The sequence below is a fragment of the Scyliorhinus torazame genome, chromosome 29 (assembly GCF_047496885.1).
Source record: "Scyliorhinus torazame isolate Kashiwa2021f chromosome 29, sScyTor2.1, whole genome shotgun sequence".
Lineage (NCBI taxonomy): Eukaryota > Metazoa > Chordata > Chondrichthyes > Carcharhiniformes > Scyliorhinidae > Scyliorhinus > Scyliorhinus torazame.
The window spans coordinates 8,481,630-8,613,823 of NC_092735.1; the positions used below are offsets into that span (position 1 = coordinate 8,481,630).

A 132,194-nucleotide genomic window follows, 5' to 3' on the forward strand; every position below is an offset into this window, starting at 1 on the left:
TGGTGAATATCAGTATTTCTAACAACCTTCAGCAATTGGTGGAACAAAGTTCATTGTATGTTATTGCAGGTTTCATTTTAAAAACATACTTGCTCTATTTTTGAGCAATTTTTTTTTTTAAACGGGCCTCTTTTGTGCTCCTGTGTCTTTCTTTTTAACAGGCAGATTGTGGTTCAGGTATGTGAATTCATGAAAGGGTTTATTTTGATCTCTTCCCCCTTTTCTCTTTTTTTTCCCCTATTTATTTTAATTGGAGTAGTTTCTCAACTTGCCACCTGGGCAAAATCCACCTGATCTCCATTTCAATTGATTCCTGTTCTGATCAAGGAGGGGGATGTGACCTGATCTGATCGATTTACCTGCATCTATGTAAAGTTTGCTTGAACGTCTCCACTGAGAAATTACTGTGGTTACATACTTTAATGATAGTGACAATTTGTACATTTGTAAGCCTTCATTCAACTTCTTTTATGTTTTAGGCTTTTGAGCAAAAGGATCTCGCTGACACTAATGTTGGGAAGCTGAAGCAGTCCAATCTTTCCTGGTCTCTGTCATCTCTTGTTACACCTACTTCATTGAATGTCTGATGAAATATATGATGTTAGAGCTGCATGAAAGTACCCTGCAACAAAGCTATATATTTGTATATATCTGGAGTTGAAATTCCTTTGCACATACTCCTGTCGGTAGGCAAACCAATGGCAGATGCAGTATAATTTGGATAAGTGTGAGGTTATTCATTTTGGAAGCAAAAAACAAGAAGGCAGATTACTACCTGAATGGTTGTAAATTGGGAGAGGGGAGTGTGCAGCAGGACCTGGGTGTCCTTGTGCACCATTCGCTGAAGGTAAGCATGCAGGTGCAGCAGGCAATAAAGAAGGCTAATGGTATGTTGGCCTTCATTCCAAGTGGTTTTGAGTATAGAAGCAGGGATGTGGTGCTGCAATTGTACAGGGCCTTGGTGAGGCCACACTTGGAATATTGTCTGCAGTTTTAGTCTCCTCTGAGGAAGGATGTTCTTGCTCTCGAGGGAGTGCAGCGAAGGTTTACAAGACTGATTCCTGGGATGACGGGACTGTCATATGAGGAGAGATTGACTAGGTTGGGATTGTTCTCACTGGAGTTCAGAAGAATGAGGGGGGAATCTCATCGAGACTTATAAAATTTTAGCAGGACTAGACAGGGTAGACGCAGGGAAGATGTTACCAATGATAGGTGTGTCCAGAACCAGGGGTCACAGCCTGAGGATTCAGGGTAAACCATTTCGGACAGAGAAGAGGAGACACTTTTTCACACAAAGAGTGGTGAGCCTTTGGAATTCATTACCACAGGAAGTAGTTGATGCTAAAACTTTGAATATATTCAAGAGGCGGCTGGATATAGCACTTGGGGAGAATGGGATCAAAGGCTGTGGGGAGAAAGCAGGATTAGGCTATTGAGTTGGATGATCAGCCATGATCGTGTTGAATGGCGGAGCAGGCTCGAAGGGCCAAAAGGCCTCCTCCTGCTCCTATCTTCAATGAATCTATCTATTTATTGCCTTATTTTCTGTTTAATTTTACTTCCATATTTCTTTCTAACAGAAACACTATGAAAAGACTCCCAGTGTCACAGCTATGGAGGTGTTCTTTTCCATTCTTAGTGTTCAGTACAGTATTTTGCCCAACAGAGCGAAACTGTTTTCTATTAAACTAGGTATGAATCTTTCAATTCTGTCATCCTTTGCAGATAAAAATAGGTCCCTATACGTTAAGAACATCATATTTTTAGTATCCTTTTAAATGAATTGACATGATCAACATCCATTCCCCACATTTAATGTTCAACTTTATTAAAAAAACAGCCACTCTTTGAGCTATTGCATTATCTGCCTACAGCTTCCTCGTCTTTTATAAGGTTTACAGTAGAACTGAAGGCCAAATTCTGTTCAGGAGGCAGGTAATGCAATTTTTTCTTTTCAGCCTGTTACTTTTCTGTTGCTAAATTGAGCTGCCATTTTGATATCAATTGTACCTACTTCAGTTAATGACTTAAAATTGTCCACCAGTGCTCTTTATGCCTGGTGAGGATTTTAAAATGGAAGACATTATAATTTTGTTTACCTTTCTGTTTCATTAGAAACCCAAAATTGAATCAGACCTGCTCAGACTTCCTTTGTCGTATGTGTCGAATCCTGTTTTCATCTGTTGAGAATGTACTGAATTACCAGGATGGTAGGTTTCCTTTTTATTATTTATTTTTTATTTTTCTTCCTGTGCCTCAAAAATACTCCCATCAAACTATATATACTGAATAGAACACAATATTCTAATGTTGTATATTCAGTAGGTCTCATGAAGAGTTCTAAGCCTTGTTTGGTTGAACATTGTGTGTTTATTGATAACACATCACAGTGTACACATATACAGGGTATAGCCCAAGCTTTGAGCAAACTCCATGCTTGCTTCCACATTTGGGCGCAATTCTCTAGCCTCGTTGCGCTTTCGCTTGAACAGAAGAAGGCCGGTGAATGGCAGGAGAGGCCAAAAACGAGAACCATGCCAGGCGCCAAACAGTTTGCGATGTGTTGTTGATTTTCTCCTTGGTTCAATTGCTCTGTTTTATTACCTTTGCTCTCGAGTCGCCAGGTATCTTTATGATACCGCCACGAGGGTAGCAATGGAGGGGTGCTTTTCTAATTGGAGGGCTGTGACCAGTGGTGTTCCACAGGGATCAGGGATCAGTGTTGGGACCTTTGCTGTTTGTAGTATATATAAATGATTTGGAGGAAAATGTAACTGGTCTGATTAGTAAGTTTGCAGACGACACAAAGGTTGGTGGAATTGCGGATAGCGATGAGGACTGTCTGAGGATACAGCAGGATTTAGATTGTCTGGAGACTTGGGCGGAGAGATGGCAGATGGAGTTTAATCCGGACAAATGTGAGGTAATGCATTTTGGAAGGGCTAATGCAGGTAGGGAATATACAGTGAATGGTAGAACCCTCAAGAGTATTGAAAGTCAAAGAGATCTAGGAGTACAGGTCCACAGGTCATTGAAAGGGGCAACACAGGTGGAGAAGGTAGTCAAGAAGGCATACGGCATGCTTGCCTTCATTGGCCGGGGCATTGAGTATAAGAATTGGCAAGTCATGTTGCAGCTGTATAGAACCTTAGTTAGGCCACACTTGGAGTATAGTGTTCAATTCTGGTCGCCACACTACCAGAAGGATGTGGAGGCTTTAGAGAGGGTGCAGAAGTGATTTACCAGAATGTTGCCTGGTGTGGAGGGCATAAGCTATGAGGAGCGATTGAATAAACTCGGTTTGTTCTCACTGGAATGAAGGAGGTTGAGGGGCGACCTGATAGAGGTATACAAAATTATGAGGGGCATAGACAGAGTGGATAGTCAGAGGCTTTTCCCCAGGGTAGAGGGGTCAATTACTAGGGGGCATAGGTTTAAGGTGAGAGGGGCAAGGTTTAGAGTAGATGTACGAGGCAAGTTTTTTACGCAGAGGGTAGTGGGTGCCTGGAACTCACTACCGGAGGAGGTAGTGGAAGCAGGGACGATAGGGACATTTAAGGGGCATCTTGACAAATATATGAATAGGATGGGAATAGAAGGATACGGACCCAGGAAGTGTAGAAGATTGTAGTTTAGTCGGGCAGTATGGTCGGCACGGGCTTGGAGGGCCGAAGGGCCTGTTCCTGTGCTGTACATTTCTTTGTTCTTTGTTCTTTGTTCTTTGAGGTTCGAGTCCGAGTAAGATCAATAACTCAATACACCGATTAGTAAGATTCAAATCAAAGCACATTTATTATACACAGTAATCGCTACTCATGCACAAATTCTACGTCTAAGCTACTTCTACAACTAACAGGCCTATACTTAACTTTGGACTTTCCCACCAGGTCAGGGGAACAAATGGCCTTTCGTTCGGGTTCTGAGTCTGCGGGATTCGAAGTTGGTACGGATTGGTAGCTAGGAGCTATCTCGTAGTGAGCGTTGAATTAAGACTTATGTCAGTCGATGATCACTGCACCGGTCACGGTCAATGTTGGTTCGTGTTGCTGGGTGACCCGGGCAGGAAGAAGAGAGCGAAGAGGAGCTGCTGAAGAGAGCGATTTGAACTTGGGGCTTAACTCTCATAGTCCCCAGGGGCTTCCCGCCTTTCGGGGCGGACCCTGTACCTGGTCCCAAGTGATTGGACTTTGTCCCAATCGCTTGGTTCGATTTTCTCCAATGCTGGAGCGGTTCCCTGATCGATGGGTGGTCTTGAGGTGCTCGTTCACCTCCTTTGTGTTGGCTCCTGCTGGCGCCGAGGTGTCTGGCTTTGCTTTGTGTGTCAAAAATGTTACTTATTGTTCCCGGGGATTGCTCATCAGTATGCAGATGCTACTTTGTTATGCTGATGACCGCTGGTATCAATGTTGTCTGGTTTTTGCAGAGGTAAATACACAGCAAACCTGCAGCCGCTGGTTCCTGTCTTTTAAAAAAAAAAAAAAAAAAAAAATTTTTTATTAAAGGTTTTCATAAAATATCAATAACAAAATGAGAAAGAAAAAAGAACCCAACAGGGTTAAGTACAAAACACAATCTAAAAAAGCAACCCCCCAAACCCCTGCCCCCTGTACATAAATAATAAATTAACATTAACACCCCGACTTAAGACAACAGGTGTATACACCCCCTCAAATCCTCCAGTGTAAATAACATAAAGAAAAATAAAGTTAGCCCCCCCGCCCCCCCCCCCCCGCCCCCGAGCTGCTGCTGCCATTCTAAGAACGGTTGCCACTGTCATGATATTCAAACACACACATCATGATAGACACACCAACAGACAAATCAGAACACACAACACCACAACCAATGACAGAAAGATATAAAAGCACAGACACGACCCCCGGTGGTCAGTATTAGCTGCAGAGGAGAACCAGGACACATCTATTGCCAAACACACTCCGGGAGACAGCACGTGCAGAGTATCCAGAACGAACTGTATTATAAGAGTTATAATAAAATAGAGTTGTACCACATACAACTGTGTTGGCTCATCTGTGCACCAGAGCACCCAACACCACATGGTACAGGAGTGGATCGATACCTGCCGGCATACCTCAGTGTACACAGACAACCAGCAGTGCCCAGGCATGATGTACGAGCTCCCGGTTCCGCAGGCGCTCCAGTGCCACGGCGACCTCCGCGAAAACTGGTGGCGATTCCGGCAAAATTTCGAATTGTTCCTGGTGGCAGCTGAACTCAAAGACCTGGATGATAGGGAAAAAATTGAATTTCTCCTCACCGTCGCCGGTGCAAGGGCAAGAGAAATATTCAGAAGGTTCAGGTTCTTCAGGAGGCAGCAAAGGTACGATTACCAGGCAGTCCTGGGCAAATTCTCCAAGTACTGTGAAGAATACGCAATCCAATGGGCACATAAAGGTCAGAAAAGCTGCAGTACTCACCTCGTGGCTGGGATCCCGGAGCCCGAATTCCCAGAGGCCGAAATCCCGGGCCTGAGAGAAGGCTGGGTCGAGGTCAGCGGCCATCTTGCTAAAGGTATAACGCTAGCACAGTTGCGCGAGAAGTGCGCAGAACCGGAAGTTTCGTTTGCGCATGCGCGAGATGCTGCGCATGCGCAGTCAAGAAAACGGCCATCGGTAAAGGAACCGCGATCTGAGCATGCGCAGTCGCTTCCTACGTGCTACATACCGAGCGTCAGGATGTCAGAGGCCCCAGACTGCACCAATTTAAAAGGGAAATGTCCCAAATCAAAAAAACAAAAATCTGTTAAAGCTGTAAAACAACCTTCCCTCACCTGGAATGACAGCACAGTGCCGCAAATTGACCCAGGAGATAAATTTGACCTCCGAAGAACCCTCCGACAAGCAGTTACCTACGCACAAGCCGATGATTCCGACCTTGAATACTTCGATGACGATTTTTACAGTGTTTCCGGACCTCGCGAGCCCAATGATAGCTCCGTGGTCCTATATGACTATGACTCGGACGAACCTTTCGTGTTGCACATTGGCGGCCCCCACATTGAATCCGACGCAGATGCGGATTCATTTTTCGGATTTGAGGATCTTCAATCCAGCAGATATGACGTTCCAACTTATCAGTACCGGATGATGCTGCAGCCTGACATTAACAGACAGGGAGCGGTGCAAGCACACGGAGAGTGCCCTGCTGCCACACAGAGCGTGGTCCACGTCCCGCTCAACGTTCCCGACTCTATGAAAGAAGACATGCAAGACTCCAGAGTGCAGTCCTCGCATGAACCAGAAGTGACTCCAGTGTCACAAGCTTCCACAGCAAGCTCGTGGACAGACTCCACAATTGCAGAAATGCAAGACTCCAGAGCGCAGTCCTTGCACGGACAAGAAGTGACTCCAGTGTCACAAGCCTCCACAGAGAGCTCGTGGACAGCCTCCACGATAGAAGCAACGCAAGACTCCAGAGCGCAGTCCTTGCACGAACAAGAAGTAACTCCAGTGTCACAAGCCTCCACAGAGAGCTCGTGGACGGACTCCACGATGGAAGGAACGCAAGACTCCAGAGCGCAGTCCTTGCAGGAACAAGACCATGAGGGTCTAGCAACCTCTCCTGACCAACCAGCGGCAGACGATGCAAGTCTGCCATGCTCACGTGAACAGCAAGAAGGCTATAACAGCCTACCATGCTCCACTACACAGCAGCATGACCATGACGGTCTCTCATGCTACAATGAAGGGCACAGCGCTGAAGACTGTTCAAGCCCAACTGAAGACAAGCCAAAGGAATCGCCTCGTCCAAGCCCGAAGAAAAAAGGTTTATGCGCTGACCTTCAGGATCATTGTAGCCGAACAGAGATTAATAATGCTGCACGGCCACAGAAGGATGCTGAGGATTTGCTAACGAAATTAATTGAATGTTTAACTTGCAAGGAGCAGACTGAGAATTGCCAGTGTTTTAGTACGGATCGAAAAAATGGACAAGACATTGATCCTCAGGTAATGGAAATAACACAACCTGAATCATATCTACAGCAGGGACAAATGTCTCCCTTCAACACAATGCCGCAAAATCCCAACTTCGGAGACCAGCAGTTAGTCAGTAATGACTCTTCAAACCTTGAGGGGAACATTAATTGCATTGAACCTATACACACTCCACTGATTATTGAGCAGAACATTGGAGCAAGAATCCTGAGGACACCGACATCGAGTAGCCAGATAACGAATTTAAAACCCACAGCAGTTTCAAGTGAACCAAGTGTGCTTTCCACTAATGGTGAAGATGCAGATAAGGTCGACCCGATTATCCATTGTACCACACTAACCCCAGTGATTAAGCAGTTATGTATGGGGAGTATAATGTGGGCAATTGAGAACAGTAAAAGAGAGACTGTGACCATGCCAGTCCCAGCAAAATCAGACCCAGAGACCATGAAGGCATGTACATTAAACAAAGTTACATATGAGGTACCTGAGAAGAAAAGTGAAACGGAATGTTCTTTGGAAAATGGTACAATGTCGATAGAAACAGTGGATCCTATATTCGAGACCATACATATGGGAGAATTTGGGGGTAATAAACAAGGTTCTGCAATGTCTGGGGGAAGATTTAAAGTTCCAAAGAAGAAAAGCCCAAATGAAGGACAATGGCAAGACAATGACAGTCCACCGACATGGTGTGCACCACCAGATGAAAACTCTGACAATTTACCCAACCCTAGTGAACAGCAAGCTGCTAATGACGATCTATCCACGGGATGTGAGACGAGTGACGACAGCATCCCACTTCCCATGCAAAAGGTGCAAGGTGACAGACCTCGCCTAGTGCGTACCGAGGCACTCGACGATCACGGTGGGACCACTGACGACTGCGGTGGCGGCGCACCGCTTCCACCCTCGATGGCTCGAGCCTCTCCACTGGTTGGTGCATTCCTGCATGTTCCGACTCCAGAAGTGCAGCTTCAGGGAATCTCGGCTGCCTCCAGTGAACCTGTTGGGACTCCGGACGGGGGGCATCGACGGAAGGCAGACCGGACTCCAGATGGGGAGCAGCCAAGCGCCGACTCTGATTTGCGCACGCCAGACCTTGCTCCGGACGGGCGGTGTCGCGGCCTCGGTGATGGCACGCTCAGGGTGACGGCGGATGCCACGGCGACAGGGAATGGATCGCGTGGCAGTCCCACTGGGTCGGCAGTGGCAACCAGCACCGGCGGTCCAAGATGGACACACCAATTTGCGCCATCGCCAGACGTTGATGCGAGCAACAATTCTCTCTCCAAGGCGACATGCTTCGACGTTTCTCTGCGGAGTCGCCCTTCCGGCACAGCAGGTGGCCGGAACCAGCGTACACGGTCTCGGCCAACTTCCACATCTGGCACAGTCATCGCCTTGCATGATATTAGTGATGGTGCTACTTCGATGGCAACGACCCATCGGCTACAAGATGCCGTCCACCACAAACATAAAAAGAAAACAGACTCCACCTTGTTCCTGGCATGCAGGGCGGATGGATTGGTGCGTAGGCGCAATCAGCGGGCTTTGTGCCGCCTTCCACGCTCGCAACTGCACCATACGCACACGCCGGATCCTCCACTGGTTCCCAAGGATGATTTCGTGGAGATGCCACGGATCATGTCCCTTCCATCGCCACCAGAACCAAACCACAGCCAGGGCACCACTAACAAAGATGTTGAATGTTATATTTGCACGAATGAAAAAACCAAGCACTGCACGAAGTACAACAAATGGTAAAGTAGAGACTTCGGCAACAGCATCACCTCCAACAGTCCAAGGTGAACCAGTGTGACCCCAAATCTCCACAGCTGAACCGGCTTGAGGACCAGCCCATTCTTGAGGCGGTCACCCATTAGACTGGACTTATAACGCTGTTCATACGTTCAAAAAGTCAAACACTTCTGTATTATAACCTGTTGTTGTTTATTGTTCCAGATATCGTCTGACCGGACCAATGTTCAAGTTTTTTTTTTCTCTCGCATCCAAGTTTTGTTATGGTACAACCTTGTTAGTGTGACGCACCCGACATCGCCCCATGTAAATAGTTACGTCATAAACACACGCTGTACACAACACACACACACACTCTTAGATGCACTCACGACACAATTATATTTATAACCACGTCGGCACTTATCTTTGTAAAAAGGGGGGATGTCATGATATTCAAACACACACATCATGATAGACACACCAACAGACAAATCAGAACACACAACACCACAACCAATGACAGAAAGATATAAAAGCACAGACACGACCCCCGGTGGTCAGTATTAGCTGCAGAGGAGAACCAGGACACATCTATTGCCAAACACACTCAGGGAGACAGCACGTGCAGAGTATCCAGAACGAACTGTATTATAAGAGTTATAATAAAATAGAGTTGTACCACATACAACTGTGTTGGCTCATCTGTGCACCAGAGCACCCAACACCACAGCCACCACCTAAAGAACCCTTGTACCGGCCCTCTCAAGGCGAATTTCACCCTCTCCAATTTAATGAACCCTGCCATATCGCTGATCCAGGATTCCACGCTTGGGGGCCTCGCATCTTTCCATTGAAGGAGAATCCTTCGCCGGGCCAGGGCGCAAAGGCCAGAATTCCGGCCTCTTTCGCCTCCTGCACTCCCGGCTCCTCTGCCACCCCAAATATTGCGAGCCCCCAGCCTGGTCTAACCCTGGATCCTACCACCCTCGACACCGTCCTCGCTACGCCCTTCCAAAATTCCTCCAGCGCTGGGCATGCCCAAGACATATGGGTGTGATTTGCTGGGCTCCCTGAGCACCTAACACACCTGTCCTCACCCCCAAAGAACTGGCTCATCCTTGTCCCGGTCATGTGTGCCCGGTGCAGCACCTTAAACTGTATGAGGCTGAGCCTCGCGCACGAAGAGGAAGAATTCACCCTCCCTAGGGCATCTGCTCACGTCCCCTCTTCGATCTCCTCTCCCAACTCCTCCTCCCACTTACCTTTCAACTCCACCACCGAGGCCTCCTCCTCCTCCTGCATCACCTGGTAAGTTTCCGAGATCTTCCCCACTCCCACCCACCCCCCCGAGAGCACCCTGTCCTGTACTGTGTGTTGCAGTAGCCGCGGGAATTCTACCACCTGCCGTCTGGCAAACGCCCTTACCTGAAGGTGTTCCCCGCGGGGAGCCCGTACATCTCCTCCAGCTCACCCAAGCTCGCGAACTTCCCGTCCACAAACAGGTCCCCCAACATTCGTATTCCTGCCCTGTGCCACCCTGAAAACCCTCCACCTGTTCTTCCTGGGGCGAAACGGTGGCTCCCCCGTATTTGGGTCCACGCCGAGGCCCCAACTTCCCCCCTATGTCACCTCCACTGCCCCTACATTTTGAGGGCCACCACCACCACCTGGCTCGTGGTATACTTCCTTGGAGGGAGCGGCAGCGGCGCCGTTGCCAGCGCCCCCAGATTCGTACCCACACAGGATGCCGTGTCCAGCCTCTTCCATGCAGCCCCCTCCCCCTCCATCACCCACTTGCGCACCATCGTCGCATTGGCGGCCCAGTAGTACTCACAGAGGTTGGGCAGCGCCAGCCCCCCCCCTATCTCTACTCCGCTCCAGGAACACCCTTCTCACCCTGGGAGTCCCTCGCGCCCACACAAACCCCATTATACTCCTGTTAACCCACCTGAAAAAAGCCTTGGGGATAAACACGGGGAGGCACTGGAACAGGAACAAAAACCTTGGGAGCACCGTCATTTTGATTGACTGCACCCTATCCGCCAAGGACAGCGGCAACGCGTCCCACCTCTTGAACACCTCCTCCATTTGCTCCACCAGCCTTGTAAAGTTAAGCCTATACAGGGCCCCCCAGCTCCTGGCCACCTGGACCCCCAAATATCTGAAGCTCCTCTCCGCCCTTTTTAGTGGGAGCGCGCCAATCCCCCTCTCCTGGTCCCCTAGCTGAACTACGAACAGCTCGCTCTTCCCCATATTGAGCTTGTACCCCGAAAAGTCCCCGAATTCCCTAAGGATCCTCAATACCTCTGGCATTCCTCCCACCGGGTCCGCCACATACAGCAGCAGGTCGGCTGCATAAAGCGACACCCTATGCTCCTCCCCACCCCGCACCAACCCCCTCCAGTTCCTCGACTCTCTCAGTGCCATAGCCAGGGGTTCAATCGCCAGTGCGAAGAGCAGGGGGGACAGGGGACACCTCTGTCTCGTCCCTCGGTGCAACCGAAAGTACGTGGCCACACTCTCCATCGGGACCTCATACAACAGCCTAACCCACCTGACAAACCCCTCCCCAAACCCGAACCTCTTCAGCACCTCCCACAGGTACCCCCACTCTACCTTATCGAAGGCTTTCTCAGCGTCCATCGCCACCACTATCTCCGCCTCCCTCTCCCTCGCCGGCATCATGATAACGTTCAAAAAGCCTCCACACATTCGCGTTCAACTGGCTCCCCTTCACAAACCCCGTCTGGTCTTCTTGGATGATCTGCGGCACACAATCCTCAATCCTCGTGGCTATGACCTTCGCCAGCACCTTGGCATCTACATTTCGCAAGGAAATCGGTCTGTAAGACCCACATTGCAGGGGATCCTTGTCCCGCTTCAGGATCAAGGAGATCAGTGCCCGGGACATCGTCGGGGGTAAAGCCCCCCCCTCCCTTGCCTCATTAAAGGTCTGAACGAACAGCGGGCCCAACAGGTCCAGATATTTTTCATAGAACTCTACCGGGAAACCATCCGGCCCCGGTGCCTTCCCCGCCTGCATGCTTCCTATCCCTTTGATCAGCTCCTCCAGCCCAATCGGGGCCCCCAGTCCCGCCACCAGTCCCTCTTCCACCTTTGGAAACCTCAATTGGTCCAGGAAAGGGCCCATCCCTCCCTTCTCCCGTGGGGGCTCGGATCGGTACAATTCCTCGTAGAAGTCCCTGAAGACCCCATTGATGCCAACCCCACTCCCTCCCCTGTCCTTAACTCCCCCGATCTCCCTAGCTGCGTCCTGCTTCCGAAGCTGATGCGCCAGCATCCGGCTTGCCTATTCCCCATACTCGTAGACCGCCCCCTGGGCCTTCCTCCACTGCACCTCCGCCTTCCTGGTGGTCACCAGGTCAAATTCGGCCTGGAGGCTGCGCCTCTTCCTCAACAATCTTTCCTCAGGCTCTTCCGCATACCTCCTGTCTACCCTCACCATCTCCCCCACCAGCCTCCTCCGCTCCTTGTGGGCCCTAATGGAGATCAGCTCTCCCCTCACCGCCGCCTTCAGTGCCTCCCATACCATCCCCACTCGGACCGCCCCGTTGTCGTTGGTCTCCAAGTACCTCTCTATACTTCCTCGGACCCGCTCGCTCACCTCCTCGTCCGCCAACAGCCCCACCTCCAAGCGCCACAGCGGGCGCTGGTCCATCTCCTCCCCCACCTCCAAGTCCACCCAATGCGGGGCGTGGTCCGAAATGGCTATTGCCGAATACTCGGTATCCTCTACTCTCGCTATCAGCACCCTACTCGAAATGAAAAAGTCGATTCGAGATAAGCCTTATGGATATGTGAGAAGAATGAAAATTCCCTAGCCCCCGGCCTTGCAAATCTCCAAGGGTCCACCCCTCCCATTTGGTCCATAAATCCCCTCAACACTCTAGCCGCCGCCGGCTTCCTACCCGTCCTAGACCTGGAGCGATCCAGTGCCGGATCCAACACTGTGTTAAAGTCTACCCCCATTATCAGGCCCCCCACTTCCAAGTCTGGGATCCGACCCAACATACGCCGCATAAAACCCGCATTGTCCCAGTTCGGAGCATACACATTGACCAGTACCATTATGTACCTACCGCCATTATCTGCCACAATGCTCGACGCCTCGAATGACACCTCCTTTCCCACCAAGATCGCCACCCCTCGATTTTTGGCATCTAGCCCCGAGTGAAACACCTGACCTACCCACCCTTTCCTCAGTCTTACCTGGTCTGCCACCTTCAGGTGTGTCTCCTGGAGCATAACCACATCCGCCTTGAGCCCCTTGAGGTGCGCGAACACGCGGGCCCGTTTAACCGGCCCATTCAGTCCCCTTACATTCCAGGTTATCAGCCGGATCAGGGGGCTACCCGCCCCCCCCTCCCCCGCCAACTAGCCATGACCCCTCCTCGGTCAGCCACGCGCCCGCACCCCACACCCGGCCCGTTCCCCACAGCAACATAGCCCCGTCTTGACCCCCCCACTCGCTCCAGCTACTCCTTGACCTTAGCAGCAGCAACTCGATTTCCACCCCCCCCCCCCCCCCCCCCCCCCCGGGCTAGGACCCAGTTTACTCCCCCCATTGCACTTCCGCAAGTCAGCTGACTCCTGCTGACCCCGGCCACTCCCACCTCCCCTTCGACTCCTCCCATTGTGTGGCACACCCTCCTCTCCCGCTCCCCATCCACAGGCTCTCCCCCTCCCCCCTCCGTTCTAAGCACGGGAAACAATCCTCGCTGCCCCGCCCCGGCCCCGCCCCCCCCAGTCTTCGGCCCTATCCACCCTTCCCAACCCGAAAGAGAAAAACACAGAGAAAAAGAAACGCAAAACAATGCAAAGGCCCCTTCCCCGAACCAAAAATAGGCATAACATATCCACTGCAGTCCCCAATCGCCCATCCCGATCCTCAGTCTGTGTCCAGCTTCTCGGCCTGAACAAAGGCCCACGCCTCCTCCAGAGACTCAAAATAATGGTGCCGGTCCTTGTAGGTAACCCACAGTCGCGCCGGCTGCAACATGCCAAACTTCACCCCCTTCCTGTGCAGCACCGCCTTCGCTCGATTGTACCCGGCCCTCCTCTTCGCCACCTCCGCACTCCAGTCCTGGTATATCCGAACCTCTGCGTTCTCCCACTTGCTGCTCCTCTCCTTCTTGGCCCACCTGAGCACACACTCCCGATCGACAAACCGATGGAACCGCACCAGCACCGCCCGCAGAGGCTCGTTAGCCTTGGGCCTCCTTGCCAACACTCTATGGGCCCCTTCCAGCTCCAGGGGCCCCTGGAAGGACCCCGCTCCCATCAGCGAGTTCAACATGGTGACCACATAGGCCCCCACGTCCGGCCCCTCCAGCCCCTCCGGGGAGGCCCGGAATCCGCAGTTTCTTCCGCCTCGACCGATTCTCCATCTCCTCAAACCGCTCCTGCCATCTCTTGTGGAGCGCCTCGTGCGCCTCCACCTTTACCGCCAGGCCTAAGATCTCGTCCTCATTGTTAGAGATCTTTTGTCGAGCCTCTCGGATCGCCACCCCCTGGGCCGTCTGTGTCTCCAGCAGCTTATCAATAGAAGCCTTCATTGGCTCTAGCAGGTCCGTTTTAATCTCTCTGAGGCAGCGCAGGATACCCTCCTGTTGCTCCTCCGCCCACTGCATCCACGCTGCCTGGTCTCCGCCCGCCGCCATTTTGTCCTTCTTCCCTCCCTTCTTCTGGTCCACCACCACCTTTTTTGTCGCCCCGCTCCTAGTGAAAGCCATATACTGACGGGGAGCTATTATTAACTCCTTCCCACACCGGGAAACGTCGAAAAAGTGCCCTTGGGGGCCCTGAAAAGAGCCCAAAAGTCCGTTTTTGCGGGAGCTGCCGAATGTGCGACTTAGCTCTGCATAGCCGCAACCGGAAGTCTCACGAGGGAATCCTTTTGACAGTGTTCGCTTCACCAATCTGCCCCAAAAAGTCTGTGGAAACTCCTGAAAAAGGTCTGAGAGTCCGTTCCAGACTGGAGCTGCCGAATGCGCGACCTACTCCTCTATGGCCGCCATCGGAAGCCTCGTCCCCGCTTCTTCAATGGCCTTGGTAGATCTTTTCACAGTTGTTCCCTCTGCTGCTAGAATTCACCTTTAATGAAGGCCCTCAAGTCAGCTTGCAGCTTTAAGCTTGCCCTTCCCCCGCCTGCATGCTGGAAGAGGCCCCTCTCTCCCCTGCAGTTACAGCCAAATCCTTCTCTGTTTCTGCCGGGTCTGGTAACCAAGAGACATACCATTCCTGGGGGAATGTTGCAGTCTTCTTCCCGCACCGGGAAATGTCAAACAAATTCCGTGGGGGCCCTGTAAAGAGCCCAAAAGTCCGTTCCAAGCGGGAGCTACCGAATATGCGACCTAGCTCTGCATAGCCGCACCCGGAAGTCGTTCCTGTCTTGTTGGCTGACTTTCCCATAAGCCTTTGCCGTTCGCCATTTTAAATCGGGAGTTGGCCACTTTAGGTGGCTACACACCCTCCTTGTGATCCTAACGCGAAGCGTGAAGGATCACATAACAATGTTGCTTTCCATTCCCTGACCTGGGGGGCACGTCTTTCATGGCCTCTACACTGACTATAACTATGCAAAACATTTTTAACTGACAATTCTAAGGGGCACTATATCAAACAGGGAAATGCATTACAAAACAATAAAATGGAAACCTCTAACTATTCTTAATACACTACACTCACGTAAACATTTCATCATTCTACCTTCCTCAACCATACAAACAAAATCATAGCAGTTTATACACATTTTTCCTGGCTTAGCAGTCAAGTTCAGGATCGTACAATTTGCTCATGAACAGTTCTTTACATTTCTTTATTTACAATAAAACCGCAAATGAATGCTCTTTATTATAGATCGCAGGGGTCGGGGGGTCTGGTCGTATCCGAAAATAGGGGATCTGATCCTATATACCGGGGTTCGAGCGCGGTAGGCTCTCCTTCTCCATTTTCTTAGACGCAGAGTCTGCACGATGCAGCAGAGTATCGCCAATCCTAGTAAGGTTTCTATTACATATGACAGAGAGTACCAGGTTATAAACCTGGCACACCAAGATGGTGTGGTGTCGCTGGTGACTGGGCTCTGGGTACTGTGGGGAAGTGAAACATTAACGGCTGGGGGGCTTGAGGTCATGGTGTTCGCGTTCACTCGCAACCAAATGTCCATTAAGATAAGCAATCCGGAGGATGTCCTCATGGTTCTTCTTCTTTTCTTTTCTTCTCTTCTCCGGTCCTGGAGCTTCTGGGATTCTGTGGAAACAAGCATAGTGTCTGTAACTATCTTGGTTTAACATCTCGTATGATAGCCTGTCTGTCCTTTAGTGCCAATTACTCCCTTTATAATTGGTAACTATGTGTGACTCCCTCATTTCTTTTTTTTTCAAAACAGTATTTTAGGACGAGACACACTTACAAATAATGAACCAGTGCGAGCCATCTCGCAGACTGTGCAGTTTACCATCCAAATGTTTCAGGATGTAAATAGCATGTGGTTGTCAACCTAAGGGTAACCTGAAACAAAACAAAACTTTTTGAACTAAAATTTCCAAAATGAGGTGCGTATGGGCCGCGACGGGTAAGAGTTGGATGGAGTCCCCGGGTAGGACGGCTACCAATGCCGTATCTCCCCTACCCGAGCATGATTGACAGCGGGGGGGTCCTCAGGCAGGGCGGGTCCCAAGCCGTTTCTCCACTGCCTGAGCAACCGACAAGAACGGGCAAGAAATGTAGTCATCGTGGTGGGGCTGCCATAGTGGTTCTTTCCTTCGAACCAGAAGGGCAGTTATGAACGGGCGTGTGGTATCTGTCGACAGACTAGTTCCGCTGAACTGGCATCTGGGACCGTAACAAGTCTCTGCAGACAAGCTAGTTCCTCTGAACTAGTGTCTGGCCAATAGTAAGTCTCTGTGGGCAAGTCTTCACAGGTTTCGGCCGAAAAGGCGTGGGGCCGTGAAATTTTTTTTGGTCTGACAAACATTTTGTGCGCGCCTAAGTGTCCGGGTAGTTTTAACGATATTTCCTCGAGGGCGCGTCCCTGCGCATCCTCGACATATATACCGCAACCTGTTATGCGCTGCCCATCCAAGACTGTGGAAGATCCATCCACATAGATCTTTATGGGCTCACACGTGTCCGTGTGCGGAGGGCTCTGGGTTGAACTAGCTATCTTTCTGGGGGGGGGTTTATCGATAAAGGGGCCTGTGTCGTGGTGTGGAGAGATAATTTTGCATTCATGGGGGGTTCCGGGGTACTGTAAATTGTCGGCTAAAAAGGTGTGCGTCTTTGTCCGTTTAACAGTGATGTCCCGTCCATGCAAGATAAGGGTCCATCTAGCTGCTCTAATCTGGCTTACTGTACTGTCCTTGAGTCGTCCGTCCAGTAAAGGTTGGGTGGGGGTGTGTTCGGTGAGAATTGTGATGAGGTTCAGTCCAGTAATATACAAAAAATACTGCACTGCCCAAAATACTGTGAGCAGGTGCCTCTCACAGGCGGAAAATCCCTGCTCCACAGCATCTAAGCTACGGGCCTTAACTGGTCGTGCCGTTCCTGGAGGAGCACGGCCGAAAGGGTGCGGTCTGTGGTCGCTACCTCTATGGCGTAAGGGGAAAGCGGGTCTGGAACTTGTAGTGCGGGGGCTGCTATGATTGCCTGTTTTAAAGAGTCCACAGCATCCGTATGCTGCGGATGCCATTCCCAGGGGGCTCCTTTCTTTAGGAGGTCTGAGAGGGGTGCTGCCTTGCTGGCGAAAACGTCAATGTGGTTTCGGCAGTAGCCAACCAGTCCTAAAGACGACCGGAGGGCTGAAACGTTCTGGGGAAGGGGCAATTTAGCAATCGAGTCAATCCTTTTATGCTCGATCGCGCATTTACCGTGTGTGATAATTGTTCCCAAATATATCACCTTATCTTCCAAAATCTGGGCCTTTTTGGGGGTTGACTTTACAACCGATTGAGTGTAAGAGTTCCAGGAGTTCGGACAGAAGCTCAATGTGCTCTTCCTTGGTGTCTGTCTGCAGTAGTAGGTCGTCTACGTACTGAACGAGACATCCGGGGCGAGAGAATTTGGCTAAACCATTTGCCAACTGTCGGTGGAAAATGGAGGGGAAGTTGTGGAAGCCTTGTGGCAGGCATGTCCACGTGTACTGCTGTGCTTTAAAGGTGAAGGTAAATTTGTACTGGCACGCCTTTGCCAATGGAATGGACCAGAATCCATTACTGACATCCAAAACCGTAAAGAATCGGGAATTGAGTCCCTGCTTGAGCATGGTCTCGGGACTTGTTGCTACTGTGGGGGCTGCTGCGGGGATGATTTTGTTGAGTTCCCGGTAATCAATGGTCAGTCCCCATGATCCATCGGGCTTTCTCACTGGCCAAATCGGGGCATTATTAGTGGAGGCTACTAATCTAAGTACGCCCTGCTCTCATAAGCTTTCTATTACCTTTGAGATTTCTCCCTCTGCTTCTTGGGGAAATCCATACTGTTTTTGGGGTCTCGGGTCAGGTCCTGTTATTTGTACGGAGCCAGTCATCCGTCCACAGTCGTGCTTGTGGGTCGCGAATGCTGCCCTGTTCTTTTGCAGAACTGCCCTAACCTGCTTGTCTGTGCTAAGCGTCGTCGGGTTGAACCAAAGTTCGCCTACTGCGCTAATTTTGTTTGCGCACTCTCCTATGTTGAGCGTTGCAGGGGCTCTTGCGAATTTTGCCATCTTCCAGACACACTGGTTGACTGGATCAAATGAAAGATTATGGGAATTCATGAAATCGATTCCCAGAATGTGTTCTGCTGTATGGGGCAGGTCAACTAAAACTACGGGGTGCTTGGTGGTGATGGTACCGATTTGAATTGGTACAGGGGCTGTGATGTGTCCCTGCTGTGAGTGGCCTGTAAAGCTGCTGAGGGTGATAGTGGCTGTAGTGGGCCACGTGTCTTTTTGAAACATGGTGGAGGAATTTATTGTAGTGCGGGACCCTCCTGTGTCCCAGAGAAATTCGATGGGCTGTCCCCGAATTTTCGCTGCAACTACCGGTCGTCCGGATCCATCCCAAAGGGTGTCGCAGACCCAACTGGGGGAGCCCGTACACCGTCAGTCCGTTCCGGTCAATTCTGTCTGATCTGAACGGGCGCTAACACTATGAATGGGCTCTGTCTTCTTCTTACTCAGAGTGCCCGTCTGCTGGGCTCTCTGTGGCTTTCTAGGGGCATTGCACTCTCTTGCAAAGTGTCCCAACTGTCCACAGTTGTAACACTCCTATGACTTGGGTGGGGGGCTGTTCTTTCCTTCATTCACCCATGCGGGGTTCTGGTGTGTTTTTACTGCCAGTATATCTGCGTCGGCCTGCTTTTCCTCGGGATTCTTGACTGCGGATTTACTTTGTATGGATTGCTCCCAAGCGCAGGACAATCTTTTCACTACCCACTTCTCGTTATGGGCCTCCTCTGAGGGATCATAACTCGTGCAAGCTTTCTGTCCTGTTTCTGTGGCATGGGAGATACGAGTGCGGGTCCATTTGGCCATGTTGTCTGAGGACAAATGGGCGCGGTCTAAGTCTCCAAAGATGCTGCAAAGTGGATCCACAGGCGTCCAGCAAATGCTGTGGGGTGCTCGGATTTCTTTTGCCTACATTTGTTGAGGCCATCTATGGGGTCACCCCGGTTATACCCGATCGCATCCAGGATCGCGGTATGCATTTCTGCAAGGGTGCCTCCTACTACATTCTGTGGGTCGGGAAGGGCTGCTGCTACTGAAGGATCTAAACTTAAAACTGTGAGCTTTACATGCTCTCGCTCATCCAGGCCGTACATGGTCGCCTGATGCTTAACTGTGGCAAAGAAATGGGGGGGTCTGAGGTGGGGAGGAACGGTGTGACCTTCTCGCACGCGTCCCGTAATTGGGTCACTGTTAAGGGGGTGGAGTATAGAAATTCCGCATCGTCCGATGTGGCTGTACGGTGGGTGGTGACTGGGTTCATTGGAGCTTGAACTATCGGCTCTGTGGGGGGTTGGGGCGCTTTCCTCTTTTGTGGCTTTCCCTGCGCACATGTTCCCTGAACATATCTCTACGCTGTTTCATTCAATTCTCCCCAATCAGGGCCGTCTTCCTGATCTAATTTCGCTCCAAAGGTTTCCTGGAAGCCTTTCTGAACTGAAAACAGCGATTGCAGCTCTGCAATCTGCTTCCGGCACTTTGCGTGATCTAGCGTGCTTTGTCTTTGTTCTGTGGTGGCAGCATGGAGTGCTGCCTTTAGGTCACTACACTGTCTCTGTAATGCTTCTACCTGCTTTTCTGTTTGTTCACGTACCAGGACTGCACGTTGCGTGTCCTGATAGCCCTTTTCATATTGAGACTGGAAGCTGCTTAAGTGCGCCAGACAAGACTGGTGTGCCCTTTTGGCATCCTCCACCTCTCCATCTTTTGCTGCCAATTTCCTTCTCAATTCCAAATTCTCCTTTTCTACCTCGCTTACATCGACCTTACTCATTCGATGTATGCCCGCAACTTCTTTCCGGAGTGTCCTAACGACCTCCTCTGTGCCTCGCACTTGTGCCAAGCAGGATACGATTGCCATCGGCTTGCGAGCTTTCCCGAAACTCTTTTTGTGAATCTCGCTCAGGTTCTCCCACCAAATATGTCCTCTACTCCCGGGACCTGATTCCTCGTTGTCACAGAATTCATTCCAAAGGGGCCATCCTTTCCCTTTGAGATATTTCCTGATCCCTGCCTCCCAAATGGGACATTGTCCCACTCTACTGCTGCTGGTCGCTGCAACCACAAATTCCTCTGGGTTCATGAGGCGCTGCATTGCCTGCATTGCCATCTTTCCTATTCGAATGCTGCTCTTCAAATTTGGGACAGGGGTATTAAGGCGGTGCTGTAAATACGAGTACGGCTTTCGCTACTTTCCGAAATACAAACTTCCGACAGTTTTGTCGCAACAAAAAATCTATCAGTTTTACCCTATCGCCCTGTTAGTTACACATGCATACACACACTTCCGAATTATGAGTATTGATCAGAACTGCTTGAACACTTGTGGTTTTCTGTTTCCAATTGGATCTCTAATTCAAATTCTGGGTTCTCCCGGAGTGGTTTTTCACTTCTAGATCGGGTCCCGTCAGGATGTCGCCAAATAATGTTGCTGATTTTCTCCTTGGTTAAATTGCTCTGTTTTATTACTTTTGCTCTCGAGTCGCCAGGTATCTTTCTGATACCGCCACGAGGTTCAAGTCCGAGTAATGATCAATAACCCAATACACCAATTAGTAAGATTTAAATCTAAGCACATTTATTATACACAGTAATCGCTACTCATGCACAAATTCTACGTCTAAGCTACTTCTACAACTAACAGGCCTATACTTAACTTTGGACTGGCCTACCAGGTCAGGGGAACAAATGGCCTTTCGTTCAGGTTCTGAGTCTGCGGGATTCGAAGTTGGTACGGACTGGTAGCTAGGGGCGCCTATCTCATAGCGAGCGTTGAATTAAGACTTACGTCAGTCGATGATCACTGCACCGGTCACGGTCAATGTTGGTTCGTGTTGCTGGGTGACCCGGGCAGGAAGAAGAGAGCGAAGAGGAGCTGCTGAAGAGAGCGATTTGAACTTGGGGCTTAACTCTCATAGTCCCCAGGGGCTTCCCGCCTTTCGGGGCAGACCCTGTACCTGGTCCCAAGTGATTGGACTTTGTCCTATCGCTTGGTTCGATTTTCTCCAATACTGGAGCGGTTCCCTGATTGATGGGTGGTCTTGAGGTGCTCGTTCACCTCCTTTGTGTTGGCTCCTGCTGGCGCCGAGGTGTCTGGCTTTGCTTTGTGTGTCAAAAATGTTACTTATTGTTCCCGGGGATTGCTCATCAGTATGCAGATGGCTGCTACTTTGTTATGCTGATGACCGCTGGTATCGATGTTGTCTGGTTTTTGCAGAGGTAAATACACAGCAAACCTGCAGCCGCTGGTTCCTGTCTTGTTGGGTGACTTTCCCATCAGCCTTTGCCGTTCGCCATATTAAATCGGGAGTTGGCCACTTTAGGTGGCGACAGATGGAACCGGCCTGCTCCTTTAGGCTAAATCCAGATCTCACCGTAGCATGGAGTGAAACCAATTATTATCGCTTGAGCCCAATTTCCATACAATTAATGGGAGCCACCCCTTATCCAACAGCTTCCTGTCATTCATCAGCCTCCCAGTAAGTGGTCATGCTGATGTTGGTTAGAACTCCTTTTTAAGAGCGTGAGTCTGGCGGTAGGGCTTCTGTGGGGAACTGAGGAGGTGAGTATCATAGAATCATAGAATTTGTAATGCAGAAGGAGGCCATTTGGCCCATCGAGTCTGCACCAGCCCTTAATAAGAGCACACTACTTAAGCCCACGCCTCCACCCTATCCTCGTAACCCAATAATCCCACCTAACCTTTTGGACACGAAGGGGAAATTTAGCATGGCCAATCCACCTAACCTGGACTGTGGGAGGAAACCGGAGCACCCGGAGGAAACCTATGCAGAGACGGGGAGAAAGTGCAAACTCCAGACAGATAGTCACCCAAGGCTGGAATCGAACCTGGGTCCTGGAGCTGTTCCCCCCACCCCCATTTCCCAACCTCTCAGGGTATGTGTTACATCATTTCAGGGTGCTGGGACTGAGTTGGCACCGTCAACAGCTCACTGTCGAGGGCAGGGGTGTGATGATAATCCCCCAGAGAACTGAGCGCCGGTGCTCCTCAATCTATGCCATAGTCTGACCCCTGCCTGTCTACTGAGTACTCGCTCACACCCATCACCTGCATGTGGTGTGCCCATGGAAGTGGGGGAGGTGCCTGGCGAGATCGGCCAAGGGTTTGGAGGCCGGCCCACATTGCGGAAGAAAGTGACAATGGCTTCATACTGGTTGTGCTCAGTGTTTATTGTGTGTTACAATTCCCCACTCTCCCGATGGTATCGTTCCCCCCCACCCCCCCGACCCTCTACCTACCCACCCCATTCCCCCCTCCTCCGGTGCCCTCAGTGATCCTCAATATGCTTTGCCTTTCTTGCTCTACCGCTACGTCTAGGTGTGCTCCCGGGATGCACATCAGAGATGGAGCAGCCAGCTGCTTACCACGTCCCGTGGCCATTGATGCCCCTGGCGGGCATCCTCTGGGGTCGGAAGGTCCCGGCTCACTTGTCGGTGGCACATGCACAGCCGTGCCGCCTTGTCCCGTGTTCTGCTGTAAGACGCAACCTCATCAGAGGGGTGGAACTTGGGGGGAGCTAGTGGCCACCGTCATCAGTCCATGGGATGGGTCTGGGTTGGCACCCAGTGGCCTCTCCTCCTGTTCGGTGCCCATAGGGCCCGGGGGTTCACCTTGGGACGGAGGGGCAGTTAGTTCAAGTTCCGGCTGTCCCTGCATCATTTGGCGGTTCCCCATGGTCTGCAGCATCGTGTCGGCGTCCTCGGCGATGCTCCTCAGTGACTGGGACAAGCTCCGCAGCCCCCCGACCATTTCCATCTGAGAGCGGGACATGTCCCGCAAAACCTCATCAAGGTCAGCCTTGTACTGGGTGACATCCTCCAGCGAGGCAGACATTCTGTCGACACCCTTAGCCATGGCCGTCACCGACTGCCTGATGCCTTGGACACCTCCACTAATGGCACCAACGTCTTGCACCAGGCTCTCCACTGCAGTTGCCACTCTAGCAGTGTTGGCCTCGGTGCCACGCATTGTCAATGACACCTCCTGCACCTGTAGTCTCTGGGCCTCCTCCAAGCGGCTATGGACCTGCAGGAGTGTTGCTGACATTTCCCTCTGGCCGCACTTGAACGGCTCCATCAGCTCTGGGATGACCTCTTCCACAGGCTCAGCATCAGGCTGGGACCCAGCTGGGTCCTGGGATCCAGCAGCCCTCCGACTGCTGTCTCGCCTGGGGGTTCCTGCTTCCACCTGATCTACAGCAGCAGCAGCGTGGTGTTCACCAGATTGTGCCCCAGAATCCTGACCACTAACATGTCCCACCGTGGCGTGTGTATCTGCACTGGTGGAGGGTGGGGATGACATCTGTGCCGCGACTATAACAATTGCACCCTTGGAGCTCCCCTCCGAGGTCTTTTTCTCGGAGTCAGGAGAGGGTGCCGCCCGGGATGGGCCGGCGCCATCGGCTGGAGGACCTGCGGGAGAATGGACATGTGGTCAGTGGGAGGGATGGGTCAGTCAGTCAGTAAGGCAGTTAAAAATGTGTTTAATAATTTAGAATAACAAGGGAAAAAGTATGGGGAAATATGATTTCATTTCTTCCTCATTTGTATAATTGATTTGCTGCGCTGTTTTTGCCTCCTGGTTTCTTTCCTGATCCCAGCCTTCATGCTGGACTATAGCACCACAGTTAGTGGCGGTCCCTGAATGGTTTGCTCGAGTGACTATTATTTGGCTGAAGCTATTGCATATTGACACACTGTTCATCTACGGCAAACATCACAGCTAAGTTCAATGCTTTCCTTGTCTATTGTCTACAAATGCAAGAGTAACTACATAACATTCAATAGCAATAACCTTGGCTGAGTCTATTCTGCTTTGGGTGTCTTGGTGTCAATTGTAGCTGCAAAACTATCGCTCTTATTTTTTAAAATTAGCTTGCCTAATCTATTGCCAAATGATTTCTTGTCCATTTTTTAAAATAAATGTTTTTTATTGGGTTTTTGAACAAAGTATATTTACCATTATGTACACAGAATAAGATATATATATATATATAGAAGAGAAAAGCGCACACAAACATGCCAACATTTTTTTTAAAAAAATAACTGGTAGGGTATTATGCACCAGCTCAACAGCAGCTATGTACAATTGGCAATATTATTTTTAACACATAAGTAGGCATCTGTTTGTGGGGGGGGGGGAAACTGGGGAGGTAGATATACATTTAGGTGCCGGAGAAACAATTACAGGGGGCAATACGCGAATGGTCTGGTGTTGCTGTTGTCACTTGCTTCTCCTGGACGGGTTTCGCTGCCGTTGTCGTCTCGTGTTCACCTCCGCTTCAGCTGTTCGTCCCGTCTTTCGCCTGGATTTTCCTTGCTCTCTGTCCCTGTAGATGCCAAGTTGGATATTGTTTCCCGTGCCGTCCTTCCAGCTATCATTCCCCTGCCTCCCCCTCACCTCCTTGGTTCACCTCTATTGTTTCCTGTCTCCTCACTCTTCCCCCTCCCCCCTTCTGCCCCCTTCCCCTCTTCTCCTGTGGTTCGCCTTTCTTTCCTCTTAGGTTTAGCAGGTTCCCCCGCCCTCCCCCGGTCTATCTCTCCCTCTCATGCCTTGGCTACTTTCCCCTGATTCTTGGCTACCTGGCTATTCTTCTGCTTGTTCGTTGGCCACAAACAGGTCCCGGAACAATTGGATGAATGTGTAGCGCACAAAGACTCCATGAGACGAATAGAGTGAAGTCGATGAGGCTTTATTAAGCGTGTCTGTTCCCCCGCAGCTCGATAGTAAACTGGCCTGCGGGGGAAGACTCCGGCTTCTTATACTCCGCCTTCAGGGCGGAGCTTGAGGTCAACGGCCAACCAGGACCCGGGATCTGTCAGCCAATGACATTAGGGCTTCCAGTCCCACATGACCCCCAATACATATTACCACATTCACCCCTTGTCAAAAATGAACCCGGCGGGGTGATGCTTCGTATGGTGGTAAGGGTTTACAGGGCTGGTCCTGGGAGGACAAAACATTCACATGGCAATACAGTATTGGACAATTTCGTCCTGTTGCAACTATTTACAGAGGGTATAGGAAGAAAAGCAAAATGTTCTTGTGAACAGTCCATATTTGTTTTACATCGACGCCACGAGTCGGTCGGGCGGTCTGGTCGTCCGTGTCGATCGCCTCGGCCCCGGCGGTGGTGGTGGTGCTTGTACTAGTGTTGTCGCCTCAAGGAGCCGTACGGTTTCAGCTCGGGTTTGATTCTAGGTCGGTGCTGAGGGGAGGGGAACCGATCCTCCTGGGAAGGGGGCGGTCGCGGGGTGCGGCGGTGGCAGGAAGGGGGGGGTTGGGTTGATGGTGTCGGGGGGGGTGTGCTTGTTACCGGCGGGCGCCAGATCCCGCCGGGAGACTGTGTCCTGTCGGCCGTCGGGGTACTCCACGTAGGCGTACTGGGGGTTCGCGTGGAGGAGGTGAACCCTTTCGACCAACGGGTCCGCCTTATGTGCCCGCACATGCTTTCGGAGCAGGATGGGTCCTGGGGCCGCCAGCCAGGTCGGCAGCGACGTTCCAGAGGAGGACCTCCTAGGGAAGACAAGGAGACGCTCATGCGGCGTTTGATTAGTGCTCGTACATAATAACGACCGGATGGAATGGAGAGCGTCCGGGAGGACCTCCTGCCACCTTGAAACTGGGAGGTCCCTGGACCGTAGGGCCAGTAGGACGGCCTTCCAGACCGTGCCGTTCTCCCGTTCTACTTGCCCGTTCCCCCGGGGGTTGTAGCTGGTCGTCCTGCTTGAGGCTATGCCCTTGCTGAGCAGGAACTGGCGCAGCTCGTCACTCATGAAAGAGGACCCCCTGTCGCTGTGGACGTATGCGGGGTAACCGAACATTGTGAAGATGCTATTCAGGGCTTTAATGACTGTGGCCGCGGTCATGTCAGAGCAGGGAATGGCAAAAGGGAAGCGGGAGTATTCGTCCACTACATTAAGAAAATATGCGTTGCGGTCGGTGGAGGGGAGGGGCCCTTTGAAATCGAGACTGAGGCGTTCAAAGGGGCGGGAAGCCTTAATCAGGTGCGCTCCATCTGGCCTGAAAAAATGCGGCTTGCATTCCGCGCAGATGTGGCAGTCCCTTGTGACTGTACGGACCTCCTCTAAAGAGTATGGGAGATTGCGGGACTTGATGAAGTGGTAAAACCGAGTGACCCCCGGGTGGCAGAGGTCCTCGTGGAGGGTTTGGAGGCGGTTAATTTGTGCGTTGGCACATGTGCCGCGGGATAGGGCATCGGACGGCTCGTTCAGCTTTCCGGGACGATACAAAATCTCATAGTTGAAGGTGGAGAGCTCGATCCTCCACCTTAAGATTTTGTCGTTTTTGATTTTGCCCCGCTGTGCACTATTGAACATGAAGGCTGCCGACCGTTGGTCGGTGAGGAGAGTGAATCTCCTGCCGGCCAGGTAATGCCTCCAATGTCGCACAGCTTCCACTATGGCTTGGGCTTCCTTTTCTACTGAAGAGTGGCGGATTTCTGAGGCGTGGAGGGTCCGGGAGAAAAAGGCCACGGGTCTGCCCGCTTGGTTAAGGGTGGCCACTAGAGCTACGTCGGAGGCATCGCTCTCGACCTGGAAGGGGAGGGACTCGTCGATGGCGCGCATCGTGGCCTTTGCGATATCCGCTTTGATGCGGCTGAAGGCCTGACAAGCCTCTGTCGACAGAGGGAAGGTCGTGGTCTGTATTAGGGGGCGGGCCTTGTCTGCGTACTGGGGTACCCACTGGGCGTAGTACGAAAAGAACCCCAAGCAGCGCTTCAGGGCTTTTGGGCAGTGTGGGAGGGGAAATTCCATGAGTGCGCGCATACGTTCGGGGTCGGGGCCTATTATCCCATTGCGCACTACGTAGCCCAGAATGGCTAGCCGGTCGGTGCTAAAAACGCACTTGTCCTCGTTGTACGTGAGGTTCAAGGCTTTGGCGGTCTGGAGGAATTTTTGGAGGTTGGCGTCGTGGTCCTGCTGATCGTGGCCGCAGATGGTTACATTGTCGAGATACGGGAACGTGGCCCGCAACCCATGTTGATCAACCATTCGGTCCATCTCCCGTTGGAAGACCGAGACCCCGTTTGTGACGCCAAAAGGGACCCGTAGGAAATGGTATAATCGCCCATCTGCCTCGAAGGCTGTGTACTTGCGGTCACTTGGGCGGATGGGGAGCTGATGGTAGGCGGACTTGAGGTCCATGGTGGAGAAGACTTTATATTGGGCAATCCGATTGACCATGTCGGATATGCGGGGGAGAGGGTACGCGTCTAGTTGTGTGTACCTGTTGATGGTCTGGCTATAGTCAATGACCATCCTTTGTTTCTCCCCTGTCTTCACTACTACCACCTGCGCTCTCCAGGGACTATTACTGGCCTGGATTATGCCCTCCTTTAGTAGCCGCTGGACTTCGGACCGAATGAAGGTCCGGTCCTGGGCGCTGTACCGTCTGCTCCTAGTGGCGACGGGTTTGCAATCCGGGGTGAGGTTCGCAAACCAGGACGGGGGTTGCACCTTGAGGGTTGCGAGGCCGCAGATAGTGAGTGGGGGTATGGGGCCGCCGAATTTGAACGTAAGGCTCTGTAGATTGCATTGGAAATCTAATCCCAGCAAGGTGGGGGCACAGAGTTGGGGAAGGACGTTTAGTTTGTAGTTTTTGAACTCCCTCCCCTGCACCGTTAGGGTAACTATGCAGAATCCCCGGATCTGTACGGAGTGGGATCCTGCAGCTAGGCAAATCTTTTGTGCGCTGGGATAGGTGGTCAAGGAACAGCGTCTTACCGTGTCGGGGTGTATAAAGCTTTCCGTGCTCCCGGAGTCGACTTGGCATGGCGTCTCGTGGCCGTTTATTAGTACCGTTGTCGTCGTCGTCTGGAGTGTCCGGGGCCGGGCTTGATCGAGCGTAATCGAAGCGAGCCGTGGTTGTAGTAGTGGAGTGGGGTCCGTTGTTGCCGTCCCAGATGGCGGCGGGGATGAACAAAATGGCCGCCCCCATACATCGCACGTGGCTGGGGGGTCACAAGATGGCGGCGGGGGTGGACAAAATGGCCGCCCCCATGCGTCGTACAGGTCTGGGGCGGTCCAAGATGGCGGCGCCCCTCCTCCCCTCGTGGTGGCCGGGACCCAAAATGGCGGCGTCTGCGGGTCGCACATCGGCGCCCCTCCTCCCCTCGTGGTGGCCGGGACCCAAAATGGCGGCGTCTGCGGGTCGCACATGGTGTGCTGGGGGGGCTGGGGAGCGCTAGGACCGCGAGCGCTAGGACCGCGCGGAGCTCCCTCACCGCGAGCGCTAGGACCGTGAGCGCTAGGACCGCGCGGAGCTCCCTCACCGCGAGCGCTAGGACCGCAGGCGCTATGACCGCGCGGAGCTCCCTCACCGGGGACAGCGGTGGTCGGGGCCCAAGTCGGCGGCGCCGGTGGGTCAGGCGTGGAGCCGCGAGCGCTGGGACCGTGCGGAGCTCCCTCGCCGGGGACAGCGGTGGTCGGGGCCCAAGTAGGTGGCGCCGGCGGGTCAGGCGTGGGGCGCGGGGTGGGGGTTAGGGTGGCGTTAGGGACACGGAAAACTCCCTCCTCTCCGTGGAGAGTGTTGACCGGGACCCAAAGCGGCAGCGCCGGCGGCGGGTCATGCATGGGCTGCGGGGAGGGGGGTTGGGGAGCGTAGGCGGCGTGCAGGGCTCCCAGTTCTCCCGGGACCGCGGTGGTCGGGACCCAGAGCGGCTGCGCCTGCGGGTCGTACATGGCGTGTTGGGGGGGTTGGGGCGCGTAAACTGCTTGCAGGGCTCCCTGTGCTCCCGGGACGGCGGCGACCTCGCGGGACCGGCACACAACCGCATAATGGCCCTTTTTCCCGCAGCTTTTGCAGATAGCTGCGCGGGCCGGGCAGCGCTGTCGGGGGTGTTTCGCCTGGCCGCAGAAATAACAGCAGGTGCCCCCGGTGCGACTCGGCGTTTGGACCGCGCAAGCCTGTGGGGTGTCCGGGGGGGGGGGGGGTAGGGGGTTTGCCGCGACGGGTACGTACGGGGCCCAATGGGTTGCCGCGCGGTTGGGGCCGTAGGCGCGGGTATTACGCGCGGCCACGTCTAGGGAGGCTGCTAAGGCCCGTGCCTCAGAGTCCTAGCGACTCTTTTTCTAGAAGTCTTTGGCGGATTTGGGAGGATTGCATACCTGCCACAAAAGCATCGCGCATTAACATGTCCGTGTGTTCGTTTGCGTTCACCGACGGGCAGCTGCAGGCTCGTCCCAAAATCAGCAGCGCGGCGTAGAACTCGTCCATCGATTCTCCGGGAGCTTGCCGTCTCGTCGCGAGCTGGTAGCGAGCGTAGATTTGGTTAACTGGGCGAACGTAGAGACTTCTCAGTGCTGCGAACGCCGTCTGGAAATCGTCCGAGTCTTCGATGAGGGAGAAAATCTCCGTGCTCCCCCTCGAGTGCAGGACCTGAAGTTTTTGGTCTTCTGAGACTCGGACGGTGGTCGTTCTGAGGTAGGCCTCGAAGCAAGTCTGCCAGTGCTTGAAGGCTGCTGCCGCGTTCACTGCGTGGGGGCTGATCCTCAGGCATTCCGGAATGATCCTGAGCTCCATAGTCCTTTTTAGGCACGCTTAATAAATTGTAGCGCACAAAGACTCCATGAGATGAATAGAGTGAAGTCGATGAGGCTTTATTAAGCGTGTCTGTTCCCCCGCAGCTCGATAGTAAACTGGCCTGTGGGGGAAGACTCCGGCTTCTTATACTCCGCCTTCAGGGCGGAGCTTGAGGTCAACGGCCAACCAGGACCCGGGATCTGTCAGCCAATGACATTAGGGCTTCCAGTCCCACATGACCCCAAATACATACTACCACAGAATGGCTCCCACGTTCTGTGCAAGCTGTCGTCTGATCCTCTGATGGCGAATTTGATTTTCTCTATTTGAAGAGATTCTGAGAGGTCGGACAGCCAGTCTGCAGCTTTGGGTGGTGCTGCTGACCGCCAGCCGAACAGGATTCTACGGCGGGCAATCAGGGAGGCAAAGGCAAGGGAGTCCGCCCTACTCCCCAGGAACAGATCTGGCTGGTCTGATATCGCGAAGACCACCACTTTTGGGCATGGCTCCACCCTCATCCCCACCATTTGGGACATTGCCTCGAAGAAGGCTGTCCAGTACCCAGCAAGTCTGGGGCAAGACCAGAACATGTGAGCGTGGTTGACCGGGCCTTCTTGGCACCGTTCACATCTATCCTCCATCTCGGGAAGAACCTACTCACATGGGTTAAATGGGCTCTATGTACCACTTTTAGTTGCGTCAGGCTGAGCCTTGTGCACGTGGAGGTGGAGGTGGAGTTGACCCTATGCAGTGCTTCACTCCAGAGTACCCATCCTATTTCAATCCCCAGGTATTCCTCCCATTTCTTTCTTGTTTCGTCCAGTACGGTGTCGGCCCTTTCTACCAGTCGGTCACACATGTTGTTACAGTTTCCTTTATCTAGGATGCTTGCGTCCAGTAACTCTTCCAGTAATGTCTGTTGTGGCGGTTGTGGGTACGTCCTTGTCTCCTTTCGTAGGAAATTTTGAGTTGCAGGTACCTTAGCTCGTTCCCCCTGGCTAGCTGGAATTTCTCTGTCAGTTTGTCCAGTGTTGCAATCCTGCCGTCCGTGTATAGGTCCCTGACTGTCAGTGTCCCTCCACCCTGTCCCACATTTTAAAGGTGGCGTCAGTCAGCCCTGGTGTGAACCTATGGTTGTTGCAGATGGAAGCTTTGTCCGACATTTTGGTCAGGCCAAATTGCTGGTCTAGTTGGTTCCAGGACTGGAGGGTGGCTATCACCACCGGGCTGCTAGAGTGTTTTTTGGGTGGGGATGGGAGTGCTGCCGTGGTGAGGGCCTGGAGGGAGCTCCCCATTCAGGAGGCCTCTTCCGCGCGCACCCACTCGGCTTCTGGCTCCTTGATCCACCCCCTTATTCGCTCGGCCGTCGCCGCCAGTGGTATAATTATAGGTTTGGGAGGGCTAGATTTTGTTTTTTGTCGGACCTTCTTTGGGATCCTAGCATTCTTCCCCCCCATGCGAATGCCTTGATTAGTTTGTCGAGCGCTTTGAAAAAAGCCTTGGGGATGTAGATCGGGATGAATCTAAGCAGGAAGAGGTACCTGGGCAGTACGTTCATTTTGATCGTCTGGACTTTCCCTGCGAGGGAGAGTGGGAGTGTGTTTCATCTTTGCAGGTCCTTCTTTACTTCCTCTGTCAGACTGGTGAGGTTCCATTTGTGGATCCCTTTCCAGTCATGGGCTATTTGGATCCCCAGGTAGTGGAATTTGTGTCGGGCTTGTTTAAGCGGCAGTCCTGTTAGTGCTGCCCCACCTACTTGTGGGTGTACCGGGATGATCTCGCTTTTGCTCATGTTGAGTTTGTAGCCCGAGAAGGCACCAAACTCTTTCAGGAGCGCAATGATTCTGTCCATGCTGCTTTGTGGGTCCGAAATGTAGAGGAGCAGGTCATCTGCACGGAGTGAGACTCTGTGCTCTCTGCTGCCCCTTCGGATCCCCCTCCAGCTTTTTGCTGTTCTGAGCGCTATTGCTAATGGCTCCATCGCTAGAGCGAACAGCAGCGGGGACAGTGGGCATCCTTGTCTGGTGCCCCTGTGCAGCTGGAAGTATCGGGAGTTGTTGTTGTTGGTCCGTACGCTCGCCATGGGAGCATTGTATAGGGGTTTTACCCAGGAGGTGAATCCTGTTCCAAGCCCGAACCGCTCCAGGACCTCGATGAGGTATTTCCATTCGACCCTGTCGAAGGCCTTTTCTGCGTCTAGGGAGACGATCACCTCTGGTATTCTCTCCCCGGATGGGGTCATTATCACGTTCAGCAGGCGCCTGATGTTCGAGGTTAGCTGTCTACCTTTGACAAAGCCCATCTGGTCCTCTGCAGCCACCTTCTGGCTAGGATTTTGGACAGTATTTTGGCATCTGCGTTCAGCAGTGAGATGGGTCTGAATGACCCACATTCCGTTGGGTCTTTATCTTTCTTAGGTATCAGCGAGATTGAGGCCTGTGCGGCATCGGTGGCAGTGTGCTCCTAGCTAGCGAGTCTGTGAACATCTCCCGCAGGTGAGGGGCCAGTGCTGTCGCAAATCCTTTGTAGAAGTCCGCCGGGAACCCGTCGGGTCCCGGCATCTTCCCCGCCTGCATGGAGCTAATGCTGTCCATGATCTCTCCCAGTGCTAGTGATGCTTCTAGGCCCCGTTTTCTGCCCTCCCCCACGACTGGTATGTCCAGTCCATCAAGGAACCGTTTCATCCCGGACTCCCCCATTGGGAGCTCTGAGGTGTACAGCCCTTGGTAGAAGGCCCTGAAGGTTTTGTTGATCTTTTCAGATTCTGTTTCTGATGTGCCTCTGGTATCCCTGATTTGTGCAATTTCTCTGGTGGCTGCCTGCTTTCTCAGCTGGTGTGCCAACAGGCGGCTGGCTTTCCTCCATGTTCGTATAGGGTCCCACGTGCCTGGCGGAGTTGGTGCACTGCTTTCCTGGTGGAGAGCAGACCAAAGTTCCTTTGTAGCTCTTTCCTCTCTGCCAGAAGCTCTACAGTCGGGGCCCTGGAGTATTTACGGTCTACCTCCAGTATGGAGTCGACCAGCTGCTGCCTAGCCGCCCTTTCCTCCCTATCTCTTCGCGCTTTGAAAGCGATAATTTCCCCTCTTACTACGGTCTTTAGCGCTTCCCAGAACGTGGAGGGTGAGACCTCTCCGTTCTGGTTGTTCTCTGTGTATTCTGTTATGTCCTGTGATATATTTTCATTGAAGGCCGTGTCAGCTAGTAGGGAAATGTCCAACGTACATGTGGGGCGTTGGCCCCTGCCCGTCTCCAGCCTCATGTCCATGTAGTGTGGAGCGTGGTCGGATATCACAATTTGGGGCAGCACGGTAGCCTTGTGGATAGCACAATTGCTTCACAGCTCCAGGGCCCCAGGTTCGATTCCGGCTAGGGTCACTGTCTGTGCGGAGTCTGCACATCCTCCCCGTGTGTGCGTGGGTTTCCTCCGGGTGCTCCGGTTTCCTCCCACAGTCCAAAAATGTGCAGGTTAGGTGGATTGGCCATGCTAAATTGCCCTTAGTGTCCAGAATTGCCCTTAGTGTTGGGTGGGGTTACTGGGTATGGGGATAGGGTGGCGGTGTTGACCTTGGGTAGGGTGCTCTTTCCAAGAGCCGGTGCAGACTCGATGGGCCGAATGGCCTCCTTCTGCACTGTAAATTCTATGATAATCTATGAAATTGCAGAGTATTCCACTTTGTCTATCCCTGGAAGCACCGTTTTCCCCACCACAAAGAAGTCAATTCTGGTGTATACATTGTGTACTGGGGAGAAGAAGGAGAACTCCTTCTCGCCTGGGTGGGTGAACCTCCAGGGGTCCACCGCTCCCATCTGTTCCATAAAGTGACCGAGTTCCCTTGCCATGCTTGAAGTTTTTCCCGTTTTGGGGCTTGATCTGTCAGTCGTTGGATCTTGTAAACAGTTGAAGTTCCCCCCCCCGAAATGTCGGGGATTTCTGCCATGGTCTTTTTGATGAAGCTCGTGTCGTCCCAATTGGCGTGTACACGTTAACTAGTACTACTGGTGCCCCATCCAGGGCCCCGCTGACCATGACGTACCGTCCTCTTGCTGATCAGTATTGCTACCCCCCTGGCCCTCGTCCCATAACAGGAATGGTAGGTCTGTTCCACCCAACCCTTTCTTACCCGTAGTCGGTCCTGCCCTCTCAGGTGTGTCTCTCGTAGGAAGACTATGTCGGCCTTCATATTTCTTAGGTGGGTGTGGACTCTGGATCTTTTCACTGGGCCGTTGAGTCCCCTTACATAGAACATAGAACATAGAAAATACAGCACAGAACAGGTCCTTCGGCCCACGATGTTGTGCCGAACCTTTGTCCTAGATTAATCATAGATTATCATTGAATTTACAGTGCAGAAGGAGGCCATTCGGCCCTTTGAGTCTGCACCAGCTCTTGGAAAGAGCACCCTACCCAAACTCAACACCTCCACCCAACACCAAGGGCAATTTGGACATTAAGGGCAATTTATCATTGGCCAATTCACCTAACCCGCACATCTTTGGACTGTGGGAGGAAACCGGAGCACCCGGAGGAAACCCACGCAGACACGGGGAGGACGTGCAGACTCCGCACAGACAGTGACCCAAGCCGGAATCGAACCTGGGACCCTGGAGCTGTGAAGCATTGTGCTATCCACAATGCTACCGTGCTGCCCTTGAGAACAAATAAATCTACACTATCATTTTACTGTAATCCATGTACCTATCCAATAGCTGCTTGAAGGTCCCTAATGTTTCCGACTCAACTACTTCCACAGGCAATGCATTCCATGCCCCCAGTACTCTCTGGGTAAAGAACCTACCTCTGATATCCCTCCTATATCTTCCACCTTTCACCTTAAATTTATGTCCCCTTGTAATGGTTTGTTCCACCCGGGGAAAAAGTCTCTGACTGTCTACTCTATCTATTCCCCTGATCATCTTATAAACCTCTATCAAGTCGCCCCTCATCCTTCTCCGTTCTAATGAGAAAAGGCCTAGCATCCTCAACCTTTCCTCGTAAGACCTACTCTCCATTCCAGGCAACATCCTGGTAAATCTTCTTTGCACCTTTTCCAAAGCTTCCACATCCTTCCTAAAATGAGGCGACCAGAACTGTACACAGTACTCCAAATGTGGCCTTACCAAAGTTTTGTACAGCTGCATCATCACCTCACGGCTCTTAAATTCAATCCCTCTGTTAATGAACGCGAGCACACCATAGGCCTTCTTCACAGCTCTATCCACTTGAGTGGCAACTTTCAAAGATGTATGAACATAGACCCCAAGATCTCTCTGCTCCTCCACATTGCCAAGAACTCTACCGTTAACCCTGTATTCCGCATTCATATTTGTCCTTCCAAAATGGACAACCTCACACTTTTCAGGGTTAAACTCCATCTGCCACTTCTCAGCCCAGCTCTGCATCCTATCTATGTCTCTTTGCAGCCGACAACAGCCCTCCTTACTATCCACAACTCCACCAATCTTCGTATCGTCTGCAAATTTACTGACCCACCCTTCAACTCCCTCATCCAAGTCATTAATGAAAATCACAAACAGCAGAGGACCCAGAACTGATCCCTGCGGTACGCCACTGGTAACTGGGATCCAGGCTGAATATTTGCCATCCACCACCACTCTCTGACTTCTATCAGTTAGCCAGTTCGTTATCCAACTGGCCAAATTTCCCACTATCCCATGCCTCCTTACTTTCTGCATAAGCCTACCATGGGGAACTTTATCAAATGCCTTACTAAAATCCATGTACACTACATCCACTGCTTTACCTTCATCCACATGCTTGGTCACCTCCTCAAAGAATTCAATAAGATTTGTAAGGCAAGACCTACCCCTCACAAATCCGTGCTGACTATCCCTAATCAAGCAGTGTCTTTCCAGATGCTCAGAAATCCTATCCTTCAGTACCCTTTCCATTACTTTGCCTACCACCGAAGTAAGACTAACTGGCCTGTAATTCCCAGGGTTATCCCTAGTCCCTTTTTTGAACAGGGGCACGACATTCGCCACTCTCCAATCCCCTGGTACCACCCCTGTTGACAGTGAGGACGAAAAGATCATTGCCAACGGCTCTGCAATTTCATCTCTTGCTTCCCATAGAATCCTTGGATATATCCCGTCAGGCCCGGGGGACTTGTCTATCGTCAAGTTTTTCAAAATGCCCAACACATCTTCCTTCCTAACAAGTATTTCCTCGAGCTTACCAATCTGTTTCACACTGTCCTCTCAAACAATATCGCCCCTCTCATTTGTAAATACAGAAGAAAAGTACTCGTTCAAGACCTCTCCTATCTCTTCAGACTCAATACACAATCTCCCGCTACTGTCCTTGATCGGACCTACCCTCGCTCTAGTCATTCTCATATTTCTCACATATGTGTAAAAGGCCTTGGGGTTTTCCTTGATCCTACCCGCCAAAGATTGTTCATGCCCTCTCTTAGCTCTCCTAATCCCTTTCTTCAGTTCCCTCCTGGCTATCTTGTATCCCTCCAATGCCCTGTCTGAACCTTGTTTCCTCAGCCTTACATAAGTCGCCTTTTTCCTCTTAACAAGACATTCAACCTCTCTTGTCAATCATGGTTCCCTCACTCGACCATATCTTCCCTGCCTGACAGGGACATACATATCAAGGACACGTAGCACCTGTTCCTTGAACAAGTTCCACATTTCACTTGTGTCCTTCCCTGACAGCCTATCTGTCTCCAAAATGCTCCCCCACTAACAAATCTATCACTTGCCCTGGCTCATTACCCAGTACTAAATCCAATATTGCCCCTCCTCTGGTCGGACAATCTACATACTGTGTTAGAAAAGCTTCCTGGACACACTGCACAAACACCACCCCATCCAAACTATTTGATCTAAAGAGTTTCCACTCAATATTTGGGAAGTTAAAGTCGCCCATGACTACTACCCTATGACTTTTGCACCTTTCCAAAATCTGTTTCCCAATCTGTTCCTCCACATCTCTGCTACTATTGGGGGGCCTATAGAAAACTCCTAACAAGGTTACTGCTCCTTTCCTATTTCTGACTTCAACCCATACTACCTCAGTAGGCCGATACTCCTCGAACTGCCTTTCTGCAGCTGTTATACTATCTCTAATTAATAATGCCACCCCCCCACCTCTTTTACCACCCTCCCTAATCTTATTGAAACATCTATAACCAGGGACCTCCAACAACCATTTCTGCCCCTCTTCTATCCAAGTTTCCGTGATGGCCACCACATCGTAGTCCCAAGTACCGATCCATGCCTTAAGTTCACCCACCTTAATCCTGATGCTTCTTGCGTTGAAGTATACACACTTCAACCCATCTCCGTGCCTGCAAGTACTCTCCTTTGTCAGTGTTCCCTTCCCCACTGCCTCATTACACGCTTTGGCGTCCTGAATATCGGCTACCTTAGTTGCTGGACTACAAATCCGGTTCCCATTCCCCTGCCAAATTAGTTTAAACCCTCCCGAAGAGTACTAGAAAACCTCCCTCCCAGGATATTGGTGCCCCTCTGGTTCAGGTGCAACCCGTCCTGCTTGTACAGGTCCCACCTTCCCCAGAATGCGCTCCAATTATCCAAATACCTGAAGCCCTCCCTCCTACACCATTCCTGCAGCCACGTGTTCAACTGCACTCTCTCCCTATTCCTAGCCTCGCTATCACGTGGCACCGGCAACAAACCAGAGATGACAACTCTGTCTGTCCTGGCTTTTAACTTCCAGCCTAACTCCCTAAACTTGTTTATTACCTCCACACCCCTTTTCCTACCTATGTCGTTGGTACCAATGTGCACCACTACTTCTGGCTGCTCACCCTCCCCCTTAAGGATCCTGAAGACACGATCCGAGACATCCCTGGCCCTGGCACCCGGGAGGCAACATACCTTCCGGGAGTCTCGCTCGCGACCACAGAATCTCCTATCTATTCCCCTAACCATTGAATCTCCTACAACTATTGCTTTTCTATTCTCCCCCCCTTCCCTTCTGAGCCCCAGAGCCAGACTCAGTGCCAGAGACCTGGCCGCTAGGGCCTTCCCCCGGTAGGTCATCCCCCCCAACAGCATCCAAAACGGTATACTTGTTTTGAAGGGGAACGGCCACGAGGGATCCCTGCACTTTCTGCCTGTTTGTTTTTTTCCCCCTGACTGTAACCCAGCTATTCTTGTCCTGTACCTTGGGTGTGGTTACCTCCTTGTAACTCTTCTCAATCACCCCCTCTGCCTCCCGGATGATCCGAAGTTCATCCAGCTTCAGCTCCAGTTCCCTAACACGGTCTTTGAGGAGCTGAAGTTGGGTGCACTTCCCGCAGGTATAGTCAGTGGGGACACCGGTGGTATCCCTCACCACCCACATCCTACAGGAGGAGCATGTAACTGGCCTAGCCGCCATCCCCTCTTACCTGACAGAATATAGCTGCCCTGTGGACTAACTAGATCTCCGCCCTCCGACCCTGCTCCCAGTCAGCTACACTTTCTGTAAACTCCTGGCTCTCTTCGCACTCTTTGCGGAAATGTCGGAAACAAAATGAAAGGAGCACCTTACTCCCTCCTCACCTAACTCCCTCGGTCACCAAACTCTCACTATCGCACTCAAATGCACCAAATTCAGCACTCCCTCGGTCACCAAACTCTCACTATCGCACTCAAATGCACCAAATTCAGCACTCCCTCGGTCACCAAACTCTCACTATCGCACTCAAATGCACCAAATTCAGCACTCAGTGCAAACAAAGTCTGCACTGTAGGGGATCACTTTTATACTGTGAATCTAGCCTCTGAAAACTGGCCTAATCCAATTAACTAATTAACAAGCTCCAGCTGCAAGTGCCTACAAGTAGAAGCCTGTTTATAGCTTATTGAAAATTCACCTTCTTCTAAACCAAACAGCAACTTTTAAGTTAATTAACTAAATAAAAGAAAGACTAAACTTTAGATAAAAATGAAGCCTTATACTCCCTCGGTCACCAAACTCTCACTATCGCACTCAAATGCACCAAATTCAGCACTTCAGCACTCACTTATGTTCCAGGTAACTATCCTGGTGGGGGGCTTCTGTCCCCTCGCTCCTGTGGGATTAACCATACTTACCTGGTGGATGCGCCCCTGCCCTCTGGGGTCTCCCTTTGTTGGGGGGGCCATCCAGGATGGCCGCAATCACTGCTCTCTCCATGCGGTCGGCGTTCTGCGCTCCGGGATTTCCCTTTGTCCAGGGGACATCTGACATGGCCGCCCACTGTGCGTCCGCCACGCGGGTAGTCCCTTGCACTCTGGAGTTTCCTTTCGCCCAGAGACCGTACTGGGTGGATGCTTGCAGCGATTACTTGTTCCAAGCCCTTGGTTGTGGCACTTTGTAGCCCTATTGTTATTCCCTTTTTAGCCTCGTTTGTCCCTCCTTCCCTGTGGCCCCCCCCCCCCCCCCCGGTCCCTCCCTTTCCCCCCCATTTCCCCCCTCTCCCGTATACTCCTCTTTTATCCCTCTTTCCCCTGTTCCTATCACCATTTGCTCTCCCGCCACTCTTGAGTGCCCCTGCCTGGCTCTATCCCCCCTGTTGGGGGCGCATTGCGGCCCTGCTTTGTTGCATGCCCCTGGCGCTAGCTTTCCTGCTAGTGCGGTGGCCCCCCTCTCGGGAGTTACTGTCTCGCTTCTCCCTTGCCTGACCTCTGCGGTTTTCTGCCCGCTCTTCCCCCATCCTAACCTGCACTCTTCTCGCTTGCTCTCCCTTCTCCGCTACTCTCGTTCCCTCGTGCTGGGGTCTGGTCTCCCACCTGAAGCGGTCCCTCGGGGAGTGGTTTGATTTTTGTTCAGGGTGCGCTCGCCGTGGTGGGGGCGGGGGCGGAGGGGGCCTGGTGTTGCCTCACCCCCCTCCCCTCGGTCGGCGTGCTGTTGGGCCCCTTATTTCTACCCTTTGTGGTGAATGTATTATATCAATAATCCACCATTGTATCTGTGTTATGCTGTTGCCCTTGTATTTGTATCTGTGCTATGCTGTTGCCGTTGTGGGCTCCACCTATGGGCCATTGTATGGCATTATCCATAAGGGAACATGTTGGGGCCGGTAGGGGCTCCGCCAATGGCTCCTCCCCTTGAAGGGAGGTATAAAGAGCAGTCGACCTGTAGGCGGTTCTCAGTGTTTGATCAGTCACAGGCAGGCCCTGCTCTAGTTGATTAAAGCCACAGTTTATTTCTACTCATGTCTCGAGTGAATTGATGGTTGCATCACCCTTGCTGTTGGTTTTCCAGCCCGTGTACCTCGACAAACTTGTTTGCTTTGGCGGGGGCTGTGAAGAAGTACTCTCGTTCTTGGTATGTGACCCAGAGTTTTGCTGGGCACAGCATACCAAAATGCACGTCGCTCTTGTGAAGAGCTGCTTTCGCTCTATTGAATTCAACCATTCTCCTGGCTAGGTCTGCCCCAGTGTCCTCGTAGACTCTAATGAAGTGTCCTTCCCATTTGCAGATTCTGTTTTGCCTGGCCCAGTGCAGGATTGTTTCCCTGTCTTGGTACCGGTGCAGTTTAGCTATAACTGCCCTCGGTTGATCCCCTGCCTTGGGTTTCGGGCGCAGCGACCGGTGTGCTCTGTCCCTTTCTGGTGGGTTGGGGAAAGTTTTCCTCCCCACTAAGTTGCCCAGCATATTGACCACGTTTGCCGTGAGGTTTCTACCCTCGATCCCCTCTGGTAGGCCCACTATCCTTACATTTTGCCTCCTCGAGCTGATTTCCTGATCGTCCACTCTGCCCTTCAGGCTCCCCTGCATTGTCAGTCTCGCCACCTCGTTCTCCAGGGCCGTGACCTGGTCGCTCATGTCAGTTGCGGCTTTTACCAACTCCTTAATGGTCGCCTCTTGGTTTTCCAGTTTCTCCTCTGCTCTGCCCAGGGTGAGCTGCACCTCCGCCAGGGCCTTGGCCATTGCTGCCTGCACTGCGGCCCTCATGACTGCTCTGGCCTCTGCCTTGTTTTCCTGCTGATGTTCCCTCAGCGCCTCGGCAAAGGCTGCCTTCCAGTTCCAGTTTCCCCCTGGCCCAAGTTCTTTTTGTTGCGGCGAACTTTCCGTTCCGCTGCTTCGTGCGCCGATTGGCTCGTCTGAACTGGCTCGCCCACGGCCCCTTCTGCTTGTGGTGCCCATTCTCCCTCTGCTTTGGCTCCCTTCTTACTTTTTTAAAAATGTTCCCACTTTTCTCTCTTTCCCCCTCCCTTCTCTCCTTTAACACTTTTTCCCCCCTTAAACCCCTTTTTCAAAAAATGTAAAAAACAAAGTTTTTAAAAAGTTCTTTCTCTTTAAGAGTCTTCTTTTCAAAAAGTTTTTTTTTAAATATAAAAAAAAGGGAAGTTCTTTTTTCTTTTTTTTCCCTCACTCACTCATACACCGGTTCATGAGGGTCGAGAGAAAGAGAGAGAGCGGCTTCTGGTCAGGCCGGGAGTCCTCCTTTGTTCCACCTTCTGCCTCGTGGTCACCGCTGTGGGGAGGGGTGGTCGGTCCCTACCATTGGCTCGGTCCCTGCTCGTCGTGCCCCGCGTCCTCTTGCTGTGCGGAGAGGGGGGCAGTCCAGCCGGTTTGCGTGTTTTTTTCCCCCCTGGGAAACGGGACGCGACTGCCGGAGCTCCGTTGCCCGCGACCACTCTCCTCCCCTGCCGGAAGTCCACAATTGTCCATTTAAGTGGGATTACGATTAAAAAATGACAAACTTCATTGTTATTATCTAATTTTTCTATTGTTTTAGATCTTGATAGTATATCTGCACTTTTTGGAAGGTGTATCCCACACCTCAACTACACATTTTTAGATGCTATATCCGTGCTTTCAGAAAGTTTGGACACAATTGGAATAGATGAAGACCTTCAAAACCATCATCATTGTCTTTTAGTAATATTGTACCTGGCTCATATGTATGAAGACAGGTAAGAGATTTTATGAAACGATTCTTCATCTTTTACTTTCTAGTGTTAAGTAATGGGTTAAGAGACATTGCAATCAGTTGTCTTATTTATGTTAAGTATCCATTAATTGACACTGATATGTAAGGGGGCTTCAGGTGGCCTCTGTCAGGTGGTGTGTTGTTAAGAGTTTTGTGCAGAGGCTGTGGAAGTGAAATAAATGGTGTTTGGTGAAAAGGAACAAGAACTTTAGACTCTTCATTTCACAGCAACTAAAACGTCTAACATCTACCTTGGGCGGCACGGTAGCACAGTGGTTAGCACTGTTGCTTCACAGCGCCAGGGACCCAGGTTGGATTCCTGGCTTGGGTCACTGCTGTGTGGAGTCTGCACATTCTCCCCGTGTCTGCGTGGGTTTCCTCCGGGTGCTCAGGTTTCCTCCCACAAATCCCGAAAGACAGGCTTGTTGGGTGAATTGCTGAATTCTCGCTCAGTGTACTCGAACAGGCGCCGGAGTGTGGCGACTAGGGGATTTTCACAGTAACTTCATTGCAGTGTTAATGTAAGCCTACTTGTGACAATAATAAAGATTATTATTATTATAATACTGAAGAAATGGCAGACTTCGCAGGAGATATGATTAAACGAAATGGTTACCTGTTTTTTGCTCTAGGTGTTAATTAGCGTCTCATAAATAATCTTGAAGTTTCCTCCTGGTAACTAATTGGATTATTTTTCAAGTTCTGTTTAATTTGGCCTTTAAAAATAGCATTACAATTTCCCAGTATTCATCGATTCTTTCATATCAATTGTTCGTGCACCACAAACCTTTTCCCCTAGTCATCTCGCCAATTTTTTTCACTTTGTTGAAGTGTTTGCTAATCCAGCATTTGAACTTGTTAGTTGTAGGAATTAATTTATACTTCAGCTTCAGCTCTTGGGGTTAAAGGGGTCAAGGGATATGGGGAGGCAGGATCAGGGTATTATTGAAATGATGATCAGCCATGATCATAATGAATGGCGAAGCAGGCTGGAAGGGCCGTGATGCGCAATCAATTACTCTCAAGACGAAGTGATTCATAACTGAAGGCTTTAATCTGCTAGAACTCTTCCCCAGCAGCTTCGATACAGAAAGTGAAGGCTGCTGGGACGCCACCGGTGCTTATACTCCGCCTCCCAGGGCGGAGCTATGTACAACAGCCATTGGCAGACTCCTGGGTCTAACCAATGGTCATCCACCTCTTAGGTACCGCAACACCTGGTACTACCACAGGCCGAATGGCCTTCTATTTTCTGTGTTTCTATGCCTGTATTTATCTGCTGCGGGACATTATCAAAAAATTTGTTTTAATCATATTTTTCCTTGTAGGCTGACATACAGGGGGCGATTCTCCCAAATGGAGACAATGTGTTCACGCCGTCGTGAACACCGCCGCGTTTCACGACAGCACTAAACGGGCACAGGGACGACCGATTCTGTCCCTCACAGGGGGCCAGCACGGCGCTGGAGCAGTTCACGCTGCTCCAGCCTCCCTTCCCGGCGGCAAATGGGCGCCGCGCCAACCCGCGCACGCGCGGGGGACTTCTTCAGCGCGCCGGCCCCGACGCAACATGGCGTAGGGGTTCAGGGACCGGCTGCGCAACAAACTACGCCTGGGGGGGGGGGGGAAGAGACCGGCCCGCCGATTGGTGGGCCCTGATCGTGGGCCAGATCCCATCGGAGGCACCGCCAGTGAAGGAGCTTTTCCCCGTCCCACAGGCCACCCCCTAACCCTTCGCGCAGAGTTCCCGCCGGCAGCGACCAGGGGTGAACGGAGCTAACGGGACCCTGCCGTTTCCGTGCAGCTGCTCGGCACATCCTGGCCGGAGAATCAGCGGCCCCGCCGATTCCAGCAGCCCGCGCCGCGTCTAACGCGCTGGCGAAAATGGCACCGATTCTCCGCACCTCGGAGAATCGCGCGCCGACGTCGTGGCACGGTTGCGGTGATTCTCCGGCCCGGCGCGGGGCTCAGAGAATCGCGCCCACAGTCTGCCTCCAGGGTGAGAATGTTCCCAATTTCTTTTGTGTGCTCCACATGTTAGCGGTGGAGGTCTTGTGGTGCAGTGAATAGCACCCCCATCACTAAACCAGGAGCTCCGGGTTCAAGTCTCAGCCCAGGATTTGTTGGCCAAGGAAGGCGCACTCATAATGCGGCCAACAGGTTGAGTATCAAACTGCAAAATCCTTCCAACATGCCAATGGCGGATGGCAAGAACGGAAGAGACTCCTGGTTAGCCATGCTTGGTGCTGATTGGCACCCCTCTAGCTAAAAGCCTCTGGCGACAGGCTATCTACTTGTTCCAGATTTTAAAAACTTGCTGTGGAATCGGATGAAAGTCTGCTTCGTGCACCACCAGGTGTGAGAAGAGAAACAACAACAACACTGTTAGCGGTACCGTTTATTTTGGCTGCAGAGAACTGTTTGTTGGGGGGGCGGGGTGGTAGTTGAACAGCTATAGTAGTCGTGGATCAGTAACAATGATGTAGGTGGAAAGAATGGAGAGGTTTTGGAAACTCAGAAGGATTACTCCCAATGCAACGCGCTTGTGAGTATAGAAATAGAACAATGAGTACATGTGTGGAGCATGTCACCAGGTGTGTAGATGAGAGCAGTGCAGTTCATGTAATTTACATGGATTTCAGCAAAGCCTTTGACAAGGTCCCACATGGCCGACTTATAAAGAAGGCAAATGCGCATGGGATATCAGGTAACTTGATAAGGTGGATTCAAAATTGGCTTAGCTGTAGGAGACAGAGGGTGATGACGGATGGCTGCTTCAGTGACTGGAGGCCAGTGTCCAGTAATGTACCACAGGGATCTGTGCTGAGTCCCCTATTGTTTGTCATTTATATAAATTTCATATATGACGATGCGGGGGTTGGATTAGTAAGTTTGCGGATCTGGCCAGATGGTTAACAATGAGGTTGAGTGTCGTGGATTACAGGAAAATATAGACGGGATGGCCAAATGGGCAGAAAAGTGGCTGATGGAATTTAACACAAACTGTGAGACTCGGTATCGTTAATGGTGCAGAGACACATGGAGTAGATGTCAGCTGCAACCCAGTCAGGCACCATGTCCAGCATGCAAGGACGTGAAGAAGGAGCTGAGGCAATTGAAGATGTTGATGAGGGGTCCATCCCTCAGGTGCACCAGTATCATCTCTCATCTCCTCTGCCTCCCTGGCTCAGCACCCCCCTGTATTGTCTGACCAGATATCAGAAGCCGCCCCTGCAGGGGCGCTGGTGCAGCAGCCCTCATTAGCACCTCCATGACAAGGAATGAAGTAGAGAATATCTTAGATGGGTGCGTATATAATGTAGCAGGCTGCTTCCACCTCATCCTCAGGCAAAGGGGCACTTTGTGGGAGTTTGTTGGAATCCATGCGCCATGCCGATAGTTGGACCCGATGGGTCGCCAAGTTTAGTTGTCTCTGTTATGCTCTTGATTTATCTTGCAATATTTCTGATGATTTCGATCAGACTTGTGTGTTTTTAAAACTTGTTTGTAAAGTGAAATTAAGGATGGGTGCTAGGCGTGGTGCAGTTGCTTGTGCTGTGATGAGTGGCAATGGTGGCAGCAGAGACCCCATTCACAATGTCTTTGGGTGGCAATTGGATTTTTCTGATGTGTGTGCTTGCTGGAGAACTTCTATCCCTATTGGAAGGTGAGTTGCACAATCATCTATTCAAATGAAATCTTGCCAAATTAATCTGTGGCTATGCCAGCCTGCCAATCACCCTGAGCTCTGGGATGGCCTGGTGGTCATTTTTCTATGCCTGTGCACCAGGATCCTCTGCAGCAGCACCTTCATCCTCCTTTACTTTCTATTTGCCCTCCTCTTCCTAAGAAGAGTGGCCCAACAGGCCTCCCTCTTCATTCAGCTGCAAACCGTTTTTGTATAGTTATGTTGTGTAGCTTGCAAGACCCAATATGAGACACCCTGCTAGCTTGTACTAGAGTGTGACACACAGATGGTTCTAACAACGTAAGCTATTCTTCAAGATGTCAATGGTCTGCTCAGTGCAGTTTTGTGTAAGTAAATGGCTGTCTGCAACACCTTAGTTAGGTGTAAGGACCCACCTTCTCAAATGATAACAGACATTCAGGGAGTCTGGATTTTGACCTGAAGAGGTGCAGCAGCTGGACCCTAGCAGGACGAAGGAATCATGACAGCTTCCTGATAATCAAGGGCAGACCTACAAAGATGTACTTTCTGTTGTCACAGACCAGCTGGACTTCCGGTTAGTGGAAGCTTTTTTGTTCAGAGATTTGGCCGACTGATTTGGCCTTGATAGCTACATGGGTGCAATTGATGACCCCTTGGACCTTCAGAAATCCATCAGTGGTCATAAAGCTCTCTGTTCCTGTGCAGGACCATCTGTTTCAAAATATGTGTATCTTCTGGGCTCCGAAACCTAGTAGCTATGACCTGCCTGGTGTATGGTGGGCTGCTGACTGTGAGATATTGCCTAGGTCCACAACTGATCTCCAGAACGACCTATAAACATCAAAATTCAAAGCACGTGACCTTGACTGCTGCAGTTAGGGGACTGCCACAGGAACTGAAAGGCATCAGGTCATTGTAGAGCAGAGCATAAATGCCTGAGACTATCTTCCTAGAGAGGTGCAATTTCCGAAGGCAATGGTGTTATGTAATTTGATAGCTGACTCGTGAGTAGCACACCCAGTATCTTGGCTGATGGCTTCTTACCTTTGCAAATCTTGTCTGTGCTCTTCTAGACTTCTCCAGCCTTGGAGGATACCTCTGTTGAATCTCCTCCAAGTTACTCTGACCAATATCAATTCAGGTTTAGGGGCTGGTTTAGCACAGTGGGCTAAACAGCTGACTTGTAATGCAGAACAATGCCAGCAGCGTGGATTCAATTCCCGTACCAGCCTCCCCGAACAGGCGCCGGAATGTGGCGACTAGGGGCTTTTCACAGTAACTTCATTGAAGCCTACTTGTGACAATAAGCGATTATTATTATTAGGTTTGGAGTACAAGAATAAAGACATTTTGCTACAATTGTACAGGGCGTTAATGACACCACATCTGGAATATTGCGCGCAGTTTTAGTCTCTATATTTGAGGAAGGATAAATTTTCATTGGAGGCAGTACAGAGAAGGATCATGAGATTGGTCCCTGGAGTGAGGTTTATCTTATGATGAGGTTGAGTTAATTGGGTCTACATTCTCTGCAATTTAGACGACTGAAAGGCAATCTCATTGAAACATATCAAATTCTGAAGGGTTTGATTGGGTAGATGTGAAGAGATTTTTTCTGCTGATAGGGAACAGCTGCCAAATTCTGAGGTGCAGAGGGATCGGGGCGTTCTAGTGCATGAGTCCCAAAACGGTAGTAGGCAGGTATAGCAAATAATTAAGAAGACAAATGCAACACTGTCCTTTATTACAAGAGGAATTGAACATAAAAGCGAGGATGTTATACTTCAGTTATACAAGACTATGGGCAGAATTCTCCGACTGTTGGGATTCTCTGTTCCCGCCGGCAGCACATACCCACCCGTGGGTTTCCTGGCTGCGTGGGGTGGTTTTAATGGGAAGAGAGAATCCCGCCGCCAGCGAATGGCGTGCCGCTGAGAAACATGGGGCTGGGAGAGCAGAGAATGCCGCCCCATATCTCGGATACTGCATGCAGTTTTACTCTCCTTATTTAGGAAGGATGTAAATGCATTGGAGGCAATTCAGAGGAGGTTTACTGGATTGATATCGGGGATGGGCAGGTCGTCTTATGAGGAAAGGTTAGACAAACTGGGCTTTTTTTAGATTCCGCTAGAGTTCAGAAGAGTGAGGGGTGATTTGATTGAAATATATAAGGTGCTAAAAGATCTTGACAAGGTGGTCTGGAACTAGGTGAGCTCTGTTTTAAAAAAAGGGGAGTGGCACAGTGGTGCAGTGGTTAGCACTGCTGCCTATGGCGCTGAGGACCCAGGTTCGATCCCGGGTCACTGTCCGTGTGGATACATAGATACATAGAAGATAGGAGCAGGGGGAGACCTTTTGGCCCTTCGAGCCTGCTCTGCCATTCATCACGATCACTGCTGATCATCCAACTCAATAGCCTAATCCTGCTTTCTCCCCATAGCCTTTGATCCCATTCTCCCCAAGTGCTATATCCAGCCACCTCTTGAATATATTCAATGTTTTAGCATCAACTATTTCCTGTGGTAATGAATTCCACAGGCTCACCACTCTGTGTGAAGAAGTGTCTCCTTATCTCTGTCTAAAATGGTTTACCCTGAATCCTCAGGATGTGACCCCTGGTTCTGGACACACCTATCATTGGTAACATCTTCCCTGCATCTACCCTGTTTAGTCCTGTTAGAATTTTATAAGTCTCTATGAGATCCCCCCTCATTCTTCTGAACTCCAGCACAGTAGCATTGTGGATAGCACAAATGCTTCACAGCTCCAGGGTCCCAGGTTCGATTCCAGCTTGGGTCACTGTCTGTGCGGAGTCTGCATCCTCCCCGTGTGTGCGTGGGTTTCCTCCGGGTGCTCCGGTTTCCTCCCACAGTCCAAAGATGTGCAGGTTAGGTGGATTGGCCATGATAAATTGCCCTTAGTGTCCAAAATTGCTCTTAGGGTTGGGTGGGGTTACTGGGTTATGGGGATAGGGTGGAGGTGTTGACCTTGGGTGCTCTTTCCAAGAGCCGGTGCAGACTCGATGGGCCGAATGGCCTCCTTCTGCACTGTAAATTCTATGAAATATGAACAAGCCCAACCTAGTCAATCTCTCCTCATATGACAGTCCCGCCATCCCTGGAATCAGTCTGGTAAACCTTCGCTGCACTCCTTCGAGAGCAAGAACATCCTTCCTCAGAGAAGGAGACAATCTGCACACAATACTCCAAGTGTGGCCTCACCAAGGCACTGTACAATTGCAGCAACACATCCCTGCTTCTATACTCGAAACCTCTTGCAATGAAGGCCAACATACCATTAGCCTTCTTTACCGCCTGCTGCACCTGCATGTTTACCTTCAGTGAATGGTGCACAAGGACACCCAGATCCCGCTACACACTCCCCGCTCCCAATTTACAACCATTCAGGTAGTAATCTGCCTTCCTGTTTTTGCTTCCAAAATTAATAACCTCACACTTATCCAAATTATACTGCATCTGCCATTGGTTTGCCCACTCGCCCAACCTGTCCAGATCTTGCTGTAGGATCCCTGCATCCTCATCACAATTCACCCTCCCACCTAGTTTGGTATCATCTGCGAATTTTGAGATGTTACATTTTGTTCCCTCATCCAAATCATTAATATATATTGTGAATAGCTGGAGTCCCAGCACCGATCCACTGGTTACTGACTGCCAATTTGAAAAGGACCCATTAATCCCTACTCTTTGTTTCCTCTTTGCCAACCAGTTTTCTATCCACCTCAATACATTTTCCCCAATCCCATGCACTTTAATTTAGCACAATAATCTCCGATGCGGGACTTTGTCAAATGCCTTCTAAAAGTCCAAATATACCACATCGACTGGCTCCCCCTTGTTGACTGTCGTGGTTACCTCTCAAAGAATTCCAACAGATTTGTCAAGTATGATTTTTCCTTCATAAATCCATGCTGACTCTGGCTGATCCTGCCACTGCTTTCTAAATGTTCCGCTATAAAGGCCTTGACAATGGATTCAAGTATTTTCCCCACTACCGATATTCGGCTTACTGGTCTATAATTCCCTGTTTTCTCTCTACCTCCGTTTTTGAATATCGGAGTGATGTGAGCTACCCTCCAATCTGCAGGGACAGTTCCAGAGTCTATAGAATCCCGGAAGATGAACACCAATGCATCCCTATTTCCAGAGCCACCTCCTTAAGCACTCTGGGCCTGGGGATTTATCCACCTTCAATCCCATCAATTTTCCCAGCACCATTTCTCTACTAATGTTGATCGCCCTCAGTTCTTCCCTCTCACTAAACCTTTCATTCTCCAACATTTCTGGGATCTGATTTGTGTCCTCATTTGTGAAGACAGAACCAAGTATGTATTTAATTGCTCAGCCATTTCTTTGTCCCTACTTTCATTCCCCTGTTTCTGTCTGTAGGGGGCCTACATTTCTCTTTACCAATCTCTTTCTCTTCACATATCTGTAGAAACTCTTAGTGTCAGTCTTTGTGTTCCTTGTAAGCTTCCTTTGGTACTGTACTTTCCCCTTCTTAATCAATCCCTTTGTCCTTCTTTGCTGAATTCTAAACTGCTCCCAATCCTCAGACCTATTATTTTTCTTGGCCAATCTGTATGCTTCTTCCTTGGATCGGATACTATTTCTAATTTCCTTTGTAAGCCATGGATTGGCCCTCTTACCCCCTTTGCTTTTGTGCCAGGCAGGAATGAATAGTTGCTGTAGTTCCTCCATCCTTCCTTTGCCATTGTCTATCCACTGTCATCCCTTTAAGTAACTCTCCCCAATCTATCAAGGCCAACTCACGCCTCATATCCTCATATTTTCCTTCATTAATATTGAGCACCCTAGTCTCCGAATCAAGTACTTCACTCTCCATCTTGAGAAAAGATTCTATCATGTTATGGTCACTCATCCCCAAGGGGTCTCGTACAGCCAGATTGTCAATAATTCCCTTCTCATTGCACAGTACCCAGTCTAAGATGACCTGATCTCTAATTGGTTCCTTCACATATTGGTCAAGAAAACCATCCCGTATACTCTCCAGGAATTCCTCCTCTACGGCATTGTTGCTAATTTGATTTTCCCAATCTATGTGACGATTAAAATCACCCATGACCACCAATATTCCCTGATTACATGCATCACTAATTTCTTGTTTAATGCCTTTCCCAACTTCACCACTGCAGTTTGGGGTCTATATATGACACCCACTAATGTTTTTTGTCCCTTGGTATTTCTCAACTCTACCCATACAGATTCCGCATTGTCAGAGCTAATATCCTTTCTCACTATTATGTTAATTTCCTCTTTAACCAGCAGTGCCACACCACCACCTTTTCTTTTATGCCTGTCCTTCCTGAATGCTGAGAACCCTTGGACATTCAGTTCCCATCCCTGTTCACCCTGCAGCCATGTCTCCGTAATCCCAATTATATCATACCCATTTATATCTATTATATATGTGGAGTTTGCACATTCTCCCCGTTTCTGCGTTGGTCTCACCCCCACAACTCAAAGATGTGCAGATTAGGTGGATTGGCCATGCTAAATTGCCCCTTAATTGGAAAAAGATAATTGAGTACTCTAAATTTATTTTTTAAAAATTAGGGAGGGCTTTTTTAGAACAGAGATAGGAGGAATTTCTGAGATTTTTGAGACTTTGGAACACTCTGCCTACGTACTGCGCACATTCCCTTGGCCGCAGAAAAATACTTCTCACTGTACATCTGTACATGTGACAATAAATATCAATCAATCAATCAACATGGGGGAGGCGGAGTAATTGTATATTTTCAGACAGAGGTAAATAGATGCAAAGGTTATTTGGGGCAGATGGAATGAGAGCTTGAAACACAAACAGATCAGCCATGATCTTATTGAATGGTAGAACAGCCTCAAGGGGCCAAGTGGTCTATTTAGTATGTTTGTATGTCACATGGGGTACAGGGTAAGGGGCAGATTGTTTAGGAGGGAGATGAGGAGAAATTACTTCATTGTGAATCTTTGGAATTCTCTCTCCCAGAGAGTTTGGTGCTTCACCATTGAATACATTTAAGACTGGGATAGACAGATTTTTGGTCTCAAAGAGAAGTGAGAGATATGGAAGGAGGCAAAAAAAGTTGATTTGAAGAGCCAAGATCAGGCGTGATTATCTTTAATGACAGAGCAGGCTCGACAGGCCATATGATCGACCCCTGTGCCTATTTCTTGTGTTCTTGTAGTCTGCTCAAAGTTCCAGCACCTCAGCTGTAGTTCATTATTCGCTAGGACTTCCGAAGCCAAGCTGTGCTGCCAGCAGCCTGAGCTCTCAGACTTCTACCTCACTGTTAATACAAGCCTCTCACTGTCGACAATGATAACTCTTGTGCCATCAACGGGGGAGCCGAGTTTTATTCTCCCCCTTCTTAATGAGTGTAATCATTAGCCTTTATGGCTCCTTGCTATGCACATCAACCGCATGCTGAAATGTCCCAGACACCGTGTGCTTACTGTGCCTGCCAATTGAAAATTTGAAGCTGTTTTTCTGAGTCCTGTTAATGAGCTCATCAATGAGTTCAAGTAACACTTATTAGAGGCGTGTGGGTTTCAGAATGCCCCCACCCCCAACCTTCCTTTGAAAATAGCTTAGAGTTCCAGAGACAGTGGGGTCCGGCGCCACCCTCCAGGAACACTATTTTTGAATCGTGCCTAAATCCTGGGGTATCCACCCTCACTGACATTTGAAAATCCAGCCCCCTGTGACCACAGACATGAATCCAGGTGGCATATTGCCTCCCTGGCACAAGGGTCAAGGATATCATTGAGAATCTGCAGACCATCTTGAGAGGGGAGAGCGAGCAGTCAATAGGCCTGGTCCCCGTCGGTGCCAACAACAGAGATAGAAAGAGGGATGTGGTACTGCAGTTAGAATTGAGGGAACTAGGTAGGAAATTAGTAAGCAGAACCAAAAAGTAGTCATCTCCGGATTACTCCCAGTACCATACAAAAGTGAGTATATACATAGGAGTAGAGCAGATGAATGAATGGCTGGAGAGATGGTGCAAGAAAGAGGCTTTTAGATTCTTCAGAAATTGGGAAAGATGTACAAATTCCACTAGTTGCATCTAAACAGAGCTGGAACCAATTTCCTTGTGAAGTGACTTGCATGTGCAGCTGTAGTGGGTTTAAGCTAACTTGGCATAAATGTGGGAGCCAGGATGTAATACTAGAGCGGGATATCAAGGTGCAAACGTGTACCAGAGTGGGAAATAGTAAGCTATTAGGTCTGTTCAGTGTAAGAGGGAAAGTAATGAATGCTAAATTAAGATTACCTTGCATGTGCCTGAATGCATAAAGTGTGGTATATAAGACTTGGTGAGTTGCAGACTCAGATAGTGTTATGGAAATATGACATTGTAGCGATAACAGATTCAAAGAAGGGCAGGACTGAGTATCAAATATCCCTGGATTCAATGGATGGAATCTTCTCCTCCTGCCATTGGCAGGATTCGCAGTGGGTGGGTGCAGAAGTTATGGCAGAATATAAAAATTGGTTTCCTAATGTCAGAAAATGAGGTCTGGATCTTCCATGCCTGACCTTCATGGTAGGTTCATGGTGAATCGATTTTCCTGCTGAAGCTTGAATGGAACCCATTTTGCATCACATTGAAACCCCAACAGATCAGAATTATGCTCCCCCATCAATCATCTGCCCTGCTAGTGGGAATTTACTCTATTCAATTGCCTGACTTCACAACCCAGTGAGGGAGAATTTTAGAGCATTGACCATATGTTCTGTACCACTGGCGACGACCGCAGGAATGGTGCGTGAGGAAGACACAAAGGTAATGGGGAGGGTTTCGGAAGGTGGGGTGGAGGAATGTCTGGAAGAAACTAAAGGGGAGGGTGAAAGACACAAAGGGAGAGGATGGTGCGGAGGAGATGAAGGGAGCGGGGATGGAATACACGAGGTGGGGTGCGTGGATGGATGGATGGAGTGAGGAGGGTAAGGAAGATATGAAGGACTGGGGGATGGAATCCTGTGGGGAGAACGGAGGGGAAGAGGCAGTAGATAAGAAATAGGATCAGAAGTAGGCCATCTGGCCCCTCGATCCTGCTCCGCCATTCAATGAGATCATGGCTGATCTTTTGAGGACTCAGCTCCACTTTCTGGCCCGAACACCATAACCCTTAATCCCTTTATTCTTCAAAAACGATCTATCTTTATCATAAAAATATTATCGGGGAACAAAAGGGAGGTCGAGGACAGTTGCTGCTTGTGGGGGAGCTCGGGGAAGCGGGGGGGCGCGGGCTCTGGGCTGGCCAAAAAAAGGTTCTGGCTAGTCGGCAGGGGAGGGGAGGGGGGGTGGGGGCAGCCCCCCGTCCAGGCTGATTGCGTGGAATGTGAGCAGTTTGAATGGGCCGGTCAACAGGGCTCGCGTTTTTGCGCATTTAAAGGGGCTGAAGGCAGACGTAGCAATGCTTCAGGAGACACATCTAAAGATTATTGATCAGACAAGATTGAGAAAGGGGTGGGTTGTCAGGTGTTTCACTCTGGGCTGGACTCAAAGACCGGGGGGGGAGAGGCGATATTGATCAGCAAGCGGGGGGCGTTTGAGGCTAGAAGAATTGTGGCAGATAAGGGGGGTAAATATATTATGGTGAGTGGGAAGCTGGAGGGTGTACGGGTGGTGCTTGTAAATGTATACGCTCTGAACTGGGACGATGTGGGATTTATGAGACAGGTGTTAGGCAAGATCCTGGACCTAGAGTCTCATGGTTTGATCATGGGGGGGGACTTTAACATGGTTATCGATCCCGATCTGGACCGGTCAAAATCCAGGACTGGAAGGAGGGCTGCCGCGGCGAAGGAGTTGAGGGGTTTTATGGAGCAGATGGGGGGTGTAGACCCGTGGAGATTCGAACAGCCGAGGGCGAGGGAGTTTTCGTTTTTTTCTCATGTCCATAAAGTTTACTCTTGCATTGATTTTTTTGTTCTAAGCAGGGCGCTAATTCCGAAGGTGGCGGGGACGGTGTATTCGGTGATTGCAGTCCCTGATCATGCCCCGCATTGGGTGGATTTGCGGTTGAGTGAGGAGAGAGGGCAATGCCCGCTCTGGAGACTGGATGTGGGGTTGTTAGCAGACGAAGTGGTCTGCGGGTGGGTGAATAAGTCCATTCAGAATTACCGGGATACAAACGGGTGTAGTATCAGCAGCGGTGGTTTGGGAGGCTCTGAAAGCAGTTGTAAGAGGGGAACTAATTTTGATTCGGTCCCACAGAGAAAAGGTGGAACGAGCAGAGAGGGAGAGATTAGTGGAGGAGATACTTCGAGTGGATAGGAGATATGCGGAGGCCCTGGACGTGGGGCTCTTGAGGGAGCGTCGGAAACTACACGCAGAGTTTGAGTTGTTGACCACGGGGAGGGCAGTGGAGCAGTTGAGGAGAGCAAGGGGGGCGGTTTACAAATATGGGGAAAAGGCGAGCAGGATGTTGGCGCATCAGCTTAGGAAGAGAGAAGCGGCCAGGGAGATTGGGGGAGTAAGGAATAGGGAGGGCAACATAGTCTTGGACCCAGGGGGGGTGAACGATATTTTTAAAGAATTTTATAGCAAACTATATGAGTCGGAACCCCCGCCTGGTGTAGAAGGGATGAGGCAGTTCCTGGATCAGTTGAGGTTTCCGAGGGTGGAGGAGGACCTGGTTGAGGGGCTGGGGGCCCCGATTGAAGCAGAGGAAATTGTTAAAGGACTGGAGGGCATGCAGTCGGGCAAGGCTCCGGGGCCGGACGGTTACCCAGTAGAATTCTATGAGAAGTTCTCAGAGGTGTTGTGCCCACTGCTGATGAGGATCTTTAATGAGGCTATGAGAATCCTCCCCACAACGATAGAAGACTCTGTCCCGGGGTTGATAGGGGAGGACCAAACTGGATTTGTTAAGGGTAGACAGCTCAATGCTAACGTTCGGAGGCTTTAGAATGTAATTATGATGCCCCCAGAAGGAGAGGAGAGAGGAGGCGGAGGTGGTGGTTGTGATGGACGCGGAGAAGGCTTTTGATCGGGTGGAGTGGGAGTATCTTTGGGAGACGCTGGGAAGGTTTGGGTTTGGTGAGGGCTTCATCGACAGGGTGCGATTGCTCTACAGGCGCCTGTAGCGAGTGTGCGCACTAACCGGCTGAGGTCAGGGTACTTTAAGCTACACCGAGGGACGAGGCAGGGGTACCTCCTCTCCCCATTGCTGTTCGTTCTTTCTATAGAGCCGTTGGCCTTGGCGCTGAGAGCGTCAAGTAAGTGGCAGGGGCTAGTTCGGGGGGGTGGGGGGGGTGGGGGGGGGGGGGGGGGGTTGGAGCACCGGGTTTCGCTGTACGCGGACGATCTGTTTTTATACATCTCGGACCCGGTGGAGGGGATGGGGGAGGTTATGCAGATCTTGGGGGAATTTGGCAGGTTCTCGGGGTACAAATTGAACATGGGAAAAAGTGAATTGTTCGTGATCCAGGCAAGGGGGCAGGAGAGGAGACTGAAGGAGTTGGGCATACCCGAAGCTTGGACGATTCTGGCAGGGGTTTGCCAAGGCAATGTCCAAGGTGCTTGCTACGCTGGTGCTGAGTCCAGAGATAGCGATCTTTGGAGTGTCAGAAGACCCGGGAGTTCAGGGAGTGAAAGAGGCCGACGTTTTGACCTTTGCCTCCCTGGTAGCCCGGAGACAGATCCTTTTAATGTGGAGGGACTCAAAGCCCCCGAGTGTGGAGACTTGGGTCAGTGACATGGCTGGGTTTCTCAAGCTGGAGAAAATAAAGTTTGCCTTGAGGGGGTCAATGCTAGGGTTCTCTTGGAGGTGGCAGCCGTTCGTCAACTTTCTCGGGGAAAATTAAAATGTCAGCAGAAGCAGCATTCTGAAGGGGTTGGTACAATATGGTTACGGGATGTACAGAAGGGGTTGGGTAGGAAATGTCTAGTTTACCATGTTGATGTTTATGGTATTATTGTTTTGTTATTGTTATAAAAATTTTGCAAATGCTTCAATAAAAATATTTTCAAAAACAGAAAGAAATTCTCAAATTCCTGAAGCTACTGCAAATCGTGTTCCACTTGCAGTTACCTGCAAAGTAAAACACAAAAAATCCATTCTGCTTGGGGCAAAATGGGTTAATTAATCGGAACATATCTGTCAATTCAAATTTAAAATTTGTAATTCCCAATTCCTGTAAAAATATAAATATATCTTCAGGTGTTAACAGGCAAGAGTTGATTCTCAGCTCTTCTGATAAGGGCGGAGAAAAAGTTTTCAACTGAACGTCATTACATCATCACCCATCTTTGTTTCTACCTAACCAGAAACACGATGAGGGACCCATTTTCTTTAATATTCTCTATTTTACACACCTTTTTTCTTGAATTAATAATTTGTTTCTTTCTTTCTAGTTGCATCAGGAATAATTATTTTTTGAACTTGACAAGAGGTTTTAACACAAGATCAATCCAACACAGGATTGGCCATAATAATTTTAGATATCCCAAATTCCAGTCAACCCTATTGAATTAAAATGATCTCATTCTTACATGTCTGAAATTGTATCCGGATTAAAATTCCCACATGTTGATCATAAATATCCTGGAATCATGCCTCTGGCCAGAAAAACATGGCTGCAGGTTTTGTTAGCTGTTTGACTTGAATCACTTAAACTAGGTCTCAAGGATTACAATTTCAGACAGAAAACATCCACGCTTGAATCATTCACACACAAGCAGTGAAATATATCAGTGAAATTTAAAACAATAATAAGCAAAACAAATTATGTAAATATCCTTGCAATTTCTGTTCTAAACTTCTGCGGCTGGATTCTCGAATTTGAAGACTATGTGCTGAAGCCGGTGTGGGAACAGTGGCGTTTTACACCCAAAGAAACGATGCTAGCAGGCACACAGCGTCAAGCCCCCGGCTTTACCTGTGGATACAGCCAGAGAATTGCTGGGTTCGTGGCCACGCATGCGCACGGTGGCGGCCTGCAGCGACCGCGCCATGCAACATGGTGCCGGCCGCGCACGGACCCAGCCTGCTAAAAATGGCACGCAGCTTGGATTTGTTTCTTGTCACATGTACTGGGGTACAGTGAGAAGTATTATTCTGCAAACAGCTCAAACAGATCATTTAGTACATGAAAAGAAAATACATAAAAGGGCAACACAAGGCACTCAATGTAAGTCCATAGGCACCACCATTGGGTGAAACATACAGGAGTGTAGTATTAATCAGGTCAGTCCATAAGAGGGTCGTTTAGGAGTCTGGTAACAGCGGAGAAGAAGCTGTTTTTGTGTCTGTTCGTGCGTGCTCTCAGACTTTTGTACCTCCTGCCCGATGGAAGAAGTTTGAAGAGTGAGAAAGCCGGGTGGGAGGGGTCTTTGATTATGCTGCCCGCTTTCCCCAGGCAGCGGGAGGTGTAGATGGAGTCAGTGGATCGGAGGCAGGCTCGTGTGATGGACTGGGCTGTGTTCACGACTCCCTGAAGTTTGCTAGGTGAGAGGTCATCCCCATTTATTCCTGAAAGGCCTTAATTGGACATTGCAGCTCTTTTTTTTTGGCACAGTAGGGTGTCTGTTGGAATTCGCCCCGTTTTTATATTTTATTAGTTGGAATGCTTTTGGGCAAGGAAAAGGGACATGTACCTTCCCCCCCCCCCCATTCAGCCACAAACCTAAGTTCTGCCGGGTCGGCTTTCATCTCCTCAGCCTCTATCGTCATGATGCATGGTCCGAGTGCCTCTTCAATGTCACCCCAACCTGGGGCCACCCAATCACAGGGCACACAGCTCTGAGGCCACTTCAGTTTCAGGAGCATCCCCCTACACTCCCTTCGTCTGGTCTACGTGGTCCGGATTCTAAAATCAGCTGTCGGTCAGTGACAGTTCCAGGTCAGGAGAATAATCAAGAAAAGATAATGCTCACCAGACTGTAGTTGTGTCTCCACTGTGGTGTTACCTGCGTGATCGATAACACGTGTTACTCAATCCTTGGCTGATGGTGAGGTCCTCTGAATCTTGTTGAAGAAGACTCGAACTCGTCCAGTAACAACAAAGGTTTATTGAGTAACTATAACTATTAATGCGTGAGTTCTTTACCTTAACATGGGAACTAGGAATTGGATAACAAGATTTAACAATTGTAACTAAATGTAACTCCACTAACTATCTGTGATTCTGATGTTTCTCTGTTCACAAGAGAGAGAGAGAGACAGAGACCCCGTGTGGCTGCCCTATGTACCCCTGTTGGTCCAGCCCTCTGGTGATCATGTGGTGCTGCTATCTACCCATTAACCCCTTGTGTGCATGCACCCACAGAGATCACCACATCTCCCCCTTTATAATGTGCTACAGGTTTTCTGTATGGTGTAATGAAAACTAAACAAACATAATGAATTAAGTCAAGTGGAAACAGATAAAACAAGTAACACTGTGTACAGAATGGGATGGTATTAATGACTGTACAAAGTCAATCAACGTTTAAAAAGTCCAATTCTAACGAAAAACGTTGTGAGTCCAGACTGTATGCGTTTGATCAGGTGGGTTGATCCTTTCGCCTGTCGTTGAGGTGGCAATGTTGATGTCACCATGTCATTGTGACTGTCAGTGTTTATGTGTGTCCGTGAGGACATCATGACACATCGGAATGGTCGAAGTAAGTTGATGTTAGTAGCGGACTTTCTTTTGTGCTTGCAGTGTTGACCCCGTATGTCATCTTTTTTGCAAGCTGGGTTGGGTGATTGCTGCGGCGCAAACACAAAATCATGAGATCTGTTGTTGTGGTTTTGTTCACTGCTTTGATCAACAGTGGGTTGACATTTAACGTCTGCTGCTGGCTGCTTATACAAGGCAGATAAACAGTCATAGTCTTCCTCGTTCACGGCTGTCGCTCCAGAGTTGTCGCTTGTGGCCATTCTGGAGCCTGTCAATGAGCTCGCTATGGAGGCCGGTATCACTCCCTCAGTGGAGTTAATCTGTGCTCTCTGCGTGGCGTCGCCTTCTGCTAGGATATGTGACATGTGGTTGTCATCCATTTTGTCGACGAGCTGCCATGTCGTCATGGTACTGGATTCTCCCACCATGGGACTCGTATGGGACTTGGCACCCATGATCCGGAGAACTGATCCATGGCTGAGTGGCATTCGTCAGCGAGCAAATCATCGCTTCTTGTCAAGGATGTGTCATGGTGCTCTATTTGTCCAATGAGGAACTCATCCCCTGAATAATCATCGTCAATGAACAAATCATTTGCTATGGATTTGTCATTGAGCTCTTCTCTTTGGGTGTTGCAAACGGTATGTTTCAGGGTGCTGCGGCAGTGATCTTTAACTGTAAGTGGAGGCTCGAGCTTCATTCTGTCGCTGGGGAAAATAATTTTTTATTTTGAGACTTTAAACCCCCTTTTGTTCACTTTCGGGCATTTTGGATGAGGTGTGGTGATGTAAGGTTCCTCCGCGACTGTGACTGTGGCTACACGGTAGGAGTCATCATAGGCAAGGTCATCGTTTTCGGACAGGTAATTACTGAATATTGGTTGTCGGTCCATAGATGCCACGTTCCGATAGTCGCAGGGTCTTAGTTGTTGTCCCGTGGAAGTCATCTGTAGCACAGCTAGACATTTGAAGGCATAGTGGTTGTACTTTCCACTATGTTGTACCTCAGGCACTATTTGCCATAAGCTGGACATTGCCCTTTTAAGTGGGCGTGTCCGCAGCTATGACACTTCATGACGCCGTCCTGGCACGTTCGCGCATGCGCAGTAGTGTTCTCAGCCAGTTCCAGTCTCCGTGCGAACTGCGCATGTGTGTGGGCCACTTGCTGTTTCACGCGTGCGGGATTGCCGGTGGAGGAGCGCCTTCGAGAAGCCTGGGCCACCATTTTGACTGCTCCAACCTCGTGGTGGAGGCCTTGGTCCCGGTAAGTAAACTGTTGATATTGTGCTTCAGTGATTTTATGAGCAGAACATAGTTGTGTAGCCATTTCAAGATCAAGATTTTTGTGCTTAAGGAGAGATTTTCTGAGTTCCTCATCAGAAATGCCACTGACAATCTGGTCTCTGATGAGGGAATCACGGAGGGTCTCATAATTACAGGATTGGGCCAGCAGCTTTAACTCAATGAGCAAGCTGCCGAATGATTCTCCTGGTCTTTGTATACGCCTGGTGAACTTGAAGCGTTCAAATGTTTCATTCACCTCCGATTTGCAGTGGGTATCGAATTTTTTCACAATTGTGTCCCACTTATTCTTGTCCTCCCCTTCGGCATAGGTAAATGAGTTATATATCTCCATGGCCGGTTTCTCTGCCGCAGCTAAGAGGTATGCAATTTTTTTGCATCTGGCGCAGCGGTCATGTCCTTAATTTCCAGAAACAAATTAAATTGTTGCAGGAAAATCTTCCAATTATATTGGAGATTACCAGAGGTTCTGAGGTGTTCTGGAAGTGATTCCACCTTACTGGTTTGTGCCCGAGAGATCCGAGTGTAGCGATGCCTTCCTTGGCCGAATATCTTATCCGAGTTTTTTTTCTTTTTTTTTGTTTACTCTTGTCTGTTGAACCTAAGCTAGCTAGTTTCTGTTTCCGTTGTTAAGGCCAACACACTCCGAGGTACCATGTGGTGTTATCTGTGTGGCCGATAACACATGTTACTCAATCCTTGGCTGATGGTGAGGTCCTCTGAATCTTGGTGAAGAAGACTCAAACTCATCCAGTAACAACAAAGGTTTATTGAGTAACTATAACTATTAATGCGTGAGTTCTTTACCTTAACATGGGAACTAGGAATTGGATAACAAGTTTAACAAGTGTAACTAAATGTAACTCCACTAACTATTTATGTGATTCTGATGTTTCCCTGTTCACAGCACATGAGAGAGAGAGAGACAGAGACTGTCCTTTTGGCTGCCCTTTATACCCCTGTTGGTCCAGCCCTCTGGTGATCATGTGGTGCTGTTATCTACCCATTAACACCTTGTGTGCATGCACCTACAGAGATCACCACATCCACCACCAAACCGAGTGAATCCGAGTCACGGCACCAAATTGTTGAGGGAAAAATTATACAGCTATTTGACATTAGTGTACTGTTGCTGCTAACTTTAGTCTTAGTTTAATTGCTCTGTTCTATCACCTTTGCTCTTGAGTCGCCAGGTATCTTTCTGATACCACCACGTGGTTCAAGTCCGAGTAATGATGAATAATCCAACACACCGCTTAGTAAGAGTTAAATCAATGCACATTTATTATATACAGCAATCAATACTTATACATTAATTCTACTTCTAAGCTACTTCCTACAACTAACAGGCCAATACTTAACTTTGGAAATGGCCCACCAGGTCAGGGAAACAAATGGCCTTTCGTTTGGGTTCTGAGCCTGCGGGATTCGAAGCTGGTACAGATTGATAGCTAAGAGCGCCTATCTTGTAGCGAGCGTTGAAGTAAGACTTACGATTTGAGCGGCTGTTGTAGAAGGCGAGCAGAAGGGTGGCAGGAGGAAGAAGGGTGCAGAAGGGTCGATTTGAACTTGGACTCTATTCTTATAGTCCCCAGGGGCTTCCCGCCTTTCGGGGCAGACCCTGTACCTGGTTCCAAGTGATTGGACTTTGTCCCAATCACTTGGTTCGATATTCTCCAATGCTGGAGTGATTCCTTGATCGATGGGTGGTCTTGGGGTGATCGTTCACCTCCCTTTGTGTAGGCTCCTGTTGGCGCCGAAGAATCTGAGTTGGCTTTGTGTGTCTAAATTGTTGCGCATTGTTCCCGGGGATTGCTCATTAGTATTCAGATGGCTGGTGTTTTGTTGTGCTGATGGCTACAGGTATCAATCTTGTCTGGCCTTCCCAGAGGTGAATACACAGTTTACCTGTAGCTGCTTGTTTTAGTCCGGTTGGCTGATTTTCCCATCAGCCTTTTCCATTTGCCATTTTAAATCGGGGTTAGCCATTCTAAATCGGGAGTTAGCCATTTTAACTGGCTACAGTACTTCACCCTCACTCTCATGAAAGACCAAACAAAGACTCTTGGGAGTTAAAAACTATTTACAGGTATAGCGAGGGCTCTCAACATTCTAATTAGGACATCAAAAAGCCCAGATTCAAGAATGGTATGGACAGTTATACTTTGAGATTCGATTGCAAGAAACTAGCATATACCAATCATTTGTTACTAGTTATCTATATCCAATCATGATGATCGATTAAGGTTACATCATACATAGCATATGTGAATACTTAACCAATCACATTAAAGGCCCGAATGCTTAATTAAATTATTCATTCATTACAAAGGCATTTATGGTGTCTTGCAATTAGTGACATTGGTGGTTCGACATCTGGGTGTAGCCATTAAATCATCTCTTTTGCTATCAGCAGAGTTACTGGGGCCATCACAATGGTACTTTGTTACACATTGGAGAATAGACCTTGAATTGTAACATGCAGTTTCTCTGCCTGAAAACTGGCTTCTCAGAGACACACTGGGCTGGATTCTCAAATAATGGGGCTATGTCCCCACGCCTGCGAAAAAAAACGCACGCGATTCACTTTGGACTTACCTGGAGAAAGTCCAGGGTGATTCTCCGATTTGCAGGGGCCTAGCAGCGCCCGGAGTGCTCCTCGCAGCTCCAGCTGCCAATATGGGGCCCTACACGTCTGGTCGGGGGTCCGCGCATGCACATGGCGGCGACCTGTGTCGGCCGCCCCGTGCGACATGGCCGACACACACCACGGACCGGCACCAAGAAGATAGGCCCCCACCAGATCACGCGCACCCACGGATCAGTGGTCCCTGATTGATAGCCTGGCCGTCCTGGAGGCCCCCCCGGTGAATGATCCCCCCCGCTCCCCACCAGGGCAGCCGCTGACTGAGTCCGCAGCCGCCACGCCGAGTGCCCGCTGGGTGAAACCATGAGAGAACTACGCCAGCGGGAACTCGGCCAGCTGCACTTGTAGAAGCGCTGCGGGGGCCTCTTTCAATGGCCCCCGATCGGCGCTGCGTCGACCGCGTGCGCCCGACTGCCGTTGATTCTCCGGGGACTGGAGAATCGCAGGAGCGGCATCGGACCCAACCTCGGGTCTGACGCCCATTCTCCGCCCCCGTGCCGAGTGTGATTTTGGCGCAGAGACTTGGAGAATCCCGCCCACTGTCCTTATAATATCTGTTACATATGTCAATTCCATAGTCTGAAAATAAAGAATTCAACTTCTCCAGTAAAATGGTGGAACTGTAGGTTTTCAAATGGTTGCAGTATACTCTCTGATCTACGGATGCCCAAATTCTTCTCTCCAAGCAACATGGATACGAAATTGACCGAGTGACCGGAAATAAAGAGTAGTGGCAAATGATTGTTTTTCAGGATTGGGTTTGGTTTGTAGTGGAATTCCCCAACATTTAATTATATATATTGTCATGCGAGAGTGCCTTTAAGAACTGGATGTTTAAGCAATGTACCTTTAAGAAAACAGTGTTTTGTGTTTAAAAACCCACGTGTCCATAGTTGTAATCCCACACCTAGAGAAAAAGCCGCGTGCTTGGAAAAGCAACAAATCCATAAAAGGGAGAGGTTGGTTGAACTCCATGATACATTTTGGGGTTCTGAACACGCCTCGCCCATAGTAATATTCATGACCTAGGCCTTGGTGTACAGAACACAGTTTCAAAACTTGCAGATGCTACAAAACTTGGAAGTTTTGTAGGTTTTTGTAGGAGAGGTGATTTGTGATCGAGCGGAAAATCTAGCATCGGGTGAAAAATGGGAAAGGTGCCGTTCCAATGCTCCAGCCACCCACTGGCGGCGAGGTCGGGGATCATGCCCCACACCAGTGGGAGGTTGCAAATGGATCATTAAGACCCATTTGCATCCTATTAATAGGCCAAGCATCGGGGGCGTCATTCTCCGACCCCCCCGCCGGGTCGGAGAATGGCCGCTGGCCGCCGTGAATCCCGCCCCCGCCCCCCGCCGAAGTCTCCGGTACCGGAGATTGGGCGGGGGCGGGAATCGGGCCGCGCCGGTTGGCGGGACCCCCCCCCCGCTGGATTCTCCGGCCCGGATGGGCCGAAGTCCCGCCCAGAAATTGCCTGTCCCGCCGACGTAAATCAAACCTGGTATTTACCGGCGGGACCAGGCGGCGTGGGCGGGCTCCGGGGTCCTGGGGGGGGCACGGGGCGATCTGACCCCGGGGGGTGCCCCCACGGTGGCCTGGCCCGCGATCGGGGCCCACCAATCCGCGGGCGGGCCTGTGCCGTGGGGGCACTCTTTCCCTTCCGCCTCCGCTATGGCCTCCACCATGGCGGAGGCGGAAGAGACTCTCCCCACTGTGCATGCGCGGGAAAGTGACAGCGGCCGCTGACGCTCCCGCGCATGCGCCGCATTTCCGCGCCAGCTGGCGGGGCAACAAACGCCATTTCCGCCAGCTGGCGGGGCGGAAATCCCTCCGGCGTCGGCCTAGCCCCTCAATGTTGGGGCCAGGCCGCCAAAGATGCGGAGCATTCCGCACCTTTGGGCCGGCGCGATGCCCGTCTGATTGGCGCCGTCTTTGGCACCAGTCGGCGGACATCCCGCCGTTGGGGGAGAATTTCGCCCCATATTTTCCAAGCCTGCATGATTCTCCAATCCTCAGAGCAAGGAATTGGTGCAGGTCTTTCTTTACAAATATGGCCCTGACGCGATGGACCAAATGGTTAACTCTTTAAGGGAGTTGTCCTCAAAGTCAATCAGAGGGCCATCGTCTACCCCCCTCCCCCATTTCATTTCATTTCAACAATGCAAATCTTGCCCACTCCATCCCCATGAGGCCCCCCCACCAGTGATCCCTCAATTACAGACACCCTGGAATTACAGAGATCCCCCTCATTACAGAGACCCCTGTCTGGAAGCCCCTCATAAGAGAGACCCCTGTCTAGAATCTAGACAGCAGTCCAGATAAAGTCAGTGAAAAGAAATCACTGCGTTAAAATACATCTGTTGGCTCAGGCAAAGGAAGCAGCACTGTCAATTCCTGGAAAGAGAAACCAGTCAGCTGTGTTTAAAACCCCTCAGATCTTGGAACTGCAGGTCTTTCATTCACAGCTCTGTGAAATTGTTTTCACTCGGCTGTGATTGGCAGCTTCTACACACACCAAGTTGTCTGCATTGTTACATTCATCTTCCTTCAGGCTTGAATGGCTTTCAAGTAGTCAGCTGTGCACTTTAAGTGCTCTCTCTTCCCCTTTTTCTCTGCAGAAAGCACTTACCATATTTAATGTGGCCAGGAGCTGTCAATCATGGTTAGATATGTATAAACATTGATTAGTTTCACAAATATTTGAATGGCTAAGGATTGTGACTCAATTCCGGTTTTGCAATCCCAGGATGATAGCAATTCAGCTGTGATTCAGTTCCAGAAGGAGAACATAGTCTCCCAAAAGAAGAATTTATTCCAGTAACACTTGGTTGTGCAGTTTCAATAGAATTCTTTGCTGAAATTTACCCAAGAGCTATTATTATGTTGTTATGAATGCCTGGCTGAGTTTCAAGAAAATAAATCTCACTCATGATTTAACAGTTTTGAGTGGGTTCTGATAATGGGAGTTTTTATCAATTTCAAATGTGTATAAATGGGAGCTCTTTTAGACTGTTAATTTTTTTTTTCATTTTTACATAGCTTCTGAGATCTGCCCCTGTTGGATACTTGGCGAGTGGCTGCATATAATGGAGAATATAATGGACCATGGGGAGTGGGTAGGGGGAATGATTTGGCATTGAGTGGACATAGAGGGTGTGAAGGGTTATGGGGGGTGTGCTAGGGGAGGGTAACTGGAGCAAAATCCCAGAAACCTGAGGGAAGCCTTCGAACAAGTCACCTCAACGCAAACCTGTAGTTTGCTTCTGTGGTTGGCAGGACCAACTCCATTCAGTACGTGCGCCCCTTTAAACTGCCCCGCCACCCGCCTCTTCTACATTGAGTGAAAATCATGCGATCTGGTCTACTTATTACTGAGACGGGTTCAGGGATTTGAGAAATTTCCCCAATTCAAGCTACACAGCTCGGTAGTGAAAAGTTGATAAATCACCAAGACCAGATAAGATGCATGAAAAGCTACTGATGAAAGTAAGGGTAGACTAATTCAGGAAAATTAATGTGCATTTGTTAAAGCCTGTGAAATAAAATGGACAGAGGCAGCATGGATACGAGTAAACAGGTTGAGAACCAGAGAACACTGACTTGACAAAAGGGCCAAAAGGCAGCATGAGGAACAGCCTTTCGCAGCAAGTGGTTGGGATCTGGTACGCACTGCCTGAGTGTGGTGGACCGAAATTGCATAAGCACCTGCAGGGAATAAATTTGCAGGTTATGAAGAATGGGCAGGAGAGTGGGACTAACGTGCAGAGAGCCGGCAAAGGTTCGAGAGCCGCCCTGCTGTGCTGTAACCATTCTACTTTTATGATTTTTCTATTTAGATGGTCATTCAGAGTGTTCATTCATTAAATTTAAAGCCTTTAAAATATTTTTTTAGCCCGAGTAACTCAGTTCTATTAAACAGTGTTGTGGCTGGATTATAATGAAAAACATACGGCCGAATGATTTAAGCGTGCAGATTAGGAAAAAGAGATGTCAACAGCTGCGTATTGCATTTGTGGGGACTTCATAAAATCATAGAATTTGCAATGCAGAAGGAGGCCATTCGGCCCATCAAGTCTACACCGGCCCTTGGAAAGAGCACCCTACCCAAGCCCACATCCCAACCCCATCCCCGTAACCCAGCGACCCCACCCAACCTTTTCTGGACACTAAAGGCAATTTATCATGGCCAATCCACCTAACCTGCACATACTTTGACTGTGGGAGGAAACCGGAGCACCCGGAGGAAACCCACGCAGACACGGGAGAACGTGCAGACTCCGCACAGGCAGTGACCCAATCCAGGAATCGAACCTGGGACCCTGGAGCTGTGAAGCAACAGTGCTAACCACTGTGCTACCGGGCTTGGAGAAAATATGATCTTCAGCGTTTCCCTTTCTATCATTTTCCCCACCCATCGCTCTCCACCCTTTCACCTTTCCAAGTCTCCCCTCCTTCCTATCAAACCTTGAACCAGAAAAAGGTTTACAGAAGTGGACAGGCGGCTGACCTTTCTGCTACCCTGGCAACAAGATGAAAATCCAGTGAAGGAATTACCTTATTTATTTGAGAAAAGCAGGTGATAGGTTCGAGAGATCTTCAAAATTGAGTGGCATAGGTGGTTTATTTGCAGCCTTACTTGTCAGTTTCTTGAGATGGAGGGTGCGATTTAACCAAACAATATCTAAGTATCATTTAGGGCATGTTTGGCGGGGTGTTTCCCACCAGCTTTATGGGTGAGATATCGACACCAGTATTTACCCACACTTAGTCATTTTAGGGGGGCCTTGGGGAGCTTGCCCCAGTCTAGTCCACACTTCGAATTGTTTTCAGCAATGGGGAGCTGAACCCGCCGGCGAGACTGGTCGAGGCCTTGCTGGGAGGCTGTTAATTCCCAGGAACCCAGATAATCCGGCACATAAATATGCAAATCTAAATCTTGCCCTGCGTGATGAGATCTTGCCCATGCTTGGGATGTATGGCATCCAAAGACACCACTATCTCAGGGTCAGGTCCGCCGGCAGGGAGAGAACTACATTTAACAGTCACCGGACGTTAGACAACAGTTGCCTGCCCTTAACAAATTCTGTCTGATCTTCACCTATCACCTCAGGAAGACAAGGCTCTAACCTCATCACTCGCACCTTAGCCAATATTTTAGCATCTACATTTAACAACGAAATAGGACGGTAAGACCCACATTCCACTGAGTCCTTATCTTTTTTCAACAAAGGGAAATGGATGCCTATACTGGTGTCACCAGAAGGGCGCCCTGAGCCAAAGAGTCCTGAAACATGTCCACCAGCAACACAGTCATTTTCCGGTAAACTTCTTATAAAACTCCACTGGAAATCCATCCAGCCCCATGGCCTGACCTGTTTGCATCTACCTTATAGCTGCTAAGACTTCTCCAGGACATAATGGTGCCTCCAACCTTTCACGCTTCTCCTCCCCCACCTGGAAATTCCACACCCTCCAAAAATGCTGGTATCTCTGAACCTTCCCTGGCGCTCTGACCTGTAGAGATTCTTATAGAAATCCTCAATTGCGTCGTTTACTCTATCCAGGGTGGACACCGGTTACCGTTCGAGCCCCTGACCTGAATGGTCTCCCGGCAGGCAGCCTCCTGCCACAACTGTTAGGTGGGGTTACTGGGTTACAATGATGGGGTGAAGGCGTAGGCTTAAGTAGGGTGCTCTTTTCAAGGGCCGGTGCAGACTCGATGGGCCGAATGGCCTCCTTCTGCACTGTAAGTTCTATGATTTTATGAACTGGTGAGCCAAGAGATGGCTAACCTTCTCCCCATATTTATAAATGACCCTCCTTGAATGCCGCAGCTAGTGCACCGCTTTTCTCACCCCGGGAAGAAGAGAGCCGCCCATCAAAAAGAAGTCTATCCTGGAGTATATTTTGATTAATTAGAGGATCGGGGTTATGGGGAGAAGGCAGGAGTATGGGGGTGAGAAACATATCAGCCATGATTGAATGGCGGAGTAGACTCGATGGGCCGAATGGCCTATTTCTGTTCCTTGGTCACCAGTTACGAACGGGGATAAAAACGAGAAATCTTTACTCCCCGCCCCAGATATATGAACCGCCATAGGTCCGCCCTCCTATCTATTCCATAAACGTTAGCAGCACCTTTGCTACCCGTGAGGGAGCCAATGACTTGGGTCTAGAGCGGTCTAACTTTGGGTCCAGGTCACAGTTCAAGTCTCCTCCCAAGATCATGTGATGCCCAAATTCGGCAAGATGCCAACAGCTTCCTTATAAATGCCACATCATCCCAATTTGGGGCATATACATTTACCAATATATCTACCAACGTACCCACCAATGACCCAGTAACAATCACATACCTGTCGTGTTGTTCACCCTGGGGTAACACGGATTGCACACGATGCAGTTAACTGATCAAGTATACACCAAACGTGGGCGTTGGTTCAATATAAGATTTATTGAACTTCAGTAACGAAGCACACAGCTGCCTGTGGGTTGACTCTCTACTACTCTAAGTAAACGAACATTAACAACTATCTAGACCAGGTTAGCTTTGATCCACGTGGAGAAGGTGTTGAATGATTTGTACACCCTGACTGTCACTACAGTTGTCACCAGTGGAAAGAAGCAGAGTGCTGATGCCTCGTGTGTTTTATAGCCCCCCTCTGGTGTCCTGTCTTGTGATTGGTCGTGTTCTGTTCTGTATATTGATTGACTCACCTGGGTGTCTGTCACTGCCTGCTTTTACCTCATGATGTGCATGGGTGCATATTATGACATCCCCCTTTTAAAAAGAAATTGTCGGCTGCTTAGAGCATAAACAACATATTTACAAAAGTAACTATATACAGCAATTGGTGAGTGAATGGATATGTACATGTAAGGTGTCCAGTGTGCAGAAACATAACAGTATATATACAGAAAGGAACTATTTATAAGTCCAGTCGTTGAGGCTGTCGTCGGATTCTTGTGGACCACCTGAGAGGTGGAGGCGGGGATGACGGTGTCTTGACCGGTTGACTTGCAGCCAGATTGGTGGCCTCGTTGAGCGAGGTGTCCGGATAGCGCAGAAAGACATCTGGGAAAGTGAGATCCGGTGGTGGGCAGGCAAGTTTGCATAGTGCCCTTCTGTTGCGCCTTACAATAGATCCATCAGACATGTGAACCACGAACGACCTGGGAGCAGCCTGTCGAACAACAACAACTGAGCTGACCAGCCTCCACCAGACAACTTGATGCGAACAGCGTCCTTCGGAGAGAGCACCGGCAGATCCATAGCGTGAGCATCATATGTCAACTTTTGCTGGGTTCTGATCTGCTGCATCTTTTGCAGCACTGGAAGGTGATCCAGGTCAGGTATATGAATGGCTGGAACAGTCGTCCGCAGGTTACGATTCATAAGGAGCTGTGCCGGAGACATACCATTGGACAGAGGGGTTGCCCTGTATGCCAGAAGAGTAAGATTAAAGTCCGGAGCTGAGTCTGCAGCCTTACAGAGCATCTGCTTCACGATGTGGACCCCTTTTTCGACCTTCCCATTAGATTGTGGGTAATGCGGGCTCGAGGTGATGTGCTGGAAGTGGTATTGCTTTGCGAAGTTGGACCATTCTTGACTGTAGAAACAGGGACCGTTGTCGCTCATGACCGTGAGCGGGATTCCATGCCTGGCGAATGCCTCTTTGCAGACCTTTATTACGGTCCTGGATATTAGGTCCGACAGTTTCACTACCTCTGGGTAACTGGAGAAGTAATCAATTATCAGGACGTAGTCACGCCTGTTGCCGTGAAAAAGGTCCACTCCGACCTTAGACCATGGGGATGTCACGATCTCAGGCTGGTGGAGCGTTTCTTTGGGCCGAGCAGGCTGGAAGCCCTGGCAGGGCGCGCAATTGAGGACCATGTTTGAGATGTCCTCATTGATGCCGGGCCAATAGACAGCCTGCAGGCCCTGCGCCTGCACTTCTCAATCCCAAGGTGTTCCTCCTGTATCTGCGTGAGCACCAAGCTCTGGAGGCTGCGCGGAATGAGGATGCGATCCAATTTCAGGAGGATCCCTTCGATAACAGTTAGGTCATCCTTTACATTATAGTATTGGGGGCATTGCCCTTTCTACCAGCCATTCGTGAGGTGATGTATGACCCGCAACAGAGGGTCCTTGGCGGTCTCTTCTCGAATGACGCCGAGTCGCTCGTCAGATGACGGGAGAGTGCTGGCACACAGTTTCACCTGCGCCTCAATGTCGTGTATGAAGTCTACCTGCTCATATGGCGAGGTGATGGCACGCAATAGGGCATCCGCGATGATTAGCTCCTTTCCAGGTGTGTAAACCAGTTCAAAATCATACCTGCGGAGTCGAAGAAGAATGCGCTGGAGCCTGGGTGTCATGTCATTTAAGTCCTTGTGTATAATGTGCACTAGGGGTCTGTGGTCCGTCTCTACTGTAAAGGTCGGGAGACCATAGACATAATTGTGGAATTTCACGATGCCAGTGAGAAGGCCCATGCACTCTTTCTCGATTTGAGCATATCATTGCTCAGTGGGGGTCATGGCCCTTGACGCATAGGCCACTGGAGCCCAGGACAAGGTGTCGTCCTTCTGAAGGAGCACCGCCGCAATGCTGTCCTGGCTGGCATCTGTGGAGATTTTAGTCTCCTTTGCTGGGTCAAAGAAAGCTAAGACAGGAGCGGTGGTTAGCTTCACTTTCAACTCAAACCACTCTGCTTGATGTGCGGTCAGCCACTGGAAAGTGGTGGACTTCTTCACCAGGTGTCTGAGGGTCGTGGTGTGACGCGAGGTTGGGAATAAACTTCCCCAGAAAATTCACCATCCCCAGGAAGCGGAGGACCGCCTTCTTGTCCTCTGGGGTCTTCATCGTGTTGATTGCCTTGACCTTATCTGAGTCTGGCCTCACGCCCTGCTGGGAGATCTGATCACCCAGAAACTTAATTGACGACATGCCAAAGGAGCATTTGGTTTTATTTAACTTCAGGCTGTTGGCATGTATGCGCCTGAAGACTTGTTGCAGACGAGAGATATGTTCCTCCGGGGTCATGGACCAGATGATGATGCCGTCAACATAAACCCGCACACTGTCAATGCCCTCGAGCATTTGTTCCATTATTCGATGAAAGATTTCGGAGGCCGAAACAATGCCAAATGGCATGCGGTTGTAGCAATTTCCGAAGGGTGTATTAAATGTGCAGAGCTTCCTGCTGGACTCTTCCAGTTGTATCTGCCAGAAGCCACGCGATGCATCCAGCTTTGTAAAGAATTTTGCATGCGCCATCTCACTCGTCAGCTCCTCCCGCTTTGGGATCTGGTAGTGTTGCTTCATAATCTTGCGGTTCAGATCCTTGGGATCGATGCAAATGCGCAGTTCTCCAGAGGGCTTCTTGATGCAGACCATCGAGTTGACCCAGTCAGTTGGTTCCGTCACCTTGGATATTATTCCTTGATCCTGGAGATCCTGCAGCTGCGCCTTTAGACGGTCCTTGAGGGGCGCCGGCACCCGGCATGGCACATGGATGACAGGCGTGGCAACAGGCCTGAGCAGAATTTTATAGCGGTAGGGTAGCATACCAATCCCACTGAACACATCCAGGTATTGCGATAGTAGCTCCTCAATGTCGGCTTGAAGCGTGCTGTTGGCAGAGGACATAGCTTGTACACGCTGAGTAGCTTGCATGCATGGGCACCAAGCAGTGAAGCCTTGCCGGGCTTGAGGATCTCAAACCGCAAAGTGGCCTTGATGCCCTGTGGGCAAAGTGGCCTTGTTGGATACATGCAGGTGACAGGACCCTAACGCCGTGATGGCATTCCCATTGTAGTCGAGCAACTGGCAGGCAGGCGGAAGAATGGTAGGCTGCCTTTGGATGCGAGCAAGATCTGCTTGGGATATTAGATTGGCCGAAGCACCGGTGTCCAGCTTGAACCGCATACTACAGTCGTTGACTTGTACTGTGGCACGCCACTCGTCCGCATAATCCACATTAAGGATGGGCGTGTGTGTTGGCGAATGCAAGGAGGCCTTGTCATGCATGGTGATAATGCCCACTCGCTATGGGGATTCCAGGCAGTCGTCCTCTGGATCGGTGACGGGATCCGGTTCCAAGTCGAGCAGCCCTTGCTGCACACTTTGAACTCGCCTATGTTGGAACTGGTACCGCTGGCCCCCTGTCGGAGGTGCAGATCTGCACAAAGCCGCATAATGGCTAAGCTTCTTGCAGTTGAGACATCGCCTGCCTCTTGCGGCGCATTGGCGCTTTAAATGGTCGGTGCCGCAGTTGGGGCACGTCATCACGTCGATGTCGTGGCGCTCGGTGCGTCGTCGCACATGCGCAGTGCGGTCAGCCGCCGCTCACACCTGCGCAGTGTAGACTTCGGCCGCTTCGTTTTCCCGACCATGGTGTGCCTGCGTGGAACCGCTGGAAAAGCGCGCAAAATAGCCGCCTTCATCGATGCTCAAGCCCTGCATTAGGGCGATGGCCTGTACACACTCCGCCTCGTGGGAGGCAACTTGCTCCTGCTCTGCTGACTTAAGGCGAGAATAGCGACTTTTCACCTGTTCGTGGACTTTGCACGTTTCGATGGCCACTGGCAGGTTCATATTTTTTATTTTTAGGAGCTGCTCCTGCAGGGCGTCGGAGTGGATGCCAAACACAATCTGGGGCGAGATTCTCCGACCCTCCGCCGGGTCGGAGAATCGCCGGGGGCTGGCGTGAATCCCGCCCCGGCCGTTTGCCGAATTCTCTGGCACCGGAGATTCGGCGGGGGCGGGAATCGTGCCGCGCTGGTTGGCGGCCCCCCCCGCGCGCGATTCTCCGGCCCGGTTGGGCCGAAGTCCCGCTGCTAGGATGCCTGTCCCGCCGGCGTGGATTAAACCACATCTCTTACCGGCGGGACAAGGCGGCGCAGGCGGGCTCCGGGGTCCTGGGGGGGGCGCGGGGCGATCTGGCACCGGGGGGTGCCCCCACGGTGGACTGGCCCGCGATCGAGGCCCACCGATCCGCGGGTGGGCCTGTGCCGTGGGGGCACTCTTTTCCTTCCGCCTTCGCCACGGTCTCCACCATGGCGGAGGCGGAAGAGACTCCTTCCACTGCGCATGCGCGGGAATGCCGTGAGTGGCCGCTAACGCTCCCGCGCATGCGCCGCCCGTAGATGTCATTTCCGCGCCAGCTGGCGGGGCACCAAAGGCCTTTTCCGCCAGCTGGCGGGGCGGAAATTAGTCCGGCGCGGGCCTAGTCCCTCAAGGTTGGGGCTCAGCCCCCCAAGATGCGGAGGATTCCGCACCTTTGGGGCGGCGCGATGCCCGACTGATATGCGCCGTTTTTGGCGCCGCTCGGCGGACATCGCGCCGATACCGGAGAATTTCGTCCCTGATCTCTGATGAGGGAGTCAGCGATGTCTCCGTAGTTGCAGGATTGCGCGAGAGTGCGAAGATGAGTGAGAAAAGACTGAAAAGGCTCGTCCTTACCCTGAATGCGCTGCTGGAATACATAACGCTCGAAACTTTCATTTGTCCCGACCTCACAGTGACTGTCGAATTTGGCAAGGACGGTCTGGAACTTGGTCTTGACCTCACCGTCGGCAAACGTGAGCGAATTGAAGGTTTGGATGGCCTGGTCCCCCACAGTAGACAGCAGCAGCACGGTGTTTTGGGCATCGGAGGCACTTTCGAGGCCCAAGGCCTCAATGTATAGACTGAATTTCTGCTTGAAGACCCACCAGTTGGCGCCAAGGTTCCCGGAGATGCGGAGCTGCGGAGGTGCCTGGATCTTTTCCATGCCACTGGAAGGCAGCTGCTGGTCGTCAGTGAATTTTCGAAGGTAAATTACTTAGAAGCAGTATCCACTTCTGGTATCATGTCGTGTTGTTCACCCTGGAGTAACACGGATTGCACACGATGCAGTTAACTGATCACGTATACACCAAACGTGGGCGTTGGTTCAATATAAGATTTATTGAACTTCAGTAATGAAGCACACAGCTGCCTGTGGGTTGACTCTCTACTACTCCAAGTAAACTAACATTAACTAACTAGACCAGGCTAGCTTTGATCCACGTGTAGAAGGTGTTGAATGATTTGTACACCCTGACTGTCACTACAGTTGTCACCAGTGGAAAGAAGCAGAGTGCTGATGCCTCTTGTGTTTTACAGTTGGAAGCCCCCCTCTGGTGTCATGTCTTGTGATTGGTCGTGTTCTATTCTGTATATTGATTGGCTCACCTGAGTGTCTGTCACTGCCTGCTTTTACCTCATGATGTACATGGGTGTACATGGGTGCATATTATGACAATACCTGCCACCCAAATCTGCCGCTACCTTGTCCGCTAAAAAACACGTCTGCTTGTTGATTATAATTGCCATTTCTCGGCCCCCACTATTGAAGCCCGAGTGAAAAAGCTGGCTCACCCACCCCCTCCGGAGTCTGGTCTGGTTCCTCACCATCATGTGAATCTCCTGCAGAAACACCACATCGGCCTTTAAATTCTTCAGGTGAGAGAAAAATTCTCGATCACTTCACTGGATCCCTCAATCCCCGCATGTTGCATGTGACCAATCTGATCTGGGGTCTCTCAACACCCCCCCCCCCCCCCCCCCAAAACCTGGAGTCAGCCATTCACACCAAAAAAGATTAACCCACACCAATGCCTAGGCCCAAGGCCCACCCAAGATGGCTGCCAACCCACAGAAAAGGTGAGACAAAGCAAAGATCCTGGTCGCTGTCAGGGAAATACCCCTCCTCCCATCTCCCTCTCTCAAACCACATATGGGTCTTCCAGCCCATAGGTAAGCCAGAGTTTAGCTGGGTGCATCACCCCAAACCTCACTCAGGTCTGGTATAGCGCTGCTTTCACCTTATTAAAGGCTGCCAGCCTCTTCGGCAGCTCCCCACCCAGCTCGTGTTTCGATTCTCTTTCATCTCCTTCTCTCGGGAGCTGCGCAATCTTACAACCATTGCTCATTCGCCCGAGGCTTCTATCGGAAAGTTCAGTAACAAGAGCGGCCACACCCGCTGGAATTGACTCTGCCATCTTCCCTCCTGGTGAGCCACGCAGACTCCCCGAATCTGTTGAAAGGTTTCCACTCGTAACTTTTTTCCACCAGCCTTTTTTGAAATTTTCAACATTATTTTGTTGACGGGTTCAATAAACACTTAGATAGGCCGGCTTTTGTTCACCAAAATTCCCCAGGAACCTGACAAAAAGGGTAAAAAAAAGCAAGTCCCTTGGCGGGAGCTACCTAGTATATGACCTTCTACTACATGCCGCCACCAGAAATCAGTTTTGAATTAAATCATTATGATGTGGCTATCTGTCAGTTTAAGATCTGCGACACATATTTGAAGTACTTGAATATGTATATTTTGGAGTGTTTCACATTTTGTTTTTTGTCTCCTTAGGTTTTTTTCAGAAGGCCCTTTGTTCACAGCTGTCAGTAGCTTCTTACACACATCCTTGGATCGAGGACATTCACTTCCACCCTTTGTAGTTAGAGCTTCAATCTTCCTGTTGTCTGTGTGTCAAGAAAAGTGCAGCAGACTAGATTGGGTAAATGGATATTTTTGTTGTTTACTGTGAAGTAATTGATTTTTATGTCACAACCAAAATCAATAGCTTTGTTACAAGATTTATGTAAGATAACTGGAGAAAGTAATACCAGGGCTTGGGACTGAATTTCTCAAACCTAGAAACCAGAATTCTGGAGCATAATGAGTTTTGTGAATGGCTTTGACCTTCTCTGCCCGAGCCCCCTTCCCCCCTCCCCTCTCTCTAGCAACAATACGTGTTTTTATAGCATCTAAATGTAAAAAGAATAGCCAAAGACACTTCACGGGGGCATTATGAGAAATAGGGCCATTGAACCAAAAATGAAATATTAGATGATGTGACTAAAAGTTTGATGAGACATGTAGATTTTAAGGAGACTTTTAAAGGCATGGATGGAATGAGAGAGACAGAAGGGGCTAACTTGGTTTACACTTGAAAGCAAGTCCAGTGATCATGATGCACAATTAACCCCTATCCTTGCAAGCAGCGTAATGACTTTATGCTGCATGTTCATTATAATGATTGTTGTGTGCAGCAAGCGCACCTCATACTATTCATTCCCTGCACATCAATATTGAGAGGGCTGGCAGTACTTAAAGCTAATCTGCACCTCTCAGAAATGCAGTGTATTACAGCTAAAATAGATACTGGGAGACATTCCACAAGTGAATCTAACCTTAAGAAGAATGAAGAATGGCTGATCATGCGAGAGCCCAGGCTATCAAGTTTTCGGATGCTGTACTAGCAGTCTTGGTTGATGAGGTGGAAAGGAGAAGAGATGTCTTGTGTCCTTAAGGGGTAGGAGGCTCTCCAGACACATGAGAAGGCAGTGACAAAAAGAGGCAGAGGTGTCAGTAACGTGCAAGGAACCTTAAGGTCGGGCTACCTCTGTATGTTGTGGACTTAAACCTCCATCACTGCATGCTTGGAATCACCAATTAGTTCTTTGCCTGGAATCCAGCCTGATTGACAGGCTTGGCATCCAGTTAGTTAGGGATAAGTTTGGGAGAGAGCAATTCAAGGTAGGTATGCGCACAGGGAAGAAGGTCAGTCCTGAGGAGTCACAGCTGATCTTCGGGTTGGTGAGCAGTGGGTGAAGCAGAGGTTAGAGGCCTTGGCTGGGAGAGGAGATTGCCATCTGCATGGGTGGGGTCGAGTGGGGGACAAAGTATGTGTGCATACGTGGAGGGAGTTCTAAAAAGCCTGAGAGGGAAAGAGTAAATCTGTGGCTTTGGTGGAGAGGGATCAGAGGCCTGAGAGAGAGATCGGAGGTCTAGGGACATTAAGGCGTGTGGGGAGAAGTTGGAGATCTGGGCGATGAGAGGTTGAAGGCCTGGGGTGGAAGTTGGTGATTAGAAGTTTGGGTTATAGAACATAGAACATAGAACAATACAGCGCAGTACAGACCCTTCGGCCCACGATGTTGCACCGAAACAAAAGCCATCTAACCTACACTATGCCATTATCATCCATATGTTTATCCAATAAACTTTTAAATGCCCTCAATGTTGGCGAGTTCACTACTGTAGCAGGTAGGAGCATTCCACGGCCTCACTACTCGTTGCGTAAAGAACCTACCTCTGACCTCTGTCCTATATCTATTACCCCTCAGTTTAAAGTTATGTCCCCTCGTGCCAGCCATATCCATCTGCGGGAGAAGGCTCTCACTGTCCACCCTATCCAACCCCCTGATCATTTTGTATGCCTCTATTAAGTCTCCTCTTAACCTTCTTCTCTCCAACGAAAACAACCTCAAGTCCATCAGCCTTTCCTCATAAGATTTTCCCTCCATACCAGGCAACATCCTGGTAAATCTCCTCTGCACCCGCTCCAAAGCCTCCACGTCCTTCCTATAATGCGGTGACCAGAACTGTACGCAATACTCCAAATGCGGCCGTACCAGAGTTCTGTACAGCTGCAACATGACCTCCCGACTCCGGAACTCAATCCCTCTACCAATAAAGGCCAACACTCCATAGGCCTTCTTCACAACCCTATCAACCTGGGTGGCAACTTTCAGGGATCTATGTACATGGACACCTAGATCCCTCTGCTCATCCACACTTTCAAGAACTTTACCATTAGCCAAATATTCCGCATTCCTGTTATTCCTTCCAAAGTGAATCACCTCACACTTCTCTACATTAAACTCTATTTGCCACCTCTCAGCCAGCTCTGCAGCTTATCTATATCCCTCTGTAACCTGCTACATCCTTCCACACTATCGACAACACCACCGACTTTAGTATCGTCTGCAAATTTACTCACCCATCCTTCTGCGCCTTCCTCTAGGTCATTGATAAAAATGACAAACAGCAACGGTCCCAGGTTGTGGAGGGAGGAATTTGGAGGCCACATGGGAAGGATCATGAGATCATAGCACAGGGGTACTCGACTCCAGTGATTGCATCCAGCAAGTGGGTGTAAAGGCACTAACCTCCAGAGATTGAGCCCTTGCCTGGATGGAGCTGGCAGTTTTCCTGAGACTCTGGGAAATCCAGCCATTTGTAGTTAAATTCAAAAAGTAAAATAACAGTTAGGCTCTCAGCCACCTCGTGGGTAGGTTGGAGGCAGGCTTGGGTCAGGATTCTGGGGCGATATTCTCCGGAAACGGCGCGATGTCCGCCGACTGGTGCCCAAAACGGCGCAAATCAGTCGGGCATCGCGCCGCCCCAAAGGTGCGGAATCCTCCGCATCTTTGGGGGCCGAGCTCCAACCTTAAGGGGCTAGGCCCGCGCCGGATGAATTTCCGCCCACCAGCTGGCGGAAAAGGTCTTTGGTGCCCCGCCAGCTGGCGCGGAAATGACATCTCCGGGCGGCGCATGCGCGGGAGCGTCAGCGGCCGCTGACGGCATTCCCGCGCATGCGCAGTGGAGGAAGTCTCTTCCGCCTCCGCCATGGTGGAGACCGTGGCGAAGGCGGAAGGGAAAGAGTGCCCGCACGGCACAGGCCCGCCCGCGGATCGGTAGGCCCCGATCACGGGCCAGGCCACCGTGGGGGCACCCCCCGGGGCCAGATCGCCCCCCGCCCCCCCCAGGACCCCGGAGCCCGCCCGCGCCGCCTTGACCCGCCGGTAAGGTAGGTGGTTTAATCTACGCCGGTGGGACAGGAATTTTAGCGGCGGGAGGGGGGCCCGCCGGGTGGGGTGGGGGTGGGGCCGCCAACCGGCGCGGCGCGATTCCCGCCCCCGCCGAATCTCCAGTGGTGGCGAATTCGGCAACCGGCGGGGGCGGGGGCGATGTAGTGGATTCACATGCCCTCCTTTCAGTTCCTGGACCCAAGTTCAAAATAGTGCAGGCTGATAGACGCAATACACTTTCATTTACTGAATATCGATGTCCTATGTCAAGCATACCAATGGAATCATAACTTATAGACAATGCCCCAAACATCACCATTATCATTCCTGGGTATATCCTGTCTCACCGACAGGACAGATCCAGTAGATGTGGCAGCACAATGGTAAAGGAGAGAGTTGCCCTGGGAGTTCTCAACATCAACCCCAACGCCATGAAGCCTCATGGCATCAGGTCAAAATTAGACAAGTAAACACCCTGATGATTACCACATATCACACCCCCACTCCCCCCAGCTAATAAACCAGTACTCCTTCATGTTTAATACCACTTGGAGGAAGCATTGAGGGTAGCAAGGGTGCAAAGCATACTTTGGGTGGGGAACTTTAATGTCCATCACCAAGAGTGGCTTGGTAACAACACCACAGACTGAACTGATTGAGTCTGAAGGGAGAAAGCTACCAGACTAGGTCTGTGGCAGATGGTGATGGAACCAACCAGAGGGGAAAACATACTCGATCTCATCCTCACCAACCTGTCTGATGCAGATGCAACTGTCTGTGACAGTATCGGAAGGAGTGACCGCCGCAAAGTCCTTGTGGAGACAAAGTCCTGAGTTGCCAAGATGGTGTTTACTTGTGTTTTGACTAACTGTTTTTGGGGGGATGTTTTGAAAGACTGTTTTAAATGTGTAACTTTAATTTTGTGTGCTTACGTTTTTTTCGCCTTGTTAATAAATATTCTAGGTTTTTGAAAATCCCAGAAATGTTACTGGAATTCTATGCTCCTGGGATGAGTAGATCCCCCCCCCCCCCCTTATTTTCAGAGTGCAACAAAAGAGTTATGATTTGTCTAAAAAATTTCTGCCTGGGATTTGACTTGCACAACAAGTAACATCAGCTGTGGTCGTAACATATGCAAAAATAATTTGTGATGTCTGAAAGTGATTCCTAATGAATGAACACACCAAACAAAATTGTCCCTAATTTGGTGATAAACTAGTAATCCAGTATATCTGGTTATCATGATAAATGGACATTCATATGTAAGTTTATTCATCTGGATTCTTTACTTGGGATGCCTAAATTCTTAACATATAATTCAGATATTTTTTTCTGTGTCTTTTAGGTTATACTGGGCTCCATTTGTAAGCTCCTGGAGGGCATATCCGACTTCCCTTCTGTTTACACCTGCCACCTTTTAGTGCTGAAGTTCTTTTTCCACTACCCAGAGTTGACAGACAGATTTGGTCACTTTGTCTTGAAGTGCTGGTTTGCTCATGTTGATATCAGATCTTTTGAGGATGAACATCTGGTTCCTAATTCGCAGAGTGACACAAGTTGCGTGATTAATATTATACAAGGGAATTCAAATGTACTCCTCAACCTGCTGGTAAGTAATGTGCTATATAATTACTCTTAACTAGATGAAAATTGAAAATATTTTTCACTCTGCCACAATTTTAAAACAAACATTTGCTCAAATATGCTACTGGTGAAGCATCCTTGTTCTTTGCTGGTGTGCCTCAACTTTTAATGTTGCTTGATGTCTATTGAGACTCTTAGCTTCTAATAAGAATGGGTAGTTCGATTGGTAGGAGGTGTCAAAAATATGACTTCATTGTTAGTCACTCACTGGTATGCACTTGAAATAGAACTGAATAAAACTTAAAAACATAATATCAAACAATACATAAAAAATAAAGCACCTGGCAAAAAGTATTCAGCATGAAATAAATCACTTTAAACACAAACAAACAGATAGATGATTCAAGAATTCAGGAACAAAGGACCTCAACCATGAGGTCCTACTGTTAAGGGAATTCTTAACTCTGGTTTAACCCCTCATGAAAATGAAATGAAATGAAAATCGCTTATTGTCACAAGTAGGCTTCAAATGACGTTACTGTGAAAAGCCCCTAGTCGCCACATTCCGGTGCCTGTTCGGGAAGGCTGGTATGGGAATTGAACTGTGCTGCTGGCCTGACATGGTCTGCTTTCAAACCCAGCGATTTAGCCCTGTGCTAAACCAGCCCCTGGTTTGGCTTTGAATTCTCAGCTGAGACCTCCTGGAATGTCTGTTACTTTGAGGATAATTTGTTCATCAAACATTTGACTGGTGGCTATCAAAACTAGCCTAGCGTCTGTGTGCGCAGTCTTAGGAAAGATATTGGATATGTTTTCTCACACCTGCCATGTTTCATAGCTTGGGGCAGCACGGGGGCGCAGTAGTTAGCACTGCTGCCTCATGGCACCGAGGTCCCAGGTTTGATCCTGGTTCTGGGTTATTGTCCGTGTGGAGTTTGCACATTCTCCCATTGTTTGCATGGGTTTCGCCCCCACAACCCAAAGATGTGCAGAGTAGGTGGAATGGCTATGCTAAATTGCCCCTCAATTGGAAAAAATTAATTGGGTACTCTTTTAAAAAAAAAAAAAAAAAATTTTTTTTAATGTTTCATTGGACAGGCGTTTTAGCGGCGGGACTTCGGCCCATCCGGACCGGAGAATCGAGCGGGGGGGCCCGCCAACCGGCGCGGTGCGATTCCCGCCCCCGCCGAATCTCTGGTGCCGGAGACTTCGGCAACCGGCGGGGGCGGGATTCACGCCAGCCCCTGGCGATTCTCCGACCCGGCGGGGGGTCGGAGAATTTCGCCCCAGCTCTCCCCTAACCACCGCCTTCAGCGCCTTCCATGCCATCCCCACTCGGACCTCCCCAATATCATTAGCCTCCAGGTATCTCTCTAAGCTTCCTCGGACCCGCTCACTCACCTCCGCGTCTGCCAACAACCCCACCTCCAAGCGCCAAAACGGGTGCTGGTCCCTCTCCTCCCCCAGCTCTAGGTCTACCCAATGCGGGGCATGATCCGAAATGGCTATCACCGAGTACTTGGTATCCTCTTCTCTCGCTATCAGCGCCCTACTCATAATAAAGAAGTCGATCCGAGAGTAAGCCTTATGGACATGCGAGAAGAATGAAAATTCCCTAGCCCCCGACCTTGCAAATCTCCAAGGGTCCACCCCTCCCATCTGGTCCATAAACGCCCTCAACACCTTAGCCGCTGCCGGTTTCCTACCCGTCCTAGACCTGGAGCAATCCAGTGCCGGATCCAACACCGTGTTAAAGTCCCGCCATATGCCTTCTTGACTACCTTCTCCACCTGTGTTGCCCCTTTCAGTGACCTGTGGACCTGTACACCAAGATCTCTCTGACTTTCAATACTCTTGAGGGTTTTACCATTCACTGTATATTCCCTCCCTGTATTAGACCTTCCAAAATGCATTACCTCACATTTGTCCGGATTAAACTCCATCTGCCATCTCTCCGCCCAAGTCTCCAAACAATCTAAATCCTGCTGTATCCTCTGACAGTCCTCATCGCTATCCGCAATTCCACCAACCTTTGTGTCGTCCACAAACTTACTAATCAGACCAGTTACATTTTCCTCCAAATCATTGATACATACTACGAACAGCAAAGGTTCCAGCACTGATCCCTGCAAAAAGGTCGAATGATGACTGTCATGGTATCCACATTAACATATCATGGTGCAATCACACACACACACTGATGGACAGGTAGTTGGACCAACCAACACACACACAACATCGCAGCCAATCACCAGTGAGAGCACATGCACTATAAAACAGGGAACACCACAGTTCCCGCTCATTCTACCAGGAGATAGCTCAGAGCACAGAGCTCACAGCGTGCCACTCAGACATACACCATGTGCTGAGTGCCTCACTAAGATAGTGCTAGGGCTGGGTCCACAGGTTAGCTGGTGAAGTACGAACCACAGCCAGAAGTTAATAGTTATTATTGTACAGAATAATAAAACAGAGTTGTACCATCTACAACCGTGTTGGTTCGTTTGTGTATCGGAATACCCAACACAACATGATACCAGGCCTGGAAACTCGCCAGCGACTGTGAGACCTACCTGCACCTCTTCAGAAACCCGCCATCCTGCGCCATGGAAACCATCAGCCCGCCGCAGCCACTCCAGATCGCTGGAAATCTTGGCGTCAACTGGAAGCTGTTTAAACAGCACTTCCAGCTCTTCCTAGAAGCCACAGACAGGGAGAATGCATCGGACACAAGGAAGATCGCCTTCCTCCTCTCCACGGTGGGGAAACACTCCATCCGCATCTACAACTCCCTGGCATTCGCAGAAAGTGAGGACAAGACAAAGTTCAAGACCTTCCTCTAACATTTGAGGAACACTTCAGCGTGGAAGTTAATGAGAGCTTCGAGAGGTACCTCTTCCAGCAGTGCCTGCAGGGTAAGGATGAGCCTTTTCAATCTTATTTGACACACCTCCGTATCCTCGTGCAGTCCTGCGGCTATGAGGCCACCTCCGACTCCATGATTCGGGATCAGATAGTTTTTGGGGTCACCTCGGACACCCTACCCTAGCAGCTCCTCAAAATAAAGCGCCTCACCCTAGCCACCGCCATCGAGACCTGCGTCCTCCACGAAAACGCGACCAGCCGGTACTCCCAATTCCAGGCGGCTGAATCGGCAGGCAATGGTCCTATGAGGCCGAGCGGGTCCAGTCGATCGAGTTCCTCGTGGCCCGGACGAGGGCGGCCATTTCGCGCGCTTTCCGAGGCCTCCCACGCTTGTACGCGCCAAAAGAGGGGACGTCGACGCAGAGGGACGGGATGCGCAGGTGCGCTCTACGCAGGACCGCACCGCACATGCGCGGTGGCGCAACGAATGCCATGACGTCAAGACGTGCGGCAACTGTGGATCTGCACACTTAAAGCGGCAATGTCCGCCAAAGCGCGACAATGCCTCCGGCGTGGCAGGATGGGCCACTACGCTACCTGCTGTCGAACAGCTTAACCTGCCAACTCTCCGCAATTCCGCCAGCCTCGCAGGGACGTGCGGGCCATTCAGCCCCCATACACCGAGTCATACCCTGACAACGTGCAGACCGGTGATACCGACGACCGGGAACCCTTCCGCGTTGCGGTAATAAACAAGAACCGGATGTCCCCAAGTCGGACCCACCAGCCGATGCCAGTGCACAGCATTAATCCGAGCGATGAATGGTGTGCCACCCTAACGGTCAACCCGAATTCGTCGCCCACCTAATAGACTGGACTTATGAGCCTGTTTGCACATTGGACTCACTGAATTGTTTTGCAATACTCTTAACGTGTTTCTTTCTTGTCGTTCCAGAAGTTCTCTTTCGATATTTGCTGATTGCAATTGTTTTGTTTGTGGTACAACCTCGTTGCTCTGTTGCACCTGACACCTTCCTATGTATATAGTTTAGCCTCATGTACATGTTGTAAATATTGCACACACAAACTCAGATGCACTCAGTACACACCAATATTTATTACCATGTAGGCACATATCCTTGTGAAAAGGGGGGATGTCATGATATCCACATTAACATATCATGGTGCAATCACACACACACACTGATGGACAGGTAGTTGGACCAACCAACACATACACAACATCGCAGCCAATCACCAGTGAGCGCACACACACTGTAAAACAGGGAACACCACAGTTCCCGTTCATTCCAGCAGGAGATAACTCAGAGCACAGAGCTCACAGTGTGCCACTCAGACATACACCATGTGCTGAGTGCCTCACTAAGGTAGTGCTAGGGCTGGGTCCACAGGTTAGCTGGTGAAGTACGAACCACAGCCAGAAGTTAACAGTTATTATTGTACAGAATAATAAAACAGAGTTGTACCGTCCACAACCGTGTTGGTTCGTTTGTGTATCGGAACACCCAACACGACAATGACCATGAAACAATTATCGAATGTCATAAAAAAAAACATCTGGGTCGCTATTGTCCTTTCGGGAAGGAAACCTGCAGTCCTCACTTGGCCTAGCTTACATGTGACTCCAGGTCCATAGCAATGTGGTTGATTCTTAAATGCCCTTGAAATGGCCTAGCAAACCACTCAGTTATATAAAAACTGCTACAAAGTCTAAAAGGAAAGAAACCAAACAGACCACCTGGCATCGACTTAGGCACTGGAAACAACAACGTCAAACCCAGCCCTGTCAACCGTGCAAATTCTGACTTATTCCTGGGGTCTTTTGCCAAATTTGGAAGACCTGACTCACAGAATAGCCAAGAAGCAGCCTGACATATTCATACTCACAGAATCATACCTTACAGATAACATCCCAGACACCACTATCATCATCCCTGGGTATATCCTGTCCCACTGGCAGGGCAGACACAGCAGAGGTGGCGGCACAGTTGTATCCAGTCGGGAGAGAGTTGCCCTGTGAATCCTCAACATCGACTCTGGATCCCATGAAGACTCATGGCTTCAGGTTAAACATGGGCACGGAAACCTCCTGCTGATTACCACATACTGTCTACTCTTCGAGTATGCTGTTTTTGAGGGTTCGAAGCATCGCAAAAACATCGCCGCCCCCGATTCCGGTGTAAAAGTGGATTCTCCGGTCGATCGCCAAACGTGATTTCGGGTCAGCGATCGGAGAATCCAGCCCACTAAGTGTAATCTTTGGTGGGTTTGGCTGGGAGTTTCTTCCTGGCTCTGTCTGCGAGTTCTACACCACTATCTAACCACACTTAGTCACTTTTTCAAACCCTGACGAGTTTCTCTCTGGGCTAGCCCACACTTAGAATTTTCTTTCATCATTGAGGAGATGAACTAGCTGGCCAGACTAGCTTCTCTGAGGTCTAACCAGATCTTGCAAGGCACAACGGCCGTCGGGAAGCCTGGGAGTGGCCTCTATCAGACAGAATCCCCTCCCCCGGCTCCGCCGCCCTGTTCAGTTAGCAGTGCTTTGGACTGCTGCTTCATGGCGCCGAGGACCCGGGTTCAATCCTGGCCCCGGGTCACTGTCTGTGTGGAGTTTGTACATATCTATGTGAGTCTCACCCCCACAATCCAAAGATGTGCAGGGTAGGTGGATTGGCCACACTAAATTACCCCTTAATTGGAAAACATTTTAAAAAAAGAAAAAGGGAAAGGATCACGGGTAAGGTAGATGAACTTAGAGCTTGGATTAGTACTTGGAACTGTGATGGTGTTGCCATTACAGAGACCTGGTTGAGGGAAGGACAGGATTGGCAGCTAAACGTTCCAGGATTTAGATGTTTCAGACGGGATAGAGGGGGATGTAAAAGGGGTTGCGGGGTTGCGCTACTTGTTAGGGAGAATATCACAGCTGTATTACGGGAGGACACCTCAGAGGGCAGTGAGGCTATACTGGTAGAGACCAGGAATAAGAAGGGTGCAGTCACAATGTTGGGTGTTTACTACAGGCCTCCCAACAGCCAGCGGCAGATAGAGGAGCAGATAGGTAGACTTTTTTGGAAAAGAGTTAAAAACAACAGGGCTGTTGTGATGGGAGACTTCAACTTCCCCAATATTGACTGGGTCTCACTTTGTGCTAGGGGCTTAGACGGGGCAGAGTTTGTAAGGAGCATCCAGGAGGGCTTCTTAAAACAATATGTAGACAGTCCAACTAGGGAAGGGGCTGTACTGGACTTGGTATTGGGGAATGAGCCCGGCCAGGTGGTAGAAGTTTCAGTAGGGGAGCATTTCGGGAACAGTGACCACAATTCAATAAGTTTTAAAGTGCTGGTGGACATGGATAAGAGTGGTCCTAGGGTGAATGTGCTAAATTGGGGGAAGGCTAATTATAACAATATTAGGCGGGAACTGAAGAACCTAGATTGGGGGCGGATGTTTGAGGGGAAATCAACATCTGACATGTGGGAGGCTTTCAAGTGTCAGTTGAAAGGAATTAAGGACCAGCATGTTCCTGTGAGGAAGAAGGATAAATACGGCAAATTTCGGGAACCTTGAATAACGAGAGATATTGTAGGCCTCGTCAAAAAGAAAAATGAGGCATTTTTCAGGGCTAGAAGGCTGGGAACAGACGAAGCCTGTGTGGGATATAAGGAAAGTAGGAAGGAACTTAAGCAAGGAGTCAGGAGGGCTAGAAGGGGGCACGAAAAGACATTGGCAAATAGGGTTAAGGAAAATCCCAAGGCTTTTTACACGTACATAAAAAGCAAGAGGGTAGCCAGGGAAAGGGTTGGCCCACTGAAGGATAGTCAAGGGAATCTATGTGTGGAGCCAGAGGAAATGGGCGAGGTACTAAATGAATACTTTGCATCAGTATTCACCAAAGAGAAGAAATTGGTAGATGTTGAGTCTGGAGAAGGGTGTGTAGATAGCCTGGGTCACATTGAGATCCGAAAAGACGAGGTGTTTGGCGTCTTGAAAAATATTAAGGTAGATAGGTCCCCAGGGCCTGATGGGACCTACCCCAGAATACTGAAGGAGGCTAGAGAGGAAATTGCTGAGGCCTTGACAGAACTCTTTGGATCCTCACTGTCTTCAGGTGATGTCCCGGAGGACTGGAGAATAGCCAATGTTGTTCCTTTGTTTAAGAAGAGTAGCAACGATAATCCAGGGAACTACAGGCCGGTGAGCCTTACGTCGGTGGTAGGGAAATTACTGGAGAGAATTCTTCGAGACGGGATCTACTCCCATAGATTAGTATTCAATCATAGAATTTACAGTGCATAAGAAGGCCATTCGGCCCATCGAGTCTGCACCGGCTCTTGGAAAGAGCCCCGACCCAAGGTCAACACCTCCACTCTATTCCCATAACCGAGTAACCCCACCCAACACTAAGGGCAATTTTGGACACAAAGGGCAATTTATCATCGCCAATCCACCTAACCTGCACATCTTTGGACTGTGGGAGGAAACCGAGACCAAGTGGAAACTGTGGGAGAATACGAGAGTGAGAGAGAGGAAAAAGAAAGAGAGAGAGAGAGGAAAAAGAAAAGGGGAGAAGAGAAAGAATAGCCCTAGCAGAATAAAAATAAAGGGAGATACAGATCAGGGAAAAAGATAAAGAGAGGGAGTTTGAACTTCAGAAAATGGCCATGAAACATGACAGTCAGTTAAAATTGGCAGACGCAAAGGGAAACGTACAGTTGGATGATAGTGATGAGGATAGTGAGAAAGAGCATCATAGTCAAAGGCTTGGTGGGAATCTATTTAAATATGTCCTAGCATTGCCAAAGTTTGACGAGAAGGAAGTGGAAGCCTTTTTCATTTCATTTGAGAAGGTAGCTAAACAAATGAAATGGCCACAGGACATGTCGGTGTTACTGATTCAAACAAAGCTGGTAGGTGGAGCTAGTGAAATGTTTGCATAACTACCGAAGGAGCTATCTGGAACGTATGAGGAGGTGAAGAAATCCATCTTACGTGCATATGAGCTAGTGCCTGAAGCTTACAGACAAAGGTTTAGAAATTTAAGGAAAGAATTTACTCAAACATAGACCAAACGTATGAAGCTCTCAGAGAAATTATACTTTTGGAGGAGTTTAAAAATTCAATTCCTGATGTAGTGAAAACTCATGTCAAAGAACAGAGGTTTAAAACTGTGAGATTAGCAGCGGAAATGGCAGATGATTATGAATTAGTTCATAAATCAAAGATTAGTTTCTGACATCAGTTCCAGCCGGTGAGGGATAGAAACTGGGGACATGAGAAATACTCAAGTGGTAAAGGTAAAGGTGATCTGACTGAAGACAATAAAGAGAGTGTACCTCAGATTAAAAAAGAAATCCAGGAGGGTGGAAAAGAAATGAAAAGTTTCAGGTGTTTTCACTGTAATAAACTAGGCCATGTAAAGTCACAGTGTTGGTGGTTGAAGAAAAGCACTGGGAAGGCTGATGTGGTAAAACAGGATAAGACAGTGGGGTTTGTTAAAGTGGTAAAGAAAAGCCCAAGGGAAGTGAAGGAGGTGCAAGCGATTGTACAGCCTGTTCAAGAAGTAATTGTTAAGAAGGTGCCAGATGTATTAAAAGAATTTACTTGTGTGGGTAAAGTTTACTCATGTGTATCAGGAGGAGCAGGTAAAGAAGTCACAATTTTAAGAGATACAGGGGCTCGTCAATCGTTAATGGTAAGAGATCAGGAATTATATGTAGTTTGGGAAGAATGTTGCCAGAAAAGGTGGTGATATGTGGAATTCAGGGTGAGAGGAGTGGCGTTCCATTATATAAGGTAAGGTTGGAAAGTCCAGTGAAGAGTGGTGAAGTGGTAGTAGGAGTAATAGATAAACTATCTTGTCAAGGAATACAGTTTCTCTTGGGTAATGATATAGCTGGATCGCAGGTGGGAGTAATGCCAGTGGTTGATAAGCCAGTGGAAAATCAGTCAACTGAAGTGTTGAAGGACGAATATCCTGGAATTTTTCTGGATTGTGTAGTAACAAGGTCACAAAGTCACAGATTAAGACCAGAGGAGAAGTCAAAGAGTGAAGATGAAGTTGAAGTGCAATTATCAGAAACAATTTTTGATCAGATGGTTGAAAAAGAACAAGAACAGGTGGAGGATGAGGCGGATATTTTTAGTTCAGGAAAATTGGCATACAACAGAAAGATGTAGAAATAAAACGGATATATCAGAAAGCATATACGGAAGAGGAATCTGAGAGTATACCAGAGTGTTATTACCATAAAAATGATGTCTTGATGAGAAAATGGAGACCTGTACATATGCAGGCGGATGCAAAGTGGGCAGAAGTTCATCACGTAGTATTGCCGGTAGGGTATGGAAAGGAGGTGTTGCGAGTTGCACATGAGGTACCAGTGGGAGGTCATTTGGGGATAAGGAAAACTCAAGCTAAAATCCAGAAACATTTTTATTGGCCTGGACTACATAAAGATGTAGTTAAATTTTGTCAATCATGTCACACATGTCAAGTGTTAGGGAAACCTCAAGCAGTGATAAAACCAGCTCCCTTAATACCCATTCCAGAATTTGAGGAACTTTTAACAAGGGTCCTAATCGATTGTGTAGGACCGCTTCCTAAAACAAAAAGTGGGAATCAATAAATTTTGACTGTAATGGATGTGTCTACTAGGTTTCCAGAGGCCATTCCAGTACGTCATATTACAGCTAAAAGGATAGTGAAGGAGTTACTTAAATTCTTTACGAGATATGGACTACCCACAGAAATTCAATCGGATCAAGGATCAAATTATACTTCAAAGTTATTCAAAGAAGTTATGGATAGCTTAGGAATAAAACAATTTAAATCACCTGCGTACCATCCAGAATCGCAGGGAGCGTTAGAAAGGTGGCATCAGACATTAAAGACAATGTTGAGGGCGTATTGTCAAGATTATCCAGAGGATTGGGATAAAGGAATCCCATTCGTATTGTTTGCAATTAGGGATGCACCTAATGAATCGACCAAATTTAGTCCTTTTGAACTAATTTTTGGTCATGAGGTAAGAGGACCACTTAAATTGATTAATGAAAAATTGATGGGTGAGAAATCGGAAATTACACTATTGGATTACGTGTCAAATTTTAAGGAACGATTCAATAGAGCAGGTGAATTGGCTAGACAACATTTAAAAGTTGCACAATATGTGATGAAACGGGTAGCGGACAAGAAATCCAAACTTCGTAGTTTTGTCAGTGGGGCTAAAGTTTTAGTCGTAGGGGAGCCTTTAAAAGCTAGGTTTTGTGGACCGTATCAGATTGAAAGGAAATTAAGTGAGGTGAATTATGTGGTAAAAACGCCAGATAGAAGGAAGACTCGCTGAGTGTGTCTTGTGAATATGCTTGAAAGGTATTTTGAAAGGGAAGGAGAGAAAAAGGAGGTTTTAATGATTCTAACTCAAAGTGACGAACCAAATCCAGATGACTGTGAATTTGACATACCTCAGATTAAATTGGAAAATGAGGATGTTCTTAAAAATTGGGATGAATTGTTAAGTTACCTTCCAGAGGAAAAACAAACTGACCTGAAAGAGTTATTGATATCACATGGGCACGTTTGTAGAGATAAGTTGGGAAGTACTAAAATGGCTATACATGATGTAGATGTAGGAAATGCTGTTCCTATCAAACAACATCCATATAGACTTAATCCTTTAAAATTGGCACAGGTTAACAGAGATTGAGAGTATGCTGAAGAATGACATAATTGAAGTGGGTTGCAGCCAATGGAGCTCACCCATTGTGATGGTACCTAAACCAGACGGTACCCAACGGTTGTGTGTGGACTATCGAAAGGTGAATGCAGTTACAAGAACGGACACTTATCCTATCCCACGTTTGAAGGATTGCATTGAGAAAGTGGGACAATCTGCTTTTATTTCCAACTTCCAGACATGGAAAGAGCATTTAAAATATCGTATGGAGTTCTTCGATCGACTTCAGGAGGCGGGTTTGATGATGAACCTAGCCGAAAGTGAATTTGGAGAAGCCCAAATCACTTTCCTTGCGGAGTTTCCGATACCCTCAAGACGAAGGGAAATAATGCGATTTCTTAGCAGGAGTGGATTTGATCGAACATTTGTGCAGAAGTTTTGTGGCGTGATTACTCCACTGATGGACTTGCTAAAGAAACCTCAAAAATTTCAAGGGACAGCGGACTTTCAACAGGCATTTGACTGCCTGAAAGCTGTGGTAACCAATGTTCCTGTATGGGAGAATTGCAAGGGGCTCTGTGGTCAGATTGAACTAAATTATCTTATTCTGAAGAGAAATGCCGAGGAGTAGAAGAATGGGTGGATCGTGCAGAGACTTTGTTCAAAGAGACTGCCAATTGAGAAGGTTTTCGGTTGGAAGAAGAAGAACAAAGAAAAATGGACTATATTATTATACCTGTTTGCGTGTGTGTTTTTTTTTTAAACGAAAAGGTATATTTACTGTGTACATTTCTTTGTGGATGGTGCAAAAATGAAACCATCTTGAAGTTGATGGTTTATTTTTTTTTCTTGGTGGGAGGTGTCACGTGAGAGTACCTTTAAGACATGGATGTTTAAGCAATGTACCTTTAAGAAAACAGTGATGTCAGAGAGTGGGTGGAGCTGAGGTCAGGTCAGCCATTTTGCAGTTTGAAAATAGCTTGGGAGTGTCTGTGTTTGCAGTGAGCTGGATCTCTGCCATGAAAGACTATCTCTGGATCATTAGGGAGATTTAAATTCATAATAGTAAAGCCTTTAACCTGATGTGATTCTGTTTAAAGGTGTTAAGTCTCTTGGAAGTTTGAAGGAACACTTTGAGGGATTATTTACTGTTGCAGTATTTTCGGAGTTATCTTTGAAGTAAGAGGTTTTAAGAGATCCAATGTTTATTTAAGATGTTAAGTTGAGTTCATGGAATAAACATTGTTTTGTGTTTAAAAACCCACGTGTCCATAATTGTAATCCCACACCTAGGGACAAGCCTTGTGCTAGGAAAAGCAACAAATACATTAAAGGGAGACGTTGGTTGAACTCCATGACACATTTTGGGGTTCTGAAAACACCTAGCCCATAACACTCTCCGCTACATCTCGGAGAGAGGCAGAGACATAGGGCAAGGGCTGTGCCAGATGTCACACCAACCTTGGCGCTGGTCTGGAGCACAGTCTTGGCGGGGGAGAGTGCAACCCATGTGCTACTTCTGTGACCCCAACAGGGTTGCGACCAGTTTGGGAAGCATTGTCCTAGTCGCCTTGCTCCTCTTATGGGCCAGGGTTTAGAGAACCCCAAAGTGTATCATGGAGTTCACCTGACCCACAACTTTTAATAGATTGTGATATGGGGAGCACAGGGCCCACTCTACAGGTGTGGTACAGCAGAAATAGAAAAGTATTTTTTAAAGCAAAACAATGTTTATTCTATGAACTCAAGTTAACCTTTTTAAAACATACAGTGAACATCTTAGCAACCATTAATTCAAATACAACCCCCAAAGAATACAACACTAAGTAATCCTTTAAGCTTTCCTTTTAACATCCATAAGACTTAAAACACCTTTTATCAGAAGCACGTCAGGTTAAAGTCACTACTGTTATTGGTTTTAAATCACCAGGACCGATTTACGGTCTTTAGATTACAGAGAGAGACTCTAATACACCTTCTGGCTGTGACTGCAGCTATCCAGCTCTGAAAACTAAACTAAAACACACCCTGCAGAAAACAGCCTAAAATGAAAGTAAAAAGCTGACAGACAGCCCAGCTCCACCCACTCTCTGACATCACTGCAGTAATAAACACCCATTTCTTAAAGGTACTCTCACATGACACTCACCCTTGTGCTCCTTGTCCTCCTTCAAAATCTTTTTCTTCTTCTCATCATTCTCTGACTGCCAAGCTCCATTCTGGCCAGTCCTACGTTGTCTCCTTTGGACTTAAAGCCTGCTTTTCTGTCCTGTGATTCCATTTAATTCTCACAATTAGATGGCTAAAAGGTTACTTACCTTTCTTTCCTTGGCAGCCTCTGGGGATTGCTTGTTAAACTGCAGTAGACCAGTTTATATTACATTTGGCTCTGAGGTTCTAAAATGGGCATTAGGAATCCAATTAGCATAAGGTATGAAGTTCCTGGCTGCCAGAGTGGCAGCCAGCATACTCCCAGAAGAGATTGTGTGTGAGAGATTGTGCCTGGAGACCTGGAGACCCCCAACTTTACCATTTAGCCTAAAAAAAAAGCCATGGAGGAGACCTCTTTCTTCCAATTTAATTCTCTCGATGGGAAAGAGATAGTGAAGTAGTTGCAATGGAGCAGCTCCATTTCTGCCAATTTCCTATTTAACACTGCAGGACTTTATTAATGCAGGGAAATCAAGGCTCTGGGATGCACTTTGGACTCTAATGGCACATTGGCCAGCTCCAAGAAAGGTAAAGCTATTGGGAGCTCGAAAAAGTCAGAAAGCTTTCCTTGGCAGGGCCAAGGGGTTCCACAACAAATGTTTGGCTTCTTCAGCCCAGGGCACTGCCCTCCACCAACCACAAGACCTAAACAATACTTTTACCAAGGCTTGTTGCTGACAGCCTCGACCCTCCCAGCTGGCCAACCTCCGTATTCAATCCATTTTTAAACTTTATTTTTATGGGATGAGGATGTCCATCCCTGGCTGGACCAGCATTTGTTACCCATCCCTAATTGCCCTTGGGAAGATGGTGGTGAGTTGCCTTCTTGAACCACTGCAGTCTGTATGGTGTGGGTACACCCACTGTGCTGCTGGGGAAGGAGTTCCAGGATTTTGACCCAGGAACACTGATGGAATATTTCCAAATCAGGATGGTGATTGACTTGGAGGGGAACTTCCAGGTGGAAAAAGTGGAGACCTTCCTGCCTGGACACCAATTGAGACCCTTCGGTAGGCAGTTAAGGTCCACTTAATGAACTGAGCCTGCCACCAGTGACATTCAGCCAGCAGCAGGCAGGGTACTTGTCATACAGGCAAATCCTGTTAGGCTGAAGGACCTGGCATCAGAAACGGTGGTCCTGCTGAAAGGCACCCCCTGCCCTTGCTGCCGAACTCCCCACTCCATCGCCAACAACCAGTTCCCAGCCACCTCCACCCCATCCACACTCACATCTATCTGAGTGTACAATGACGATCTTCAAGATAAGCCCAATTATTGCAAAGGTAGTTGCCACTACCATTGGTCCTGCTTATACTGGAGAGCTGCGGGTCTCTAATTGGCCAGTAGCTCTTGGGGGACAGGATTGCTTGGAAAGCTCAACGCTGTCCAGGCATGTGCCTGGCTGCCTGGTAATTGCATCGGAATTTCCGGAAATAAATTATTTGGAGTTCCCACTGGTTTTCCAACCAGTGGGCAGTGCCCCTGTTGCACACATTAAATTCCACCAACTGCTTTCTTTAGCATACCAATTTTGTCATAAATATGTGACCTGATTTACTCAAGGCTATGGAATATAATTGGGCAGCAATTTTACAATGAACATAAATTGGATTATTTGCACCTATCTCGAATAATGACAAGGCATGCTAAATTTAACTCGCAGTGCCTAACCACCAACGTTCAACTGTTGTTCAGCTTTTAATGTTTCATTAAAATTACAAGAAACATTGGATTGAATAAAAGGACTTACAGTTTTTCAAGTTCCAGCATTGTATTCAATCAACATACCTTGTGACTTGTCTGTTAGGATATGATCCACGTTGGAGAAATGGAATTGGCTTACAAGGCATTGGTGATACTGAAATGTTTCCTGAGGAATTGTGACAATATAATGCTGGCCTCTGATCTGCTTCGACCACTACTGCTTCAGATATTACAAAGGTTCACAGTAGAAAACAATGCACAACCTTCCGAAGGTAAGCAGAAATCGATGTATTGGTCTGTGAAAAACGGATTTGTCTTTATGTTGTAGTACTGTAATGGTAACCTCAGTGTTTACCTGTTAATTGAGAAAACATTAGTCAATAAAGATTCAGTGACCACTGAATTATTTTAAAACTGACCTTAACGCAATGGTCTGCTTTGATATTTCCAGTACATTTATTTAAGACAGTCTTAATTAGCTGAGAATAAGTTAACAAAAGGGAACATCTGAGACTGCAGGTGGTATTTTCTTAGTGGTGTGCCCTTCCCAATAGCGGAACAAGAAGTGCGCTACTTCCACTCTTGCTTTTTCCCATTCTCTTGGGAGACAAATGCGATTTTGCAGCGGGGTGATGCTTTTCACTGATGTAACCCCACCGTCAGCTGCGCTGCTGCAGATATGGCTGGGCTACAAGAGCCTCCTGGTCAAACTGGGAGGCTCTGCACCGAGCCAAAACTTTCCTACCTACCTCCATTTCCATTTGTATAAGACTCATTGAGAGCACAAAGGTAGCATGGGTACTTTTTTAAGTATGAATTTTGCTGGTAAATAATTCACATTGGTTTCAATTTATTCACGTGTGCATCATCATTATTTGAGACTAGGTTAGTCCGAGAGTTAAATGTACTGGCACGCCTCATGGTTGGCACACATTGATGGTTACAGGGGAATTAGGGACATTCCCTTTCTCGTGGAAGAAACAATGGTGTCCTTTTTTATTCACTAATCTCTAGCTTTGTGTCGTCTGTTGCACTAGGCACTCTGGAACATAGCTGAACATACAGGCTCAGCTGGCCCTGCCATGCACTGTAAAGGTCATTGTCCGAGACCTTTCTTGGATTTCTGCTAAGAGAGGCAGTGGTGCAGGAAGACAGTGGTGCAGGGGCACTGTTGACTAGTACTCCAGGGACCCTGGAAAATGCACTGGGATCCTAGGTTCAAATCCCACCATGGGAAGTGGTGAAATTCAAATTCAATAAAAAAAACTAGAATTAATAATCTAAAGATAACATTCTCAATTGTCACAAAAGCCCATCTGATTCATTCATGTCCTTTAGGGAAGGAAATCTGCCACCCTTACCCAGTCTGGCCTGCATGATGTGGTTCAAGGGCAATTAGGGATGTGCAGTGATCATTTACTCAGTGGGCTAAACAGCTGGTTTGTAATGCAGAACAAGGCCAGCAGTGCGGGTTCAATTCCCATACCGGCTTACCCGAACAGGCGCCGGAATGTGGCGACTCGGGGCTTTTCACAGTAACTTCATACTTGTGACAATAAAAGATTATTATAAATGCTGGGCTTGCCAGCAATGCCCACATCCCATGAAAGAATAAGAAAAAGCAGAGATAATTGAAATGTCGGAGGTGAACAAAAACCTCTGTAATGACTCTGCCAGCCAACACCCTGAGGTGGAACCACTTTTGGACAGGGCTGACACTATAATTTAGGCCCCTATGTTTCTTACCTTGACTGACTGCTCCACTACACCAAGATGCCTGGCCCTTCCAGTCCTCCATGCCCGACCACAACCTCTGTCCACCCATGGACCCTTTGTTCACTACTCCATGCCCCCAACTGCAGTTCACCTCTGTGCAAGATTCCATCCTCCTGCTCCCCACCCAATTGGGCGGTAGAGTTCAACAAGGAAAATTGCTGACCTCAGAGACAACTGCAAAAAGCCAGATACTGCAAACCACCTTGAAACACCCGTGAACCAGGCATTGATGCGATTTTCATGTCCCTCTGATTTTATTTTGAATGTAGACGTTTTAAGAAGTTTTACACTGACCAGTGTTCATGGCACGCACTGCTGGCTGGACTGAGGTGTAACACTGGGACCTCTACAAACGGGATGGTCTACACCTGGACCAGAGGGGTACCAATATCCTGGGGGTTAAATTTGCTAATGCTCTTCGGAAGGGTTTAAACTAGTTCAGCAGGGGATTGGGAACCTGAATTGTAGCTCCAGTATACAGGAGGTTGAGAGTAGTGAGGCCATGAGTAAGGTTTCAAAGTTGCAGGAGTGTACCGGCAGGCAGGAAGGTGGTTTAAAGTGTGTCTTCTTCAACGCCAGGAGTATCCGGAATAAGGTGGGTGAACTTGCGGCATGGGTTGGTACCTGGGACTTCGATGTTGTAGCCATTTCGGAGACATGGATAGAGCAGGGACAGGAATGGTTGTTGCAGGTGCCGGGGTTTAGATATTTCAGTAAGCTCAGGGAAGGTGGTAAAAGAGGGGGCGGCGTGGCATTGTTAGTCAAGGACAGTATTACGGTGGCAGAAAGGACGTTTGATGAGGACTCGTCTACTGAGGTAGTATGGGCTGAGGTTAGAAACAGGAAAGGAGAGGTCACCCTGTTAGGGGTTTTCTATAGGCCTCCGAAAAGTTCAAGAGATGTAGAGGAAAGGATTGAAAAGATGATTCTGGATAGGAGCGAAAGCAACAGGGTAGTTGTTATGGGGGACCTTAACTTTCCAAATATTGACTGGAAAGGCTGTACTTCGAGTACTTTAGATGGGTCCGTTTCTGTCCAATGTGTGCACGAGGGTTTCCTGACACAGGATGTAGATAGGCCAACGAGAGGCGAGGCCATATTGGATTTGGTACTGGGTAATGAACCAGGACAGTTGTTAGATTTGGAGGTAGGTGATCACTTTGGTGATAGTGACCATAATTCGATTACGTTTACTTTAGTGATGGAAAGGGATAGGTATATACCGCAGGGCAAGAGTTATATCTGGGGGAAAGGCAATTATGATGCGATGAGGCAAGATTTAGGATACATCGGATGGGGAAGGAAACTGCAGGGGATGGGCACAATGGAAATGCGGAGCTTGTTCAAGGAACAGCTACTGCGTGTCCTTGATAAGTATGTACCTGTCAGGCAGGGAGGAAGTGGTCGAGCGAGGGAACCGTGGTTTTCTAAAGCAGTCGAAACACTTGTCAAGAGGAAGAAGGAGGCTTATGTAAAGATGAGACATGAAGGTTCAGTTAGGACGCTTGAGAGTAACACGTTAGCTAGGAAGGACCTAAAGAGAAAGCTAAGGGGCGAAATTCTCTGGTATCGGCGCGATGTCCGCGCCAAAAACGGCACAAATCAGTCGGGCATCGTCGGGAATCCTCCGCATCTTGGGGGGCCGAGCCCTAAAGTTGAGGGGCTAGGCCCGACGCCGGACTGATTTCCGCCCCGCCAGCTGGCGCGGAAATGACATTGCCGGGCAGCGCATGCGCGGGAGCGTTAGCGGCCGCTCACGGCACCCCGCGCATGCGCAGTGGATGGAGTCTCTTCCGCCTCCGCCATGGTGGGGACCGTGGCGAAGGCGGAAGGAAAAGAGTGCCCCCACGGCACAGGCCCACCTGCGGATTGGTGGGCCCCGATCACGGGCCAGGCCACCGTGGGGGCACCCCCCGGGGCCAGATCGCCCCGATTTCCGCCCGCGCCGCCTTGTCCTGCCGGTAAGAGAGGTTGTTTAATCCACGCCGGCGGGACAGGCATCCTAGCAGTGGGACTTCGGCCCATCCGGGCCGGAGAATCTTGGGGGGGCGCCCGCCAACCGGCGCGATTCCCGCCCCCGCCAAATATCCGGTGCCGGAGAATTCGGCAACCGGCGGGGGCGGGATTCACGCCAGCCCCCGGCGATTCTCCGACCAGGTGGGGGGTCGGAGAATCTCGCCCAAGAAGAGCCAGGAGGGAAAATGAGAAGTCTTTGGAAGGTAGGATCAAGGATAACCCTAAAGCTTTCTATAGATATGTCAGGAATAAATGAATGACTAGGGTAAGAGTAGGGCCAGTCAAGGACAGTAGTGGGAAGTTGTGCGTGGAGTCTGAGGAGATAGGAGGTGCTAAATGAATATTTTTTGTGAGTATTCACACAGGAAAAAGACAATGTTGTTGAGGAGAATACTGAGATTCAGGCTACTAGACTAGAAGGGCTTGAGGTTCATTAGGAGGAGGTGTTAGCAATTCTGGAAAGTGTGAAAATAGATAAGTCCCCTAGGCCGTATGGGATTTATCCTAGGATTCTCTGGGAAGCTAGGGAGGAGATTGCTGAGCCTTTGGCTTTGATCTTTAAGTCATCTTTGTCTACAGGAATAGTGCCAGAAGACTGGAGGATAGCAAATGTTGTCCCCTTGTTCAAGAAGGGGAGTAGAGACAACCCTGGTAACTATAGACCAGTGAGCCTTACTTCTGTTGTGGGCAAAGTCTTGGAAAGGTTTATGAGAGATTGGGATGTATTATCATCAGGAAAGGAATAATTTTATTAGAGATAGTCAACACGGTTTTATGAAGGGTAGGTCATGCCTCACAAACCTTATTGAATTCTTTGAGAAGGTGACCAAACAGGTGGATGTGGGTAAAGCAGTTGATGTGGTGTATATGGATTTCAATAAAGCGTTTGATAAGATTCCCCACGGTAGGCTACTGCAGAAAATACGGAGGCATGGGATTCAGGGTGATTTAGCAGTTTGGATCAGAAATTTGCTGGCTGGAAGAAGACAAAGGGTGGTGGTTGATGGGAAATGTTCAGACTGGAGTCCAGTTACTAGTGGTGTACCACAAGGATCTGTTTTGGGGCCACTGCTGTTTGTCATTTTTATAAATGACCTGGAGGAGGGCGTAGTAGGATGGGTGAGTAAATTTGCAGATTACATTAAAGTCGGCGGAGTTGTGGACAGTGCGGAAGGATGTTACAAGTTACAGAGGGACATAGATAAGCTGCAGCGCTGGGCTGAGAGGTGGCAAATGGAGTTTAATGCAGAAAAGTGTGAGGTGATTCATGGAACATAGAACATAGAACAATACAGCGCAGTACAGGCCCTTCGGCCCACGTTGTTGCACCGAAACAAAAGCCATCTAACCTACACTATACCATTATCATCCATATGTTTATCCAATAAACTTTTAAATGCCCTCAATGTTGGCGAGTTCACTACTGTAGCAGGTAGGGCATTCCACGGCCTCACTACTCTTTGCATAAAGAACCTACCTCTGACCTCTGTCCTATATCTACTACCCCTCAGTTTAAAGTTATGTCCCCTCGTGCCAGCCATTTCCATCTGCGGGAGAAGGCTCTCACTGTCCACCCTATCCAACCCCCTGATCATTTTGTATGCCTCTATTAAGTCTCCTCTTAACCTTCTTCTCTCCAACGAAAACAACCTCAAGTCCATCAGCCTTTCCTCATAAGATTTTCCCTCCATACCAGGCAACATCCTGGTAAATCTCCTCTGCACCCGCTCCAAAGCCTCCACGTCCTTCCTATAATGCGGTGACCAGAACTGTACGCAATACTCCAAATGCGGCCGTACCAGAGTTCTGTACAGCTGCAACATGACCTCTTGACTCCGGAACTCAATCCCTCTACCAATAAAGGCCAACACTCCATAGGCCTTCTTCACCACCCTATCAACCTGGGTGGCAACTTTCAGGGATCTATGTACATGGACACCTAGATCCCTCTGCTCATCCACACTTTCAAGAACTTTTCCATTCGCCAAATATTCCACATTCCTGTTATTCCTTCCAAAGTGAATCACCTCACACTTCTCTACATTAAACTCCATTTGCCACCTCTCAGCCCAGCTCTGCAGCTTATCTATATCCCTCTGTAACCTGCTACTTCCTTCCACACTATCGACAACACCACCGACTTTAGTATCGTCTGCAAATTTACTCACCCACCCTTCTGCGCCTTCCTCTAGGTCATTGATAAAAATGACAAACAGCAACGGCCCCAGAACAGATCCTTGTGGTACTCCACTTGTGACTGAACTCCATTCTGAACATTTCCCATCAACCACCACCCTCTGTCTTCTTTCAGCTAGCCAATTTCTGATCCACATCTCTAAATCACCCTCAATCCCCAGCCTCCGTATTTTCTGCAATAGCCTACCGTGGGGAACCTTATCAAACGCTTTGCTGGAATCCATATACACCACATCAACTGCTCTACCCTCGTCTACCTGTTCAGTCACCTTCTCAAAGAACTCGATAAGGTTTGTGAGGCATGACCTACCCTTCACAAAGCCATGCTGACTATCCCTGATCATATTATTCCTATCTAGATGATTATAAATCTTGTCTCTTATAATCCCCTCCAAGACTTTACCCACTACAGACGTGAGGCTCACCGGTCTATAGTTGCCGGGGTTGTCTCTGCTCCCCTTTTTGAACAAAGGGACCACATTTGCTATCCTCCAGTCCTCTGGCACTATTCATGTAGCCAATGATGACATAAAAATCAAAGCCAATGGTCCAGCAATCTCTTCCCTGGCCTCCCAGAGAATCCTAGGATAAATCCCATCAGGTCCCGGGGACTTATCTATTTTCAGCCTGTCCAGAATTGCCAACACCTCTTCCCTACGTACCTCAATGCCATCTAATCTATTTATCTGGAGCTCAGCATTCTCCTCCACAACATTATCTTTTTCCTGAGTGAATTTTGGAAGGAATAACAGGAAGACTGAGTACTGGGCTAATGGTAAGATTCTTGGCAGTGTGGATGAGCAGAGAGATCTCGGTGTCCATGTACATAGATCCCTGAAAGTTGCCACCCAGGTTGAGAGGGTTGTTAAGAAGACGTACGGTGTGTTTGCTTTTATTGGTAGAGGGATTGAGTTTTGGAGCCATGAGGTCATGTTGCAGCTGTACAAAACTCTGGTGCGGCCGCATTTGTAGTATTGTGTGCAATTCTGGTCGCCGCATTGTAGGAAGGATGTGGAAGCATTGAAAAGGGTGCAGAGGAGATTTACCAGAATGTTGCCTGGTATGGAGGGAAGATCTTATGAGGAAAGGCTGAGGGACTTGAGGCTGTTTTCGTTAGAGAGAAGAAGGTTAAGAGGTGATTTAATTGAGGCATACAAGATGATCAGAGGATTGGATAGGGTGGACAGTGAGAGCCTGTTTCCTCAGATGGTGATGTCTAGCACAGGGGACATAGCTTTAAATTGAGGGGAGATAGATATAAGACAGACGTCAGAGGTAGGTTCTTTACTCAGAGAGTAGTAAGGGCGTGGAATGCCCTGCCTGCAACAGTAGTGGACTCGCCAACACTAAGGGCATTCAAATGGTCATTGGATAGACATATGGACGATAAGGGAATAGTGTAGATGGGCTTTAGAGTGGTATCACAGGGCGGCGCAACATCGAGGGCCGAAGGGCCTGTACTGCGCTGTAATGTTCTATGTTCTATGACTTTATCTCTGCATTTAAACTTGTTGGGAAGCCAGATTTTGGAACCGCCTAATTTGGATAACCCGCACACAATGTTTCCTGCTCTTGGAGGCTCCATAAAATCATCTTATATGTGAGCAGAGAATCTCCCTTTATTCATTTGCTGGCAGGAAGGTCTTGGAAGGTAAGGAACTACCTGAGAAAGGCCAATAGTCTGGAAAGTTACAGAGCTCGATCTAGTTAGGAAGCTATGATTATATGCCTGTAAGAACAAAACACTATCAAACCAGTCGTGAATGACGCATAGAATGAAAATACTTCTGGAAAAATAGTTTTAAATACATAAATTAAGTTATGTATTTATTTAACCTTTCATGTTGTGCCAGTAGTTGTTGCTAATTTCTTTTGTCACATTACAATGCCAAAAGGTTTGTATAAAAGAATAGGAACAATATAAATTTGTTGCATTATTGTCGGAATTCAAACTAAAGTTTAAACCCTGTCAGAACTGTAGAGTTTAAAAGTAATCCATTATTGATAATCAACAACACCGCATCATGACAATGAACATACTCTCCATTGCACTGAGAATTTTCGTAGTCAAACAAAAATGGGAAAATGAATAAAATACTGTATATTGTAAGACACTAATAGTTTTGAGTTGTTTAAAAGATGCAGGATGTTACAGTGAAAGGGTGAAAGCAGGCACTAAATACATGTAGTGCGAATAAGGCACACCTGTTTCGCAATCTGGTTTTAGCACATCATTTGAGATTTCTGACTGCAATAATTTGAATACCAGAGGTGCTAAAACAAGAAACTGCAATGTTTGTTTCGACACATTTTCTTGGTGCAGTATATATGGACTCTTAACTGAACAATGGGAGTACTCTGGCAAATCAGAGCAGCAGGTTTTAAGATGGCTCAAAGACCAACAAGTGAGAGATAGCACAGGTTTTCAAACACAATACTCAAGATCCTGGTAAAGGAACTCCAGAGGAGGCAGGTTGATCTTTACACTCTGGGAGGAAAGGAGACAATTTCATCCTCTCACCCTCTCCAGCAGCAGCTGGTGATGCTCTGTCTGACCTCATGCAGTTGTCTTCCCATTCCTCCTGTAGACCAAGGGGACTCTGCCTAAGATACCCATGACCCAGCATGCTTTTTCACCAGCATCTACTTTAAGGTCTCCAACAAAGTAGAGGATATGATTCACAACACTTCTGAGGGAACATCAACCCATGAGTCTTAGAAAAGATGGCCCGACTCCACAAAAATCTTGGGGTGCAAAGAGATACCTAGCCTTGCAATGGTGTGACCATGTCAGGAATTCAGATCCCATGTCCTTAATAATAAGGGACAAAGAAATGAAATGAAAATCGCTTATTGTCACAAGTAGGCTTCAAATGAAGTTACTGTGAAAAGTCCCTAGTCGCCACATTCCGGTGCCTGTTCGGGGCGGCAGTACAGGAATTGAACCCGCGCTGCTGGCCTTGTTCTGCATTACAAGCCAGCTGTTTAGCCCATTGTGCTAAATGTATAATTTTAAGTATATTTGTGTGTGTGTATTAAGAAAATTAATAATTGGTTTCAGTTTAATTTAGGTTCTGTTTATGAACCTTGGTGCCCGACAGTCTAGATCAGTGTTTTTCAAACTTTTTCTCCCACGACCCACTTTTGCCAACCGGCTGACCTTCACGACACACTCCGGATGACATGCCACTTTTGCTTACCTTTAATGTGACACGTGAGTGTGCTTGGTCCTCACAATCTCACTCCATTCAGGTTCACAGGAGGAGAGGGCTATGCACATGTCAGGTGCAGAGTTCAGCCGGTTCCTTTGTATTGTCTTCATCTTTGTGAGAACAGAAAATCCAATATTGCACATATAGGTCATTGTGAAGGACAAGAGCAACAAAATGCTTGTTTTACTCAGCACTGGATACTCAGAGATGCTACTCCAGAATGTTGACAACCTCATGGACTTGTAGCATGTTTTTAATGTGTTGTCACAGGTCATATTCAGAAGTTCAGTCTCCATGTTGTGAGTCAGCTGTGAGTTAATAATTGACTCTGGGGTCCCAAACTCAAAGGAATCTTTCACCCACCTCTTCTGAAACTTCTCAGGAAAGTAGTGACAACTGTTGATCAGCACAGACTGATGTGACTTGATAAGGCTTGCCAGTCTATTGACAGTTCCTTTACTCACACTGTTTTCTTTGATGTGTTGTAGCAGTGTGGGGAACATATAATAGTTTTAGCTTTGTAGTCGCACTTGCCAAACTTTTAGTGACTTTAGGCAAGCATCTATTTCTTGACAGCGCTGAAAACAATCATCATCCTTCCCTTGCAATTTCAGTTCATTTAGAATTGTAAAGATGTCTGCAAGGTGAGACATAGTTAGCATCCAAGTTTCATCATCAAACAAATCAGCCAGATAGACAATTTCTCAAGGAGGACAACGTGGATTTCATGCCTCTGTTTGTAAACTCTGCCAGGCACCCGACACCATGACAGCCAATTACCTCTGTTTGGAACAATAAATGTGTGAGCTCAGCCCCATATTGGAACACAGAGGGCAGGATTCTCTGACTGAGCCTGGAGAATCCCGTCCGAAGTCAATGGACTTCTCCATTGTCTATCTCTCACCCTTGGCATTCTTGCAGCGGGCAGGGCAGAAGAATCCAGTCACTTCAAGATCGGATGCAATTCCTTTCGATGCCAGTGCCTCACAGTGAATGATAATAATAACTTATTGTCACAAGTAGGCTTCAATGAAGTTACTGCGAAAAGCCCCTAGTCACCACATTCCGGCGCCTGTTCGCGGTGGCCGGTACGGGAATTGAAACCACGCTGCTGGTCTTGTTCTGTATTACAAGCCAGATGTTTAGTCCACTATGCAATGATTACAAATAATTGGGGGGCATGGTGGCACAGTGGTTAGCACAGTTGCCTCACAGGGGCAGGGATCTGGATTCAGTTCCGGACTTGGGTGACTGTGGAATTTGCACCTTTTGTTTGTGTCTGTGTGGATTAACTCCCACAGTCCATAGATGTGCAGGTTAGGTGGAGTGGCCCTGCTAAATTGCCCCTTAGTGTCCAAAGGTGTGCAGATTAGGTGGGGTTACAGAGATAGGGCAGGGAGCTGAGTCTGTGTGGAGTGTTCTTTCAGAGGGTTGGTGCAGACTCGATGAGCCAAATGGCCTCCTTCTGCACCCGAGAGATTCTATGAATTACCTGACTAGCTGCCTCCTTAATCCTTACTATAACTCCACTGTTTTTCCCAGTCATGTTGGCTGCCCCATTACTTGTGATTCCTCTACAATGAACCCAGTCAAACCCACACTTTCCAACCAAGTAGCTATTCAACACTTCAAAAATCTGTGTGGCAGTCGTGCTTATTGGTAATGTCAGGCAGCACAATGCATCCTCAACAAATTCATTACGCCAAAGATATCTAATGTAAACTACCAAAGACGCACAATCTGAAGCATCTATACTTTCATCCAGTTCTATTGAGAACTCCTGTGCTGACTTTACACAAGAAATAAACTAGACTTCTAAATTCTCAGCAATATCACAAATTCGGTGAAGTTGCTGTGTGGGATGCATTTCAATTTGTGAGCTGACTTCTCGGGCGGGATTCTCCGTAATCGGCGCGATGTCCGCCGACCGGCACCAAAAACGGCGCTAATCAGTCCGGCATCGCGCCGCCCCAAAGGTGCGGAATTCTCCACATCTTGAGGGGCCGAGCCCTTACCTTGAGGGGCTAGGCCTGCGCCGGACTGATTTCCGCCCCACCAGCTGGCGGTAAAGGCCTTTGGTGCCCCGCCAGCCGGCGCGGAAATGACTTTGCCTGGCGGCGCATGAGCGGGAGCGTCAGCGGCCGCTCACGGCATCCCCGCGCATGCGCAGTTGAGGGGGTCTCTTCCGCCTCTGCCATAATGGAGACCATGGCGAAGGCGGAACAAAAAGTGTGCCATCACGGCACAGGCCTGCCCGCGGATCGGTGGGCCCCGATCGCGGGCCAGGCCACCGTGGGGCACCCCCCGGGGCCAGATCGCCCCGCGCCCCCCCCCCAAGACCCCTGAGCCTGCCTGTGCCGCCGTGTCCCGCCGTCCCAAAGGTGGTTCAATCCACGCCGGCTGGCGTGGGTTGACAGCGGCGGGACTTCGGCCCATCGCGGACCGGAGAATCGCCGGGGGATTCCCGCCGACCGGTGGCGGAGAATTCACGACACGGTGGGGGCGGGATTCACGCCGGCCCCCGGCGATTCTCCAACTTGGTGGGGGGTCGAAGAATCACGCCCCTCATCTAGGACCATGGGCGGGATTCTCCGACCCCCTCGCCGGGTCGGAGAATCGCCGGGGGCTGGCGTGAATCCCGCCCCCACCGGTTGCCAAATTCTCCGGCAGCGGAGGTTCGGCGGGGGTGGGAATCGTGCCACGCCAGTTGGCGGGCCCCCCCCCGGTGATTCTCTGGCCCCGGATGGGCCGAAGTCCCGCTGCTGGAATGCCTGTCCCGCCGGCGTGGATTAAACCACCTCTCTTACTGGCGGGACAAGGCGGCGCGGGCAGGCTCCGCGGTTCTGGGGGGGGCACGGGGCAATCTGGCCCCAGGGGGTGCCCCCACGGTGGCCTGGCCCGCGATCGGGGCCCACCGATCCGTGGGCAGGCCTGTGCCATGGGGGCACTCTTTTCCTTCTGCCTTCGCCATGGTCTCCACCATGGCGGACGCGGAAGAGACCCCCCTCCACTGCGCATGCGCGGGGATGCCGTGAGCGGCCGCTAACGTTCCCGCGCATGCGCCGCCCGGCAATGTCATTTCCGCGCCAGCTGGCAGGGCACCAAAGGCCTTTCCCGCCAGCTGGCGGGGCGGAAATCAGTCCGGCGCGGGCCTAGCCCCTCAAGGTTAGGGCTCGGCCCCCCAAGATGCAGAGGACCTTTGGGGAGGCGTGATGCCGGACTGATTTGCGCCGGTTTTGGCGCCGGTCGGCGGACATCACACCGATTATGGAGAATTTCGCCCCGTATGAGCCATGTTTAATGCTGCAGGGAGAATAAATCTCTCGATTAGAGCGTGGGGCATTTTCTCTTTAGCCACATGGTAAGCTACTATGTAAGAACCTAATTGTGCTTTGTCGTTCTGTGTTAAGTTTCTGCTGAGCACTTTAGCTGATGGTTAAAGTTCTCACTGCATCCTTTGAAAAAAATCAAGCAGTTTGTCCTCAAAGTCATCATGTTTAGTCTTCAAATGTCTTTCAGATTTTGAGGATTTTAAACTCTCATTTGCTGGTACTTACCTGCATATAACACACATGGGGCTGGATTGTCCACAGCTCCCCGCCAAAATCGTGTTTGGCGTGGGGGCGGAGAATCGTCGTTCCCAACTGGGCCCCGCTCGTCCGTCAATCACGCCGTGCGGCTGGGGGGGCCTTTGGCAGACGCCCTTAAGCTGATTTTCCGACGGCGTGGTTCTAACTACGTATGGCCGGTCGGGACTGCTTTCGGAGCACTGCGCCTTCCTCAGGTGCGTAGTGCTCCTAAAGCTAGTGTTTGAAACAAACCTGTTGGACTTTAACTTGGTGTTGTAAGACTTCTTACTGTGCTCACCCCAGTCCATCACCAGCATCTCCACATCATGGATACCTCAGGAAATCGGGGGCGATTCTCCGATATGCCGTCGCGTTTGACGATGGCGCGAACAGGGCCCGGGCATGTCCTATTCTGGCCCCAACAGGGGGCCAGCACGGCGCTAGAGCCGTTCACGCCGCTCCAGCCTCTGTACCGCCGCACCAACCCATGCATGTGCAGTTGGGGCAGCTCAATCCTGCGCATGCGCAGTTGGGCCGTGTCATCCTGCGCGCGCAATTCTTACACGCGCCAGCCCTGACGCAATATGGCGTGGCAGAATGTAGGCCCGGGGGGGGAGAGGCCGGGCCGTCGATCGGTGGGTCCCGATCGTGGGCCAGACCTCTTCGGAGGACCCCCCCGCGGTGAAGGAGCCCCCCCCCCCCCCCACAGGCCGCCCCCCAAGCGTTCCCGCAGAGTTCCCGCCGGCAGCGACCAGGGGTGGATGGCGCCTGTCATATCGGAGCGGCCGCTTGGCCCATTCTGGCCGGAGAATCGCCGCTCGCCCTTTGCGGCGATTCTCCGAGCGGCCCAGCGCGATTTGTGCGGCGCTGGTTTCGGGAGGGTTGGGAGAATCACATGTGGGGGTTGGGGCTCGTGGCACGATTCGCGCAGTGCCCCGGCGATTCTCCCACCCGGCGGGGGTTAGAGAATCCCACCCATCATCTTTATACTGCTTTGATCCCGATTTGAGTTGTTCACCAGAGGCCCTGGAGCTCTGTACAGAGCTAACACTAGCACTGCTCTGTCCTGCCATGGACTCTCCTGTGCAGCCCTCTCCAGCAGATTTTGATCCTGGCATGTAGGTACACGACCTATTTGTGTCTGACTGTCTCTTCCTTGCAACAAAACAATCCATCTTCACAATCCTCTTGTCTTGCTTTCTAGCAGCTATTAAATTAAAGAATCTCTCCTCCATGATTTCATGTCAAAAGCACGTACATACAGGGCATGTGACCTGCTCAGTGCTGTCATTTATGGCCAGAAGACTGCGTCGTTCTCATTTAAAAGCCGATAGCGGCCAGCCACCATTCTGAGTTTAAAAGTCAATAGGAGCTATTGAATGCTTCTCCCGTGAACAGGATCACCATGGGAACACCATGACCAATCGCTCTGTGACACTACTGACACCCGCCCACGACCCACCCATGGTCACGGCCCGCACTTTGAAAAATCCTGGTCAAGATAGACTTGTCAATAAAAATCTTTTAGGTTTGTATGTATACATTTTAGCGAGATCTTAAAACCCTTGAAGTTAAAGAGATGGGTTAAAAGGGGTTATAAGAACTAGGAGCAGGAGTAGGCCATCTGGCCCCTCGAGCCTGTTCCACCATTCAATGAGATCATGGCTGATCTTTTGTGGACTCAGCTCCACTTTCCGGCCCGAACACCATAACCCTTAATCCCTTTATTCTTCAAAAAACTATCTATCTTTATCTTAAAAACATTTAATGAAGGAGCCTCTACTGCTTCACTGGGCAAGGAATTCCATAGATTCACGGGTGAAGAAGTTCCTCCTAAACTCAGTCCTAAATCTACTTCCACTTATTTTGAGGCTATGCCCCCTAGTTCTGCTTTCACCCGCCAGTGGAAACAACCTGCCTGCATCTATCCTATCTATTCCCTTCATAATCTTATATGTTTCTATAAGATCCCCCCTCATCCTTCTGAATTCCAACGAGTACAGTCCCAGTCTACTCAACCTCTCCTCGTAATCCAACCCCTTCAGCTCTGGGATTAACCTAGTGAATCTCCTCTGCACACCCTCCAGTGCCAGTACGTCCTTTCTCAAGTAAGGAGACCAAAACTGAACACAATACTCCAGGTGTGGCCTCACTAACACCTTATACAATTGCAGCAGAACCTCCCTAGTCTTAAACTCCATCCCTCTAGCAATGAAGGACAAAATTCCATTTGCCTTCTTAATCACCTGTAGCACCTGTAAACCAGCTTTTTGCGACTCATGCACTAGCACACCCAGGTCTCTCTGCACAGCAGCATGTTTTAATATTTTATCATTTAAATAATAATCCCTTTTGCTGTTATTCCTACCAAAATGGATAACCTCACATTTGTCAACATTGTATTCCATCTGCCAGACCCTAGCCCATTCACTTAGCCTATCCAAATCCCTCTGCAGACTTCCAGTATCCTCTGCACTTTTTGCTTTACCACTTATCTTAGTGTCGCCTGCAAACCTGGACACATTGCCCTTGGTCCCCAACTCCAAATCATCTATGTAAATTGTGAACAGTTGTGGGCCCAACACTGATCCCTGAGGGACACCACTAGCTACTGATTGCCAACCAGAGAAACACCCATTAATTCCCACTCTTTGCTTTCTATTAATTAACCAATCCTCTATCCATGCTACTACTTTCCCCTTAATGCCATGCATCTTTATCTTATGCAACAACCTTTTGTGTGGCACCTTGTCAAAGGCTTTCTGGAAATCCAGATATACCACATCCATTGGCTCCCCGTTATCTACCGCACTGTTAATGTCCTCAAAAAATTCCACTAAATTAGTTAGGCACGACCTGCCCTTTATGAACCCATGCTGCGTCTGCCCAATGGGACAATTTGCATCCAGATGCCTCGCTATTTTTTCCTTGATGATAGATTCCAGCATCTTCCCTACTACCGAAGTTAAGCTCACTGGCCTATAATTACCCGCTTTCTGCCTACCTCCTTTTTAAAAAAAAAAAAAATTTATTAAAGTTTTTTAACACAACTTTTCTCCCTGACAAACAATAACCCCCCCCCTCGTAACAAAAAAAACGAGAAATCGCGCAGAGCAAGATATATACATGGCAAAATGATATATTTACACAGCTTTGTACACTGGCCCTCACCCGTACGTGCCAGTTTCCCCAACCCTTCATGTTATCTCTTGCTCATCCACCCTCTCAGGCAGTCCCCCCTTTCTCCCCCCACTCCCAGGACGTCCCCTCCACACCCCCCCCCCCCCAAGGTTGCTGCTGCCGCTGACCGACCTTCCTCTAACGCACCACGAGATAGTCTAGGAACGGTTGCCACCGCCTGAAGAACCCCTGCGCAGACCCTCTCAAGGCGAACTTAATCCTCTCCAACTTTATGAACCCAGCCATATCATTTATCCAGGCCTCCTTCCACATTAGCAAGATCCTTTGCTGGGCTATTAGAGATGCAAAGGCCAGAATGCCGGCCTCTTTCGCCTCCTGCACTCCCGGTTCGTCCACTACTCCAAATATAGCTAGCCCCCAGCTTGGCTTGACCCGGACTTTCACCACCTGAGATATTGCTCCCGCCACTCCTCTCCAGAACCCCTCCAGTGCCGGGCATGACCAAAACATATGGACATGGTTCGCCGGGCTCCCTGAGCACCTTCCACATCTGTCCTCTACCCCAAAGAACCTACTCAACCTCGCCCCCGTCAAGTACGCTCCGTGGACCACCTTAAATTGTATCAGGCTGAGCCTGGCACACGAGGAGGAGGAATTAACCCTACCTAGGGCATCAGCCCACAGACCTTCCTCAATCTCCTCCCCCAGCTCCTCCTCCCATTTACCCTTCAACTCTTCTACCAGCGCTTCCCCCTCTTCTTTCAACTCCTGGTGTATTTCCAACACCTTTCCCTCCCCGACCCATACACCCGAGATCACCCTATCTTGAACTTCTTGTGCCGGGAGCAACGGGAATTCTCTCACCTGTCGCCTCACAAAAGCCCTCACCTGCATATATCTAAAGGCATTTCCCGGGGGTAACTCGAACTTCTCCTCCACTGCCCCTAGGCTCGCAAACGTCCCGTCGATGAACAGGTCCCCCATTCTTCCAATCCCCGCCCGATGCCAGCTCTGGAACCCCCCGTCCATCTTCCCCGGGACAAAACGGTGGTTACCCCTGATCGGGGACCACACCGATGCTCCCATTGCACCCCGGTGCCGTCTCCACTGGCCCCAGATCCTTAGTGTTGCCGCCACCACCGGGCTCATGGTATACCTCCAAACAGTGGTGTCACGTTTGTTAATTTCCAATCCGCCGGGACCACCCCAGAGTCTAGTGAATTTTGGTAAATTATCACTAGTGCATTTGCAATTTCCCATGCCATCTCTTTTAGCACTCTGGGATGCATTCCATCAGGTCTAGGAGACTTGTCTACCTTTTGCCCCGAAAGGGTTGAAAGTTCAATGATTCTGAAAAACAAAGCACAAAGTAGAAAATCTGTACTAAAATAACCAAAATACTGCAGATTCTGGGATCTGAAACAAGAACAAGAAAATGCTGGAAAAACCCAGCAGGTCTAGAATCACAGAATCCCTCTTCAATCAATGGTGCCGCGAGACCACATCTGGCGAAGGGAATGTGCTGAGTGGATGCAGGAAGGGTGTCTCTCTTCCGGGAACTCAGAAGGCCAACAATTTTAGCACAAAAAGAGGCTACAAAAACTGTTGAAAAGCCCCCCTCCCCCCGCAAGACCACAATGACAGAGAAATGCCAGGAAATAACTCTAGGATCCGGAAAAATGGTAGAATCAGCAAAAGCTTAGAGAAGAAGAATGGGACTTCCGGGAGCATGAGGGATGAGTCGGAGGCGGCCACGCCCAAGCAGGCTGGGTCACTGGGGTTTGCGCTGGTCTACCTACCGATAATTGAGTGGATGGACATCCTAACTCAAGAGCTACTAAGACACAGGGATGCCATCAAGCTCGAAATGATGACAGCAGTGAAGACGGCGATCGCAGATGTGTAGACCCCTTCAAGGCGGTGCTAGAAAAGGCAGAGCATCGGTTAGAGGCACAAATGGCGACAATCAGAGACCTGGGGAAAACGGCGACCCACTGACCAGACAGAATCGCCTCCTTGGAGACAGAAATGGGGATGCAAGGGACGTTGAAGGTCGAGGACCAGGAAAATAAATTGTGCCGCAAAAACCTCCGCATCATAGGTCTGGTGGATAGTATCGAGGGCAGAAACACCATGGAATATATGGCCAAGATGCTGGATAAGAAGAGAGGGAGAAAGAGCTTTCCCAAACCCCTGGAGATAGACAGAGCCCACAGGTCACTCAGGCCAATGCCTAAAGCGGGTGAACAACCCAGGGCCATCATAGCAAAACTTCACCGGTACCAGGATGGGGAGATGATTCTGAACTGGGCAAAACATGCAGTCCTGCCAGTGGAAGGCCATTCGATTTAGTGTAGTAGGACATTGGGGCAGCTGTGGCCAAGCGCCTCACTGAATTTAACGCAGCCAAGGCAGCCCTTTACAAGAATGGATTACGGTGTGGAATGCTGTACCCGTCCAAACCGGGTAACCTTCCAGGGGAAAGAGTACTACTTCATCATACTGGCCGAGGCAGATGGGTTCGTGCACAGACATGGGCTGGGAAGGCAGTGGTAACAGTGGAAACAAACTCCATTTAAGGAAAAGAAAAGGACAATTGCTCAGGATAGACCTGCTCGCTTTCAACCTAACTGAGTCCCAGAAAGGAGGGGGTGAGAGTGATATGGTGCAGAGACAGGTGAGGGAAGGGAGGGGGGGGGCAAGAACAACAGGTGGGGAGGATAAAGATTGCTTCCAGGGGACGGCCACCAACGCAGGGAAGTACAGATGAGGGGGGAGCCACAGAACAGCTCCAACCAGGGAAGGAATACCTGGCAGATGACCGGGGGGGGGGGGGGGTTGACAATGGGGGGAAGGGAAAAAGGACAGGAGGGAGGAGACAAAAGAAGTAGACTGACCCATAGAAGGAGAATTGCGAGGTAGGAGGAAGGGCTGGGTGGGTAGAATGCTGGTTACAACAGCTCACACATCGTTGCAGCAAAAACAATAACGCCAGGAACAACCATCTTGGTGGACCCCCAAACAAAGGGAAACCCCAGAGTGCAGGGACACATCCACATGGAATAAATAGCAATGGCAGCCATCTTGGATGACCCCTGGACAAAGAGAAACTCCAGAGCACAGGGGCGCAGCCACATGGTGAGCATGGTGGCCAAGGCCATCTTGGATGGCCCCCAGACAAAGCAAAACCCGGTGTGCAGGGGTGCATCCACAAGGTAAGTATGGGTTGACACAGCCAGAGGGCTTATGTTATCTTCCTCCATGAAACACATCTGAGGGCTAAGGACCGACTGCAGATAAGAAAAAGCTGGGTGGGTCAGACATACCAATAGTGTTATGGGACGAGGCGAGGGGGGTCGCCATACTACTAAACAAGAAGACAGCCTTCACAGCGACAAAGACAGTTACGGACCCAGGGGGAAGGTATGTCATGGTTAGAAGCACCAATGGTCCTTGTAAACATGTACGCTTCCAACTGGAACGAGGCGGAATTCATGAAAAAAAACATGGCAGAAATCCCCGGATTAGACACACACTGACTTAGCATGTTGGGGGGGGGAGGTACTTTAACTGCATACAGGACCCAAGGATCGACAGATCCTCCCCCAAATCGGGGAAATTAACAAATATGACAAGAGAGCTGAACGGCTTCCTAGAGCAGATGGGGGAAGAGGACCTCTGGAGGTTCACACACCCAAGGGAGAAGGAGTTCTTCTCCCAATTCCACAGGGTCTACTCTTGGATCAACCTCTTGTTAGCGGGAAAATAGGTGCCTCCAGGGGTAATAGGAGCGGAATACTCCACAATCGTAATCTCCGACCAGGCTCCACAGTTCGTGGATGTGATGTTGGAGATGGACCGGGCTTAACCCCCCCCCCCATAGACGGCATTTTGCAATCGGATATCACAAGCCATAGACGGGTATGTTACCAACAACCAATGGGGCGGTCTCACCCCCGCTGAAGGCGGTGACCAGGGAGGAAATTATTGTATTCAAGGTGTGCAAAAACAGGAAGGAGAAGGCAGCTAGGCAACAGCTGGTCACCTCCATACTAGAGGTGGACCGGCAGTACTCCACTGACAGTACTCCACCGCCCCAACCATGACATTACTGGTGGAGAGGAAGAAATTACAAATGGACTGTCTCTTGGTCTCCACCGGGAAAGCAGTGCACCAGCCCCGTCAAACACGGTGGCGGGGGGGGAGACTTTTTATGAATGTGGATACAAAGCCAGCTGCCTACTGGCTCACCAGTTAGGAAGCAGACATCATTGACAGGTGCTGCAAGCTAGTCGCAGCACTGGAACAGATCAACAAACACTTTGCAACCTTCTACTGAGGGCTGTACATCTCCAAGCCCCAGGAGGGGGACTCGAAGATGAAGCAGTTCCTCAATAGAATGGGCATGTTGGTCATGGCGGAAGATAGGAGGTGGGGCCTGGAAGCACCATTTAAACTGAGGGAAGTCATGAAGAGTATCAGCTTCATACAGGCGGGGAAGGCGCCGGGGCCGGATGGATTCCCGGCAGACTTCTACAAACCATTTGCACCCGCACTGGCCCCGCACCTGCAGGAGATGTTCGCAGACTCGCTCGTAAGGGTTATACTGCCACCAACGCTGACCCAAGGCCAGCTGATACCCAAAAACGACAAAGACCCGACGGAATGCAGGTCCTACAGACCAATCTCACGCTTAAACGCTGATGCAAAGATATTGGTGAAGGCTCTGGTGAGGCGGCTGGAGAGCTGCGAGATAAAGGTAGTCACGGAAGATCAGTCGGGTTTTGTCAAAGGCAGCTAACAGTGAACGTCAGGTGCCTGCTGAACATGATGACCCCATCCGGGGAGAGAAAACCAGAAGTGATCATCTCTATGGACGTAGAAAAAGGCCTTCAACAGAGCCGAATGGAAATACCTCCCAGAGGAACTTGGAACAGTTTGGGTTCAGGCCTGTGTTTACCTCCTGGGTGGAACTATTGTATAGTGCTCCCATGGCGAGCATATGGGCAAACACCACCAGCTCTAAATACCTAATGCTGCACAGACGCACGAGGCAGGAATGCCTTTTATCCCTGCTAATGTTTGCCCTGGCAATCGAACCTCTGGTGATTGCCCTCAGAGCGGTGAAGGGGGTGGAGAGGTATCCAAAGTGGAGACAGAGAGCATAGAGACACACACTGTGCGGAAGTCCTGCTCCTCTAAATCTCAAACCCCCAGCATGGAAGGGGTAATGAAACTCATGAAAGAGCTTGGAGTCTTCTCAGGTTACAAGCTTAACCTGGGCAAGAGCCGATCTTCCCTATGAACCCGCTGGGGGGATTGCCATTCAAACGGACCCAGACTAAATTCCACTATCTGGGGATCCAAATAGCCTACGACTGGACACGGATCCACAAATGGAACCTGTCAAGGAGGTGGAAGTCAAAAAGGACGTGTAGAGGTGGGTTCCACTCCCGGGCAGGGAAAGTGCAGACGATCAAAATGAACGTGCTGCCCTGGTTCCTCTTCCTGTTCCTCTTCCACTAGGGGCAGCACGGTAGCACAGTGGTTAGCACTGTGGCTTCACAGCACCAGGGTCCCAGGTTCGATTCCCCGCTGGGTCACTGTCTGTGCGGAGTTTGCACGTTCTCCCTGTGTCCGCGTGGGTTTCCTCCGGGTGCTCCGGTTTCCTCCCACAGTCCAAAGACGTGCAGGCTAGGTGGATTGGCCATGCTAAATTGCCCGTAGTGTCCATAAGGGTTGGGAGGGATTATTGGGTTGCGGTGATAGGGTGGAAGTGAGGGATTAATGTGGGTCGGTGCAGACTCGATGGGCCGAATGGCCTCCTTCTGCACTGTATGTTCTATGTAACCTATGTTCAGATCCCTCCCAAGACCTTTTTCAACACAGTCGACAGGTTAATCATGATGTTTCCGGCCTGGCGGAATTTCACAGGCTGGGGAATATAATATTCGTCAGCCATGGATCGGAAGAGGGCTTCCACAGGACATGGAAGCCGTTCATCAACTTGTTTCAAGACCTGTTCGTAGCCAGCAACCAATTAAGGGGGGGGGACACAAACTAGCCATGGAACAGATAGGAGAAAGAACGGGGGGAGCGAACACTTACAAGTGGAATACGAGGGACAAGCAGGAAGGACAAGAGCCCCAGAAGACTGGCTCGTAGGCAAGCTATAGCCTGAACCAAACTGTACATAAGGGTCTGTAAATGCATGCCTTGGCCATGGGGGTGGCATGCTAGCACAGTGGTTAGCACAGTTACTTCACAGCTCCAGGGTCCCAGGTTCGATTCCCGCCTTGGGTCACTGTCTGTGCGGAGCCTGCACGTTCTCCCCGTGTCTGCGTGGGTTTCCTCCGAGTGCTCCGGTTTCCTCCCACAGTCCAAAGATGTGCAGGTGGATTGGCCGTGCTAAATTGCCCTTAGTGTCCATAAAAGGTTAGGTTGGTTACGGGGATAGGGTGGAGGTGTAGGGATAGGGTGGAGGTGTGGGCTTAGGTAGGTAGGGTGCTCTTTCCAAGGGTTAGTGCAGACTCAATTAAAAATTAGGGCAGCACGGTAGCACAGTGGGTAGCGCTGTCTGTACGATGTCTGCACGTCCCCCAGCGTCTGCGTGGGTTTCCACCGGGTGCTCCGGTTTCCTCCCACAGTCCAAAGATGTGCAGTTTAGGTGGATCGGTCATGATCAATTGCCCTTAGTGTCCATAAAAGGTTAGGTTGGTTACGGGGATAGGGTGGAGGTGTAGGGATAGGATGGAGGTGTGGGCTTAGGAAGGTAGGGTGCTCTTTCCAAGGGTTGGTGCAGACTCGATTAAAAATTAGGGCAGCACGGTAGCACAGTGGGTAGCACTGTCTGTACGATGTCTGCACGTCCCCCAGTGTCTGCGTGGGTTTCCACCGGGTGCTCCGGTTTCCTCCCACAGTCCAAAGATGTGCAGTTTAGGTGGATCGGTCATGATCAATTGCCCTTAGTGTCCAAGAAAAAAACGTTAGGTGGGGCTACTGGGTTACGGGGTTAGGGTGGAGGCTTGGCCTTGAGTAGGGTTCTCTTTCTAAGGGCTGGTGCAGATTCGATGGGCCGAATGGTCTCCTTCAGCACAGTAGATTCTATGATTCATCAGCAGACTCCTGTGAATTTGTTCAATAACTTTCCTCCACAGCTTCTTAAAAAGGTTAGGTTATATCAAGCCAGGTTTCACTCTGGGATCTCAGTTGTCCAGTATTAACATCAGCCAAGACGATAACAGCATTCTTCATTTAAAATTATGAGAGTGACCACTCTTTACATATAATTTATTTTTCTTTCTTTGTTTATCAGGAAACAAGAATTTATCTTTAGTATTGGATCTTCTTTCACTTGTGCAGATAAAGATTGGAGATCTTGAGGAAATGGGCAGTATTGATTTCAAGCTCCTTTACCATGGTATACTTGTTATTAATGTTACACTATCAATAGGTTTTTATAAGTTTTTCCAATTTGTGTTTGAGAACTCAGTCAGGCCCTAAGGCTATATGAACCTTGATATCAACCTTCACTCAATTTTCACTCGCTGGAATAGAATATAGTCAATCCCACCAACTCAGGAAGCAGAGCATAGGCCGTCATGGAATGGGCGAATGCCAAGGTGACTAATTATAGGCTGGCCCCAGTTGTTTCAACTTTGTGCCAGTTGGTTTGCAAGCTGTTAAGCCCTCTAGACCTCACACCCACCCACCCCAACACTGATGCCCTCCATTTCAACTCAATGCCATCTTAAGCCCCCAGCCTCTTCCTCCATGCCTTTTCATTGGTCCCATTTGAGCTTATACCCCCCACCTGACCCCCCATACTTCCTCATCTCCCCATGCCAATTCCATAACCACTCACTCAGTGTCCCCCATAGGCAGACCTCAGGAGCAACGTAGGGATGAGAAAAATTATCTTTGAACAGTTCAATACAGCTCTCACTCCTACATATTTGATAGTGAAAAAAATCTCATTCATGAAAGCCATTAAAAAGTCTCCTCAAATGATTAATCTCTTACAAAATCAAACACATTTCGGTATGGACCGCACATCAAAGACAGCTAATCCTTTGATAACCTCTTTAAACTGTCAAATAAACTGAACTCAGAAGCCTCCTGCTGCGGTAATTGTAGCTTTTGAAATTCCTCCAAATAATGACTAAATAATAGCCCTTGGGGAAATAACAAAGAACAAAGAAAAGTACAGCACAGGAACAGGCCCTTCAGCCCTCCAAGCCTGTGCCGACCATGCTGCCCTTCTAAACTAAAATCTTCTACATTTCCTGGGTCCGTATCCCTCTATTCCGATCCTATTCATGTATTTGTCAAGATGCCCTTTAAATGTCACTATCGTCCCTGCTTCCACCACCTCCTCCGGCAGCGGGTTCCAGGCACCCACTACTCTCTGTGTAAAAAAACATGCCTCGTACATCTCCTCTAAATCTTGCCCCTCGCACCTTAAACGTATGCCCCCTAGTAATTGACCCCTCTACCCTGGGAAAAAGCCTCTGACTATCCACTCTGTCTATGCCCCTCATAATTTTGTACACCTCTATCAGGTCGCCCCTCAACCTCCGTCGTTCCTGTGAGAACAAACCGAGTTTATTCAATCGGAGAATCCCCGGGGGGGGGGGGGGGGGGGGGGGGGGTGCGGCGGCGTGAATCCCGCTCCGCTGCTGGCTGCCGTATTCTCCGGCGCCGGTTTTTGGCCGGGGGCGGGGATCACGCCGTTGGCAGCAGCCCTCCCCCCGGCAATTCTGCGGGCCCCGATGGACCGAGTGGCCGTCGGTTCCTGGCCAGTCCCGACGGCGTGGATTAGACATTTAGACTTGGACCTACACAGCGGAACCTGGCAGGTAAGTCGGCTGGTGCGGTCCTGGAGGGGGGGGTAGCATAGGGCTAAATCGCTGCCTTCACGTTGATGTCTTGTGCTAGCCATTTTCAATCCCCAAATTTGACTGTTTTATGTAAATCAGAAAAGAATATAACTTAGAATAATGAGTAAATTTTAACACTGATATTTTTATCCTTCAGTATTTGTATAATATGCACATATAATGCTTGTTAAATAGTAAAAATTGCTGAAATTAAAAATAAATGTTTTGTTTGTATTTTTGAAGTGAGTAACTTGGCAGGAAAATGCAAAACCATGAATACAGATATTCTCCAACCTGCTTTTAATTTCTTCTACTGCAGTTTGAAGCAGACCTCGAGCCACAACAAAAATAGAGGTAGTTAATAATCTTGAACTTTATGCATTTTTTGTTACTGTTTCAGATGTAGAAAAACAATGAAAGTCCTCTAGCAGAGATAGGTCACTTGTGAGATTTGGCAAAACATCCTGTAAGTGATATCTGGGGCGTCATTCTCCGCCGGCGGGAGTCTCCGTTTTGCCGGCGCCCGGGGGTTTCCCGACGGCGTGGGGCTGCCCCACAATGGGAAACCCCATTGACCGGCCGGTGTTACGGAGACTCCCGCCGGCCGGTCGGGGCAGAAATGTGGCGGGGCGGGTAGGAGAATTTCACCCCTGATGCTTCATGCTCCATTTTCAATCATTTGCTGCTGCAGCTTTCTATGGGTTTGATTTAGACTGCCTCACAGGTTTGTAGGATTTTCCTGAGAGTAAAGATTATCCAGCCATTCAATTGCAACACTTCAAAGGCTGTGAATCCATGGCTAAGAGGTGTTTGGCTTTTTCTTTCACAATAAATCCACATCTCCTTTAGCATGAAGCAAAAATGCTCAAAAATAGGGGTGACAAATTATTGACCCAAACAAACTTTAAAAAGGCACTGCAATCAATCAAGAGCTTGCAACACAGTGGGCAACACGGTAGCATTGTGGATAGCACAATTGCTTCACAGCTCCAGGGTCCCAGGTTCGATTCCGGCTTGGGTCACTGTCTGTGCGGAGTCTGCACATCCTCCCCGTGTCTGCGTGGGTTTCCTCCGGGTGCTCCGGTTTCCTCCCACAGTCCAAAGATGTGCAGGTTAGGTGGATTGGCCATGCTAAATTGCCCTTAGTGTCCAAAATTGCCCTTAGTGTTGGGTGGGTTTACTGGGTTATGGGGATAGGGTGGAGGTGTTGGGTAGGGTGCTCTTTCCAAGAGCCGGTACAGACTCGATGGGCCGAATGGCCTCCTTCTGCACTGTAAATTCTATGATAATCTATGAAACATGGCCACAACATTTTAAACCTTTGTCCGGTTTAGGATGATGATAGAAAAGAAATAGGCAACCTAGAGGAAAAATAATTAACTGGAGAAGAGCTGACTTCAATGGGACATGAATATGGAGCTGGGCCAGTTAGGCTGGAATGGTGGGAGAAAATTGTCGCTGAACAATGTAGCGCTTCAAAACAATTGTTCCGGACACATCACAGGTTTAAAGTCCTGGGAGCCATTTAGAGCTCGGTGTACACAGGAGACTAGAACTCAAAGAAACTCAGGCAGTGGCAGCTTAGTGAAGCACGCGGTTTCTGAGAGAGTTAGAATTGTGTCGGTGATGTGAGTGCAGCTTTGTGAATGCAGTCTCAGGAGAAGAGATTGAAATATCAGGAGTTGAGCAGTGGTTGATGCAGCCAGACTCAGAGCAGCTGTTGAGGGAATTCAGAGGCTAGATCTTCAAAATTCGTCAATTCTATTTGAATATTTATTTTCAGTGATTTTTTTTTCAAAGAATGACAACATAAGTTCTATAAACATATTATGTAACCACTTAAAATGTATTCATTGTTAATTATGCAGTTGTGTCGATGTTACTGTCTAATTCCTCTCTGATGGAGTTACTGGAGAAGATTTTAGAACAGACTTGGTCAGAGCAATCTCCTCTTGAACCTCTCCCTGATGATCTGGCTTGCTCTGTCTGGTTATTAACAGACTCTTTAATCCAAAACCAGACCAACTATAAATCAGAGGTGAGTAGTACAGGTACGGTAAAGGTTTCTCAAAAACGTCTAGACCTTATTTTAGAAGGCATTGCTGGAATGATTAACTGATAAATGTATTTAAATTTTATATCTGTGTTTTTAAAATGTTTGTACTTCCTGCTGTTCAAACATTTAAGCTTTCTTAATGTTAACATTTAACATTGAATCTGCTAATTAAACAAACCGAATGGAAGTGTTCTATGATTAAGGGGAGGCAGTGGTTTAGTGGTATTGTCACTAGACTAGTAATCCAGACCTAGGGTTATACTCTAGAATCCCAGGTTCGAATCCCACCATGGTAGTGAAATTTGAATTCAATAAAAATCTGGAATAAAAAATTAACATTGATGTAAAAGCCCTTCTTTTAAATCTGCCATCCTTACCTGCTCTGGCCTACATGTGACTCCAAACCCAGACTGCAATGCGGTTGACTCTTAACTGCCCCCTACTGAAATGGCCTAACAAGGGCAATTAGGGATGGGCAACAATGCTAGCCCAGCCAATGACGCCCACATCCCAAGAGCAAAAAAAACCCAGTTACCTCCAACAGTGTAGTTGCAGATTCTGGGGCGAAATTCTCCCCCAACGGCGGGATGCCCGCCGACTGGTGCCAAAGCCGCCGCAAATCAGACGGGCATCGCGCCGGCAAAAAGGTGCGGAAGTCTCCGCATCTTTGGCGGCCTAGCCCCAACATTGAGAGGCTAGGCCGACCCCGGAGGGATTTCCGCCCCGCCAGCTGGCGGAAATGGCGTTTGTTGCCCCGCCAGCTGGCGCGGAAATGCGGCGCATGCGCAGGAGCGTCAGCGGCCGCTGTCAGTTTCCCAGCGCATGCGCGGGAGCGTCAGCGGCCGCTGTCAGTTTCCCGCGCATGCGCAGTGGGGAGAGTCACTTCCGCCTCCGCCATGGTGGAGGCCGTGGCGGAGGCGGAAGGGAAAGAGTGCCCCCACGGCACAGGCCCGCCCGCGGATCGGTGGGCCCCGATCGCGGGCCAGGCCACCGTGGGGGCACCCCCCGGGGTCAGATCGCCCCGCGCCCCCCCCCAGGACCCCGGAGCCCGCCCACGCCGCCTGGTCCCGCCGGTAAATACCAGGTTTGATTTACGCCGGCGGGACAGGCAATTCCTGGGCGGGACTTCGGCCCATCCGGGCCGGAGAATCCAGCGGGGGGTCCCGCCAACCGGCGCGGCCGGATTCCCGCCCCCGCCCAATCTCCGGGAGCGGAGACTTCGGCGGGGGCGGGGGCGGGATTCACGGCGGCCAACGGCCATTCTCCGACCCGGCGGGGGGTCGGAGAATGATGCCCCTGGTCTCTATGAACTTTGGAGGAGCAAGTTTCTAAAAACTATAGATGGGATTCTCTGTCTGTTCATGGCAGTGGAATTCTCCAGTCCCGCTGCCGTGAATGAGAGATTTGGCTGAGTGACGATTTCCGGCAGCAGTGTGCCTGCCGCAAGTCCATTATGTCAGGAGAATTGTAGGAGAGCCCCAAAATGGGATTTAAGGCGGGCACAAAATAGTTTCCGATGATCCTGGCCCACTGCAGCTAACTGTTTCTTGGCGAGATCCTGATCACAGCTAATTTGCATTAATTTAAATCTCATTAGCACGATTAAAGTCGAATGCAGGGGCTTCTCGGTATTCTCCCACTCTCCCAGCTAGTAGTCACCGGGCATGAATCACTACTGGTCCTTAAAAGCGGGGACCAGGCTCCATGGACTCCAAGGGGGAAACAAGGAAGTGAGTACACCTCTCCACTTACCTCCAGCGAGCACAAGGGCATAGCAACCACTGGACAGAAGCCGCCGGTGGGGGGGGGGGAGGGAGGGGGGGGACTTGCGGGCCGACAAGGGAGCTGGGGATTGGGGGCCAGGGTTGGACTGGAGGGGGCCAGATCAGGGGTCTTCCCCAGGATGGGGTCGCTTTGGCTCTGTGAAGCCTTGAGGCCTGCTTTTATTCATTTATAATATTCCATAACAGGGCGAAGCATTGCTGTTACCTGTCTTTCCTAAAATCCTCTTACAGGACAGAGCCATTCTGCAGTTTGTTTCTTGGAGAAACGTTTCACTCCCCCTGAAGTTTCAGTAGGCTCTGTGGTTTCAATGTTACAGTGTGCCTTTCTTATCCCTTTGTACTTGGTTCTTTACATTGAATTTCACACCCCATTGACGTTTACAAGCCTCTTGATTGACTGAGGGTTATCTCAAAGGAGGAATTAGCTTTGTTTGTTTTTATAGCAATTCACAGTCCATTAACTCTGAATTGTTTCCAGCCGAGACTGCACATAGCCCGGTTTTTACAGTGGAGAGCTCCGCTTGCACTGTAGCGAGAGATCGGGACAGCCCCAAAGCAATCCACAACCTCCCCCCCACCCACCCCTCCCCCCGCAGCCGGAACCTTGGCACCCCTGACCCGATCCCGCACATACGTGTAACAAATGTCAACTTGGCACCTTCAACCTGGCACCACACATGCCAGCTAGCAGTACCACCTTGGTACCTTGGCCGTGCTAGGCTGGCAATGTCCAGGTACCCAGGTGGCACCAGCAATGCCAGGACACCACCCTGCCGAAAGGGAAAGCAGCTGGGGGCCACCGAACCCCTTGGCGATCCCCACGAGTGCCGTTCCATCTGGTCCCTATTTGTGTGGACCAGTAACTAATGGCACTCGCCCAAAGTTTGTGAGATGAATGGGATGAATCCTACAGCCTCAGGTACCTCAGGAATCTGTGCATTAGAGTGAGGCTAGCTGTCTCACTCTAATATACAGCTTTGCCAAAAAGTGATGGGCGGGATTCACCTCAAAACGTCTGGTGAGATTGCAGTCCCAGATTGGCAATGCCAGAGGACAGTGCTAGGTTGTCAGCTGCCAAGGGGCAGGGCCTGAAGGAGGAGACTGTGGCGACCTCATAACGGGGTGTCACTCACTTGGGTGGGATAAGATTTCTGAAGATTCACAACCCTTTGAAAGAAGACATTTTTCCACTTCTGAGTCCTAAATTGGTGTCATTATTGGCATGCCTGTACTAATTCCCTACCCAGCAAGCGTGCCGCATGGGACTTGTGGTAAACCACTGTTGAACCTGTATTAGGTGTTGTACGGTAGGACCTGTACTACAGGTTCGCTGGTGGTCCCTGCCTGCTGGCTCTGCCCAGGAGGCGGGGTATAAATATACATGTCCTCCAGCTAGCAGCCATTTCGCCAGCAGCTGTGGGATGCCACACATCTGATAGCAATAAAGCCTCAGTTGGATTCAACTATCGTCTTTGTCCAATTGATCGTGAGTCAATTTATTGCTATCCGTTTCTAAGGATGAACCTCCGTATCAAACCGGTTCGCTTGCAGCAGGATCCGCACTCAAGCGACGCCAAAAAGGACTTCCAGCACTGGCTAGCTTGCTTCGAAGCGTATATCAACATGGCACCAACCTCTGTTCCGGAGGCTCAGAAGATTCAGATTTTATATTCCAGGCTGAGCTCCAAAGTCTTTCCGTTAATCCACGACGCGCCGAACTACGCCGAGCCATGACTCGACTCAAGGACAACTACGCACAGAAAATGAACACGCTCTTCGCCAGACACGCACTCGCCACTCACTCTCAACTCCCTGGTGAGTCCATAGAAGACCTCTGGTGGGCCCTAATCCCACTAGTCTGGGACTGTGACTGTCAGGCCGTTACGGCCAAGGAACACTCAGACCTCCTTATGCGGAACGCTTTTGTGACTGTAATGGGGTCAGATCTCATACGCCAGTGGCTCCTAGAAGGGGCCACGTGCGACCTCGCAGAGACTAAAACGCTAGCGCTCTCCATGACGGTCGCCCTGCGCAATGTCCAGTCCTACACCCCCAGCCGTGCGGCCCACCCCTCCTACGCTTCGTGGACCCCACAGATAGCCGCCCCAGCGGGGGCGCTGCCCACCCAATACGCCTGCGCTGCATGCCAGCCAGCGAACCCCGGGGGGGGCCCGATGCTCTTTTTGCAGCCAACAGAAGCACCCCCGCCAATGCTGCCCGTGGGTGACTGGTAAGTAGTTTTTCTTTTCTTTTCCCTCAGGTGTTATCGTGCGGGGCGCAGAGGTTGCTGAGTGAGTGCTTGCTGAGAAGTGGAGTAAATTTTTTTTTAAACTTACTGTAGGGAGTTTCCAGCTGAATCCGGTCGGAGTGAGGACAGAGTGACTGCTGGGTAAGTAGTAAAGATTTAAATTGTTTGTGCAGACCAATAACAGCTGATTGCTGTTTTCGTGTGGGTCGCAGTGGTTGCTTATTAAGTGTTTTATTTTTACCTGTATTTAAGTTGGGCAGTTTCTAAACCCTAGACACTACACTTGTATTGTCCCCCACCCTTCCACCTCCTTTAACCTAAGGGGTAGAGTGAATAACAGGTGAGCTCTTTCTTCCTTTTTCTTGTTTTATATAGAGGGGATGGCAGGGAAGGCAGTGCAATGTTCCTCCTGCAGAATGTTTGAGGTGAGGGACGCCGTCAGTGTCCCTGCTAATTTCATCTGTGGGAAGTGCACCCATCTCCAGCTCCTCAGAAACCGCGTTAGGGAACTGGAGCTGGAGCTGGATGAACTTTGGATCATTCGTGAGGCAGAGGTGGTCATAGATAGAAGCTTCAGGGATGTAGTTACTCCGAAGAATAAAGATAGATGGGTGATGGTGAGAGGGGCTGGGAGGAAGCAGTCAGTACAGGGATCCCCTGTGGTCGTTCCCCTTAGTAACAAGTATACCGCTTTGGATACTGTTGTGGGGGGGGGGACTTACCAGGGGTAAGCCACGGGGTACAGGTCTCTGGCACAGAGTCTGTCCCTGTTGCTCAGAAGGGAAGGGGGGAGAGGAGAAGAGCATTAGTCATTGGAGACTCCATAGTTAGGGGGATAGATTGGAGATTCTGTGGGAACGAGAGAGACTCACGGTTGGTGTGTTGCCTCCCAGGTGCCAGGGTCCGTGATGTCTCGGATCGTGTTTTCGGGATCCTTAAGGGGGGAGGGGGAGAGGTCCCAAGTCATGGTCCACATGGGTACCAACGACATAGGCCAGGATAGGGATGTAAGACAGGAATTCAGGGAGCTAGGATGGAAACTTAGATCTAGGACAAACCGAGTTGTTCTCTCTGGGTTGTTACCCGTGCCACGTGCTAACGAAACGAGGAATAGGGGGCGGGATTTTCCGGAAACTGGCGCGATGTCCGGGACTTGGCGCCAAAAGCGGCGCGGATCACTCCGGCGTCGGGCCCCCCCCCCCCCCCAAACAACGGAAATTCTCCAGCCCCGAATGGGCTAGCAGCGGCATGACGCCATTCGCGATGGCGTCACCCGATGTGGACGGTGACGCCGTGTGGTGTCATTGACGGCGCATGGCGTGATGGCTCAAAAGATGCGCCCCCCCCACCCCGGAAGACCCAACAAGATGGCCGCCCGCCACGCAGCCCCGAGGTTCCAGGACCGCGACATCGAGGCACTCCTGGACGCAGTGGAGGAGAAGAGGGTGTCCCTGTACCCCGGACACGGCCGCAGGGTCGCCCCACGCCTCAGCCGGCGTCTGTGGAGGGAGGTGGCAGAGGCCGTCAATGCTGTGGCTCTGACACCACGGACAGGCACCCAGTGCCACAAGAAGGTGAACGACCTCGTCAAGGCAGCCAGGGTGAGTCCCCCCTCCCTGCCCGTTGTGCGGCACACTATACGCGCAACCGATGGCGTGCATTCATATACCTGTCTAACACTGTTGCCCTTTACTCCTGCCACCCACCCGCCCCCCGCAGGAGAAACGCACACACAATAGGGAGCATGAGAGGACTGGAGGGGGCCCAGCTGATGAGCGGCCACTCACCGTACATGAGGAAAGGGCCCTGGAACTGGCTGGCGGACCTGAGGACCGGGAGGTTGCCGATGCAGAGGTCGGGGGCCCACCAGCAAGTGAGCCACTGACAGCCTGTCCCCATATCCCCTCTCCCCCATATCCTCCTCCCCCATATCCCACCTCCCCCATATCCCCCCTCCCTCATATCCCCCCTCCCCGTATCCCCCTCCCCGTATCCCCCTCCCCGTATCTCCCATGTCCCCCACATCCCCCTTCCCCCATATCCTCCATATCCCCCTTCCCCCATATCCTCCATATCCCCCAAATCCCCCTCCCCATATCCCCCCTCCCCCGTATCCCCCACATCCCCCCTCTCCCATATCCACCCTCCCAATATCCCTCTCCCCCATATACCCATATCCACCCTCCCCCATATCCCCCCTCCCCATACCCCCCTTCCCCCAGATCCCCCACATCCCCCTTCCCCCATATCCCCCACATCCCCTTCCCCCATATCCCCCTTCCCCCATATCCCCCTTCCCCCATATCCCCCATATCCCCCTTCCCCCATATCCCCCCTCCCCCATATCCCCCTCCCCCATATTCCCCACATCCCCCTTCCCCCTTCCCCCATATCCCCCTTCCCCCATAACCCCCCTCCCCCATATCCCCCCTCCCCCATATCTCCCATCTCCCCCCTCCCCCATATCACCTGATCACCGCCTGTGTGTCTGACCTTGCATGCTTCATTGTGTATCGCAGGAGCAAACGTCGAGGCATTCATCCCCGCAGATGCCGACTGCCCGCAGGATGCCCCAGGGCGACCACGGGATACGTAGAGACCCGGACCCTCTGGCACGCGACGCCCGCAGGATGCCCCAGAGCGACCATGGGATATGGAGAGACCCGGTCCCTCTGGCACGCGATGCCCACAGGTGCCTCAGGGCGACAACGGGATACGGAGAGACCCGGACCCTCTGGCACGCGACGCCCACAGGGTGCCCCAGGGCGACCATGGGATACGGAGAGACCCGGACCCTATGGCACGCGACACCCACAGGATGCCCCAGGGCGACCATGGGAGACGGAGAGACCTGGAGCAATAGGGAGACGACGCCCCCGTCTCGTGCGGTTGCCGCGACGCAGGCGTGTGCCACCCAGCGAGGAGCGGGGCAGCCATAGGCCCCTGTCGCAGCTGAGCCACAAAACCACTACCCTGGACACCACTACTCAGGACACCCCTACTCAGGACGCCCCTACCCAGGACACCCCTACCCAGGACACCCCTACCCAGGACACCCCTACCCAGGACACCCCTACCCAGGACACCCCTACCCAGGACACCCCTACCCAGGACACCCCTACCCTGGACACCCCTACCCTGGACACCCCTACCCTGGACACCGCTACCCACGACACCGCTACCCACGACACCGCTACCCACGACACCCCTACCCAGGCCACCACTACCCACGCCACCCCTACCCAGGACACCCCTACCCAGGACACCCCTACCCAGGACACCCCTACCCAGGACACCCCTACCCAGGACACCCCTACCCAGGACACCCCTACCCAGGACACCCCTACCCACGACACCCCTACCCACGACACCCCTACCCACGCCACCCCTACCCACGCCACCCCTACCCAGGACACCCCTACCCAGGACACCCCTACCCAGGACACCTCCACCCAGGACACCCCTATCCAGGAGACCCCTACCCAGGAAACCGAAATACAGGACAGCGACACAGAGTGGATGGGTGGAGACGAACCGCCACCCCAAAGTACCATGGACTCAGAGTCGGACGATGCACACCACTCAACGCCACTGCTGTCTCCAACACCCTCCACCATCGCAGAGACACTCACCTCGGTTGGGCACTTTAGTGATGAGGCGTCTGGTACACTCACTGGTGTGCACAACACAGCCGTATAGGTACAGCAGGTGGAGGTAGGAGCAGCAGAGGGGCTGGGCGGTCGGAGGTCAGCCCGGCGCAAGCGAATATCTGCCGCTCCAGATGGATCCCGTGTTCCTGGAGTTACCACACCCACTCATAGCCCCGATGCAACCACCGAACCTGGGACGAGCGAAGAGGGTGACGGCCGGCTTGCAGCGGCTGCAGTCACAGGTGGAGGAGTGCACCACGTCCAGTAGCTGGGAGTGGTGCCGGTCATGCGTGCCACCCAGGCTGACACTGCACGGGTGGTGTCCGCTGAGGAGGCAATGGGTGCGACGGTGTCAGACAAGGGGAGCAGTATGCGAGGCCTGGGGCTTTCCGTGTGAGGTACCCTCAATAATGATGCTTAGAGATTAAACTGTAAAGAAGGCTTTATTAGACTAATAACTATGCGACAGCTAGGGACGAGAGCTGACTGTTACACAGACCATGAGGCAGGCCTTTATATGTGGCTCCCAGATGAGCGGAGCCAGAGGCGGAGTCCCCAGGGTTCCAAGCCCGGTCTTAAAGGGGACATCACCTTACATGATGATAAGGCAGTAACTGTTCATCACATTCACCCCCTGTTTAAAAAGGAGTCCAGCGGGGGTAAAGTGCCATCATAGGTCCAACCGTCTCGGTGGCCGGATCGTCCTCCTCGACCTCCTCAATTCGGGCGGTGGTGCGGCGGGCACGGACGTCCCGGTTGAGGGCACATCCGGGAGCACAGCGGTCGGAGCTTCGGTCCGGGTCGGGGCAGAGGAACTAGGCAGGGCCGGGGGTAGCGGAGCCGGCGCCGGCGGGGTGTGTAAAGGGGGGGCGCACGGTAGGAGCTCACCAACGGGTGGTAGGGCCGGAAGGGGGTGTGTTGTAGGGGGCGACGGGTCCTGCAGGGGAGCAGCGCGGGAAGAGGCGTCTGTGGTGGAGGATCCAGCGGGCGCCAGATCCCGGAGGGAAACCGTATCTTGCCTGCCGTCGGAGTACTCCACGTAGGCATAACTGGGGTTGGCGTGGAGCAGTCGGACCTTTTCAAATAGGGGGTCCGTTTTATGGCTCCTCGCGTGCCTCCGGAGAAGAACAGGTGCCGGAGCCATCAGCCAAGGTGGGAGCGAGACCCCAGAGGTAGACTTCCTGGGGAAGAGAAACAATCGGTCGTGAGGGGTCTCATTCGTGGCCGTGCAGAGGAGTGACCTAATGGAGTGTAGGGCATCGGGTAGGACCTCCTGCCAGTGGGTGGTTGGGAGATTTCTCGACCGCAGGGCCAGAAGGACAGTCTTCCACACGATCGGGTTCTCCCTCTCCACCTGCCCGTTTCCCCGTGGGTGAGCAGAACTGGTCGTTCTGCTCGAGGCGATGCCTTTGCTGAGCAGATACTGACGCAGTTCATCGCTCATGAACGATGTACCCCGGTCGCTGTGGATATAAGCGGGGAAACCGAACAGGGTGAAGATGCTGTGCAGTGCCTTAATCACCGTGGCTGAGGTCATGTCGGTGCAGGGAATGGCGAATGGGAAACGGGAGAACTCATCGATCACGGTGAGGAAATAGGCATAACGGTTGGTGGACGGGAGGGCCCCTTGAAGTCCATACTCAGTCGCTCAAAGGGGGCCAAGGCCTTCACGAGCCGAACCTTGTCTGGCCGATAGAAGTGCGGTTTGCACTCCGCACAGACCTGGCAGGCCCTGACCATGGCCTTGATCGAGTTGGTTGAGTAAGGTAGGTTGCGGGACTTGATGAAATGGACGAGCCGGGTAACCCCTGGGTGG

At 50.0% G+C, this 132,194-nt stretch overlaps 1 protein-coding gene across 1 annotated transcript; it reads left to right on the forward strand.

Annotated features, from left to right (window-relative positions):
* Positions 1-31,512: 31,512 nt before the first annotated feature.
* On the forward strand, positions 31,513-113,667 carry LOC140404122 (meiosis inhibitor protein 1-like). The gene is made up of 6 exons (XM_072492541.1): positions 31,513-31,543; positions 41,704-41,881; positions 76,558-76,705; positions 81,130-81,393; positions 95,955-96,123; positions 113,393-113,667. The coding sequence occupies exons 1-6, from the start codon at positions 31,513-31,515 to the stop codon at positions 113,665-113,667; spliced, it is 1,065 nt and encodes a 354-aa protein (XP_072348642.1).
* The last annotated feature ends 18,527 nt before the right edge of the window (positions 113,668-132,194 follow it).

What these genes read in the sequence shown, in the direction of transcription:
- LOC140404122 (XM_072492541.1), top strand. Translation starts at nt 31,513, where the DNA reads ATGAATCTAAGCAGGAAGAGGTACCTGGGCA. An exon ending in CAGGAAGAGGTACCTGGGCA is followed by an intron (nt 31,544 to 41,703) that starts GTACGTTCATTT and finishes CTATTGTTTTAG; the next exon opens with ATCTTGATAGTATATCTGCA. An exon ending in AGTGCAGCAGACTAGATTGG is followed by an intron (nt 76,706 to 81,129) that starts GTAAATGGATAT and finishes TGTGTCTTTTAG; the next exon opens with GTTATACTGGGCTCCATTTG.